This window comes from Dermacentor andersoni, chromosome 4, assembly GCF_023375885.2.
Source record: "Dermacentor andersoni chromosome 4, qqDerAnde1_hic_scaffold, whole genome shotgun sequence".
In the NCBI taxonomy this organism is placed as follows: domain Eukaryota; kingdom Metazoa; phylum Arthropoda; class Arachnida; order Ixodida; family Ixodidae; genus Dermacentor; species Dermacentor andersoni.
In genome coordinates, this window is record NC_092817.1 from 20,793,984 (window position 1) to 20,938,162 (window position 144,179).

The 144,179-nt window shown below is 46.9% G+C and overlaps 1 protein-coding gene and 1 pseudogene across 1 annotated transcript; both read right to left on the reverse strand.

The window, feature by feature from the left end:
* Positions 1 to 15,500: 15,500 nt before the first annotated feature.
* On the reverse strand, positions 15,501 to 103,204 carry LOC126536063 (nephrin-like). The gene is made up of 9 exons (XM_050182956.2): positions 103,151 to 103,204; positions 90,873 to 91,275; positions 51,212 to 51,322; positions 43,331 to 43,534; positions 38,646 to 38,942; positions 36,207 to 36,527; positions 33,480 to 33,788; positions 21,597 to 21,911; positions 15,501 to 20,256 (listed from the first exon to the last, which is right to left on the reverse strand). Exons 1-9 carry the CDS (start codon positions 103,202 to 103,204, stop codon positions 20,165 to 20,167), a joined length of 2,106 nt encoding a protein of 701 aa, XP_050038913.1. The 3' UTR covers positions 15,501 to 20,164.
* A 1,323-nt stretch (positions 103,205 to 104,527) lies between these two features.
* On the reverse strand, positions 104,528 to 107,709 carry LOC126536064 (uncharacterized; annotated as a pseudogene).
* Between the last annotated feature and the right edge of the window lie 36,470 nt (positions 107,710 to 144,179).

A 144,179-nucleotide genomic window follows, 5' to 3' on the forward strand; every position in this document is an offset into this window, starting at 1 on the left:
TAACCTTCCTTCCTGGGGATTTATCAACTCTGAGGCCGAAACTTCTACTGTAACTCATTTCACGAGTGAAATACCGCAGTGCCCCCTACGAAATTTGATCGATTTCATTTTCTCTGTGCGTCGGCAGTGTACCAATATAGGACACTTGGCGGCTATGAATTCTCTGAGCTAATGTGTAAACAATGTGGTGTTGTTGCTGCGTTGTCGCTGTTGGCATTAATGTTTGAGATGCTTTCGACACTTTTCTTCACCAATCAATTTATTCTCGGCGCATCCTCTATTGTGGGTTTGAGCTATGTTTGAGGATTATTATCATCATTGTCATGTATGCCTCCTCTGTGCCACTAGCGCTGTTTTTTACGAGCATGACAACAGAGAATTGCATGAAAACACACCGCTGTCATGTCAAGAACAATTTGTATGAGCGTAATCCCCTGAACGTAATCCCCTGAAATACATGCACAGTCACCCGTGCTCACAGAGTCTCTGTGAAGCGTAGTGCTTTGGACTAAACGAGGAGCACTGTTGCGCGGTAGCTGACTACGTATGAGCTACCGCGCAACAAATATCAACGTAGCGCGGTCTGTGCTAGAGTGTGTAGCAGAAAGTGCAGATCAGGTCGCAATAGTTCAGGTTGATTTGTCAAAAGCATTTGATCAAGTTAATCACTACTTCTTGTTTCGTGTGTTAGAGCACATAAACATTGGTTCTACCTTTTTTTAAAGGCATCGCCATCTGTTATGCCAATTTCACAACAATCTATCTCGAATCGATGCATCTGAATCTATCTACATGACGGCATCGGTAAGGCAAGGTTGTCCTTTATCTCCTCTATTATTCGCTTGGCACTTGGAACTGCTTTGCGCACTAATTCTGAAGGATCATACCTTTCACGGGTTCAAATTGTAATCCAATGAGGTCCGGGTGCTTGCCTATGCAGATGGCATAGCGTTCTGTGCTGACAAGAAAAGTGCCGAGACTGCCTTTGTCATAACGCAACAGTTTTGCACAGCCTCTGGTGCAGCAGTAAGCTTTGAGAAAGTTCAGGGTTTTGGCTCGGTCTATGGTGTACAATGCCAACCCACTTCACAGGTATCAGTGGAGGCAAGACTATGAGTACTTAGGTGCACCCCTCTCAATATCGCAATAGTAATCCACACTGGTCAGCGGAAGCTTCAGAAGTACAACGTAAGGTGAACAACTGGCAGGGGAGGCGGTGGTCCATATTTAGCTGAGCTGAAGCTTGCAATGTGTTCCTAGCAGCTCGACTTGTGCACGTCCTGCAGTGCTCGCGGCTTAGGTTGCAAGCTTTAAATCGTGTTTGCTACCTATGTATGGAGCTCACGTGTTGACGCCATGCAGCATGATAGTCTTTTTTTCCCTCTCGAGAGTGGGGGTCTTGCCCTAGTTCAACTTCTTTTAGGCAACTTGTCTCCCGATTATTCTTCTTTCGTGACGTAAACAGTCCATTTCTAAGAGAGATGTTACAAGTTCGATTAATCAATTACTTTCCAGAAATAGTTGCGTCGTCATCTGTCAGAGATGCCCCACTGGGTCCTTGGGGCTTCTTCAAAGAGTTTGTTGCAGGCTTTCACTTTCTTAAAGCTCGCTTTAGTATGGATCATATTTTGACTACCTCCCGCAAAGAAAGTTCGGCTGCACTCCTAGACATATTTTTTTACGTTTCCCATTACCGTGCGCCTTATTTGGAATGTTATTATTTACGTGTACATAAGCGTGTCAGTCGAATGAAGGCTCCTCCAGGGATCAAAGCATTTCTTTAAGTTACATTTGGCAACCCTTTCTGTCAAAACCTGGTCAGAAAAAATTGGTTTTTTTCGTGCCATAGTCCACAAGCTGCCGCTTGTGTGCACATGCTGAAACGATTGATCACTGTTTTGTAGATTGTAGGGATGCCGCGTTCCTCTGATACATTTTCCAAAGAACGCTTTAAACAGTTTTGGATATCACACCATACACAATTCGCTTACTACCTTTTAAAGATCCCTGTGACCCACCATCTGACATGTTCATGGTACTTGGCCTACAAAGCCCTTGGCGCAGTAAAATGTGCGACAGGCATGTTGAACCAACGCGAAGCACTCGCTCTTTTTTTTTTTTTTTGGTGGCGGTGGTGGGAGGGGGGGGAGGTGATTCTGCTGCCTACGTTTGTAGTGAGTACGCTGCACAAGGAACAGCGCCGGACTGGATGCCTTTATTGGACGTTTGCACGCGCTTGCCTGACTTATTAATGTGTTTTTAGTCCCATTAAATTTCCGTTGCGCTTTGTTTCTCTTATTTTGCTGAATTTTCTGCTCTCATGTAATAAATATAAAAAAAGAACAAAAAAGTTGCGCGGTCACTCAGTGGTTAGCGCGCTCGTCTCCCAAATGCACATGGGTTCAGGGGCATGGGGTCAAATCCCAGTGCAGGCGGTTATGGAGAATGATTTTTTCCCCTTCACGTTGTGGTAATGGGGATGCTGGGGTTGACGAATTGGCTTGGCGGTCCTCGTCAGCATACAGAAGGCAAACACAGTTGCGAGCGATTCACTGCTGTTGCGGTAAGAAAAGTAAAGCATTTCATTACGCATTCGATTGTGAGATAGAACCTCGGGAAGGCAACCCGATACTGTCACCAGCTAGACCACAATCGCACGCATACTTTTACAGTGCCAACGCCAACTAGCTCTTCGAGATCCCTTTGAAAATAAAATTTGGGTCTAGGTTGGAATTGAACCCGAGCCTCCAGGGGTGCGAGACTAGCATTCGAGATGATCCCCGCGTTGTGTCACTTTGCGTAACACGGGTGCGCGACTAAGATTTCATGCGCGCGTGCCCGTTTTCATTACGTCAAAGGCACAGTAATAAAATGGGCACATTTGTAGCATTTGACTTACCGCTTCGCGAAGGCTTCCCTTCAAACAGATTCCGAGATGTGCGCTGGATCTGCATAACTTTCACTTAAGCCGTCACGACCTTCACCATGCACACATCACTGTGCTTATCGCAGGAAAGCACAAGGCAACGCGCCTCGTTCGCCGCTGCTGTTCGAGTGAACAGGGATGTGGTGATGGCTTCCCATCACAAGCAACGATAGCTCCTGTCCTGCGATGCACCCTGTCGTTCGCTGCAAGTAACACAGCCATTTCTCACAGTAAATAACTGTTTACTGTGACTACTATTTACTAATAATACTACTGTTTACTATTATCTATACGTTTCCGGTCTTTGGGGCTTAAGCCCCAGTATTTGTGCACAATGTATTTGTGCACAAAGTATTTGTGCACAATGCACAAGATAGGCGCACAAGACGTGGTATTCTATATTCCGCCCACTACCAATGTACGTTTCCGCCTGTCTGAGAAAAAAACAAACAAATAGTACGAGATATTTCTAGCCTTAGATCCTCTTTGATAACAGCGCGAACGCGTGCGTCATGCACGGTGCCCGTTTGAGTTATGGAACAAAGAAAAAGACTTCTCAGTTTTATCCAGCGGAAAAAATTCAACCATCTGAATTTAAAGTCAGTGGCAACAGTTCTACATATGTCGGGTATGCACACTGAATGAGTCAGTATTGATATTTGCCCCACGTGGCGGCGGATGCGATATTTGAGATTTCCAAGAAGACGACCGCCGATGCGCGTCTCGAAACACGTGCCGAGTAAATATCCCGGCGGAAAAATAGATGGCTCCATCGCACTAGTCTCGTTCTCGTCTCGCATCCTACAGATCTCACGTGTCCAAAAACCTGATCAATATATCCATGCATATAATTCTGATTTGAAAAGAGATAATGGTAAATGGCGTGCCGACAAGTGCTGAATGCTCCGTTCTGTTCTGCTACACATGGGTTGCTGTGAATAAGTTGAGGTAAAGAGAAGCTACACTATACCATTTCTTTATATCACACAGCAAGAAATAAAGAAAGAGCTAACAAGAATTGAACGAGAAAGAAAAGGATGACAATAAGACTAATAAATATAACGCCGCTGCGGTAGTTCGCGTTACGTCTCCTTTCATGCCACTAACCCAATGATACGCACACTTTGTAGTCCTCCTCCACGCGCCGTGGTGACTTAGCGGCTTTGGCGCTGCGCTTCTAAGCTCGAGGTTGCGGGTTCGGTTCGCCACCACTGCGACCGCCGCGCGAAAGGCAAAAATGTTCGTGTACTACCGTACACTGGCTGTAAAAGTAATCCGGAGTCTCCCACTAAATATATACAATAAGGGAGCTGAAGGTCCGAGCACACAGCTCAGCTCAAGTTCCACATGTAGTACAGAGCAATAAAATGCATCACTCCACGCATAACTGTGCAGGACTACGTGTTACATTCACGCAATTCAGCACCTGTAGAGGTAAGTACGCCTGTTGCGCATTGAATGATTACCTCAAGAGGAAGAATGTCATGTACGCACGATGCAGGCGTGCATTATTTTAACTCTACGTAATTCCTCATCTGTTTATATGCTCATCGCAGTCTACATCACGGGCGTCTGTGTGTGTTTATGACTGTTTACAAACTCATTGTGGTGTAACTTGCATTTGACTTTCATATTATGTTCACGGGTGTATAGGACTGTGTACTTTGGTGTTCTGGGACCCTATGACGCGATTTCTTCTCATTTTCTTACCTATCTTTTTAAATTGTTGTTTCCGCTATGAGAAAAGAAGTAGCCGTCATCATTATAAGGTGACTACGTCTCTCTCTTTTATTTTCATTTCAGCAAAAAAGAAAGATTACCTCAATAACTTGAACCGAAACAGTGAATTTAGGTTGTTCTCTTGAAGGTCAACTACATTCAATGAAAAATATGCCAGATTTAGAGAAATTACTTTGTACTAAACTGAAATGAGTCCCTTACTTAGTTGTAATCTCGATGGTATGAAACGACTTCGCAGGCGTTTGATTCAGCAAGCGACACTGGAGACGATCTCTACATACATTTCTTTTGTTTTGTTCTTTGTTTTTAAGGCCATACATAATTTTTTTTTATGTCGCCTCTAGTAGATAGCGTAATTGTAGTCCTTGAGCTGCGGTACTCGTAATGGCGGACATTACCCGCAGGAAAACTCGAAATGCATCCTTGAATAATTAACAAAATTTCACGATTTGCCTTTCTAGTTATTTACTTTACGGCAAATATCGCAAATTAGGAAGTTAAGTCGGTGAGTTTGCAAGACATATCCATTTGGAACGACTTCTAAGGATCGCACTTGAAGCACAACGCTAACTGGAACACCCATGTATTTAGCCGCACGCTTTGCGAGCGAATATCTCAAAACTGGAGACGACGAAGTGGCTCTTGTGAGGAGCCCCTTATTCCGGAGTGAGGAGCAAGCAAACAAGCAAGCGTAGCACAGGGATCAGTTCTTACTCCACTTTTGTTTAATATTTTGTTATCTTCTGCACATCCCAGTTCAGCAGGATCTCTATGCTGATGGCACTGCATTTTTCTCCTAATCACGGGATATGAATAGGTTACACCTAATCTTGTTTGTCTGCACTCGAGTCCTAGCTGGAAGGACTTTTTTTTTCCTTAACGTCAACATATGCTCGTTATTTGTGTTTCTGTTGTCAAATCCCGTTTTCATTTCTCTTTATTATTGAAATGAGCCGATACCGCAAGTTGCAGCCTTGAGGTACTTAGGGATAACATATGATGGCACGCTGAACTGGCAGCCGCAAATCGAAACAAATAGTAGTTAAGGAGAACATTCAATGGGATTGTTGCGGCGCTTCAATAATAAAAAGACGGGTATGTTAGAGCTACGTTGCTGGTGATTTGTAAGCCTCATTCTCGAATCGGGCTGTGTTCTTTCTTCAGGGTGGGCAGCATACACACTAAGACCTTTAATATTGTTAGAAAGGCAAGCACTGCGTCTTTGTCTTGGGCTGCCACGTTTTGTGGCCGACGATGTGCTTTATCTGGAGGCTGGAATTCTTCCACTTGAATCCAGACTTAAGCAATTTACTGTCCTGACTTTTCTAATGCTTTACGACACACCCCTCTCCCGTTTGCAATCCGTTCTCATGAATTCTCCCGATTAATATTTCAGAACACGTTGGCGGCGTTACCGACAACCACAAGTCGTTTTTGTTCAGACGCTGTTATCAAAACTTGAAGTTCGACTACCGTGCCTGAATCATCCGAAAACTAATTCGTTAAAGGTTAAACTTTAATTTTTGACTATATTTATTGAAAACACGCAAAACTTCTTCCAGCGTGCATACTTGAAGGTCTCCTTCAAGATAATCTTAATCAGTTTTTGTCTCACTTGGCTATTTCTACGGATGCAGCACAAAATTTAGAGAAGGCCTGAGTTGGCATCTTTTCAAATCAGCCTAACTGGTCTTTTGCTCTCCCGTCTCGCTGATTATACCCCAGTATTTCTTACAGAATTTTTAGCAATTATTCTGGCCATCAGATAATTGGGTAATGATTGTTACCGATGCGCTTTTGGTTTGTAGACATTTAATTTCTAATAATCGGTCACGCCTTCTGATTATATTTTCAACTTTTGCCCCGGACAATTTGTCTAAAGTCTGCTTTGCCCGCGTCTCCGGTCATAGTGGAATCTTTTAAATGAATCAGCTGAGTTGCTCGCGTCGTCGTCACTAAATGGCCCAGTTTTAAATATTCTTCCTGATTTCGCTTGTATAAGAGGAGCTAGATTTAAACGCCTTTTATTTCTAGATTGCTATGAACCCTACTTTCCGCAGATGATTTTCGACATCTAAATTTCCGATGGAACACGAGCAAATGCCTTTCACGACAATGCGAGGTGACCTTATTAAGCTACCGTTGTAGGGCTGCCCACTTAAATTTTTACCTAAATAGGTATGGTTTATCCGTAACTAACCCCAGCTGCTTTTGCAATGAACCGGAAACTATACATGGATAAATTCTTTCATTTTTGCCGCCGCTTCTCCTGCCTCCGCAGGATGTTCCTCATATTTCGAACTAGTAAGCTGATATTAGCGCTTACTATAGCAAACATTTTGTCCTTTAGTGCCTGTCGACTAGGCATAAGTCATTTGACAATGATTACTCCTATACACAAGTTTACGGAAGTGTCAGTAAGATTTCGCTGCTAAGGTACCGATAGTGGAACACATTATTTTCATTTTATCCTAAATTTGCATATATACCGTCTAGAAATTTCCATTGGCATTTAGTTGCCTAATGGTTCGTTTTGAATGTTTGCCTTCACCCCTTTTGGCATTTTTGTTAGATGCTATTTTCAATCAACCTAGTGTGGCCAATACCCGCCGTGGCTACGACCCATGTTTTGAGGCAACAATAACAACTTCTCTCATTGTGCGAGTATTCTTGCGTATTTTCGGCAGGTGCTGCTCCCAAGACCTTCAGCGATGGAAACGGAGTGAGCTAGGCGTCTGGACGAGACAGACGTCACAGCGTCAAGCGCTCAGAGGAAGCGCAACCACCTCATGAGCGACACAGGCAGTGAGGACACCTTGCTGTGCTACTCTGCTTCAGAGGAAGATGTGTCGGGTGACGGTGACTACTTGACAATTTTCAGGCAAAAAATAATGAGAATCGTCACTGCTTCGTCGTCTTGGACAAGGACGACGGCGATGGCAAAGAACATTGACACGGCCCATACCAGCCTCTTCTTGGCCAAGGCGCCAACGGCCGACTTGAATCGGCTAAACAAGCAGTACATACCTGTCTCACTGGAGGCCTTTGTTCCGAGTGAAATTACGGATCTGAGAATTAGCACCCGTAAGAGTAATCTCGAAGTCGATGTCAAGAACAGGGCGACGCTGGATATCTTGAGCACAGTCAAAGTGCTGGGCATGATAAATGTCCGTAACATAATACTACAGGACAGCCATACTTCATCAGGTGTGATTTATGATGTGGATGACTAAAACCACGAAAATGACATGCCTATTTTGTGTAAACCTATCACAGCGGATGTAATTACTGTGCAAATCCGTCGCCTAGGATAATCACGTTGTGTGAAGGTAACCTTCAAGGGTGGAAGCTTCCCGTCACACGTGAAAGTCGGATTGTTTGTCATCCAGTGCGACCTTTGCTTCCTGGACCCCCTCATTGCCGCAATCGTGGGAACATCGGGCATGTAAGCGGTATATGCAAAAATTTGACAGTGTGCCCAAAATTTTGTGAGCAGCACAACGCTGATGTTTGCTGTGCTACTGACTTAAAGTGTGCCACTTGCTCCGGTCTCCTTGAAGCTTCGTCGAAAGACTGCCCTAGACACAAGACAGTGCTCAAAATCCTCAAACAAGTGGTGAGAGACAACTCAAAGCAAAAAAAAAGGCCTTCGCCAAAGTGCGATGGCGCCGTGGCCACCGCAGACGATCTTCGTCTGCTAAATCTACTGGTACCATCGTAAGAAAGACGCTGCTTCCTGCATCTGGTGCTCCCAAGGCGATCGACCGCACTAACACAGTGTCTGGTGACGCAGTGAATGCGTCTACTGCAAACTCCTGGCCTGCACTTCCGGCATTAAGTCCTTCAGCGAAACAAGGACCCCCGGTTGACTACCGACGCACCGATGATGGCGCAGATCGCGTGCAAGGTCAAGGAAAGCAAGCAATCGAAGTCATCAAGCCTCTAAAGAGTCATTCGCGTGTTGATAAATGACATGCAGACGTGATCAGCTCGGGGTGCACTACAAGTGCTGGAGGGTTTGGATCCCATTCTTGCGAGCCTCAAATAGTAGACGCAATGGCTCTACCACCTGAGCCATTCTTTATGCAAGTCAAGGAGAGAGAGAAAGAGAGGGATATAAGAAAGGCGGTAGTGTTAACCAGTCAAGAATCTGGTTGGCCACCGTACGATGGGGGAAGGGAGAAGAGGAAGAGAGTGAAGAGAGAGAGAGAGTATAGAGACGTGCACAGGCAGTCATTCAGTCGAAGCTGCTCGTGCAAACCAGACGTTCTCACAAAGCACAAAAGTGCCTTCACTGCCTTCTGAGCCGATGATCGGTGGGGACGGTGCTCTAATACTGTCTGTTGTTACGATCGGCCTGCATAGGTACTGACCTACAAAATTCTCCCAGCCCGCCCTAGCTGCGCGGGTGGCGAGCTAGAGGAGAAGCGACCTCCGAACTCTCCCAGTCTGCTGCGGCGACTCGCTTTGTAAGGACGACAATGCGCCGCGTCAACAGCCCGTCGGCGCCACTAGGTCTAGACGCGGTCGCCGGACCAAGTATTGTTAGTGGAGTCATCATCGCCTTCACGGTTTGATTGGAGCGGGAAAACTCCTGCAAGGAGATGTTTTGCGGTGCGGTCTCAGGGGCACCAGAAGAGGTCACAGTCAATGGATAGACGCTGCGGCCACTGACTGCAGGGTCAGCTCTGGAATCAAAGAGGTGCATGCTCGGGTGAAGACCTCTGTCTGCGAGAACCCTCTTACCTCGGTGTGTTGGGTGAAACCTGTGCGGAAGTGAGTAAGTAAACCCTCCCTCTCAAAGGCGGGTCGGCTACGATCACTTTGGACGCTCCCAGGTCGAAGGTTGAACCGCTGTTTTCCCTCACCTAGGGATCTAGGGAGGACAGAATGTTTATAAGCGGCTGTTGCGCGGCTGCTGAGTGCGCATTCTTTTTCAGTCATGCTAGACTGATGAACTGTAACGTTCTCATGTAGATACTGTAAATAAATTCCCATATTCCTCGTGCTCGATGATCCTTCCCTTCAACAACGTCCTCAGTGTGCATGAGTTGGACGACGGCATGGGCCAGCTACCATCTACGTATTTCATGCCCGACCCCAACCCTTACACTGTTCACTCAGAGGACGATCATACAGTTTCCTCAATGTGTTGGACAAAGATTGTCTTTGTGCTTTACAAGTCAAGGAAGCGGCGATTATGCAATGGAATGTCCGTGGACTGAAATCCCATGTTACTGGTTTTCGCCAATACGTTTTCACCAACCGATTCCCTGTGAACCGGACCTACAGAAAGCCGTGTGCCTCTCAGGCTATGAACCGCGACTCGTAATCGACTAGTGTTATCGACTTATAATGACATTAGCAAGCTTATCGTCTGCATACGTTGTGAACTGACTTACGTTGTTGATCCAGCGCGGCCTCATGACAGTATCAGTACGTCTGTTTGTTCATGAGAAAACAGAAAATTGCGTTTACTCTAGGGGATGCTTATACCCTTCTCCAGCAAGTCGTTTCGACAGACAGAAGCTGAGTGGCATTTTAGATACAACTCCTGGTCCATGGATTGCCGTTGGGGACACTTAACGGAGATTATTCACTTCGGGGAAGCATCTAAGTCAATTACAAAGGAAGAAACTTCGTTTCCTTTGCCTGTGACCATGAATCTTGCTGTTTGAACGATGGCAGTCTCACGTTTCTGCGCGGCCGGACGTACCAGTTGTTTAGATTTAGCTCCTGCCTCGCGATGCCTCACTCGCTGCTTCCATTGGTTCGTACATATATAAACTGACGGAAGTGACCACATTAGAAGATGACGGGCATAGCAAAATCGGTTTCATGAAATCTTCACCAAACTATAGATTGATCTGTGTTTAAATAACTCTTGGAGGAAGCATGCCACGAAGACTATTCGTCCACACTGGCAATTCAGATCGCCAAAGCCATGCAGGATGCTATGCGTTCATGTTGGCCATAGTAGAAATACACGGATTTTAAGGTGGAAATACAGTGCCTCCGTGCAATCCGCCGGCGAGCGGAGCGACGATACAGACGGAATAAATCAGTTTGCGACCTTAAATACATCAGACGCATTCAAAAGAAAATTCAGCATTGCATTGTTGTACTGCCAGATTAACGCTGGAAATCTTTTCTTTTTTTTTTTGTGAGTCTCTCGATCCGCGTAAACCTCCGCCGGTTGTCTGTAGAATAGTCCGGGGACTTAGAGCAGATCATCAACAACGCCGTCCATTTAAATCTCTAGCGCCTCCATTAAGGACGCCGAGTAGTCGACGTAGCAGAAGATTACACCGCAAGGATCATGTGCCCGACGTTCCGACCTCGCGTACCTATTTCGATTGTCACTCCTAACTTTGGAGATCCTCGTATGGACGCTACTTTCTCTATTGAAGAACTGGAGACCGCATTCGCTGGGTGCAGGCGTTTTTTGCCGCCAGGACCCGATTGTATTACATACTCTGCGCTTGCATCGTCTCTTCTGTGTCGGTTGTGGCTGGGAGTTGCCTTCACGAAAGCTTATTCAGCACTAATTAGAATGGCTGATAACCCTGCATGTGACGTTTGCGGATGCGAAGAGAACATTTACCACTTATTGTGCCACTGTCCTCGATTTCAAGCGCATTAAGGAAACTAGATGATCGTCCTCTGAGTGAACAGACAGTGCTAGTGTACCATCCCCACCGATCATCGGCCCAGAAGGCGCTGAAGATACTTTTGTTCTTTCTGAAAACGTCTGGTTTGCACAAGCGGCATTGACTCAATGACTGTGTGTGCACGTCTCTATACCCTCTCTCTCTATCTTCCTTCTCCCTCTTCCCCAGCGTCGGGTAGCCAATAGGACTTTTGACTGGTTAACATTCTTGCCTTCCTTCTATATATATATATATATATAAAGAGGCCAGCAATGCACTTCGTGACCTATACAACGCATCATGTCGTGACAGCTTGGTCCGTACCACGTAGAAATTCAGTCGCCTTGTACCTCTCCTGAAGTCTGGCAAATCTCTATTGGAATTTATTTATTTATTTATTTACAAATACTGCTGTCTCAGTTTCTGAGACATAGCAGGAATGAGTACAAAATAATAAAAAAATACAATTACAAATCCTTTCAACAAAATTCACCAGAATACAAGAAAACCTTAACAGAATACATAATTACGCAATTCTATTTCAAAATGCTCAGTACCGAGTCTGCGCAGAGACCCATCAAGTTTATTCCATAAGTCCACCGTCCACGGAAAGAAGGAAAACTTAAAAGAATCAACATTCGACCTGAAGGGCACAATGTTCAGGGGATCAGATCGTCGAGTAAAGCGTGCGGAAGCTGCAACAAAAGAAATGGGGGCCAGAACACTCAAGCCGGCGTGAACTGTCTTATGCAGAAGGATAACGCGATCACAAGTACGCCGATGTTCGAGAGATTGCAACGTTAAAACGTGCGCATGTGAAGTAGGCGAGAATTGCCGGTCATAGCGACGAAAAATGAACCCGATTGCATTTTTTTTTTGACAGATTCTAACATAGCTATGTCGTGCTTGAGGTGAGGTGACCAAACAACCGATACATATTCTAGTATGGGCCTGACTAAAGTTTTGTATGCGGTGAATTTGCATTCTCTTGTCGAGCTGCTTAACGTGCGTTGGAGATACCAAAGTTTTCGACGAGCCTTATTGCAGATTATTTCAACGTGCTTGCGCCATATTAAATTTGATGTTGAGTTACACCGAGGTACTTGAACTCGGTAACATGTATTAGACTGACCCCGTCAGTAGTATAAGTAAAAGAAAGGGGCTGTTTCTTGTTTGAAAAGGTCGTAGCTAGTCTTTTTTAAGTTAATAGACATTTGCCACGTTTCACTCCAGTTACAAAACAATGAAAAAACGTTTTTTAGCGCAACCTGATCATCAGCATCAGCGATGGTGTTGTAGATAACGCAGTCGCCTGCATACATATTAAGTTTAACTTGAGTATCCCGATGATTTGTGCTACGTCATTTATGAAAATAATGAACAAAAGCGGTCCCAGCACCAAGCCTTGAGGCACCCCAGATGTAATCTGTACCTCTGACGACTTCGCGTGGTTAAACGTAACAAATTGAGAGCGCGACATCATCTTACTATCTAATACACTGGCAAGCTGCGTCGACAAAGTAATGGAAAGAATGATCCTTACACGGTTAGAATAGTACTTGGAATTTTACGCCTGTTCAGAGGTAACGGTTGTTTTTCGACGTGGACGCTCGTCAGTAGATAGCGTTATTGACCTTGTAACGTATGTGCAGCACCAGAAACACCTGAAATGAATCACTTCGGCCTTATTCCTTGATGCTAAAGGTGCCTACGACAATGCAGCTCATCATGCAATTCTGTGCGCCTTAGAAACTGTAAGGATTGGTGGACATATCTTTCGCTGGATGCGCAGCTGTTTTAATGGAAGATCTTCCTTTATTTTGACCGAAGTCAGACCACCGCCGTCTAGCTATAGCAGTCGCGGTGTACCGCAAGGCAGAGTACTTAGCCATACTCAGTTCAACTTGGTGCTCGTTGGTCTCGCCGATTGGTTAGCGCAAACGGTACACCTCTCCGTATACGCGGACGCCATCTGCATGTGGGCTTCAGGAGTGACACGTGTACAAGTCCGCGCACGACTTCAGAAGGCTTCAACGGCAGCGTCAACATATCTATGAAGGCAAGGCCTGGAGCTTCCAGTTGAAACGTGTGCATTCGTTGCTTTTACTTGCAAAACGATCTACCCGTATGCTTCGCAGATTAATGGACCAAATGCACCAAACGAACAAACGCACCGGTTTCTTGGCGTCATAATTAATAGAGACTTGCCTTGGAGCCCTCATGTCTCGTATATGACAAAGCGTTTGGCTGCCATTATGGACCTTCTCGTGTTTCCCGGCGGGAAGTCCTGGAGCGCTAAAGTACGATCAATGTTGCAATTATAGTGTCCCAACTATCTTGAAGCACGATTTAAAATTCGCGAATGCCACGTAGCTGGACAGAACCAAAGTAATATTGTTTACCGTCGCTTGGGGATACTCAGATTACTTCTTGTATTCCACCTAATTACATAATTTGTCTTACTTAATCAAATCCTCAAATATTATAATTTGATGAAAAGTGTCAATCAGAAAATTGTAAAGTAAATGAAAAACTCTCGTTACAGATTTCTGTTACACAAAACGTGCTACATAAAAGTGTTTTTCCGAGAGTGAAAGAATCCCGCGAATACACGCAAAATAGCCGCGCGATTGGCCACTCGAGGCCCTTTGCGTGTATTCGCGGTCTTGAGATGAGAAAATGAGAACGAATGTTGTTTCGTCGGTCCACAACCGGTGCGGTCATATGAAAGTTTATTCAGTGTCGCTCGTTTAAACTCATCATTGCTTAATTCATTAAAATGTAAGTATATTAAGTAAACCATCATGAAGTAGATTAATTCAGCGAAATTAATTACACGTAGAACACAGAACAAAACGTCTTGTCCTGTGTTTTCTTCAACGCCTTGTGTTGGTGTTTTCTTCGGCCCCTTAGATGTCGTTTCGCAAGCACCAGTTCGCTCAAGAATAAGTCCTAAAAAAAGATTGGCTGCGATATATGTCTACCAATCAGTAGGGTAAGAGCCCTGACTGCGCAATAACATCTGCACTGTTTAACCGTCCCAAATAGGAAAAGACAATTCACCCTTCCAAGACTCATCTATACGATTCTTCTTTTTTGTTTGTTTTTTAGTATTTGCCTTGGGTCTACCCGGACATAAAAAAAATTATGCTTACAGAAAGTCAAACAAGATAGGGGGTCACAGGGAGACGTCGCTTTATCAGCAGTGGCTGAACATGGGAAGCCTGAAGGAAAGGTGCAAGTCACTGTCGACATGGTTACAGAATGGGGTGCTGCGCCAAACTACGAAGGCGATGACGTTGGCGATGCGTGGATGTCTGAAAGGCCAGTTTAAAGTTTTCCGGACACGACTGCTCCGCCGTGTTTTACCACGACCATTTCCTTTACGCATGTGTGCGTAGCCTGGCGCTGCCGGGCCCGGTACACCGAGGCGTGGTCCGTTTCGGAACACATTGATAAGGAATACCTAGGGGAAGGAAGTCAATTAAACACAAGCTTGCACGTGTACGAAGCAAAGCCCGCCGAATGTCGTAGCCATGCCCGCAAGTTAGAGTGACCTTGGAAAACTTGCTAGCGCCTTGACTGTCTTGCCCCACTCCACAATCGTCTGCTCAGTGTCAAAACGGGCTCGCTCCAAACCTAACATATAATCTAGAAATTTGTAGCACATCTTCGAAATAACATTTCGAGAATGTTACTGCAATGACGTGGCCCACGCATGTCGCACATGTCTTAGTGCATGTGCGCAGAGCAGGAGTTATTACACAACGCGCTGTGCAAGGTTTGGAACGCCTGCTGCTAATCATGCTAATGACGACGAAGGAAGCTAATTCCCTCTTGTCTTGCCGTTGTCTTTCTCATTTCAAGCACACAAAATTGTAGGCTACCTCTGTTTCCTCATTAGGTGGATCTCTATCGACCTTCAGGAATAACTATCCTTTTATGATTGCTCCATCAACACGAGCTTTAGCGAGCTTGTAGGAAAACAAGAAAGAAAAGTCCCGCCGAAGGAGGCGCTCTGCGACTAATTGCTTCCGGGTTGTTTCCTTGGGTGATTCCCTTGACAATGAAAACACGCAACAGCTAAGACGCCGCTCGCGTCTTCAACCTAATTACGTCAAAAAGTTTGGTTAGGCTAGATATTGAGAATGAAGGTAGTGTTGACACTTATCACAGGAGGGAAATATGGCGCAAGGTTCATTTTATTGATGCAACGGTCATATAAAAATAACACTGCACAACATTCCATGGAGACGTATTTGCAGAATAGGATGAAAAAATAAAGGAATGCAGAAATAATGTTTAGTACCGCAGTGCTTGATGTGCGGTTTGGACGAGCAATAAAAAATACGAATATGTCAGACAGAAAGCAAAGTGCCGGCGATATTCTGAGGTGAGCCTTTACTTGTGTGGCACACAATTTTCGGACAAATTTGGCGAAAATGGGTTTTCCTGGAAGCTATTTCTATGGAAAGCTTAACATCAGTAGTGGCGACGCACCATCAAGAATTGCTGTTTTCGTCGAGAGCACACCATCAGTCTATTACGTAATTCTGGGGACGCATTCCTCCATCGATCCCTTTCATGGGTATATCGTATTCATCACGCGCAGATTGCAGAAAGCAGCGTATATAGATGCCCCGAAACAAATGTCACACCTCGCATGAGAATTCTTCTGGTCTACATGCATACAATGCGCGTCGCTTAAGCGAGACATCCTGCAGGATGTTACGTCATGAACAAGTGAAAGTGTCCTTAAAAGCATCCTCTGTCTACAAGCTTTCGTAACCGCTTTCAAGGAATGTGCGTTTATAAGCATAACATATCGCAGCACACTACTGCGTTGCAGTACGCCTCTCATCTGTATGTGGCGCCTCTGCGCACAGCCTAGCAGTTGCAAGAATGTTTGGCAATCCCCCTTAATCTCTCTCTCTCTCTCTTTCTTTTTTCTTTTTTGTTTCACTGCACGCGTTTAACGCATATCAAAGAATGCTTCATCACTCATGCGGTCAGATTTAAATGGCTCTTCAGGTTCTACTAGAACTGATTCACGCTCAAATTGTGAAGAGGGGTAACATTAGATTAGGTGAAGGATCTTGTTCAATTACTTTTAAGTGCAGTATTTGCCCAGTTTACTACGAAACAATCCAAGTACATGTTGCCTACGGCGAATTCAGGACAAAAATGAAGCAGTAAATTCTATAGTCGGTGTAAGTAATGGCAACGCTGTCTGCCACTACAAGAGTGAAATCACTACATACCCGGTCGTTGGCTCTGCGGGTGCTTCGGCTTAGCCAGTCAGATTAGCCAGCACCATCTTTACTAAATGTTAAGTTTTCAGTTCGACAGCTCCACAAGCAGTAGAACTATTCATTCACCCAGAATAGAGAAGTAATTCTTGCAGGCTTGGTTATAAAGAGAACAAGCAAAACCTAACTGCCATATGTAAGCACACCAGCTTTACAACGCCTGTTCAACAACCTACTAACTGCTGGGCCAAACTTGAGCGTGCTCTACTCAACGGTTTAGACCCAAAGGTCTATCACGCATGACACAACTTTCGGCAAAAAAAAAAAAAAAAATGTGAGGCTGTTCATACACGCATTATACTTCGACGTTTTGCTTTCCATTATTAGCGACCAGGGAGCGTAACCTATCGAACTAATAGGTTAAGCTCCTTTCTGTGTACATTGCTAATCATCAACTGCGACAAATACGGATCCATGGTAGAATTCAAGGAAGGCACATTTCCACAAACATTAGAGTAACGAGTATCACACACGAGTATCACATTCAAGCGGTTTGCTCGTCATGTGTCCGAATATCGACATGAGTTATACGTGAGTGATCAGGAAAGTAACACTATCGACTGGCGCTGGCTTGCATGAGAGAGTGCGTCAGCATACAACTGAAACAAACCTGTAACGTGAAATTGCAGCCTTACTTTCAGTACATACAAGGGTGAAAGAACGGTTTCGTGACGTCGCTACACAACGAAGTTAACACAAGTAGTGAAAATTTATTAATCGTGAGAAAAATGACGTGGCCCGAATTGAATTATCATTTGGTAAATGAAAGCGTCGAGACACTAAATTAGCAAGGAAAGTGTAAAATACCACCATATTTCTCTAACTATAGGTTTTCGTTTCGTTTTCGTCGTTGTAGCTACTTCGGAGACTAAATACGCTCCCATATTCCTCATTCGTACTCATAGAAGAATTCCAACGATTTTCGCACGTCCGCAGACAATCCGTTGGTAGCAAACAAATGCGCAAGAACGCCACAGCCCTCTGTAGATGTTACAGATTGCATGAACAAGCACGCGCAAACAAAGCATTAGGTTTTTTTCAGCTTATTTCTTCTTTTTCTTTTTTTTTTCATATGTATTAAATCATATCGGAAGTCGCGAAAAAAGCAGCGTGACGAACTACAACGAAAGAACTATAGAAAGGACCGTGCAATCGTTGATTCGTATTTAAGAAGTGGCTGATCCTATTGTGCGCCCACTTTGTTTTAATGAGCTTATTGGTTGTGAATTTACATTTATATTTCTTTTTCTTGATTGGCTCTCTTCTTTCTTGTCTCGCGCAGCTTTTCTATAGCACTTTCTTCCCGCCTTCGTAAACTTTTACCTGTGAAACTGCGTTCTCAACAAATGCTACCGGAAACACTACGCCTTGCTCTAATAAGTAGCATTGCACACATTTGTTAGCAAAAATGCACGTCCACCAGTGCTCGAAGAAATGAAATTCTTATGCGCTGCTGCAGATGTACTAAGCCAGCAGGCGCAAAGCATACATTGAAGAATAAGGAAAACTCACGTGAACGAACACCCAAATTCAATAATGCCGAATTGAGGCATGTTTCTTCACTTGTCCATTGGCTTGAAACGCTGCAGCAGTATGTTGTCGCTCGAGCCTCCGAGACATTGTCTGTGCCTGCGTTACATCCTACTTGATTCAAATATTGGGAGCCTCGGCCTTCGCCACTATTCACTGACGCTAACGTTAGTTACCACTGCCTCATACGTAAGCGCGAATTCGCTTTAGCCTCACGTACGTCTCGCTTCCAGTCAACCCTATGGCCAGAGCACAACTCATAAGCTGTGTTTACGAAAGTCTGCCCCTTCTCGTTGGAATGACTGGCAATGCTGCGTTCACAATCTGCGGTTGCGTCGAGGCTATGCCAATCAGAAGCTCTGTGGCTGTTATCACTTTGATGAACAGAGACAACCAGTCTTTTACGTATTTGCCCACTTGGACGATCATTCTTTATGTAAAGACAAGATCCTAAAATATGTGGTGTTCAAATACACGGCCCAGCGATGATCGTCTCTTTAGTGTAACAGAAACAGATCTCGAAGGCTTTGCTTTTGTGGGCTGCATGCACCGAAAGTTACTGCGCAGCCGTAAACACGTCATGGCCGCCATGTTTTAGACACCACGTATAAGGCTCTCTTCGTTCAGCGCCACAAAAGGCTCATAAGGTCCTTTCACGCTGTCTATTATATATATATATATATATCATACGCCATTTGACCAAATGGTATATTCCTTGTGTGCGCGTGTGTTCTGGAAACCTTCTCTTTCTCTATATCTCTTATTTCTATTCCTTCCTCCCTTATCACTTGTGCAGGGTAACCAACCGGACGTTCTTCTGGTTAACTTCATTGCCTTCTACTCTCGGAATATCTCTCTAGGAGCTATGTTTACTTCAGTGGTACCTCATTCCATGGAATTTATGGTGCAGAAACGTCTACAATCAGAAATCTGGAGCACAAGGGCTTAAGATGTGCCTGACACAGTGTTTCGTGAATGTTCATCGGGGCGATGTCCCGTTCAACCAAGATTGGAAACCCCCTGAGAGCTCTAAAAACGTGACCTCGACTTCCGCCTTTCGCTCTAACTAGCGTTGTGGGCGCGTTTTACAGTAAACAATTTTATCGACGGCGTCAATGACAACAATGTGCTGCGGTACCGCGACATGAATATAAGTGAACTTGTGCTTCCTTTCACAACAAAGGCGAGAGGGTTACGGACGTTGCACTTTCGGAGGGTCCCGCTGTCCTTCAAAGTTTTACGCTGGGGAAACGGATCACGGACGCATTCCAGAATCTACAGAGTAGCACTCAAGAGGACTTCCGCCATCTATGTACACCATGAAAGAGGAGAGTTGGGGGAAAAGAATAACAGCAGATGAGGAGGAGAAAGAGGAGTCGCGCGCTTGCTCGGTGTTTTTCGGCATTCCCCGTACACGTGCGCTGTGCGATTCACACCGCACTGTCACTCACAGCAAACATCCGCGCAACAGACCGGACACCACCTGTCGGCGCAGTGTCGCCTAACTGGCGGTATACACGCGTGAAGTCACCGTTGGTTATAATCATATTGTGCAAATCACGTCACGTGAACAATAACATCAATAGTTCATAACCGAAACTGATGATTGCAGGCCACACGTGACGTCACAGGAAGTAACAACGCCTCAAAGAAGGACAAGCTAGACATGCAAGACACACGACTTCACATCCAGCGCCCACTGCGCGCCCACGGCAAGTCGCACCCCTGAAGAATGACGAGAAGGTCGGTGCAGATCGACAAGTTCCACGTGTCCGGACACGGCCGAGACATCGCAGGCTTGTCTCCGCGGGTCACCAGTCGCTGTGTCGTGCAGTGCTTGTATAGAGGGGACGTGCACGGCGCTGACGTTGCTCCTTTCTGTGACGGGTGGTGTCTCTTTCAGGCGCCGTGCTTTAGGGCAGCAGTGCGCGCTGAATGCTTCGGTACAGTTCCCCGCGCTGCCTTCATGCCTTAACTTCATGCCTCGTCTTCATGACTTAACGCCACCGTCACCGACCTGCCGCGAGCAGTAATGTAATGAGCGGCACAACCACTTGGACGAGTCCGACGCTATTTGATGCGACGCCACTCCGTTTCTTGTCTGGAAGATAAACAAAAATGCTATCTTCAGTTGAAAGTGTTCCTTGCAATATTATCGAATGCAGTAGAAACACGGCAAAAATATCTGGCATGGAATATCGATTGCAAACGTCAAATGTTTATTCGTAACTAAGCTAAGAAAATTATAAGAGAATGTCCGATGGAAGCAATATCGTTAATGAAGGAAAATGCTTCCGTATATGCATCGCTGTTATCAACTTGATTGCACAGCTTTACATAAGAAGAAAGACGATAACGTAAACAGAGAAGGCGGTGAGCTTTTGCGCGATTATACTCGTATGAGAATAACGTTAATGAAATAAACAAATATAGCAGACTAGATTCGCACATACAAGCGCTATATGCTATTGTAAAGCATAAAACCGTTGGAAACATTACTGATACAAGCGTAATACTAGAATAGCGTAGATCTCTTTATTGACACAATCATGGCAACATCCAGCAAACGGATTCTCCTGAGCAGTTCTGTGTTGTCTGCACTTGTTAGATTATCGTGCTGAGGAAACGAAAGGCCGTCGCTTCATAGATCGACAGCTACTAAAATACCCGTTGCGCCAGGAAACATAAAGGTATGCTCATAATTATGTTGCGCTGAGTTTTACAATGGCAAAAAATTAAAAAAAGGAAAGGGAGACAAGGACGCAGACATCTGCGTCCTTCTGTCTTTGTGTGCAATTTTTTTGCCAGTGTAAAACTCAGTGCAACGTAATCATGAACGTGCACTAACTAGTCCCTTTCATTGCTTTACTTGAAGACACGCTGCCACAGCGATTCGTGACTACCTAACAGACATTATGCAACCTTTTGCAATGACACTCGATCGTGAATTTACTCATAATTTCAACTCGTCCACACTCATGTGAATTTGCATCTTTTTTTTTTTTTTTTTTTTGCGGAATGTCTTAAATGCAGTATTTGAAGTGATATGCTTTATTCTTTGACGCGCGCAAATGTGCAAGAACTGTGTGCAAAAGTTGTCATGGTAACGCGCGCTGGGATTGTACGTTCGCATGTTGACGAGACACCATGCTCATGCCTACGTAACAGGCTATGTCTGAGTTAAGCCATGCTTTATTATTTCAATATTTTTCCTTTCTAGGCCCCCTTTTTTTTCAGTATTTCCTAGCTGCTGGGGTTTATTTTTGATGATTGGGATAGCCGTCCCTGTGGTGGTTTATTTTCCCAGAACCACATCACCTATTAAACACCAAAAATGAAATGCCTCCTGATTCTAACCGTCTTCGGGACAACGCAAAATGAACAACGGATCAAGCACCGCTAGATGTCGCCCTCAATGCGAACGTCTGCACGCACTCGCACCTGCGGCAGCCAGCGGCGCCGTGTACGGGTCCGCGTGAAGCGACAGCCGCACGGCGGGTCCCCGGGCGCCACTGGTGCCGACCGCGTACAGCACGAGTCGGCACGCGGCGCCGGGCTCCAGGCTCTGGATCCAGAAGACGGGCTGGTCGCTCGACAGGTTTGCCAGCGGCTGCTGCTGCTGCGCAGTCGCGGAACCGTGAACTTCGAGCACGAACCGCTGCCCCGGCCTGCGCTGTTCGGGTTGCCGACACGACACCAGCAGCCGCTCGTCCGACTGGTTGCTCACGCTGCAGTCTCGAAGCTGGCTGGGCTTCTCTGCACATCGAGAAAGAGAGAAGCGACGATGGCAAAGAGAGAGAGAAAGAAGAAAGGGGAGAGGAGAAATAGTGTTCATTGGGGGACGTGTTACAACGAGTAAATAACAGTGACCTAGCTAGCAATGTCGCTGGAGCCGCCAACATTTCGACGAGGGGACTTTTGTCTTCGTCAGGGCAGCAGCTGCTTTCCTTGGCAGCGTTTATGAACGCGTATAGATATCACTTCCGCCACCTTCAGTGGTTGAGAGGAGAATAAGTTGGAGCGCGGACCACTGTTATTCAATTCACGCAGCTGCCTGTCAATTTTTGCCTCGTTTGGAATGCTAGAGCAAGGGGTCGCGCGCCCGGTGACCAGCTTCTCGAATGTGCGCGCGCTCCACCGGAACCCAGTTCGCGTGCCCGTGGCGCATGCGCATCGCGCTATACTATACAAATGGTTAGGCACCCTGCTGTTGAGTTCCGAGCTATTACCTAGCTGTCACTTTACAGAATCAGAGACGGGCAAAAACCGCTGCTTTATACACGACACTGCTGTTGGACCGGGGCCGAGTTTTATGGAAAGCTTAAGCCTCGATATTCAATCTCGCTCTCCGTTCTTTTTTTTATCTTCCTTCCTTCTTTTTCTTTTCCTTTCCTTCTCTTCTTTTTTTTTTGAAATTGCGATAGCTGTATAAGCAAGATTTAGCAAGTTTCGCGACGATCTAATAGTAGGCGACCGCAATGCATATCGCAATATTGACATGTCATATTAAGCACACATGGCACGTCACAAGATACGAATAAACTAGTCGTGACTTTGCGCACCATCCGTTGTCGTCGTCTTTCCTCCCCTTCTCGTCATTAAGTACGCAGCCAAGAAGAAGCTATGCATATCACGAGCTGTGCTCGCATTTCAAAACGGTTCCGCTAGTTGCTCGTTTGAAGCGCCGCTAAGCTGAGTTTTCTTTGCAGATCGTGCGTCATATGTTACAATAAAAAGTGAGCATATGGCAGCTCGAGGGTCAGGACGTAAACCTGTACTAAAAATATTACGGCAGAACAAATCTCGCGATGACTGTCGATGGTAATGCGAGTAGCGTTCGAGCAATGTATAGTGACAGACCGTATCCTTGTATGCCAAAAACTTGGTAACTGAAGGATGCACAAACTATCTTCACAGTACGACATGTTGCCGCTCTACTTTTTAGAAGAAACCTACTTCACGTTCAACTTGTCGCATTGTTTGTTTTGCCAAATAAATTAAATTTCGGGATTTAATATCCCGATACTGCACAGTGAGTTATGAAGGACGCGCCGTAGAGGAGAGTTCCGGATTCATTTTCATTCTCTGCACGTGCACCCAATGCACGCCGTGCACGAGCATTTTGAATTCAGCCGCCATCGCAATGCGGCTGCAAAGCGAATCCGCGACCTCGCGCAACGACACAGCCACTGGGCGACCAGGATGGGTTTTGTTTGGTCAATGTATGTGCAGTTTGGCGGGGAAGCCTGCAGTGCATGTTCATCGTCGTAGCACGAGAATATATATATAGCGTCTTAGCGTCTTAGTCGACAGGACAGGCCGAATCCTACTGCGGTAAAAATGTATCGTGCATGCGTTGGTTCTATAGTAAAGCCTGAGACAGAAAAATTCACCGATGATAGTCTGTATATAATGGGAAATTCGAGCGAAGCTCTACACGTGTTTTCATTTCACGGTGTATTGGGTGGCGCGGACAATCTGTCTCGCGCGGCGCGTTGCAAACGGAGCGAAATTTGCAAAAGAGCGATCGCGGTAAGCTGCGCGCGGATGACGGGAGGGTGCGATTCACGGCCGGAGCCGCTAGCCGCCGCTAATAGACCTCCCAGACGATGCGCTAAAATCCCTCTATCTCCAAAGTAGCGCCAATAATTTCCCTCCTCCTGCGCTGCGCGGCCTCGACAGTGGCGCCGCCTATGCTGGCCCTGCCGTAGCAGCGACCGCTAACGCGCTACCGGAGGACATCCGCGGAGAAGGTCGTTCGAGCCCTGCGGAGCGGTTTTTGAGGCGAGGTTTTGCTTCGTCAGTCGGTAACTGGCGTTAATAATGTCGTGTTGGAACTGCGCAAGAAAATAAAGAAAATGACCATTATTTAAGGCGTGGAGCGACCGCGCGTTGAGAGTTCGTGTTGCTGAAACACGACGCATGCACACGGTGTGCTCAAGCACGCGCGCAATTACCTCAGTTCCAGGTTTTGACTGCTTGAAAGTATGTGTACGTCGTTTCGTAGGTTCATTTACGTACCTGCAGGATACTTTGTTCAGCCAGCGCGTGAGTGATTCCAACTGTCTGGGGCCAGCAATGCCTAGCAACAGGGCCACTTTTGCTCCGCACCTTTTACATATGTGTGTAGCTCACGCACAAGTTGTGGCGGCCATGATGAACGTTTTCACACGTAGACAGTATTGATTATTTGAATGACGTACAAGCACATGGAATCGTTTCTTTATTTATTTATTACAGTGCAAGTGGTTCGAATTTGATAGCAAGAACGAACTTGATATGCCAACTGAACAGAGGTTCCGAAAATAATTATCCCCGCCCCTCATTAACACCAGTAACACTTTTGTTGAACTGCTTATATTATATCTGCATAGTACATCCGTCTGCATTCTTTTGCGTTGTAAGTTTTCAAAGGGAAGCAGCGTTGCTTTAACTGGAACACTCAATGCGCACAAGAGAAAGAAAAAAATGATTCTTGGGTTTTACGTGCCAAAACCACGATATGATTGTAGGCACGCCGTAATGGGGCACTCCGAATTAATTCTGACCAGCTGGGGCTCTTTAAGGTGCCCCAAATGGACGGGACACGGGCGCCTTTGCATATCGCCTCCATCGAAATGAGGCCGCCGTGGCCACGAGCACATCATAATTGGATTTCTCCGCTCTTTCTGCGCATGCGCGAGGAGCAGTGGTCGCGAGAGAAAAATGTGGGCACTTTCGGTCCTTGAGATTTCTCTTGGCCCCTAGGTACTACGGAGAAGAAAGATGTTAGCTCCGTTCGTCCCTAGCCGAGCTGGCAATGCAATCGACAGAATGCGTGGCCGGCAAGGCGAATAAGCCGTGTCCAAAGTGAGTTTGTTGCTATTTTGCTGCGACGGTAGCATATTAAATTTTTATAGTCGCAGGGGGATACGTTTGGACGTGAGGCGTTTCCTCGGATGACTTTAATGGCAAAGGATTACGTCGCACCGATACATTGTTCATTAGTTTCGTTGAGCATACCACACACTTCAGGGGAATCGCGGGAACGGAAACAGTTCGTGAATTCAACTGTGGTGCCGATGAATTAGTTCTTAATGTAACTGAGCATACAACACACTTGGAGATTCGTGGGAATGGAACATTTTGTACTCTGTATGTCAAAGTACTAAAACTTGCGTTGCCATGCAATCTGAGCCGTAAATCGTTGTGAAAGCTGTACAGTCACACTGGCAAAACACTACGCCCTGCGGATGAATACGGAACAAATGTATGCTACAGAAAAGTGGTCGTCATGCAATTTCATAGCAGTAGACCCTTGGAACGCTGTATAAGGTAACACTGATATTGGCTACGTGGTGCAGATTTGTAGCGATTCTGAGCTGCTTGTGCGCAAGGATAATTAATGAAGGAGCGCGTATTACTAATCCCGGCTGTTACGATGGGGAGCTCGTATACGGGGAGCTCTATGTGGGCGAAACAAGGGCTCAGATCGCTACAACCGCATGCGAAATAGCTCTGAAGGCCTGCCAGTACACTTGTTCGGCGTCTACGTGCTTGTACTGCGGCAGGAGACGTGACGGCAGGTGCGCACACTATATCCTCTGACAGTGGCCGCTTTCCACTGTTGGTATACTTCTCCGCAATACAATCCGCATGCTTGATTGCGCGACATTAGTGCCTTACGGCGAAGCTGACTTTAGGCAAGCGGCATTGTGCAACGCTCGAGCCATCTTGTCCGTCACTGCGAATAGAAAACGCATACACGTTCAAGCTATTTGAGCTGCATCATTTTGTCGATGTTTACCCCTCTTTACTAAATGAAGAGGATAACGTACGCCTGCGTGGGTGATTTAAAAGATTGATAAAGAGCCTGGTAACCTATGTGCAGTCAATCAAAAAACACTATTTATGCAGGTGTCCACGCTCCTGTAAAAAAAAAAAAAATGCAATTCAGTGAAGACCCTCTGGAGGTGGATCCGCACATATGTAAGCATAGCCGGCTCATCAGTCGCAAAGTAGGAGCTGAAAAAGAACTTTTTAATGCTCATTATACGACATTGGTAGCGATTCATTTGTGGTCAGCCAGTGAGAAACGCATTGCACTAGACAGTGAAACTTCGCCTTAATCTGCAATGCTTATGTGGCGAACAGGAGAGCAAAAGGTGAAAACAATGTCTTCATTCAAGCCAAGTCATCCAGGTAGTGAAATTGCGTTTATCGTTGGTGTAATGTTGACGCATTTGCTTTCTGAAGTCCAACTTTTACTCCAACTTAGTTTCCATTGGTGCAGGTGCTTCTACTGGAAACATCTAAACTATGAGTTATCAAATCAGGTTGCCGTCTTGTAGTTTTAGAAGTTTTCCTCCGGTCTTATGTCTTTTCTGAATCTGGGAGAGCTGACTGATTGCACAAACCACGTAGCCAATATCAGTGTTACTGTACAGCTTTCACAAGGGTCTACTGCTACGAAATTTATTTTTATTTAGGATACATTTGTTCCGTATTCATCCGCAGGGCATAGTGTTTTGCCAGTGTGGCTGTACAGCTCTAACAACGATCTACGGCTCAGATTGCATGGCGACGCAAGTTTTAGTACTTTCACATACAGAGAACAATATGTTCCATTCCCACGAATCTCCAAGTGTGTTGTATGCTCAGTTACATTAAGAACTAATGCATCGGCACGGCAGTTGAATTCATAAACTGTTTCCGTTCCCGCGATTCCCCTGAGCTGTGTGGTATGCTCAACGAAACTAATGAACAATGTATCGGTGCGACGTAATCCTTTGCCATTAAAGCCATCCGAGGAAACGCCTCACGTCCAACCGTATCCCCCTGCGACTATCAGAATTTAATATGAAACCACCGCAAAAAAAAAAAAAAAGGAAAGCAACAAACTCGCATCGGCACGGCAGTAGAATTCATAAACTGTTTCCGTTCCCGCGAATCTCCTAAGTGTGCGGTATGCTGACCTTGCTCAACGACACTAATTAACAATGCATCGGCACGAAGTAATGCTTTGCCACTAAAGTCATCCGAAAAGACACCTCACTTCCAAACGTATCCCCCTGCGACTATAAAAAATTAATGTGCTACCGTCGCAACAAAATAGCAACAAACTCACTTTGGACACGGCTTCTTCCCCTTGTCGGCCACGGATTCTGTCGATTGCGTTGCCAGCTCGGCTAGGGACGAACGGAGCTGACAACTTTCTTCTCCGTAATACCTAGGCGAAGAGAAATCTCAAGGACCGAAAGTTCCCACATTTCTCTCTCGCGACCACTGCTCCTCGCGCATGCGCAGAAAGAACGGAGAAATCCAATTATGATGTGCTCCTGCCGAGGCCGCGATTTCCTCCCGCCAACTGCCGCGATCAATCCGCCTGCGCGTACTTTCGTCGCACTGGGCCAGCAATGGCGGTCGGAGCGCGCTGGAAAGAAAAAAAAAATACAAAAGCGCGACGCGCTGCCACGTGACACAGATTGGCCAATGGAGGAGCGGAGGAGCTAGGGCGACAGGAGGCGTGAAGGAGGTAACGCCGGGGAGAGCATGGTGGCGGAAAGATCTAAGAATGGCGCTACTTTTGGAAAATTGAGGGGCTTTACGATACGCGCTACTATGGCGCCATCTCGTAGCTATCATCGCCGCGCTACGCTTTTCTTCTCACGCTTTCGTCATACCCTCCTCCACTGCTTTTCTCCTCGCGTCTTACGCGCCGCGGTTGCTTAGTGGCTGTAGTGTTGGGCTACTAATCACGAGGTCGTGGGTCCCGGCCACGGCGGACGCATTTCGATGGGGGCGAAATGCGAAAGCACTCGTGTACTTAGATTTAGTAGCACGTTGAAGAACCCCAGGTGGTCAAAATTTCCGGAGTCCCCTATCTACGGCGTGCCTCGTAATCACGTACAACCCCATAATTTTTTTTTTATTTTCCTCTTCGCGTCTTACATTCCCCGCTGCGCTCCGCATCGGCTCTTTCATCCTTCACTGTGTTCGTTCACTCGGTTACGTCGACGCCGTTGCCGACGCTCACCGCAGGAATGGGAAGACGGCAGGCTAGCAACAGCGACCACAGTATGTACGGCAGCTATAGCGTCGACATACGTATCCTTAGAGCAACTCTTTACCGTGTCGCCTATAAACCAAACTCAAACTTTGTGTTATAACTCACTGAGCTTATAGCAACTCCTATCGTGCTGCATTTGAGCAAAGAGCGACTTCTCGTTCAAGCTCGCATGTTTAACACTGCATTAGCGCCCCGTATGACAACACTCTCGCTGTTTATGGCGCTGGTGCTACGGTATACTGTTGCCCCACTTACAACACAAACAAATCAAGAAAAACCGTTAAACAAAACAAAAATCCAATGGCAAACGCAAAAGCGGGCGAAATAAGTGGCGGGAGTGAAGGGGCTTCTGCGAAAATGCGTTGTATGTCATCGTTAAGCCATGAGTCGCTTGACGGATACTTCTATGTGAGGCCAGCACACGAAAAAATAAAATAAACCTTTTTCTGTGATTTAAACGCCTGTGATCGTATGCATTATGCTGTCGCTCCACCACTTACCGGCCTGCTTATAGAATGGAAAACAGCGCTCCCTCAGCATGAATCTTCATTCTGGTAGTCACAACGGAGTCATTCAATGTGAAAAAGTAAAAAATTTCAGCTTTAAATTCACCTCGAACAAAAAAAAACGCGTACGCCACAGAGCGAAGCAATGTGTTTCCCTCGATTGTGTGTACATGTGAAGTACCATTATAAATTAAATTAAATTATGGGCTTTACGTGCCAAAACCACTTTCTGATTATGAGGCACGCCGTAGTGGGGGACTCCGGAAATTTAGACCACCTGGGGTTCTTTAACGTGCACCTAAATCTAAGTACACGGGTGTTTTCGCATTTCGCCCCCATCGAAATGCGGCCGCCGTGGCCGGGATTCGATCCCGCGACCTCGGGCTCAGCAGCCCAACACCATAGCCACTGAGCAACCACGGCGGGTAAGTACCATTATAGTACACCCTAAGTGTAGTACGCGTGTCCTGCTAGTGCCATCCCGAAAATACGGACGATAACAAACGTTATTGCTATGACAACACCGCTTATTTTCTTTATCATGTGAAGGAGCTGTTTATTCCTATTTGATGTCTGCCACTCGCCCTGTTGTGGCAAGAGCAACGATTTATCGAGAAAGGTTAAAAACATGAATGACTGCACAGTCTCAAAACTGGACAAAATATAATCGGTGCAAAGATAGCGTCGATATTATGCACACGTTAACAATATTCTCACACGGAAATCAAGATGCACTGAAGAAACATTAGCCTGGAAAGATGAATGAGAATAACAGAACTGTTTACAAAGCAAATTTGCACCTCGAAAAGCAAGGAAACACGGGTGAAAAGTATAGCGGCGAGCACGGCTGGCGGTCGTCGAACGGAATCCCCCCTGCTCGAGTCTGTCCACTGTGTGTGCAGACGTCACCGTGCTACATTGTCACATCCACAACAAAATACTGGTGAGAGCAGTATCAGCGAGGAAACTGTCGAAAATGTTCTTTGCGGTTGTCCTAGCTATGCAGCGGACAGAGGCAGTGGCGAGCAACCGCGTTGGCCTGTCTCGAGGACCGGCCGCTTTCGGAGGTTACAATCCTGGAATACTGGCTTAAACGATCAGAAATCGGTCAAGGCGCTGCTATGGAAGTTTCCACGTTCGGGTATACTATTAGACAGACTTTGACCCCAACCTCTATAATTTCTTCTCGCACGTCTGCTTTCTCTTTTTGAGACGCTTTCCGTCTTTATTTCCCCCTTCCCCTTCCCCCAGTGTAGGTTATGAAACCAGAAGCTTCTTCCGTCTCCAGTTAACCTCCCTGCCTTTAATATAATATATATATATATATATACGGACGAACCTTATCAACCTTTCTAGCATACAACAACGAGATCTACAGTACCGGCAATGCATGCCTCTCAGGCGCTCGTAAATATCAGGTTTATCGGTCGCAGAATAAGCACGTAAAATTTCATTAGCTTTAGAATGTCAAACTGCCGTCGGTGGAGACGTCTGGCTAAAAAACATGGCACAAGCGCCGACATCCGGTGACGTTGAGCCTATAAGCGACTGAAGGACTGTTGACACAATGCAACACTATATAGTCTTTGCCCAAACCGCGTTCGAGAATGGCCAGCGGCCTTGAAAATTACCATAACAGCAATTACGCGGCGCCACAATACAGACAACCATCATCGATGTATGGATCTATAGGCCCGATCAATAATTATCATCCAGTTAACCTCCCTGCCTTCCTTTCACCATCCCGTTTATCTCTCTCACTCACTCTCTCTCTCTCTCTCTCTCTCTCTCTCTCTCAGAACTAGGCGCCAAGAAGTTGCACCAGCCCCGTTCCTAACTCATTTTCAGCACACTTTATTGCAACAGAAATTGTAGAGCTTTTGCACTTCCGTACTGGCGGAAATGCGATCCTGCAGACTTCACAAACACGGGGTATGCCTTGATAGAGATAATTCCGAGAATTGGGCTAGTAGAAATTTTCCTTATGTTCCCTTTTTGTTCTGGGATTTCGAGGTATTCTGCATAAAATCTCACTGCGAAAGTGACACCAAATAGGGAAGCTTTGATACCACAGTAGAAACAAGTTAGTCTGTCTCAGCTTTTACATTTATACATATATAAAAAGCTGCGACTATTGAGCCACTTGATAATTGTTGCGTGTCCCAGTTTGTCCTCTTTACTTCACACAGCAGAAGAAAAAATTTCCAGTCTGGTGCATATCTCTTGCCCGGAGCTGAATTACCAAAGACACGTATTTTATATTGTTTTATCTATGTATGCGTAAGCGTTTGTATTCAAGCTTGCGCGCACTTAGGAAATTTTCATTATTTTTAAAATCATGCCTCCAAATACGGAGACACTTTTCTTCCCTTCACATTATGCCACCTTAAAGTCCCTAAGAACACTCACAGTCCTTACGGCTTTCACTTGCATTGTACTCCAACAAAGCAACATTTTATAATTCGCGCTGCCTTGGCGACTGGAAGCTAAAAAAATTTTTCGTCGTATTCTTTTTAGGAGTGCACATTTAGAAGTGCAAGGCACAACCAAAAGTAGTCTCAATAAAAGCTACGGCGATTAATTTAGCCTCTTGAGAAAGCGCTCTATAATCCTCTTACCTCCCTCGGGGCTCGCTCGGAGAATGCGTTCCGAGAAAGCTTCCGCTCGACGTTGTCCAACTCTAGCGGCGAGCTGGCGAAACTCAATTTACGTTCCTGGAGACGGGCAGATTTCGTGGTGCAACTTATAGCGAACGAGCAAGTCATCGTTGCGGAGAGCTTAGGCTGAAGTATTGTGGTATCAAGCATTTAAGGTATAATTCTTCAAATAAGAACACAAAAGTGGCTTATTTATTGAATTATATTTTCACATTTTGTACAGTTGCCCAAAAAGCCACAAAAAGGGTAGAAAGCGGGAGTCTTGAATTGCGAAGTTTATTTTTTAGTCCTGCTCGCCGCTATTTAAAGAAAAAAGCTTAAAACGCGTTAACTAACTAAAACATGTGTCTGTTACTTCTTGTTGCGCAGAAGAATTTTTTCTTCAATTACACGGTACGCGTGAGCATTCGCAAGCTGACACCAGAAATAAAGAAAAAGAAAAAGAGAAACAGGCACCATTATTGACAATAACTGGTCTGTACGTGACATGTGATGAAAATGATGTGCATTCATTCAGAAACAGAAACTGCAGAATTATCGTTGAGGCACATGCGTGCGCTTGGTCACTAAGACTGGTAACTGAGGTCCCTCGTAGCGCAGTCATGTGACAGTAACGGCTGAGGGTACGCAATTAAGTCCTATTCTCCACATCAGGTTTTGTAGTCACAAGCGGTCCTGTTCTGTGCACCTGTTCCCTGCGCTCTTAGATTAACCATTACGTTGAGTAAGTAGTTCAATATAAAATAACCGACTGAACGCTGCAATAACAAAAATAATACAAAGAAAACGGCCTCGACACAGCTGTTGGAAAGTGCACTGAGCACATTAAGTCGTTACCGTTTTCTGGTTGATTGCTGGCGCTCTCAACGGCAGGGGCACTTGAGGATAGGCACATCACATCACTTCTACGTTGATATAAATAACGATGACAACAAATTTGTCATATCTATGCAAATTCTTAGCAGGCATTCTTCAATAACAGCAATTGCTAGCAGCGGACCCCAAAAATACCGCAAAGACATCCAAATTTAAATTTCAGATCGCGCAAATTTGTTAATAAATTATGGAATCTTGGCTTTAAACAGACCACCCTTCAGCGTCTCCGTAGTGGATCCAGCGTCTCTGTAGCGTCTCCGTGGATCTAGTTCCTTTCTGGAAAGTTCTGTTTCAATGCCTGCGTGTCCCTCCTGCTTGTGAGAACTCTTCGTAAACGCGCTGTTCATGCGGTCACACTTGGATTGAGATGCCTCTGAGCGTTACCTTCATCATACATTCGCCGCCTGGCCGCTTGGGATTTTTTTTTTTTTTTGCTATTTCATCTGTTTATTATGAGCTACATGTGTGTGTGTGTGTGTTTTTTTTTTTTACAAAACACATTGTAAATGACTTTTCTGACCACCGGCGAAAATTCAGCACCCTATTCGTCTGCTTATGCGGAATTTATTAAAATAGTCCCTGGCGCACCAAATACCTGAGGGACCCGATAAAACGTGAATAAGCTCTTGTGGGGGCACTAGAAAGGAACATTAAGTTTTGATGTACCGGTACATAACTTACGCTTCTTCAATACTGAGTTGAATGAACTGACTCTAATTGGAGTGAGATGAACTGAACCGACTAGACTATACTTACCCTGGCTGGACTGAACTGAAATGACTCTGATTGTATTGAACTGCTCTGGATTGAGCTGGCAGTGGACAGTACTGCACTGATTGACTGAACTTAACTGACTGACTGCACTGAACTGAACAGACTCTGACTAGACTGACTGATAGCAAAGCCGAGAGAGGAAGCTTAGCTAAGGCGGCCAGAAAAAACGCAACGACCAACATTTGAGCGGTGAAGCCACCTTGAAATTCTCGCACGAGCTCGCCATGACGTCACAGATTTTGATTGCGTCAGTTTAGTCGTCTGTCGATAAGGCGGGGCTACAATGTGTTATGAAGGAACCGAACGCTGAACCTCCGGGAAGTTTCGAGAATTCTTCTCGCTCTCGAAACGACGCAATTGCAAGAATATGCCTTGAAAGTAGTAAGGACGCAGTTCCAATTTTACTTCTAAGTGTCCAATACAGAGAAGACGCTTCGAAGTAGCGACGGCAGTGATCACTCACCCACCGTGTCGACCGCCAGGACACAGGGGCTGCTCTGCGGGCCGACTGCGTTGCGGGCCCGGCAGTAGAGCGTCACGGCCGCGCCGTCCGAGGCCAAGCTGCGGTGGTGGGGTATCCTGAGCACGCTCAGCGAGCCGTTTGCCGAGGCCAGGGCGCCGCGCTGCGCCACGGGCCGCTCGCCCGCAGCGTCGCGCACGCTCCACGTGAAGCTCAGCCGGTCGGCGGGCTGCGCACGGACCCGGCAGTGGACCAGCGTCTCGTTGCCGCCGTCCGGCGTCGAGGACCAGATGCGCTCGCACCGCGGCGAGTCTTGAACCACGAGGAATCAAGCACCGCGAGCGTTAAATGGCAGAAGTGGCCCAAGAGGTGCACGTGACTATAAAGATCTGAAGCCATATCAGTTCCGCGGAAGTTCGTGGGGTGGCGGAAGGTTCACGAAAGAAAACACTGCCATCCACCCAACTGTAGTACGAAGCTACACAGGAAACCCATACTAGTTTCTCAGGAGCTCTGAACCCGGGGCCAACTCCGTTGCGAGCCGGTCGCTCGACGATCTGAGCTGGAAGGCAAGCAGATCGCAGAGGGAGGCCAAATTTATTGAATCGATGCTTTGGCTGTCGATAATTGCGGCCGCTCTGTGCAATCTTCTAGCCTCCTGCATGGTCAGCTCAGATGGCAGAGCGACCATGCCGAAAAGGCGTTGGTTCTATGTTCGATACGGACCAGGAGGATTTTTTTTCGTTAACTTTGATGCTTTGTTTCTGAGAAACTCGTATGGTTTTCAGTTGCAGCTTAGCACTGCCCTCGGATGGATGCCCATCTTCACTTTCATGAGAAAATATAATGGTACACTCTGCTGCTGCCTACTGCGTTCCTACTCCGTTTGCAGTGATGAGAGACCCGCTCGAGATTAGTCAGAGAAAGCATGCGCGAGGTCAACGTTTATCTCGTCCTATAGCAATTAGCACAGCCACGTTACGAGAATTTTGTCGGGTTACGGTCACGTCTCGGTCAGAGTTCGCAACATGCCTCGCTCCGGCACGTTGCGAACGGAGCGAGGTGTGGCGCGACTGCCTCGCTAATCTGGAGATCGTGAGAGCCAGCACGTGGGTGATGCGTGGGCGCGATTCTCAGCAGCTGTCGCCGACAGACCTCCTAGATGACGCGTGCTACTCTGGCGCCATCTCGTAGCTATCGTCACCGCACTACGCTTTTCTTCCCACGCTTTCGCCATGCCCTCCTCCACTTTCCGCCTCGTGGTTACGCTGCACTCTCCTCTGCTCGTTCCTCCTCGCGTCTTTCATCCGTTCAGCGTTCAGCGTTCGCTTTCATCTTTCGCTGCTGTTTCGCTCGGTCGCCACAGGAACGGGAGCCTAATAGCTGCGCTCTAATATGTGCCTAGTGCTCTATTTTGAGCAAGAAACAAGGGAAGAGTGCGTCTATCAGGTTTTTCGAATTTTCAAGGGCTGGGCATATATATTTGTCGAAAGCGCTCCTTTTCATCCTTGGCGTGTCAGTTTTATGACTACGAGAGAACTTGGCAGCTGCGTGTAACGGCCGGACGTGATTGGCAAAACGAGCTCATACTAACCAGGGGCCTTTACTTGACAGGAGAACAATACCTATAAAAATAATTTGTTTTTCCTACCAGCTCCCCAGACAGAGAGAGAAGGCAAGATAAGAAAATTTAGGGATGTTAACCATACGGGCGTCTGGTTTGCTTCATTATGCAAGGTTATAAAGGAAAGGGGATGGGAAAATATAAGGATAAAGATAGTGACTACTGCGTAAGGGGATGAATCGCACAATTACAGACTGTCCCTCACGGAGGTGCACTTCAAAAACTGCAATACATTATATAGCAGGCCATTTGTTTTTTGCACCATCGTCGAATGTAGCCACCGTACAAGAATATTCTCCCCTGAAATTCCTTAGCAGTCCAAACAGTCTAGGGCGGTCTGAAGACAGAGGCATTAGATATATTCATCGATGACAGCTGTGCAGAAGGTGACCTATGTTCGCTTGGCATTCACAACCTATAGGTACCCACTTATAAAAGCGCATATCCGTACAATAATTCCGCCGCTTCATGTTCATGGTTGGTTGGGTCACACCACCACGCGCCATTAAATTATTTCGGAATTATTTGTTGTTTGGTGTTGCTCTTTTTAGGCTTTCGTCTGTGTTCACCACCCTCACCGAATTGGCTGATAGTGCGCGTGCGCTGCCATGCGGTTACATCCCGACCGTCAATGACAGGTTATGTGGCTGTTCTTAACTTTAGGCTCAAAAATAACCGCACCCTGCTATCATTTCTCGTGATTTTCTTCTGGAAGAGCTTGCATGCTAGACGTGCCGCCAATCAAACATCTTAAGTTTTTATTCTAGGCACTCGCTCTATCTTTTGGACACAAAGATAATTGCACCTCGTTATCATTTCTCATCGTTTATTCTGGACGAGCTTGCGTGCTAGACCTGCCGCCAATAAAACCTCTCAAGTTTTCATTAGAGATACTCTCTATTTAACATGATTGGCCTTTGTCATCACACAAGGTACTGAAAGACCGATCTCGCCGTTCATGGGCGCACAAGGTTCTGAAGCCGACATCACGTTTTCTTCGTTTCTATTCTTTTTTAACTGGCTCGTGTAATTGCCTCTGACCGCGCGACAGTCTTTTTCTTTTTTCTTGGCGCAATAAATGATCGCTAATCGTCACCATCACTCACAAAGAACGGTGAGCTGAACGGTGTTGCTACGCACGCTGGCCAGCGGGTTTGACGCCTCGCATGCGTAACTGCCTGCTTGAGAAGGTCGCACACGCCGCATGATGAGGTAGGGCCCGGTCACCAGGAGAGACGACTGCTGCCCAGCGGAGACCGCAGCGGTGGCGTTGCCTCCGGGCTCCAAAGGAACGCCGCGGTGGAACCATTGGAATACGTCCACGGCGGGGTTGGCCGACGTCGCGCACTCCAGGTACACGTCGCGCCCTTCCAGGATCATCGGCTCGGACAGACCACGGCCCAGTCGCAGCGTCACGTTGGGGGCGTCTGCGACGTGGAATGGTGCGCGCACGCTCACTGCGGCTGTCGACAGAGGCGACACAGAGGAATCGAATAGATACAGTTTTCCGTTCTATGACGGCTCTGAGTTCAATTGCAGCGTCTGATGAGTGCGAAGACAGGCGCCAGAGCCCGGCATAAACGTCCTCTGTGAAGAAAGTGCTTCAGTCCGGGTTATGCCTTAGCATATAGAGACTTAACTGTGAACGCTCTACCGAATTTTCTTCTGTGCACTTGTAAATATCTTAGTGCTGTTTTTAGAGCGGTGTAGCGCGCGCGTGCGTGCGTGCGTGCGTGCGTGCGTGCGTGCGTGCGTGCGTGCGTGCGTGTGTGTGTGTGTGTGTGTGTGTTTGTTTGTTTGTTTGTTTGTTTGCGTGTGTGTGTTTGTTTGTTTGTTTGTTTGTTTGTTTGTTTGTTTGCTTGCTTGCTTGCTTGCTTGCTTGCGTGTGTGTGTGTGTGTGTGTGCGTGCGCGTGCGCGTGCGTGCGTGCGTGCGTGCGTGCGTGTGTGTGTGTGTGTGCGTGTGCGTGTGCGCGCGCGTGTGTGTGTGTGTGTGTGTGTGTGTGTGTGTGTGTGTGTGTGTGTGTGTGTGTGTGTGTGTGTGTGTGTGTGTGTGTGTGTGTGTGTGTGTGTGTGTGTGTGTGTGTGTGTGTGTGTGTGTGTCAATAGATTTTGTCATTACCTAAGTGGCAGTTCCTGCAATTAAATGACTTCAATTCACACATGTGTTTCTGGTCTTCAGTGACTGTTGTATATTTTGTTAAGTAAAAAAAAACATGAGCAGGCTTATTACTGGCAAATGTCAACTTACATATTTTAATAATAACAGGCAACGTGTCAAAAATTCAGTTGGTAAACATAGGACTTTTCCGTCTTGCTGCGTGGAACTCGACATAGGCAACACTAATAAAAAAATTAGGGTAGCCTGATTTGATACGCTATTAGTCACTACCATCTGTTACCAGAACTGTATTATTTCGCAACCCAATAAAGATGATTTCGTTGCTTTATTGTGGCTATTGTATAATGCAGCTATGTAACTTCCTTTCAACTTCTCATGTAGCGAAAGTCGTGTAAAGAAGGGCACCGTCCTAGCATTCGAAGGCGACATCCACCTTCCTTCCGAAGAATTGAGGTGTATGGTTTTGAAGCAAACACAAAAGATCGGGATAGAGCAAGCCACAAAAAGGAAGTGTCTAACAAATGACGACAGAACTAAGCAGACAGCTTCCGCTTCAAGTACAAAAGCGGCGTCGAAACGGTACCCGACCTAGAACTTCAAAACACCAAGAGCACATCCTTAAGGCGCGTGTGAACCTTCCTTTAGGCACGTGCCGCTTTCTCTTTCTGTTCTTCGTTTACAACTTGGGTTTCTATTCTTGTTATCACAGTTTTTGTTACCGCGTCCCTTCTTATCGCCCACGCTTTCAGGGATCATATGAAGGATTCGAAGTTGTAAACTTTAGCTGAAACTTACAGAAGACGTTTCGTTCTTCGTTATTTTTGTTCTGACATTGCAGGAAAAGAACACAACGATAAAGTATAAAGACTTCAAAATGCTGAGCTCCTTGAGTTCTAGAAGAAAGAAAGAAAGATGGAAGGAAAGAACGACAGAAAAATAGAAGAAGGGAATAAAGTGGAGAAATAAAGAAAGCTTTATTAATAATAAAACAGGACCGGACAAGAAAGGAAAGGACAAGTCAGAACAGGATATAGTGAAAGGTTCGACAAAACGTTGTCTAGTCAGTAAGTTTACTAGAAAAAGAAGACATAAGCACAAATGCATCGGGTCATTGACTAAGTCAAAAGTTACTCCACGTTAATTAATGATTGTGAACGAGAAACCCGTGTGGGTTCCGAAAGGTCAATTAACTCTGGCTTATTCAGTGACCACAAACATCTATTTTTTTTCTCGGGACAGAATAGCATGGAACAAAACAACACTGAACCTGCAGCCGCCATGTTTGTACTTTCATACCTACGGAGAGGCCGTATAAGCCCTTCGAGCCAATCAGAACTGACAGGATGGCGAATTTGACAATACGGCGGAATTCTACAGATGGTGCGGAACAGCATTCCCCCGTTCGGCCAGGGCTCCGTTTCTCACATTGGACGTCGAGCGTCCAGGTGGCCTCGAGGGCGTCCTCCGGCCAGCGCGGATTGGCGGCCACGCAGCGCACGGTCCTTCCGTCGTCGCCGGCCGTGGGCGTGAGCAGCAGCACGCTGAAGCTGTCGTTGCCGCTGTCCGACTCCTCGTGGAAGAAGGGCTCGACGCGCACCTCGTCCAGCCACCAGCTCAGCTGTGCCGCCGGCCGGGAGCCCAGGGCGCGGCAGTGGAGCTCGGCCGGAAGCTCGGCTCGCGACGCGTTCTGCACGCTCCACAGACGCGCCGACAGCGGTCGCACTGCGGCCGCGTCGCGCAGAAAGTAAAGGTGCGCCGTTGGAGTTGAGATTTAATGCAGCCGCCGTGGTTGCTCAGTGGCTATGGTGTTGGGCTGCTGAGCACGAGGTCGCGGGATCGAATCCCGGCCACGGCGGCCGCATTTCGATGGGGCGAAATGCGGAAACACCCGTGTACTTAGATTTAGGCGCACGTGAAAGAAACCCAGGTGGTCAAAATTTCCGGAGTCCTCCACGGCGTGCCTCATAATCAGAAAGTGATTTTAGCACGTAAAACCCCATAATTTAGAGATTTAACACATGCAGTACATGAGAAAGCCCGCTTGTGATGGCACTGGAGTTTGAGGGAAACCTTTATTCCTAGTTTCGTTAGTGATTTACCCTTCTACAGTAAAAAAAAAGCCGCTCTTAGTTTGGGAGAAAGCTTGGTAAGCCGGAAAGGACGCAAAAACAAAACTCGTGCGACGACGCCGTCTAGAAGTTTCCGCACCACTCATATGTAACGTCATGGATTTGGACGGCGTCTGCTCGAACATATTCAAGCTTTTGTTGGTAAAGGTCGACCACATATTATTCTAAAGGAGCCATAGAATAAACATAACAAGTGTTGAAAGATTTTCCGCGCCACAATTGCCGAAATACAAAAAAACGTTACAGGGTCTCTTAACCCTTTCGGCCCTGGCGTCGTCAATTGATCCCACAAAGTAAAACGTGTTTCCCACGAGTAAAACCAAAACTGGAAACAATAATTTTTTTGTGGGGTGTTCCTCCGAGAGCCCTTTCGCCACTGCGATCAGCAGCGGAGCATTTTGTTGACGCTCACGTGATGACGACGACGAAGTGTTTGTTCGTACCATGGCTGAGCAGCCTTCGGCTAAGTATCGACTTTCACAATGTATAACTTTTGTAGTTTCGAGTATTTGTGGCTGATATTTTTTATATTTATTTCCTACTGTTAGCGTAGGCGGATTGCGAAATATTGTAGGCCTAACCTGCATACTTTTTCTGTTGTGGCCCTTTGATTACATGTCCACTTTTGACGACATCAGGGCTTAGTGGTTGTAAGTCGTGCGTTACTCACTTTAGCCGTTTTCTCTTTCATATATTTTTGGTGCATCGATACTGGCGGCCTTATTTTAGTCGTGCCATGTCTACGCTCACGACGCTTGCAAGAATGCACGGATAGTCTCTTTGAAGAACTGGACGACGGTAAATTATCAGATGTGGAAGGCGAGTGCGACGAGTCTGGCGGCAGCGGTGACGAGGGGGACGACGCGCTTGGAACCACGGCGGAGCGCGAGTGTGACAGTTGAGAAGCTGATTCGGAAGACGATAGCACACAACCAATGGCAAGCCGCTGGGCGAGAAAGCCTTTCAAGGTGCCAGAGACCATATTCAAAGGGGCCGCTCATGAAGACCTTCACATGGAAGATGACATATTCTCACGATTTGGTTATTTTAGCCGTTATGTCCCGAATAGCGTCTTTACTGAGCTTGCTGAGAAAACAAATCAGTATTCTGTTTTTCAGTTTGGCACGTGTGTAAGCACTGATGATGAAATCAGCCGACTGGTGGCTCTCCATCAGATAATGGGTGTCCTGAAATATCCAAGGTTCCGCCTATATTGAAATCCTGCAATGAAAATTGCTAACATTGCATCAAGCGAGATCTTGCGCAACCGCTTCGAGAAGCTGCGCAACATTCCTCACATTCTTGATGCGAACAAGCCGGACATCAATGAGAGACTCTGCGAGGTGAGACCTCTGCTCAAGAATTTGCAAGCAAGGTGCCATGATCTCGAGGTATAGGAGAATCTGTGCATTGATTAGCAGGTTGTCCCTTTCAAGGGCCCTTTGGACATAACGCAATATGTGAAGGGCAAGCCTCACCCTTGGGGTGTGTAGGCCAACTCACACCGACGCTAGGGCACAGCGGTGTAAAATGGACGGTTGCGCAGGGAAAGTTCGAATTTTTTGTGAAAAGTGCAAAGTGCACCTGTGCTTGAAGAAGTCCAGGAATTGCTTCAAGGACTTTCACATAATGAAATAATCAATTTTGTGCTTAGTTTTTGTTGTAATAGCCGCATAAAATAAAGAATTTTTTTTTTAATTCCTACACCCGCTGAGCCCTGATGTCCCTTTTTGAGGACATGAAGCCAAATCGGTAATTACTTCACGCACAAGGTTTATATTTTGTGAGCATGTCATTTGGACCTTCAAATTGAAGAAAATGCAAGGGGAAAAAATCTGCGGTAAAAATAAAAATTCCAGGGCTGAAAGGGTGAACGGCGATAGCCTACTCTTTCTCCCCTTATCATTCGCCCCCTTCTCTTTGCCTCTTCTCTTTCTCTCCTTTCTTTTAGTCGTTACTGCTCACTACTAAGCCTCTTTAGTCATTTGTAATCAATTGTGGTCATTACAAGCCGTCGTTAGACATGTTGGTCATATCCAAGTCATCAGTAGTCATTAAAAGTCATTTCAGTCATCTTTAGTCATTACTGGTCATTACTAAGCATCTTTAGTCATTTCTAATCAATTGTAGTCGTTACAGTTCGTTGTTAGACATATTGGTCATTTCATAGTCATTACTAGTCATTACAAGTCATTTCAGTCATTATTAGTCGTTACTGCTCACTACTAAGCAGTTTAGTCATTTGTAATCAATTGTGACCATTACAAGCCGTCGTTACACATGTTGCTCCTTTCGTAGTCATTACTAGCCATTACAAGTCATTTCAGTCATTATCAGTCATTCCTGGTCATTACTAAACATTTTTAGTCATTGCTAATCAATTGTAGTAGTTACAATTCACAATTTGTCGTTAGACATATTGGTCATTTTGCAGGTCATTACAACTCATTAGTAGTCATTACAAGTCATTACTGGTCATTACTAATCATTTTAGTCATTTCTAATCAATTGTAGTCGTTACATGTTGTCGTTAGACATATCGGCATTTCATAGTAATTAGTAGTCATTACAAGTCATTTCAGTCATTATTAGTCATTACTGCTCATTACTAAGCATTTTTAGTCATTTCTAATGAATTGTAGTCGTTACAAGTTGTTACACATATTGGTCATTTCGTAGTCATTGCAGGTCATTACAAGTCATTAGTAGTCATTACAAGTCATTACTAGTCATTATTAACCTCTATCAATCTCTATTATAACGTTATCATTCACTAACTCTCACTGTCGATCATTTTTCATTTTTGATCTGTCTTTAATCTGTCTTCATATGGCCTGATGACGCTTCGGCGGACACTCCGGCGGTCAGGTCTGCTGACACAAACTTCACCATGAGCCTAGAAAAGCTTTCACCTTAAAAAACATTTTGAATTCGTCGACGTCAATTGCCTTTCGAGGCAAAATTAAAAGGAAAATGACTTCGGCCCTTATTGCAACTACAAACGAGATCATACAAGAGTCCAACATCAATACATGCTATTTATCCAGAAATATACACAACACATAGGTGCAAAGTGTGTCGCACCAGAGCCACGCTAGAACACATGCTATGGGAATGCCAGGGGCTAATTAATACACAATAATGAGAGCGAGGCCTCCACCGACCGCCTCCGCGTGCGATGGCAGGCCGCGCTGCTCAGCTCGAACCTGGAAGACCAACTCTAGGCAGTCCGGCCGGTCAAGGAAGCCGCCGGAAGGCAAGAACTCTTGGCCGTAACCTCGGCGGGTGCCCCAGCCCACTACTAGCCGGACGCGAATCGTTCTTCTTCGAAGTAAAGTTTTCTCACTCACTCATTCTCCACTGGGCTGCAGCCAAACTAGTCGCGCTGCCTTAAGGCAGCTCTTTCCCCACCTCGGCCACCCCTCAACCTTGTGCAAATATTGTTTTTGTACACGCATCAATATAAATCATTCACTGTCGTGATTTTCACAGAAGCTGAACGTCAAACCGGGAGCGGAAGTTCCTTAATTATTGCTGTAAAACACTCGTGGTACCAGAGCGTATTTTATATGTATTACTTGTAATAATAGAAAGGGCACTCCTACTGGCGCAGTAACAAGTCGAATTCAATCTTCTTTAATGTTTCTGAAGCAATTTTCTGGCAATAAGCTTTCAGCTTCGTGCAAGCAGATGCCTCCAAGACGTCGCAACTACGGAATAAATCAGAACACAGATGGTACAATGCCGCGTGCAATCCAACATGACTAACAACCAAATCCAACTACTTTCCAACCGGTTTATTGAGCATTCAATAAATTCTAACACTCGAAACAGCCATCCTTCCGGGGCGCCTTGCATCGTATCGGACGCCACATCATAACATGCGTCTTCTGGTTGCGAAAGCAGTCTGTCATTTCGCGTTTACCCAAGGTAGGACGATCGAAGGCCCTGCAGTATATAGTATTGTAAAATAGAACTTACGATTCATGTCAACCGTGAAAGAGCTGTTCATAGCTTCTGGATTCTCTTGCACAGCGCAGACAAAGGTGTCGAGGAGGAACTCTCTTCCCAACGACTCAATACGAAGAGAGCTTCGCGTGACGTTTCCTTGGCGGATGTTTTGCTCTTTCGCCTGCAAGCGGTGATAGCCGCTCCCGGACCAAACAAGCTTCGGTGGCGGCTCTCCTGCACAGGAGATACATGAACGCTAGACACAAGAGTGGGCAGTCGAGCGGGCCCGAGAGGCGGTGACGAGGCAAGGCCTCGAAGTCCCCTCATGGGAGACCTGAGCCTGGATCGTTAAACTTTGCTGGATTTTCAATAAAGTTGTTTCCATCCATCCATAGAGTGAGAAAGAGAGAGAGACAGACAGACAGACAGACAGACAGACAGACAGACAGACAGACAGACAGACAGACAGACAGACAGACAGACAGACAGACAGACAGACAGACAGACAGACAGACAGACAGACAGACAGACAGACAGACAGACAGACAAAGAACTTTACTAATGGTCCTGAGGAACAGCGTTAGGGTACCTCCCTTTTCAGGGAGTCCCCGTAGCCGTCGCGGGCCGAAGCTACTGACACCTCTAAAGGCGCTGACCTCATATTGCCACGCTCAGTTTAGGACTACGCGACGTAGTTTGTAGTTTGTCACGAGAGGAAACTGCAATACAGTCAGCTCGGAACGAACTGCTATTTTCTATTCCACGATGGTTTCGCTTCGTTTGGTTTTCCTTTTATGATGACTCATACCAACTGCAGGGGATCGCACAAAATTTGGATGGTATTAAGAAATTCTAGTTACTACTAAAATTTTTAAAATTATCAGGAAGAAATGAATAAAAAATAACGTGTGAATAACTTAAGAAAATTCCCTTGAAACAACTATTAAATTCCTCCACAGCTAAGCAAACATCCCTGTGGATTCCTGTGGTAGTTTCCTAGAGAGGAGGCTCCTAAAGAAATAATATTCAGACTGGAAAATTTTAAACCAAGTTTCCTGAACCGTGATTCTAAAATGTTTTTCGTTAAGAAAAACGGCGGCAGAATAAGGAAAAAGACATATATAGTCTCATCTTCTCCGCAGATTGGGCACAGAGGGGAGGGCTCCAGACCAGCCCTGTGACGATAAAACCTTAAGACTGGTATTCGAGAACGTAATCGGGTAAATTTTAGTTTAGTTTTTCTCGTGTGAAAGGAATTTCGTGCCAAGGAAGTAGGAGGTGTCGGTTTTTATATCTTATAGCTTATAGCTGGTTACAAAAGGTTTCGAATAATTGCATTTCTCCTGGATCAAGAGGTAGTTAGGTTAGCTGATGTAGGAAATAGTGACAGCACAGGGCCATTGAAGGACTATCTCGAGAGACTGTCAGACATTTCGTTCAGGAATAATCCCTCATGTCTAGGCATCCCAAGCGATCTAATTGAATTTGTGTAGGCAGATACTAGAAAATGAAATGTATGTGAAAGGTTAGTTCCATTATTTGCTGTAAGCGAAGAACATAAAGATAAAGAATCCGTTATTATGACTACCGTCGATAGCGATGAATTTAGTTTGCATAAGGATATCATTACAGCTGGAATTTCAGCCAGAAATATGGATAAGAAGTCCCGAATTCTGATCAAGAATTACCAGTCTAGAGCAGGAGTGAAAATGCCAATTCCAGATTTTTCTTCACACTGTGAGGTTTTTATCGCGATTACCGTATTTATAGCTAAAATCAATAACTGATCTTGTAATAGTCCGTTTACTATATCATGAGAGAGACGTTTTGCGTTGTTTAGGTAGATCTCGTCACAGATGATTTGTACACTCTCTCGCACATCACAAATAGTTGGTACCTCCAAGAAGCGTACATTTAAGGGATTAATCAATGTTTCTACAAAGACCACCTGCGGTGTATAAAAGCGAGGCCAGTGTACTCCAAAGAATAATGCAAGCTGGGAAAGGAATGTGGTTTCCAAACTTCTAATAGGGTATACATACATACTCAATAATGTTTGTACCATCAACAAGTGAAATCTACAGAATATTGAGGGCAACCTGACTTCTTGATGTAGTACGTTATGGGTAACAACTTTCGATAGCAGCCACGAACCACTTCGTCGTCGTCGTCGTCGTCGTCGTCGCCTAGTCTTAAATTGATCGTGGCAGTACAATACCATTAACAATAATTAAATATCAATTTATCGTTAGAATATCATCAAAAAGTTTAACAATAACAGGAGAGATCGCAGTGGCAGGCTTCACATGCTACTCCAGTTACATACTATAGTTACGAGAAAGGAAATCGATCGATTGATTGATTGATTGATTGATTGATTGATTGATTGATTGATTGATTGATTGATTGATTGATTGATTGATTGATTGATTGATTGATTGATCGATTGATTGATTGAGAATGAGTGAGTGAGTGAGTGAGTGAGTGAGTGAGTGAGTGAGTGAGTGAGTGAGTGAGTGAGTGAGTGAGTGAGTGAGTGAGTGAGTGAGTGAGTGAGTGAGTGAGTGAGTGAGCGAGTGAACTTTTGAGGAGGCGTCGAGCGCAATGGAACCACCCTTAAGGCGCGTCCGCGCGTTGAGTGTGAGTGCAATTGCCACGAGTTTGACCACAAGCTTCTGTAGATGCTGCTTTTTAGAGCACCTTTTGTTTGTAATCCGCGGCTTTTCTTCGCAACTTTAGTTCAGCACGGCGACAGACTTAGAGGGGCTACTGAAGAACGGTGCAAACAATGTCTGTCGCACTCAATATATTGATGAAAAACGATCGAAAACGACGTTGAGCCTCGCGTTTTATAAGAGGCAATAACCCACGTTCTGGCTTTTCTTATAACTCAATGCCTGTTCGTCAGGATCAGAAACGGGGTTAGTCCGCACTACAAGACTTTTTGAACCGCTAAGTGCAGCACTAAACGACACATGAAAAAGGTCAATGTGCGCATACAAAAATGATGCGTGTGGCGCACCTGCACAGCGTCCATCAAAATAAAGCCGCTTACCATTTTTGCCTCATCCTCTGTATGCATTCTCCTTTGTTCGTGTGTTCTTCCGCATTGCTCTTAGCGCCTGGAGAGTATGCTTTAAATCCGAGACACAGCCACCTCAATAGCCTTAGTTCATAAATGCTACTTCAAAGCAGCAGTTCTTTAAGCCTGGAAATGCTTCCACCACACTGTTTACATGCACTCAACGACGCGGTAGAAAGCGTGCAAATAGTTCAACCGCTTCATAAAAAGGCTAAAAACTAAAGGCCTCAATACTAACCGCCGTGAATGGCACTGGAACATTACCTCAGGGCGCCTTAGGACGCGTTAAGTTACGAACATTCAATATTGTTGATGCTATTGCTCAGATATGGCCGAAATTCCCCGAATTCGGCCCGTAGTAATTACCTTCCTACAACTCCATGCAAAATTACGTTGAATCCATTTTCACCTTCCGCTCCGAACATGAAAACTCTACATCGAACAGACGCAACATTTGTCACAGTGCGGCGCTGTACCACCTAAGTGCATTGTCATGAAAGCACGTCGTGTTTAAATGCGCTGATCTAATCGATACGGGCAAAATGGGATCGGTCTTCGTTCACGGAAGCCCCGACTTGCGAAGAGAGCGTCTATAGCCTAGGCGCCGCTCGTGGCGCTCTGCTCGCCGATTATACGCCCGTTCGCCGGGCCTTGTGTCGGCTAAGAAATGCGAGCTGCTGCCACGGCTTCCAGCGAACGGCCCCGCAAGCCCATTTGTGAGCGCGCCCCCGGCGCTACCTTACACACCGACGAAGGTTTTCAAAGGAGACCTACGAAAGAGCATGTCGGCGTAAAACATATATTCGATCCAGTTATTTTGCTCTGCAATATTCAAAACAAATATTCACTCTATGACTGGTACCGAGCCGAGCGACCCGGAAAAGGCTTTGTGCGAGCAAGCGCACAAACGCGACGAGCATCTCGCTGCCACGTCCACGCCCCTACACGCCGCTGCACATACGCAACACAGAGCATCCAGATACGTTCGATTACTCGAGTCATTTTCCGTTGCTTCGGGTAGCCAGTCCATGCGCATATGAAGTTCAAATTGCGAAAAATTATAGAGCACTACTGTAAAAATGGCATCCAAAGTGAGCTAGATGACCGACATTTATTTTAAATTAGACAGCGCAGTGCGCCAGTTAAAAGCGTGGCAAGTCCGTAATGATCAGACTAATATCAGGGCAAAAAAAAAAAAAGAAACACGTCCAATATTTTAACAAATCTGAAGTGCTTTCTTTGCGTATACCAAATCGTTTATCGGCATCCCTGAACGCCCCTTTCCATTAGCGCTTCGCCGGCGAATATGCGATGGCGTGTCGAGCAACCCCTCGAGGCGGGACGGTTAATCCACGCGTCCCAGACGCGTGGAAAGCCCGGGTCTGCTATTTTGCTCGACCGGCACTGTGCCTTTCAGCGCTGCTGACGGTGGCCCAAGAAACACTCAAGACCTGGGACATCAGAAATACCCCACGTATAGGCAAGCTCAATCGTAGAACGCAGCGCCATTAGAGCAGAGGAAACCCTTTCATCGATTTGCCTCGGGCCACCTGACACCGAGCGGAGTGACACGCGATAAAGCACCGACTCAATCCACTGCCTTCGCACTCTCTCATGGCGTGAGCTGAGCTAGGGGAGAATGTAGATCTATATTTCCCTCAGGGAACCAAGGTTCGAAAGAACGTTTATTACGCAAGGGGTGGAGCGAAATCCAGACGAATATGTCGAGACGAAAAGCACACAAACGCCTAAATGGGTGCTCCACGTGTTTTCTCATCATGTCTGATCTTCTGAACAGTGTCAACAAGCCAGTTTATACGGAGATCGTTCTCTGTCACACGTTACGTAACGGCGCTGTGAAGTAATAGAGTTAGCGGGTCAGGATTTCTCGTCGCAACGAGGCCGCGGCCTTAGAGTGTTTGGCGTTAAATACAAGCGTGCACAAGTCGAAGACGGTCGTATGCGCATGCGCAGTCGAGCAGCACCCATACTTTGTACACCACAGGGACCGTATTTGGCGTCTGCCAAATTAAGAGTGCGTGAGTCTAGGCCAAATTAATAGTGCTCTGTTAAGTCTGGGCTAGGCGTATATACCCTCGCTCCCTCAAATGACACGCAGTGCGAGCCACGTGGATGTGGCAATGGCGTTGGCTTTGCGGGTCGTACACGTCGTCTCAGCAGTGTAATAAAGCGAAAGACAGGAACAGGGACGAAAGCAGCCGTCAGAGTTTTCTTGGGTTGAGCCCGCTGAGACAAAAAAAGAAAAAAAGAAAGGGAAAGGAAAGAAATGCGGTACAGATTGTGCAGCGTAGCTGCTTATCAGAGCCTCAGCGGATATACCGAGATAAATTGTATGTCGCAGCTAGTAATTATGCGAAGCATTTCTTGCTCCTTCGCATGGTTACTATGTATATATCGTTCCAGTTAGTGAAAATATAACGTCGTTTTATGCATTGAAGCACACAACTAACTGGAACGTCAATGCATTTCTCCGCAAAGTTTGGGAATTACTATCTAGAAACTAGTGTCGTCCTGAGAATTCGTTCCGAGTGGATCCGCCTTGTGAACTCCACGGCTACAATTTGTAAATTGCAATCTGGATCATACGGTAATTCGTTAAAACGGTAATTAGTGCACTTTTGTTAATTAGTCAATTTTGCACTTCCATTTTTTTTTTTTTTTTGCGAGTAGTGTCCGCCGCTTCGAGTAGCGCACCTCATGAGCTAGAATATTACAATGTGCTACAGGCAACTTTTAAAGAAACTTTGAAAATGTTCGCTGACACACCCTGTATATAGCCTACCATGCATACTCGAGCTGCTGGGTATATGTTCATGTTTGTGTTGCCGGCAGTCGCGGACTTGTTGTTATCCGAGCTCCGTCATCCAACTCTCGTCTCCGATTCTCGCGTGCTACGTGTACCGAGCCAGATGGGCAACGTAAAAAGGTCCGCGTATGTACGAACAGCGACCCAAAAGCAAGTTTCTCACCCCGTGCACGCCAACAATCTCCTGACGCTCACAAAGAAGCTCTCGGAACATTGCAGCTTCGAAGAGAAGTGCGTCAACTTGGACATGGTGTTCCTCAGATGTTTACATGAGCAGCTCGAGGATGGCGTGCTACTGGGGCGCTACTGGGCGCAAAGGAAAGGAGCGGCTAGGCAAGCCCACATTATTTCGGGCCCTCAGCATATCCGAGCTCCACAATGAGCTCGGATATGCTCGAAGTAATCGAGAGAGTCACAGATCCGGTTGAGGCGCGCCGCCGCAGGGTCCATGCCATAGCCGGCTACCTGCAAAGTGCTTCGCATAACTTCGATTCCCACAGCACGCGGAATCTGCATAATTTCTTGTCCGGTCATCAGCTGACACCGTCGCCATCTTCGATCACTAGCTAGTTCACTTATTAATGCGAAAGCATTAAATGGCTCATGAGGCGGAAAATCCAGCGTTGGCGGCGTGACCACACGATTGTACAAAAATCCTATGAACCCTCGACCATCGGTGGGAGTCGAGCCTGCGGCCTTCGGTGTTAAGACTCCGAACCCTCGACCTTTGGGATTAAGTCTAAGGCTAAGTTAATTAAGGCACCGTTAATTAGGGTATAGTTATTTAAGGATCTCGAGCTCACGACTTTTGGTCTTAAGGCGAATTTAATTGACACGTTTAATTAAGACATAATTAATCAAGATACTCGAGCCCACTATATTTGGTGGGAGTCGAAGCCTCGGCCATTGGTGTGAATTCAGGCGAAGTTAAAATCACAGTTAATTAAGATATAGTTAATTAAGGCGCTTGAAGCCACGACCTTTGGTGGGAGTCCAACCCACGACCTTTGGTGTTAATTAAGGTGAATTTAATTAAGGCACAGTGAATTGTGGTATAGTTAATTAAGGCACTCTAGACCACGACCTTTGTTGCGAGCCGCACCCTCGGCCTTTGGTGGGAGTCGAACCCACGACCTTTTGGTGTGGCATAATTTCTAAGCATTGTGCGGTGGTCGCAATATTTTTGCATTCATCTACGTAGGGATAACTAAGTGCCCCTTGAGCTTTTTGTCCATTACTGAAACTGTGTCACATTCGTATGTACGCAGTGTCGTTAGTACTTAATTTGCGGTGTCTACTTGGTATACACTGCAGACGTTTATAGCAGCCGTAGTAGTAATGGCTAACGCTGAAGGAATTGATACAAAACACAGGCAGCTAGGCAAAATAATCGCAACGCGAGCAACAAGTAGAACCACATGCACTGTATACCAGCTGTGGTAATTATAATACCTAAGGGGATGCTTTGTGACTGTGTCACAATTACAGAATGTAGGATACCAAGACAGGTGGGCACCCCCTCTCCCCCAAAGCTTAACTATAACCAACACGTCCCGCTTCGAACTCAACTACTCAGCAAGGCTGCCCTAGTTTGTAACGAGATGCTCATATTACTGCCGTAACTTACCAATAAGGCAATCATGTTGACGAGAGAATCAACTTTCCGCTGCTTTAGGCAAGAAGAAGAGGAGGAGGATGGGGTGTTGTTTTCTGTAGCCGAAGCTAGCCTTGCAAAGGTTGCCGGCAATTGCTCCACCTAGACGTCGCCTATCAAACGCGATTCGTACTGAAACCCTTTGCAGTACAGCTAACACCGGGTATCAAAATCATGGCTTGTGGATAACACGTTCTATAACCCACCGCTTCAATTCTTTTACATGAGGAGAGCATGCACGTTTTTCACGTAAATTATTCCATATATTGTGACGCAAGGATTCGAATGAAAATATAATACAGGAAAGTTGCGACGGCAATTAAGGATTAAAAAGCAAGAATGCCTCACCTCCGCGCACCTCGCAGACGATAGCCAAGCTGATGCCTTCATCATACGGCTTGGTGACACCGTGAAGTACAATGCCGCTCCCGTCTCGGATCACGGGGGCAGTCGGGGGCTCTGCAATGGGGAAGGAAATCAGAGAGGGAGATAAAGAGAGACAAAAAACAAAGAATGAGAGATACAGGAAATAAAGTAGAAAGGTAGGGAGGTTAGCCAGAACAAAGAGTAATATCTCGTTCGCTTCCCTGCACCAAAATAAGAACAAAGAAAAACAATTATGCGATTCCACCGGCGTATCCAAAGCCTACTCGACTACTCAAGCACCGTCCCTATCACTCATCGGTACACAAGGCACTTTTGTGTTTCTTGAGGACGACTGGCCTGTATGAACAGCTTGGACTGTGTGGCGCCGTCTGTGCGCGTGAGCGAATTCATCACCTTACTTCAATTCTTACTAATTGCAGTCATTGGAGTCTGGGTTTTCAATGCTTTAGCATTCCTAGGGTAGTTCACGCACTTTCTAAGGGCCGAATATATATCTGTGTGTCTTTATCTAACCGTTTTCCCGCCTACCTGGGTCACTGGATAGCACGTGGTTGAATGGGTAGCGTATCCTGCTGCTGTGCCGAAATATAACAGGGTTCGAAACCAACCATCGGACTAACTTGGGTCACTGAGTATCTGGGAATGTGGCAAATCCACACAGACAGTTGAATTTACGAGCACACAGCATAATATAAACGCAGAAGTAGCGAGAGACACCTCTTGCGTTACAGCTAAAATAATATAATAGTATTGAGATTGGTAATAGTACAATCGCAAAAGCGGTAACAGGGAAATGGTTTGAATAGAGGTTTCCTGTATAATTTATTTTTTTCTTAATTAAGCAGAAACAATGTTCGTTTTTGTGGAAAGAAATGAAAACTTCATAAGTCTTTTATTTCTCTATTTTCTTTGCTAAGGTATACTAAGAGCGAGCTCTTTGCACGCGTCACTTCGGCGTGGCACAGAATGCCGACTCGAAGGCCCTTTAATGAGCCGGCCCGAGTCTGGCCAGCGCCCGTGCCTTCAAGTCCGAGTACGGCCCGGGCCCAGCTCGGGCCCACCGAAAAACACTTCGGACGGTCCGACCCGCAAGTCGAGCTGGTCCCGGGCTTTTGAGTCGGCCCGGGCCCGTGCAGTGCTCAAGACACTAGAGGACGCCCGGCCAGACGGACCGGCGAAACGTACGCGTCGACGAGGTAGAGATGGGGCTGTCGATCTTTGTGACATGCGGATTTGTGGATACGCCGACGATATCTGCGGACAGTTCTGTGGAAGGTGTCTCGAGGTTCGAGCCCATGACCTCTGGATTAATTAAGTCTACGAACCCCCAACCTCTGGTGTTAGTCGAACCCACGACCTTTGGTGTTAATTAACGCGAAGTTAATTCAGGCACAGTTGATGAAGATAGAGTTAAGTAAGGCACTCGAACCCCCGACCGTTGGAGGTAATTAAAGCGTATGTAAGGAAGAAGAAGTGCGCCGTGCCGAGCTCCGCAGCCGGATCGCCAGCGCTACTGAAGTGGGGCTCGGGCTAGACGCTGTTCCTGGTGTGTGACTGGCTAAGCCTACGCTGCTGCGTCTTCTTGTCCGCGTCCTTCGTGTCGTCCACGGCCGTGTCGGACTTCTTTGTCATAATTGGTGGAGGTTTGCTGGGTCTCCTGCAATCCTGGAATTGCGCAGCCGGACTCTCCCTGCCATCATGACCACCGAAAGCGCCACGAGCTTACCACCACCTGCTCCCCAGTATACCGTATGCCCCGGCACGTTCCGCCAGCGGGACCCTCCTATCTTCAGCGGCACTGACGACCATGACGTTGATGACTGGCTCTCATCATACGAACGCGTCAGTCGGAACAACAAATGGGATGACATTACTAAATTGACCACCGTCCCTTTCTACCTCACCGGAATAGCCCACTTGTGGTTTCGGAACCACGAAAGTGAAGTCCCAAGCTGGGCGCTGTTTAAGACAAAGTTCAGCGAGGTCTTCGGCCGCCCTGCTGTTCAAAAGCTTCGTGCCGAACAGCGTCTGCAGTCGCGCTCTCAGCAGCCTGGTGAGAACTTTACCAGCTACATCGAAGATGTCATCGATCTCTGTAAACGCGTCGATGCATCCATGACTGAGTGCAATAAAATCAAGCATATTATGAAGGGTATCGACGAGGACGCGTTTCAGATGCTCATCTCAAAGAGCCCCTCTACTGTTGCCCAAGTTATTGAACTGTGCCAAAGCTATGACGAGCTCCGCCGTCAACGCCTCCTCACCCGCCGTCCTGTTCCCCATCAGGAATCGTTGTCCGGCTTGACCTCTCCTTTTCCTGATGCCACCCTCCTCTCGCAAATCAAGGCTTTCGTCCGGGAAGAAGTTGCTCGCCAGCTCTCCCTCATCTCCAATCCACCGGAGTCAAGTTCGTCCCTTAGTCCGACCCTACGACACGTTATAGAAGAACAAGTGTCCGAGGCCCTTCCCCAGGAACGGGCGCCTCAACTCACCGCCCCATTGACTTACGCCGACGCCGTCGCACGACCACGACCACCGACCTTCCGGGCTCCGCCTCCAATGCCTAGCCCTGTTTTTACCCCCACGCCGCCACGACCTCCAGTCCATCGAGTAATGAATCCCTGGCGTACAGCGGACAATCGGCCCATCTGCTATTCGTGCGGTATTCCCGGTCACGTTGCACGCCTGTGCCGCCGCCGTCCACTTCATCCACGTGACGACCCACGCACAGCCGCGTACGACCATCCGTTGCCTTACGCTCCTGACCGCGATTTACCCCTTCCCCGCCAAAGCCTTCGTCAAGTTTCTGACCGCCGTTCTCCTTCTCCTCGTCGTCGCTCGCCCTCCCCGATGCGTCGACGTCCCTCTCCTGCTGACACGGAAAACTAAGTGGCGCAGTTCCTGAGGCAAGAACTGCGTCATCGCCGCAACGCTTAAGCCCTCTTCTTTCGCCGCCTAACGTTATTGATGTCGCTGTTGAAGGTGTCTCTGTGCTTGCCCTCATTGACACAGGTGCCGCCATATCTGTAATTGCCGAAAAACTTTGCCGCTCAATACGAAAAGTCACGACGCCTTTCTTCGGTCCTTTACTCCGCACGGCCACAGCACAGCACGTCCAGCCGGTGGCTGCGTGTACCGCCAGACTTGAAATTCAAGGTGTGCTCTACACAGTCGAGTTCGTCGTTCTTCCCCACTGTTCCCACGATATTATTTTAGGTTGGGACTTTCTCTCCCGTCACCAAGCTGTTATTGATTGCTCCCGTGCAGAAGTCGCCTTCTCTTCGCTTGGCAATGCCATATTTGATGACGTTTCGCTTTCCTGCACCAAGTTGTCCCTCACTGACGACATCCTAATACCTCCACACGCATCCGTTCTGGCATCTGTATCCTGTTCCGTTGCCTCCGACGCCACCGTACTTCTTTGTCATACGTAGTTTATTAAGATAGAGTTCGTAGTTGAGGGTTCGTAGCCCTTTTTAGACCATCGTTTGGTCCCGCCGAGAACGCCGGATTTTCCGCTTCATTAGCCATTTATAGCTTTCGCATTAATAAACGACAGTGCTATAAAACATCCTTTGCAGGGAAATGTCATGGAGGAAGCAGGACCTTAGGATCCTCAAGTGATTCGTCAAGCTCGAGATCGGGAGCGAGAGCGCCGAGCCCGCGCCGATGCTAACGTGTTACACACTCGTGCTGTGAGTTTATTCTTTTCATTTTCTTTTCTTTTTCCGGCCAAAAATTGTGGCGCTGAATTCGGGCACACATGATGACTGATGGTAAATCGGGCCAACAAGAGCGCATCTTTTGTGTTATGATATTCCTTTCATGAGAGCTCACGTCGATTTCTATATTACCTGCGAGACTCGCCCGACCACACGTAAGCGCAGTTTTCGAACAGCCCTGATCAGGTGTTTCTATTCGTCCGAAAAATTTCATCATACGCGGTTGTTTTGCTGGAACTCGTCTATGTATACCCGAGGTGAACGTGGATCTAGCGCGTGCCAAACTTAGGCACGTGCGCGCCGTCATCAATCCCATATATATCGGATCCAAGGCTTTTACGACACCTTTAAACAACACGAATGAAGAAGAGACAGCGAATAATGCAAAAACCTACGCGCGGTTCCGCGAACCGGCTGGCGCTAACAACGGGAGTCCTCAAGAACAAAGTGTATCCATTCGGAACTTCACGCCTTAGCGCAGGTGAAGAAGAAAAAGAATCAAAGCCGAACAAAAGCCAGCACGCTTGGACACAATGACACGCGCACAAAGCAGTATGCACCCGGTTAGCTAGTTCCTAATGGAAAGTCGGTTCAAACGTCATTAATAACGAGGCAGCCAACCGAGGTCATGTCGAAGCTACTATAAAACAAAGGAAAGGTTGAATTTAAATTGGATTCTGTGTACCAAGCCGCTCCTTTGCACGAACCTAACTTCTTTTTTAAGGCTCTTCAAATGTGATTGTTCACTCTTTTACTGGTTCTTTCTATCAGTCTGTCTGCAAGTTGTATAGCTGAAGGTAAAGAGAATTAGTGCGGCGGAGCGCAAAGCGTGAGGGTGGTTTTTCATAAAACACTAAAGGATAACGACGAAACTCCACAAGTATTGTCGCCAAAGCACGTTACAAACTTTGATGCATTCTGAGGGCAGCACAGAAGAGCTCCTCGACGTTGTGGCTGCACAAACAAACATTCGCCAAAAGCTCTTCGAGCATCGCCAAGAGTACCGCTGCGAAACGCTGCGTCGTAGCGCAGCGCACACAGAGCATTAATCACAGCTGGGTACCACGCGCGCAGCGACAGCGCGAAAAGTCCGCCGATTTGAATAACGCCGCTCGGGTCGACCGACGCTCCGACGGACAGGCCTGGCTGGCACGTAGCCTGCTCAATATGCGCGGAAATGAGCGACCGTCGAAGCAGGGTAATGCTGGCTAAGGAGGTTAGGAGATCTCCGTTCACTACATGTTGGCCCACGCAACCACCTTGCACGAAAACATCGTTAATGTTTTATTTTTCTTGTATTCCTACGCATCCGTTTCTCGTTGCACTCACATAAGCAGGCAACGAAGCATGCACGCTAATCTTCTGTGGATATGCATTGGCCATACGTACAGGAACGCTGAGGCATCTTTGGCATTCTTAGCTTCTTTTGCCATGTACTCCAATCGCAACGCTACGCTTCTAACAGATCGCCAGATGCACACAGTCATCGTGTTTCCATTTGTAAACGTAACTGTTTCCTAAGTGGCCTTGCGTACAGTTTTCTTTGTTTCAGTTGCCATTATGAAAAAGGTTGCAGTGCGACGCTGCCATAGGAACTACGGAAAGAGTTGCTGGCTCTTCCGTAATTGAGAGTAGGTGTAAGCATGAAATGGCGACCGCCAAAGCAGATAGGTTGGAGATTATACTAGCCACAATCTTAAAATAGGTGTAGGTCATGTTCGCAATGGCACACCCCATCACACCACATCACACCACATCGCACCATGCTGTGCAATGGTCAATATAGACGCTGCCCAGCTGGAAGAAGAAAACCGGCTGAAGGCCGCACGACAGGCAGCGAAAGACGCCACAGAGACAGAGCGCACTGCCTAGCTAGACGAGGAATGAATTGGATTCTGGGGTTTTACGTGCCAAAACCGTGATTTGATTGAGAGACGCCGTAGTGGGGGACTCCGGATTAGTCTTGATCACCAGGCGATCTTTAACGTGCCCTCAAGCGCGGGAGACGGGCGTTTTTGCATTTCACCTCCATCGAAATGCGGCCGCTGCGGCCGGAATTTGAACCCACGACCTCGTGCTCAGCAGCGCAACACCATAGCCGTTAAGCCACCGCGGCGGGTAGAAACGCCTAAATGAGGCACCACGCAGCGTGGCGCCATCTCTCGAGGCGACGCAAAAACCCGCGCAGTGGAACTCACGGACCACTGGCGTTCAGCGCACAGCGCCAAAAGGTGACAATGAGGTGTATGGTGCCTTGTATCTGTCTTTTAAACAGCGCTATTGGAAATTACAAATAAAAGTTCATCGTACTAGAAGTTACAGCTGGAGTGATATTATGAACAAAGACTACAAAGAACTCGGAAGCAATATCTTTGGTAACTTGTTTCGGCAGCAACTAGCGTATGTAATGCGGTTGTATACAAATGGTTGGGGGCCACAGACCGCATTCTTGGAAGTTTAGACTGGTTGTGCGGATAATCTCGTGTTGTTCTCGTAACTTGCCCGGATGTTCTCATTTGAGTGCCTAGATAACGGCTCTGACTTCTGGCTCAAGGTCACTTGAAGGTCGTCGACAACGGGAGCTGAAAGCATTTCATGTTTAATACAACTGCGCTTAAGTCCAACAAAAATGGTGAGAAGGCGCGCAAAAATGGTGTTTTCAACTGTCATGATCGAGCGAGGCGGGAAAGAAAGCGTGCGTGTGCGTCCTCGGCCATTAACCCGTTGCCATAAACGAAACAAACGACAGGGATGAGCTTGCTCTTTTTATAGTTTTGTTGATAGAATTCCCCAAAAACGTGATTAGGCGCAGTTCCCTTTGTGTCGCTCAGGCAAGCGCACTCTTTGCGATCACACACGTGCCTATGCCCTTTTTTCTTTTTCTTTTCCTTTTGCGATAGAAGAGCTCACAACATGGCGACTAAAATTGCATTGAGAGCCCTTCAGACGAGAAGCGTGCTAATTAGCATGTTTGCATGTATCCCATGGCGCCCCTGGCGATGTCAAAGGTTCAGTGAAGGACTCGAGAAAACGAAAGAAGTGCTTTGTTAAACAGCAACCTGCACATATTATCTAACAGACCATGAACTTTAATAAGAAGCATGTACAGGTCACGATCAAGATGAGAACAAGGACTTATAGGAAAGCTCACTCAACGATGCTCTTAAATGTCACTTTAGCTTCGTCGAAATACAATTTATTAATTGTCTGGCTCGGACACGTTTTACTTTGGGGAGGTGAACATACATCGATGTTTCATGCTTGTTAGCGGCACTGGTAGTTTCTTCGTTCCTCTTTGCGGCCATGTTCAGTGTCAAGGAGTGAGTTGAGCGATAATTTCTGGTCTCCGCTTTGTTCATAACGCCATTTTCTGCTACCTAGCTGTTGACAAGCAATCTCAGTACCGTTGTTCGAAGCAGACATTCGGTATCACGCAGTGTGAATAAGCGGAAAGGAAGGACTCGCTACGTCGTCTGAGTCATACATATATAGAAACGAACCCTCTAATATTTCCCGGTCTGTGTCAGAAGCTGGATTCGACGGCTCAGCGCTTTCCCGCTCAGTTGTGCCGAATTGGGACGCGTCGTCTCGCCCATATCCACACCTACGCGTTCCTAAGCTTAGCGCGAGCTCACTCCCATGTGACGTTGCCGTGCTCAGCACAAAGGCTTCAAACGCAATGGTCGTTGCGCAGTAGAGTACAGGCTAGCCGTCTGACGTTCATCGGTGACCATATCGCTTCGTGAGCAGGAGGCGCTGTACGCCTCGCAACGGTGCAAAGCTACCGCATATTACGCCAGCCCCGTGCTAAGTGCTTCGAAGTGGCATATCATGATTGGTGTTGTTTGTCAAGGAAAGGAAAGTCGACCTCTTTTGCAATGTCCGCGCTTGTTTTGTCGGACTTGTCGACGCCTACTGGTTCGTCCCCCTTGCCACGAGGCTTAAGGGCTTACGGCGATTCGGCCTGCGCGGGAATATAAGCACGAAAGTGATGTCCCCTCGGTGTGGATAGGCTTCTTTCTCTTGTTTGCGTTCTCACAGAACCCATCAAGTAGTCAAACTACGTCCCCCACACGCCCTGCCGCGTTGAAAAAAGCTAGCACGTGTAGTGAGCTGGTTATTTATGCGCAACTTGACGTAGCATACAACCGAAAGTTCGCAGGCCCCGCACAATGAATTGATATTCTCGACAGTCACTAAGCGTCCTAAAGCTCATCGAAACATTCAAATATAGGTCGCAACTGACCAAAACTTGGGCCCACGCATGCTACAGGCAGGGCTAAAAGTTTACGGGACCTGGGTTCCACGATAACGTCGAATGTCAGCCCAGTTTTAGCTTACAGCCATTGAACGTCACAATACAATGCTGGTCTCGTACACTACAGTACACCTACCACACATTTGAAATCCAGGCTGCGCGCCCAGGCTGATGAAGGCTTCTGCTTTTAATTCGTTAGCATTAGGATTGTCAAAGTGGAAAATAGTGTATGTGTGTGTGGAAGTGAATAACACTTTGCAATGTAGTGAACGGGGTTTCAGTTATGGATACGGGGCCTCATATAGGTGCAACGTCAGCATAAATGACGTCGCACATCGCACCCCTATATCGCCACTGGATTTTGTTGTTGTTGTTGTTGTTGTTGTTGTTGTTGTTGTTGTTGTTGTTGTTGTTGTTGTTGTTGTTGTTGTTGTTGTTGTTGTTGTTGTTGTTGTTGTTGTTCGCACGTACCTCAAACCATGAACTTTTACCCCTGCCTGTACACATTGCACCAACGAGTTGCCGCTATGCACACAGCTCAATCCGACTTGCCAACGTTGGATCCACACCTTGCCTTAACGACTTGCCAGCTCCTTGCCTTCCATGTGCTGCAGCGCTGTTATGTCGTGTTTTCCAGCTCGTTGGGCTTGTCGTTTCCTTTAAAAGTTAGCGTACGACACGGGCAGTTGTCGGCTCATTTATCCTAACCGCGCTTCATCCGACTGCTTAACAAAAAACCGTATCTTCTATCTAGTTCACGGTCATTCTGCATCTTATAAAGATATTATAGTATTATAGAAAGTTGCTTTTACCTAATTCTTTTTTTTTTACTCACCACACGGCATTCTCAACGAGAACGTGGTGAAATTTTCTGTGAGAGTTCTCCAATAACTATAAGATTTCCTTCTTCTCTAAATTGCCTAATAGAGCATCCTAGCTTTTGTAACGTTATAACCTGCTCAAATGTCGTCCTTTTCGCAAAATTAGAGCGATCAAGTAGACGTCAATAGCATTTCTTGCAGCCGTTAATACTGACTCATTTCTTGCTGTTCCTCACGCGTTGCGCGTAATGCCGTGAGGTTTATAGCTTCTCGAAAAAGCGAAGGATAGGTCGGGGCGTGTTATCTTCTTTGGTACAGAAACTCTCAACAGAACTTCAGTGATAGCTTGCAGAACGCTGTATTTTTTCCCTTTCTATCCTTCCTTTTTCTTTCTTATATGATCACCTGTGTGTGGTTGAATTCTCCGCGAGCGTGGGCACTTTCGCAACTATCAAAGAACGTAAAATCTGGCTTACCCATAATGCGTCTTTATGGGAAGAAGCACGCCATAGGGTTATACCTTTGTTGCTTTGCATATTGCACCATACATCATAAGTACGCTTATTTCAGCGTGCGTGCGTGCGTGCGTATGTGTGTGTGAGAGTGAGTGAGTGAGTGAGTGAGTGAGTGAGTGAGTGAGTGAGTGAGTGAGTGAGTGAGTGAGTGAGTGAGTGAGTGAGTGAGTGAGTGAGTGAGTGAGTGAGTGAGTGAGTGACAGCATTACGACGCTACCCGTCAGTGCATTCGTACAAGAAGGCGTTTGCCTCTCCCATTTTAGCGGGAGCATGCTTCTTGAAACGTTCAGTGCCTTCCTATTTATGTTTGTGCGCTCCTTGAAATACGGAAAGGCGTCTCGTCGTCCCAGTGCTCTACACTCCGAGAATTCTGTGCATACTTTGGGGCTTATCTTGTCCCTAACCAACAATCATAATCTATCTTGCGTGCCCGTCCTTTCTCTAACGCTGCGCGCACGGTACTTCCAGGACACAAACGGCATGCGCGTTATCAGTGTGACACAGTATTCTTGACAGGAAAGTAGCAAGCGCAGAGTTTTCATGAAAGGAAACGCAAGCAAGACAGCTGATGGTTATTGTTTGGGGAGAAGATACGCCTGCAAGAGCATAGACGTTTATTAGAGTCCAATTTCCCAGTGATGAAATGCAAACGAGCCCGACTATGCATTATATTATAGTGAAGAAAACATGGCTGTGTTTAGCGTTCTTGTCGCTTTTCTTTTTTCGAAGGAGCTTTTTGCGTTGGAGCGACCGGCTCTCCTTGCGTCCATTCATTGTTCTTCTCCTTGATTCTCACTAGTTATAACAAAAATTTCATTTTCCCTCGTTCATCTATCGTTTGGAGATCCTGACCTAATCGCCTTGCTAAGCGTAATCGCATTGCCAAAGGCGCGACGATGCCCAGGGCTATTCTGCCGTAGAAAATTACCGCTTCTGGCAGATTGGGCCTATGGTAAAACAGAAAACCGTATTGCATAAGGTGTCAGTGGATTCCAGGACACTGTGGCCTACATGGAAATGAGCTCGCCTACGCAGAGGCAAAGATGGCCCACATTAATGCCACGCCAGTGTCCATCCCATTTTCACGACCAGACACTAATGCCCTGGTGTACAGACTTCTGCGCGATAATACGGCAATGTATTGGGCCTCGCCAAATCATCGTCGTCACCGCCTTCACGAACTCGATCCAGCGATGAAAATACGGATACAACATGAAAAGGTGTAATGTGAGCCTGCTGCACAGATTACGACTACGTATGGCCTTCACCCCGCGCTACCTACATCTCATCGGCCGGGCGGACAGTCCGAATTGTGAGGAACGCGGTATTTCTCAGACGACAGAACACCTGTTGTGCATCTGCCCGCAATTTGATGTACAGCGAAAATCGCTGACAGACATCTTGGCTAAATTTGTGGTTGGACCATTAACTGAAAAGATTCTATTAGAACCTTTGCCTGATACTCGTCACCAGCCTGATAGTCTCTCAAAAATGTTTTTTGTATGAGAGCGGATTGGACAAGAGACTTTGAAGAGTCTTGGAGCGTGCAAGATTTTCCCCACAATCTTCATGCTCATAATCCACGTATTCTCTATCTTTTTCTGTCTACACCCCAACGCCGAGTAGCAGGTCAGAACGTTGATTCAGGCCGACCCCTCAGCTTTTCTATCATAATAAATACCTCTCTCTCTCTCTTCTGAATGGTTCCACTACGCTTCCTATAGGGTGATTGCTGTATCAGAAAGACTGCACTGACGCGTAAAGTTTGTTTCGAGGAAAATATATGTCACAAAATTTATTTCCACTCCATCCAACCGCTTTCTGCTGATGGCTACGATGGTGCGAAGGAAGCTGGCCGACAACAGAGAGCTCTTACAAATGAAGTGTTTTGGCAATTCAGGCCCTGTCTTTTTCGAGAAGTTGCATTAAGAACTTCAGTTGCCTGTAATTAGCCTGCACACTTTAAATCGGTGCCCACAATAAGCTTTCAAGCACTTGTCTAGATTTCTTTAGCAAAGCCCTTGCTTCACCTATGCTATCTTAACTTCACAAGTGCATCAAAAATAATGCCCCCTCCCCCATCTTCTTCTCTTTAACGCAATAGTGTCACGTGGTAGTGACGTTAAAGAACACAGTAGCAATACTCTTAAAGACAAAACTAGCTTTTATTGGGCGAACCTGTGCCCACAAAGACAGGCTACACTTAAAGCACAACGGTAGCGGCGAACACAGTCGGCGATCGTCGAAAATCTGATCAGCGGGTCAAGCGCGTCGGCTTTTATAGATCAGTCATCGAATGTTCCAGAGTGACCGCTGGGACCCGCGTGTCTTCCACAAAGTTCTCCACTATTCGCATCGCGCATACGTGCAATCAGATTACACAAGTTGCGGGGAAAGACAGCGGATGGAACCATCGATAACATTCCAGAAACTTCTTTTACATGCAGGCGCGTCTTGCGCTGTGCGATAACATTTGTTAGGTGGTGAGAAGTGGTCGCCCGATAAAGATAAAGAAGTACGCGTGTCAATAGCTTAAAGGGTCCTGTGTCACAGAAACTCTGGTGACGGCGTCGGCGTCGTTGTCCTCAGAAAAAATCATCCCGAACCACAGTCACGGAGGCCTTCCACATGGCACAGAGGCGTTAATGAACTAATTTAACTTCTTAAAGTAAAATGCGTCAGAAAATTCATAAAGTCCGATTTACATGCAATCTATATATATATATATATATATAGATATATATATATATGATAGCGTCGGATTGCAATTTGAATACATGAAACATGAAAAAATAATTCGAACATACAAGAACAAATAATTCTATTACACAGAAACTCAAATACAAACACCTTTTTCCGTGCTTACTAAGAGCCATTGACTGGTCGCTGGTTGTAGCCTCTGCTTTAGGGGAGTATGAGTCATTGCTACGCCCTGCACTGCCGCCCGGGATTGGTACATGATAGTTTTCTAGCGGGCCCCGTGTCGCAGAATATCCGGTGTCGGTGTCGGCGTCAGCGTGGCCCGATAACGCTATCGCGTTCCACTCTTAAAGGCGAAGCTTAATTGCGTCCTCCAAGTTTTTTAAAAATCAAATTTGATTTCGGTGGCTGTCATAATTGATGCAGTACAACTAGGTGAATTCTACGCCATCCTTAAAACACACTTATAACACTCTGGATCACTTGCATAAATAATTTACTGAAAGAATTGTAATCATTTAACTCACGTGAATTCCAAGTAAACTTATGAAATATGTCATTGATTCTCACCTTGCATCATTCTTGCACTCGAACGTCTTTTTTACAGTTCATCAGCATGGAAAGTCATTTTCCTGTGAAACTCAACTTATATCGTTTACACATGATTTAAATTCCATACTTTACAGGGGTTACATTATCGACTGTACATTCCTAAATTTTTCAAAAGCGTTTGAGAAGGTTTCTCGACTGTTTCTTTTTTTAAAATTAGGTAAACTGAACCTTGATCCTAAAGTTCTACAATGGCTCTTTTCTGAGCGATCGTTAACTACTTCTCAAAGCTTATAACACTTCATCCTTCACTTCTGCAGTTGGATCAGGCGTGTCACAAGGCTCTGTGCTGGGACCTTTGCTTTTTCTCATTTATATCAATGACTTACCTGATAGGGTGTGCTCATCAACTTACCTTTTTTGCAGACAGATATATGTCATATGACGCGAAATTAACTGTTACTCTGACATGTGTGTTCTTCAGCCTGATATCAACCATGCTCTTGACTGGGCTAACACGTGGAACATGGAACTAAACATTAACAAATACAAGTACGTGCCTGTTTCTCGTCGTAATACTACACTGCCCTCATATCATGTTAATACTAGTAACCTTGAATCTGTGTCCTGTTACAAATACCTAGGCATATTTATTTCTTCTAATTTTTTCTTGAATTATGCATGTAGACCATATAACCAACAACGTTCATCACATGCTGTACTACGTGCGCTACAATTTTGATCTTTCTTCTAGTTCTGTGGGACTGTGGAACCGCAAAGGCGCCAACCGAGCGGACTTGCTCTACGTGTGCTCCAGTTACAACATGAAATTCTGGCACATTGCCACCTTGAAACACCAGAACGTTTGCATCAATCAGCGCATCTCGAGAAGCTGCATCCAGAGAGACCAGCAGCAACTCCGCGTGTTAATTTCTGACGAATTTGCCTTTCCTGAAAGTATCAAAGCGGTGCCGCCGAGCTAGGCCTACTGACGTTGACAAAGCTTCGTATACCGAGGCCACGCGCCTCATGCCTGTTCCCGGTCTCCGGGACGAAGCTTCGTATCTCGTTACCCACGTGCCCGTTCTAGCCATCCTAGAATGGCATCTTTAACTCAAGTGCTGTCCGTACACGTATCTACACCTTCTCTCTCCATTCTCTCGCTTCCCCTTCTCCCTTCCCCCAGCGTAGGGTAGCCAACCAGACTATTGACTGGTTACCATCCCTGTCTTCCTATATTAATCTCTCTCTCTGTCTCTCTCTAGGATGGCTGAGCAAACGCATGCAACAACCGAAGCAACTGCACATGTAGGAATCGAGAGGGATGAAATTTATGTGGAAACAGCCTTCGATGCAAACAGTGGACGAACGATCGGGACACAGAACATCTGTCAGCAAGTAAGGAGGAGGAAAAAAACCGGCGAAGGAGAAAGACACTGGAGCGCGCCCAAGCCAGACATGCAATGAACAACCTGGAAGCCAAGCAGAAAAGAGCAACGCGAAGGACTTAAGGAAACACGCTACTGACGCAGTCAACAAGAAAAAGTACAGGCCACCACCACTGGCGGAAAAAGACAGAAAAGTTATTTATCGACCACAACCTGGATTGCAACATTAAATGTGGTCAACAGTAGCAATCACCTATGCTTTAGCCAGCACAAGCTAGATGAACGCCGAAGCATTCCGTACAAAAGTTACAACACAAGTGCAATGAAGCCAAAATGTCGTCACAGCGAACACTCCGGACTATGACGTCGCTTTCGAAGTCCTACCAAACATCAAAACCACCCAGTTGGACGGAACCAACTACAGCCTGACCTCATACTTCAAAACCCCGGCAGAAGCATTAATGGGAGTCATACGCGGCCTAATACCCGGAATGAGAGCGGAACGACTACTGGAAATGTTGCAAGCAGACGGATACGAAATCCTCAGAGCCAGAATGCTGAGAAGATCGACATCAGCGATCATTTTCTTTCACGGCCCACATGTCCCATTCTACGTGAAACTAGAGGGAGCCTAAATCAGATGCCTACCATACCGGAAGACAGTACAGTACTACCAAGCCTGCAGAAACCTGGGACACAGACAGGACGTGTGCCCGCAACCAAAACCTAATTCTGTTACAGCTGCTGTCGATCCAACCAGCCAGCTAAACATCAACGCAACCCCTTGTGCAAGATCATGCGGCTCAGGGGACTATCACCTGTAGCAGTCTACTTTGACGACATTCTCGTCACCGGTGCGAACGATGCTGAGCACCTTCGCAACCTCCATTCTGTGCATGGCAAACATCAAGAATCTGGCCTAAAGCTGAAACTCGAACAGTGCCACTTCTTCGTGCCACAAGTTGAATATCTTGGGCACATCATCAGCAAGAAGGGCCTTTCCCTGAACGTAGACAAGATGGCAGCCATTCTGCATGCGCCTGAGCCACAAAATGTCAAGAAACTTCAAAGATTCTTGGGACTTGTCAATTCCTATCGGTGTTTTTTGCCCAATCTTTCTGCACTCCTCCACCCGTAGCACTTGCTCTTTTGTGGTAGAAAGAAATGTGAGTGGGGACAGGAACCTCAAGATGTGTCCACTGCCTGCAAGCGCCTCATGACTTCAGCTCAAGTTCTCGTGCATCTACAACCTGACAGGCGTGTGTGTGTGTGTGTGTTTCTTCTTTGTCCTCCGCCGTTTTAGCGCCTTCGCTTCAGATCACTCTTAGTAGACTGCTGCGGCCCAGCGACAGCACCACATTGCCTCGGCCTGCTGAAATATTCATGCTGGAGGAGGCATATCCGCAACTCCCGTCACCTGCTGTGTTGCACGAGCCACAAGGAACGCTTCAGTTCTGGCTCATGTGCTTTCAGAATCAGAATCAGAACTTATTGTTAGAAATTGGGTCAGATTACAAGTATTCAGTAAACAGAGGGAGGTCCCATAGTCAAAGACTGTATCGGGACCTCCTGTACAAGAACAGCTATGATATCTAACATCTCAAAGCAACAGTAGCAAATAATAAGGTAGTACAGAAGCAACAAGAAAAGAATGGTCACCAGAACCAAAATACAGAATTCATTACAAATAATAACAAGGGTTAGCATATGTCACGGTAGCAGGAAAAATTGTGTATGGAAGATAATACCAGAAGTTTATTTAGAACAACAAAAGAAAAAAAGAAACAAAAAAGCGAACAAGAACCGAATACAGTAAACGTTCTCGTTAATCTATCAATAATAAATTCATTTTTATTCTCTTTTAAACTGTGATAAAGATCTTGCGTTTTTCGATATGAAAGGAAGAGTGTTTCATATTGATATGGAAGTGAATTCTACGGTCTGTTTACCATGGTTAGTGCGGATTCTTGGTAAAAGAAAATTATTATTCAGCGCAAATCTGGTCGTACTATGAATCATCAGGTTAGATGGTGAAAATGTGATTGATGGTAGCTCATTACTCACAAATCAGCAGAAAAATATACCTAGGTTGTATTTAGTGAGTCCAGAAATGCTAAGGATGTTATTCTCATGTAGTAGGGAATTGTGATTAGAAAAGCGTGGACTGCAAGTAATTATTTTTATAGCTCGGTTCTGAACTGTATGGAAAGACGAAATATGAGTATTATAGGTGTTTCCCCAACATATTATGTCATAAGTAATGTGAGAGTAGACAAAAGAGTGGTAAAGTGAGAGTAATTTGGTACGTGTGAAGTAAGGGCGTGTTTTAATTCAGATGCACATACCGTAAGCTATTTTCTTTTTCATGTGAGCAATATGGTTGGGATATTTCAAATTACAATCAAGTAGAATACCAAGGAAATATTAACATGAACTTGGAGGAAGGTGGTGTGGAGCAGAAGTGATGGGTGGAATGGATGGTATGTTTCGCTGATGCAAAGAGAATACAACAAATTCAGTCTTAGTTGTATTAATAGATAAAATTTTTTTAGAATGAAAGCGGGAACAGCGCAACACAGGACGAGCGAGTAAAGAGCATAGGACAGCGCTCTGTCCTGTGTTCTTTACTCGCTCGTCCTGGGTTGCGCTGTTCCTGTTTTTATTCTAAAGATGAATCAACCAGCCCCATTGAACACACTGCTAATAGATAATATGTTAACATCACACCACCTTAGCATATCTTCTAAGTCAGCATTTAACGTATTAACGAGAGATGAGATATCTTTATCAAAGGTGAATACAGTAGTGTCATCTGCGTACAGAATGCACATTGTGGAAGAAAGACAATTAGGTTATTTATTAATATAAACCAAAAACAGAAGCGGCCCCAGGATAGAGCCCTGGGGCACACTAATTCGCAGTAATTCACGCAGTAAGCCCAGTAATTCGCTGTCGGGAATAAGCATTGAAAATAGAAAGCTGTCGGCCGAATTATGTTCAAGCTGTAGCAATCTATGCTTCTTGGCCCTCCCGCCATGACAAATGCGGCAGAAACAAATACCGGTCTTTTCTGTCTATGCAAGAAGCAAAGACAACTGCATGCTCCCCTTTTCCAGCGTACTCTCTTAAGTATCTTTCCACCGAAGAAAAAGTCGACGTTCAATGACATTCGGTTCCCATAGGTTCTACTAGCTTAGTGGAACATGGAACTACATTAAGAATGTATTACAAGACGCTAGTGTGTTTAATTTGTTTATTATAGGTTCAACGCCCCAAAGCAACAACTGAATTATCAGAAACGCGGTATCGTGGAGGACTCTGTAATAATTTTGAGTACTTCAGATTTTTTAACGAGCACTCCAAGCCTGGTGTGTAAGCCTGATGTGCAAGGTTCATGGGGAAATGCAGCCGCTCAGTTTGGAGTCGAATCGACAACGAACACGTTATAAGTAGCAGAACGCCGTGGTCCAACGTGTGCCCACGCCGCTTACGAGTCGAGAAAACCTAACGGACAGCATTCGCTTGACCACGCATGAAATGTCCCTGCATCACAGGTGAGCATTGCCCGAAATATATCGTACACGCACAGCTAGCACCCGCAATAACATCATCTTCGCACACGTGAGGGAAACACACATGTCATGAAAAATCAAATTAATTCGAGCAAAACTCAAATGCAAGCAAATACATGCTCCTATTAGGTGAGGAAACACGCAAGGTTTCACACGAACGATGAGAAAAGCCAGAAGAACGCCGACAATTGTCGATAAAACTTAGGCAGTTTAACCCTGCAACTCGTAAGCAAACTATTTCTTTATATCTCTTAGTTCGCACAACGATGAGGTAAGACCCATGTGATGTCATTTCATTTCGTCAGGTGACACTAAGCCGGAAGAAAACGCGCGCGAGCTTGCCAGCTTCCGCTGCGCTCGCCAGATCGATGTGAACAGGAGAATCCTTGATGTACGGCTCCTATTATTCCCGGTAGTCGGCTTATCTCACCTCTCCGTTCTTTTTCATTAGGAGGTAACACAAGGCGCCTGGAAACAAAGAACTTTTCGAAACTTTTCGCCAAGATAACAGCGCATGCTAACAGTAGACTGGAATACGCTGGCACATGTAGTGTTTAACTTTCTACTATGGCTGCCGGGTTTCTGCCCCTTCCACACGCTTCGCTTTATTTACCGGCAATATGTCAATGATGATGATGATGATGGTGGTGGTGGTGGTGGTGGTGGTGGTGGTGGTGATGATGATGATGATGATGACGATGACGACGACGACGACGACGACGACGACGACGGTGGTGCTGGTGTTGGTGGTGCTGGTGGCGGTGATTTATTGGCATCCCTTTCGGAACGAGGCGGTCACGAACAGTGCCCTAGCCTGCTAAGGCTAATCAGGTAAATTATGCATGTTTATCAGTACATTTTGTCTACATATACGTAAGCTTTTCTCTCTTCCCAAATTCAAGGTAATCTATAGCTACATCAGGGGACCACTCGCTGAGCAGTTAATAGAGTTTGTACAGGCCAAAAGAGCTGTTAACGTTGGGTGCTTCACGTTTGCAAAAGAGATAAAGGCACACCAGAAAGATTCTGGAATCATGTATAAGCAGTAAATGCACTGATGGAAAATTCGCAAGCGTTTATTTAGGATGGAAAGGGGTGCATATTTGAAGGAGGCGACGCGCTACGGCACATGAGTGGCGTTATTAGTGTTAACTTCGGCAAGAAAGAAGGCGTAGTCCTAACTCAATCCAATCCAGCATATAAGAAGACTGAGAGCTCAAAATATAATGCAGAAAGCTGTTGTTGGGAAAGAAACAGAAGAAAATGTCCCTAATTATACGGCAGCAGGACCAGATGAAATCCCAATACAGCCAATCAAACAGCTAGGTCAAAAGAGCAAGGCACAGCTGACGGGTGGTGTTGGTGCAAGTCACTAAGACTAAGAAAATTCTGACTGGGTGGCATGAAAGCAGCATGAAGCGTATCTAGAAAGCCCATAGTGATAAAGGTAAGACGAGCTCGTACAGGCCAGTTACAGCAACAATGGTGTTATATACAGGGTGACCATTTTTAAGTTTTATAAAATATTGAAAACCACCTGTTGCAGATAGCATAATTATTATCCTTTGGCTGGATTGTTCGAATAGCCGAACTTTACTAGCACGAGAAATCGAGAGATAGAGAGATAATTTAATTGAAAGAAGGCAGAGAGGTTGGCCTGAGCTAAGGCGCTCTAGCCTGCTACTCTGCACGGGGGGAGGGGGAACAGGGACATAAAGGTGTGATGAGAGATGACGATGACACAGCAAGAGGGATGCGCAAAGGTGAAAGCAAGTTCAACACTCTGATGATAAACATTCACAAATGTCATCCATGAAGCCACTATCAGGTTTCGTATCAAGTCTGTAGTCACCAATTCAAGTGAACATAAAAATAGAGGCGCTAGGACGAAGCTGGTGTGTGGGCCTCCTCTGCGTGAACAGCACAAGCGCCAAACAAAATCTGTATAGCATATAAAGAGCTGCGATAAGCGGCTCTAGCACGGCGAGAACTTGCAGGGCACTTTTAGCGGCCGGAGTCTCGAGACCACCGAGAATCACTCGCGTTGACTCTACTAGGTGCTTCAGTATTTTTTGCACACTCTCCTTCTCATTGTGTTCATCTCCTTGCTTGCCCGTAGTGTCACCGGTTTCATTGGCCCTATAATTCTTGGCTTCATGGCGCAGAGAACCACTAGTGCCCGCTGGCATGGCCGTGGGCCTAGAGGGCAGCAAAGGCCATTGCGTGTCTGTATCAGCCGGTGGAGGTGAATGTATGCCGCGTGCTCTCTTCGACCTTGAATTATCAGTAGACGCCGTTACCGTCCTCGATGCACGCACAGGCAGAGGTGGTCGTGGTACCTGTGCCACGCTAGGTAGTTCTGAAATGGTTTTGTGGTGCTTCTTTCGCAAGCGTTGGTAACCTTGGCGGACAGATTGAGCGGCCTCTTTACGTGAAGATTGGTCCCTTGCCATTTTTCGAAGAATAAGAACCTCTTGTTTCATATTCGGGCATTCCTTCGAAGTCGCTTCGTGAGAGCCAGTGCAGTTGGGACATTTAAATGAGGACGCCTCACAGTCGGTGGTATCATGCTCTCCGGCGCAGCGCGAGCAGGTGGCTTTGCTTCTGCAAACAGCGCTCACGTGTCCTATCTTGTGACATTTCCGGCACTGAATAGGCCTCGGAACGAATGGTCGTACTCGGTGTATAACGTAGCCCACTTTGACAGACGCTGGTAATGTCGAAGAAGCAAATATTAACTTGATACATCGGGAGTGGCCCAAGCGGTGAATCTCAAGAATGTGCACCGATAACCTCAAAAGACTCTTGAGGTCCGCATGCTTGATTTCAAGCTCCACGTCGGAAATCACTCCAGTTGTTGTCTCCTTCCCGTAAGTAATAAAGGAGCGGACGGGGATTGCGCTTAACTGAGGAATAGTCTTTAAGTTCTCAAGTATTGCGGAATCTGTCGCACCTATTGTCAGGATGTTCTTGCGAGCGTTGATCCTGATCTCGTTAATTTGTCCCAGGTGCCACACTTTCAAAGTATTCGCTTAGAAACTGCCTGCTGAGGGAGTTCATGCTGTGTGATGTCGAGAGCGGCACGTAAGAAACCATGAAGGATTCTTGCTCACTCTGATGCGATGAAGTCGCCTCAGTCGACATACGGCGCATCTTCTTCATACGGCGGCCGATGACTGCGGTGTACTCGCTGTCAGAGTCCATGGCTTCTGGCGTTGAGCTCTCCCAGGAATCGAGCTGGTCTGAGCTTCCAAAGGCACGTCATCCAAAAATTAGCGATGAAGTAGACGACTGACCTTGTTCAGGTGGTCGTGGTAACATCTTGCTCATACTTGATGAAATGACTCTCACGAAAATGGCAAGAATGTAAAATATGCATAACAGCGAGAGGCCCAGAGCACCAGTGAGCTCTGGGCACTTCTTTCTCTTCCACCCTCACGATAAGTCGAAACACATATTAAACTAAGTAACAAAAATTCACTAATTAACATCCGAATTAATTACTTTAGCGCCCATGCTAGAATTTACTAATTGCAGCAGGTGAGTTTGCAAGGCGTGTCTACTTGGAATAAATTTCCAAGATGGCGCCAGTTTGGAGATATCAAACTCACTGTAAAAATGCACTGCTGTTCCACTTATTTGTTTAACAAAACGCTCCTTTATGCATTGAAGCACGAAAGTAACTGGAACACCCATGTATTTCGTCCCACACTTTGGGAAGTAATATCTCGAAAGCAGTGTCAGCTTGGAAACATTCCCATTCATTTTAAACGGTTACGTCTTGCAAACAGACCAGCTACAATTAACGAAGAAATTAATTAGCAATTTTTTCTAATTAGTTGAATAAGTTTTTCAATTTCTCGTGCTAGTACTGTCCGCCTCTTCGAATAATCCAGGTAAAGAACAAGGATTACGCTATCTGCCACAGGCAATGATTATATATTCCATAAAACCTAAAAATTATCATCCCGTAGAATGACAATTCAATCCATAAAATGAGGGCTGTCGAAGTTGGCGGGAAGCAATTGTATATTGGGGAACTACACAATGGGTTAAGACGAGGCAGACGTTAAGATGATAATATATTTCTAGGAACTCAGTACACATAGATTTCAATAGCTCGAACTAGATCTCATGGATAGTATTTTTAGGTTAAGGGAGCTTATGACAACGTATACAGGGAATTGGTATGATATATTATCAAGCAAAAGGGTATAGAGCTCTGACAATTTCGTGGATACGCTGAGGGAGGTGGATAGGGACAAGCGAGAACAATTTGAATGGGAAGGCCGCAAAAGCAAAGAACTTGTGGAAATTCCCCGAGAACTGAAGGAAGGATCCCTCTGACTCGACTGTTCGTGATTTATGTTAAAGGGACACTAAAGGTTAATATTAAGTCAACGTGCACTGTTGAAATACCATCCCAGAAACCTCTAAACGCTTGTTTCGTGCGAAGAGACTTATTTTAAGAGAAAATGCGTTCTGAAGCGTCCGCGTAGCTCTAGCGCAGTTCAAATCACCCGCCCCCCGATCGAGGAATATTGACGTCATGGTCTCATAGTGACGTTGCGCCGTCGGTGAGTAAAACGGCTCCCGCAGACGGCGCTACCACTTTTCTGCGCAAAACGAAAACGCGCGGCCAGAAACAGAGCCAAGACAGAGCCGACAGCAGCGCGAAAGCGGAACTATGGTGGCTAGCGGAAGGGAAAGCGCGCGACGATAAGCTTGTTCTTTATTTTATGACGCCAACTTCGACGCTCGTTGCAATGGACGACCCTGACAACGACACATTGGCTCGCGATGCTGGGGTCGTTGGCTCGCGATTGAAGACTGATGAACGTGACCTGCTGCTGAGGGCTCGCGCTGCCGGCGTCGTTGCGTACTACTACGCCGGCGGCCTGCTTAGAAAGGTACTCCACGCGACTTCACTAAGTCGACGTTGAACTCATAATCCTCTGGACGAAAGTGCAGCGAGCACACTATGTGATTTTTCGGCTCTTTGCCAGCGCGCTGTGGCAGAGGTACGGCACTTAACCATTTCGAACGGAGAGGTTCACTCGTTGGCACACAGTGATAAGTAACGTTGGATTCGCCGCTGCAACTGCCCTTGGCCAAGTTCCGCGGACCGTTCGCGCACCCCACGACATCACATGGACGTGGCATTCTCGCTGCTTGTTCCAAGTGCAAGTTTCGCGAGCCAGCAGGACCACCGCAGCACGACGCGATAAAGAAACAACTGAAACTCCAAAGCGCGCGCAGAGTCGAGCGAAAACGAAACCTTTCGATCACCCGTACTACTCAAGGGTAACGTGAAAATGTTATTTTTCCTTAGAATCGTATAGAAGTAGGCAAGTAGCATTTTCTTCCGTCTTATAATCTAATGGAATGATCTTTTTAATACGAGTTCTTGAGTACTAGCGACATAAATTATGAGGAGTGCTTTCGTCATCAGGCTAGTAACGGAATGTCGCTGGGGGGTCTCAAATCGTGTCATGCATTTACCTCAATTTCTCGGTTACTAAAGCTCTGTTCGCAATAATATTGACGCCTTAGACGTTCTAGAGCATTGCTTTATCACTTTATCTTGACTTTCTGGTAACCTTTAGTGTCCCTTTAAGGGGAATAGCACGACGACTAGGAAACACTAAATTAGGTTTTCATTTATTTTACATTCGTAATGGGCAAAGGATGCAACAGAAAGTTCCTGGGATGATGTATGTGGACAACATAGCGCTACTAGCGGTCAATGCAAGCGATAAACAGAGACCTGCGAATACGTACGGCAATAAAGCGACATATGTAGGCCTGAATTATAGCTCAGAGAAATCGGTAATTATGAACCTTGGTAAAGGGATAAGCAATGACGTGGTACCAATTCAACATCGAGCTATACCCATAGTGAAGCAATATAAATACCTCGGCGTACACGTAAAGGAAGGAAAGCCGTACTCAAACACAACCTGACGACGAAGGGGAAGCTCAGTGCTACAATAATGAAATGTAGATCCCTTTGGGCTACAATAATGATGAGGTGGTGCGAGGAATCTTGAAACTATAGTAATAGGGCCAGCGCTAACGTTCAGAAATGCAATTCTGTGCTTGAAATTTGAGATCTTGTCGGGGTTGGAAGGTAACCGAAGATCGGTGGGCCAGTTCACTTTGGGGCCGCGCGGTAACATCACAAATGAGGCAGCGCAGAGTAACACGGCTTGAGCCTCATTTGAAGTCCGAGAAGCGCAGAGCTAAATTAGTTTCGAAGGAAGACTGGGCGACTAATGAAAAACGTGGGCGACTAATGTGCACAAATATCTGTACCTCAAAACCGTCGGCGTAAATATAGGAATAAGTCAAGAAAGCTGCCAGCCAAGTACAGGGTAATTGAAAGTTTAAATGACAACCCGGAGTCATGAAAAAAAGAAAAAGCCAGAGAAAAGGAACTCAGTCTGATGTAAAGGATGGAAACAAAAAACATCATAGAGATTTACAAAATCATAGCAGAGCAAATATTCGCAGTAGGATGAGGCATGTGTCTGCGGCAGAAAAGGCCTGGAAACTACTGAGTATTCGTAGAAAAGAGACAGGACAGAGATTGACAAAACCGGTGTCGTTATTGGTCTAAGTTACTGTAAAACACAATGATAGAGGTTGTAATGAAGAAAGAAAAGATGAAGGAGAAGTAGGCAAAACGCCAGACTGTGCAGCAGCAGCAGCAGCAGCATACGGTGTATTGACACCAGCCACTTGAACTTCGAAGAAGACCCTATTGTGATCGACAAAGATCCTGTACTTGCTTTATCACTCGTACGAACATGATGCACCATACGTTACCTAGTGCATCACACGCAGTGGTGGAACAAGGGAATGTTTGCGCTTCCGCGTTCCCTCGCGCCAACACTGAATCGTGAAGCATAGAGCTTGATCGATAAATCATGGCTTGCAATGAATGGTGCGCCTGGGTTCAAACCTGCATTTTCCGTTAGTCTTTGTATGCGTTCTGATTGGCTCTGGGCTCTAACATCAACTGATAAGTGAAGCTCGGGCAGAGAAATTTCCGCCAGCAGCTGCAAAGCTAGGTCCACCTCATGCTCGTAGCACTTCTCCTCCTCTTACAATCGTATTAAAGTCTGCTATGGAGGGCGTGCGTAGTCGTATAAGTGAAGACAAAAGTAATCGTAAACTGTAACCGTGGTCGAAATGCAACACCATGTCGTCTAGCCGCCTAGGATAGAAGCAAGAAATTGGTTCATGCATGCGTGTATTGGCCGGCGCTAATAGCCAGTTCATACTTGTCGATGTGTTTCTTTATGCGTGGATCGGAGCATCGTCGTTCGTATAAGTTCTGTGACTGAGGACTGGCTACCAGCGTCACGCTGGTAGCATAGCTTCACTCGATTATGTCCGAAGCGAGAGAGAGAGAAGAGAAAGCAGGGACAGGAAAGGGTAGGGAGGTCAACCAGAAGAGCATCCAGTTGGCTACCCTACACTGGGGGTGGGGGAAAGGGGAATAGAAAGAGGAAGAAATGGAGAGAGTAAGCACTGAGTGCGTGTGGGAGGGACACTATACAAAGGGACACTATAAACAGTCTCTTAAGCCGGTGCACTTCAAGTATTGCACTAGTGCACGAATCGCTTTTCGTGCCAGTGACGGGTGTGGCCGTGGTCCGAGTATCTTTGACTCGGTGAACGGTCTCGAGTCCAGTCGGTGTAAAGTTGCCCGCAGAGAGAGGCGTTGGACATCATAGCGAGGGCAGGTACACAATAGGTGCTCGATGGTTTCCTCGCACCCACAGGAGTCGTACGTCGTGCTCTCAGCCATTCCCAAACGATAGGAGTATGCGTTCGTGAACGCCACTCCCAGCCACAATCGGCACAGCAAGGTCGGTTCGCCGCGGGAAAGGCTACATGGCAGTTGTAGCCATAGCCTGGGGTCCAGTTTATGTAATCCGCAATTGAAGGCAGTTGAACTCCAGAGATCTTGTGACGTTTTGTGTGCAAGTAGGCGAAGTCCCCTGGCAGCGTGCGACCTCGCCAAAGGTGTTGGACGCGTCTGGGTATCTTCGTAGGCAGACCGGGCAGCCTTGTCAGCTAGGTTGTTGCCGACGATGCCACAGTGAGCAGGAATCCATTGTAATATAATGTGGTGCCCTCTTTCCAGAGCATGGTGGTGCACTTCCCCGATGTCAGGTATCACCTGCTCGTAAGTTCTGTGCTGTAATGCAGACTTGATACTGTGAAGAGCTGCCTTAGAATCACAAAATGCGGCCCACTTCTCTGTAGGCTCTTCAGTGATGTACGTCATAGCGGCATGGAGAGCTGCAAGTTCTGCCGACGTAGATGTAGTTATGTGTGACAATTTGAATCTAACTGTAACCTGCCTAGCTGGAACGACGAATGCGGCAGTTGAGCTGGTAGGTGAGGTCGAACCATCGGTATATATATGTATGTGGTCATGATACGTCTGGTGCAGTAATATGAGCGTAAGTTGCTTCAGAGCCGGCGATAGATGATTGGACTTGCTTTGTAATTCCAGGAATAGCAACATTCACTTGAGGCTGTCGCGGGTACCACAGGGGCGATGACGGCTGCGCCGCCGGTGTAAAAGATGGCGGTATGCTCTCTTGATGAGCGCTAATCACTCGTGAAAAGGTCGCTTGAGGTCTCTCGGCTGGTAGGGAGGCCAAATGATGGTCGGGGATCCTTGACAGATGGCGAATTTGCGCTCTAAGAGAGTCGACAGCTACATGAGTCTAGATTACATGGTCTCCCGCGATGGCAGTTCTTGCTGCTGTTGAGGTGCGCCGAGGCAGCCCTAAACACGTGCGTAGGGCTTGACCTTGTATGCTCTCCAAAGCGCGAAAGTTCGTCTTGCATGCATTTGACAACACTGGTAGACTATAACGTAGGACGCCGAGAAACAGTACCCTGTACAGCTGCACCATAGAATGAACTGGTGTACCCCAGTTTTTCCCGCAGAGAAATTTGAAGACCTGAGCAATGGCAACTAACTTCTTCAGATAGACTTCAGATAGGCTGCACTAGAGGTTGCGGTCAATGATGACGCCCAGAAAGCGATGCGTCTTAACATAGGATACAGCTTGACCGTTGATTGAAACAGGATACAATGACAATTGTTTGCGTGTAAAACCAATCAATGCGCACTTTTCAGTAGACACACTGAGGCCTTGCTGTCTGAGATAAGACGCCCTCTTGGTTGCCGCCCGCTAAAGCCTGGCTCGTACCTGAGGGCGAGTCACCGCAGAGGCCCAGATGCAAATGTCGTCGGCGTATATTGAGACATGAACTGTCTGCGGTAGGTACTCCGCTTGTCCCACCAGGACGCGGTTGAACAAAATAGGGCTCAACACTCCACCCTGCGGCACACCACGGCAGATGTAATGTTCTGAAGTTGGGCCGTCTCCGGTCTGTAAGAAAAATCACCTCTCAGTCAAATAGTCCCGAATCCATTGATACATCCGGCCAACAACTCCAACAACCTCAAGTGAATTCAGTATGGCCTCACGGGCGATGTTGTTGTATGCTCCTTTTATATCTAGAAAAAGTGCCACTGATAGGCGCTTGAGGCTTTTTTGATTTTGGAACCAGGTTACGATGTCAATGACGTTGTCGATAGACGAGCGAGCTCGACGAAAGCCCGTCATGGCATCCGCATAGATGTTGAATCGTTCTAGGTACCATTCCAAGCGACCAAGAATCATTCTTTCCATCACTTTACCGACGCAGCTCGAAAGCGCAATCGGACGGTATGATGAGAGCTCAAGCGGAGACTTTCCAGGTTTCATAATGAGGATCAAGCGGTTCGATTTCCATTGTTTAGGAACGGCGCCGTTCTGCCAAGACTCATTGTAGTAGTTGAGCAGCTCATCACGTGTGTCATGTCCAAGGTGGCATAGGGCAGCATACGTGATGCCATCAGGTCCTGGTGACGAAGAACGCCTGCAGGTCGCCAACGCAGCATCGAGCTCTTCGAGTGAAAATAGCACGTTCATTTCTGGTACACGTGCCTCAGGGATGTCATTCAGTGCTGCGTCAGTAATGATGGCCACGGACCCCGCAACCCGTGCACAGAACTCTTCAGCCACTTGAAGTTCCGAGCGGAGTTGGTAGAGGGCCAGAGCAGCAAAGGGCTACCTTTGATGCGGAGGTGAGCGAAGACCCCTAACCGTTCTCCATATGTGCGGGAGCGATTTTCGGGGATTACATCCGAAGGTGTCTGTTGCGCATGCGATCTGGCAGAAACAGCTAGGCTGTCAACTCAATCACCCTAGCGAGTGAGTGTTCAGCCCCAGAAGTTATGAACGATGCTGCATTCGGCGGTTAAAAAAGAACAGAAAAAATTAAGCGGTACCTCTCTGGACTGGAAGTGTTCAAGATATGCATAGCATTATACGGTGGCCAGAGTGGTGTGGAATGTGTTATGTGTGGTAATGATGTGTATGGGAGTTATGCTGATGTACGAGGGCGAATCACAAAGTCCTTGTCCCAATTTTTTGTTAGCCAAAATAAGCTACATACAAACAATTACAAACAAACCTAATATTCTACGTACTTTACACTATTTTTCCACATAGTGCCCACACCGGTTCAGACATTTGTCCCATCGCAGCACTAGATTTGTCCCATCGCAGTCGTCAGTGAGCGACGCAAGCGGCCTCCCCGCATGCTCATTGTCTTCGCGACATTTTGCAACTCACGCCAACACCACATCACACTTCTCAAAGCGAGACACTTTTCCCCATACGTGTGCTGCATTTTCCTGTGGATTTTGATGGGTGTCCGTCCCTTTCCCCATAGAAAACGAATCACACTTCGTTTCTCGTTCGCCGTGGACGTGTGAAGCACAGCCGCCATCTTCAACAACTGACAGCAGCGCCGTGCCGCGGAGCTACCGGCAGATAAGGCCGGGCCGGTCCAAGAAAGGTCCACCGCTGGGAATGGATCTGTTGACTTCGAAATTACAGCCGTAATATGCTTAAAAAATAACGGCAAAGACTTTCTGATTCGCCCTCGTATTATGCGTTATTTCTATTTATGCGTGAGGAGTACAAGCAGACAGATGCACATGTTTACATTGCCAAACGTATACGTGCCGCACCACGCCGACCGCCATACAACGTTACGCACATCTCCGAAAGTTCCCGTTCAATGAACTTCCGCTTAATTTGTTTGCACAATGCCCGGCGCGGCATCACCAACGCGCTAATGCCGTCGTATGCAGTGGAGCGTGGACGGCTGCGCGTGCATCCGCAATTATTACGCGAATGGCGAATGGCCCATCCTCTCGTTTTGGATCCTCCTTAGGCACCTTCCATCCTCACTGGTCGGGTGTTTACCAGGGGGTCTCATACTGGCCAATTAGTATAGGCGTAGACATTTCTGGCCTATAGGTTTAACGCCTCCCTTTTACGCATGGCGTATGTGAAACGACGAAAGCGGACGGGCTCGTAAAATGTTTTGCGCCGGAGCACCTATTGTTAACGCGGACAATCGATGTTTTTTACTGTACTCGGGATGACAGCTATCAACCACGCACACAATAGGCGTAAGCTGCGCATTCTCGCCTCGTATGAGGCAAATGGTTTTCTGGCTTCACATCAACCATTTCTACTGACCCACCGTATAATGCTACGCAATAAAACAAAGACAAGAGGAAGAAAGATTGAGAAAAAAAGATTGAGAGTTGTAAACTGGATATTAGTGCTGGCTGCGCTGTGCGTGACATCTTCCTGAGGGTGCTTCAAGGCACTGAGTTACAGTTTGACAATGGCTCCCACGTTCCAGTTACTTTTGTCTGCACTTGTTCTGCCTCGTAATTCTGCCTCGCAATAAGGTGGTGGCAGGTGGCGCCGCGGACGCGTGACCCACTGCCCCTACAATTTCACATCATTCGCAGCCCCGAAAGCTGCGTGCAATAAATTCAATGCGAGCATTATTTATTTAGTAACTGCTCGCAGAGTCGATAGGTCAACGAACTCGGTCTGACTTACTCAAACTCGGGGTAAACCGTCAATGTGAGTCTCAATGAGTCCTAAGGGTACTCAGTCTAACTCCAAGTGAGTCCAAATGAGCCCGTGTAGAACTGAGTCTGAGTGATTCAACGTGAGTCGTCGAGGGCGACAGTCTGAGTACGAGTGAGTCCCAGTGTTTCAAAGCTTGTGTGAACCTGAGTAAGTTCGAGTAAATCTGAGTAACATGTGATTCCAATTGTTCTTGAGTCCTCAAACTGCACGCGAATCTGAACAACTTCCCAGCTTGCGGAAAATTAGTTTTTCGAAAGTTCACATTTTCAAGCGCTCGCAGTCCCGTCAATCTCAGTAGAATTCGATACGGAACTGTCACAGGAAGTGATCCTGATAGAATTCGGTGGCCCTCTCTCTTTCTCTCACGCACACACACACCCACAAGCACACACATCCACGCACACACACAAAGTGTAAACATTATAGGCATAATTTCCTCACTTTCAGCCAGTGCGACGGTAAGCACGGTAGAATTAGACAGAATCGTAGCCACTCTAATGAAACGTTCCGTAAGCGTTCGCCTTCCCATATATGCTACCGTATCATTTGTGCTGAGTTGTGGAATTTGTGTGGAATACGCATTAACTCTGTAAAAGAAAAGAGCATCGGGCTAACGTTTTGGCTTACTTCAAGTAAACTCACTCTTTTATAAACCCACAAGTAAAGCACGATAAATTGTGTAACTTTATGACGAAAATAACGATTGGGTTGTTTCCCCCTTTTTCTTCTTTTTGTTGACTGCCAGATAATCGACAATGTTTCCCAATTTGTGGAACATAAGCTCTTCTAAAAGAGGTTGTACTTGAAAGACAAGTGTAGCGACCTCAATCTCAGTAGAATTTATTATCAGTCTGCAATGGCAAGCGCGCCCAATGAAGTGTGACGTGTCGAACCCTATTTCGAGTTGCACCGGGGAGCAACTTAGTTTCTTTTCTGGGCCGCCTCACGTGATCGGTTTCGTTTTGATGGAAACCTACATCGTCAAAGCGTAACTTGTTTGCTCCACGTCTGCGAGCCGGCGCCTTTGGGAAAAAAGAAGCAAGACAGGCGTGACTGCCCGCAATGCACGACACAAAAATAAGGGGAAGGCGTCCGAGTCATACGACATTTCACTGTTTGCTTGCTTCAGTGTCTCCTGGGCACATCATTAAACTTCGAAGACGGTCTACGACTATCGGCTAGAGAATCTTAAACGCACTCAACGCGCTTACACGGCTAGTTTTGTGTGCTTAATAATATATATATATGGCCTATCATTTATGCCTGCTTCAAGTGCTGCAGTGTGCGCGGTTCGCTTACTTTGCAGAGAGATGAACACATTCTAGTGCAATCTCGAAAGTAGTGATGAAAGCTAAAGCATACGGTTTAGCGGAAAGCATAAAAATACACAACACCCGGTTTGCGAAGGTGCGCAGGCACATAAGAGGACATACTCGCTGTCCTGACGCATCTTAGCGTATTACACTACGCTGTAAAAAGATATAGCCCTGCCGAGTGACGATTACCTCGTGGCCATTAGCCGCAAGCATAATATACGAATGGTACTTGAATTTATGCTGCGACGAATAAGTTGAATTTGCGTTCCGAGGATAATGCCGCAATACCAACAAAGTAGGCTTCACCGCCTAGCATCGCCCAAAGCCAAATTGAACAAGATGATAGCGGAAAAACACCGAGGCAGACGAGAGCATAAGTTTGATGGTTCAAACATGTCATGAAGCATGGGTCTCACGTCTGCTTAAACCAGTCTTTATATAGTCCCCTTATTATCAAATTTATCTGTTTTTGAGAGGCCGAAGTGTTGCGCTCCTCATTTATACGACGCCTAGGGCGTATGGGCGAGGGGATTGGGTGATGTTGAACATTTGGACATGGAAATAAGGGTGCGGCTTCACAGCCTACGAAGCAGGGGTCAACCTGACTCGAGCTTCCAAGCCGTAGTATCTTCTAAAGGGCCTGGAATGATGAAGTAAAAGTCTTGCTTGGGCTAGTTGGTTCATGCTTGAAGTAGTAAAGGCAAGGCGCAGAAGACCAGGAGCCTGGTCTTCTGCGCCTTGCCTTTACTACTTCAGGAGTGATGAAGAAGGGAGTTCTACGCATGTCTGTCGCCTTCCTTCGAGACATTGAGTTGATCAACGTTTGGGGAAACCCCCATTTAAAGAGAAGCTCAGAAAGAACTGCTGCCGGTCGGGCACGCCAGACGAACCCTTAATGTTGAAACAGCAAAGAAATAGAAAATAAACGCGCTGCAACAAGACATCAAGGCACAGTAACAGTCCACTTTTCATAGTAATGACATGGGCTATCAATGAAGTATACGCAAGTCGTTTTTCTTTTCTTCTTCTTTTTTCGCAAGAAGTGAGTGTTCTTTATTAGATCCCTGGGATCTGACCTAGGTGGTCTACAACCGTCTTTAACCAAGTTGCAATATGCCATACTGATGAACTGACATCGCTTCAGAAATTTCCCGCCTGAAGAATACTTCAAAGGCACTTTGTATCGGTGGTTGTGAGCAGAGCAAAAACTTACCCTCGAAGACCCCTAACCCTCTGTCCTTTCTTTCAACTTTTTATTATAGTGGAAGCCTGCTATCTTACACCACGAAAGGCAGTGCTTCACCCACTGTCACTTTGATTATGCTGAGCTTTTGGTTGTTGTTTTTTGCTGTTGTTTAAAGTTCTCAAAAGGCACTGGTCCCGACTGCGTCTCAATAAACATCGTTGAATTGAAGAAAGTGGAGCTCGTAAGTGTTGCCATATTTTCTTGTTGTTACGTGTCACTAAACCGAAGCATAAAAGTCGCTAGATGTCCAATAAGTTCTGTCTCAAAGTCTCTAAAATTGTTACTAGAACTGTAGAGTGAATTTTAAGTTACCTAGGCGTTTTTAAACACTATATATAACATAAGCTAAGGTGGCTTAAATCGCCTACCGAAGCGTTTCATGTTTGTCTAGTATCCGTGCAGGCGAAAAATAAAGATGAAATATCGGCAGCATGCATAGGGCTTTCTTACTGATATATCTACATAACAACGGATGAGGCAAGCTGAAATATTGCGTTTACGTTCGGATAGTGAGATTAGCCTAGTACTATTACAAAAAGAAAAAAAAAAGACGGGTGACGTGATATTTTAGCGCGAAAATCCATGCACTTGAGCCGCATTATCCCTGAAACTTTTGTAGTTCTCGGCGCTCGTGAAAGGAGGTCGATATTCTTCGACATGCGCTCGGTCGTATGTTAAAACGGCGATGACAATCACGTGGTCTTTATGCAGGTCGATGGCCGGTCTGGAGCGGACGTCTTGTATACCAGACGGCCGACACGCGCTTAAAGCCGGCCATAGCAGGTCAAACAATGCACTTCTGCCATTTGATCGACCTCAAAGCTTTGTGCAGTATTGACCTGAAAAGTGTAAAACTGAAAGGCGTGCATTCATATTGCCACGTCGACGGCAAAGAACAACAGCGGCACAAGGGCGAGCAAAAACGACTAACTCTTTGTTGGGTGAAATTGTGCCTAGCAAAGATTAGATTGTGTGGTTTTACCTGACAAAGCCACTATCTGAATATGAGGCACGCCGAACTGGGGGACTCCGGATTAATTTTGAGCACCTGGGGATCTTGAACGTGCACCCAATGCACGGTACCCCCACGAACGTTATTTAATTTTGCCCCCATCGAAATGCGGCCGCCATGGCCGGGACTTGATGCCGCGGCCTTCTGCTTAGCAGCAGAACGTCCTAGCGACTAAGCAACCACGGCGGTTATGCCCAGCAAAAAAAGTAACACAACCAGGCGAGCACAGGCGGCGATCGTCGAAATCTCATCTCGGCGCCCAACGCGTTGGCTCTTGTAAAAGACAGGCAACAGGTGTTCGGAACGTGGCGCTAACTACACTTTTCAGCGGCTCACGAGTCCCGAGGGGCACAGGCGGAGGACACGGCGGCGACCTAACGATGAACAAACGAACGTTAATTACATCGTTACGGAGCGGTCAGCTCTACAAGCTTCCTCACCAAAAGCGACGCACACTTTTGTTTGTGCTCAAGGATGCTGAAGGCTGAAGCATAGAATAAAGAACCAGCGGAAGTCAGTTGTAGGGGGCTTCCTCTATTCACCCTTTTCACGGCGATCCCGTGGGCGCTGCCATGTTTAATTCGCTGTCGGTTCGCTGTCGGTGTAGTCGCCGTCACCCATGCTTCGGCGCATTGATTCAAGTATGCGCCCGTTGACTTATTCTTGATACGTCAGCGATACAGTGGGCCGACTCGCCGTGGTTGCGCAGTGGCTATGGGGTTGAGCCGCTAAGCTAGAGGTCACGGGGTCGAATCTTGGCCACGGCGGCGGCATTTCGATGGGGGCAAAATGCGAAAACACCCGTGTACTTAGATTTAAGTGCACGTTGAAGAACCCCAGGCGGTCGAAATGCCGGAGTCCTCCACTATGGCGTGCCTCATAATCAGAAAGTGGTTTTGGCACGTAAAACGCCATAATTTAATTTAGTACAGTGGGCCTAGATTGGAGTGTGAGTTGGAGTGGATGTGCGTGATATAGTGCGAAAAACTTACTATATGCCAAGAAGCGGGGCTACTCCCTTTGTCACCGTATAAGGAGCGGTACTCACTCGTGCAGACTTTCCGAGATGGAAGTAATTTCCTTGAAGGTTAGCGCTACTACGATGGCAGATGAGTGAATTATTTTTTATCCTCGAGGGAAGCCGTGCGTCGCGAAGTACCGGCAAAACGAGCAGTCCTTATATAGCAGCGGTCCGTGAACTTGGACACACAAGATTCATTCCATTTCTTAATGTGCCAGTCACAATTTTTGCAGCCAACTACGGCACACGTCTTCACTCCACTGCTCCACATTTTGCAGCATGAATGGAGCGCAGTGCGTTAGCGAAAACCCAGTTGCATTTCCGACAGCTGATCGCACAGAAGCACTGCAGAAGGGGTCATGGTTTTGTATCCGTGCGCTTTCGCTGAGGCAACGTGCGGCACGGCGCCGAAAACGCCATCTCGTTTCTCTAGAGCTAGCTGCTTCGCGAAAAGGGCCAATAGAGTGTGGAACGCCCTCGCTCGGGATAAGGAGAGAGTGAACGCTCTCTGTGCTGGCGGCCCTCGCTAGGTACATGGAAACCAGCTCAACGAATTCTATAACCGCCATTGGCCCAGCAGGCGAAAAGGCACTGACGCCCACACACGCACACACAGACACTGCTGGCGTCACCTTCGCCGTGGACAAGTGGGAATGCACACACAAAGCTTAGCCGTCCCGCTAGCTGAAGGAAGACAGTACTGGCGAATCTAAGCAGACATCACGGTGTAGCGCGCCGTGGATGGAGAACGAGGCCAGAATGCGCGCACAAAGGCTAACGTATTTTCCCCGTCGCGGCCTCCTAGGCGTTTTTCAAGAGTTGCGGGCGGATCAGCGTATTTAAAACGTCCGGGTTTTCGCCGTGGCTTCGGCGGTGTGACACAAATTGTTCACCACAGAGGCCAGTCGTAACACTCGTCACGGAGAGTCCCACGCATGACTCGTCATAGATTCCAGCCTAAGTGCGGGTACTCGCGTGCCTTCTAGAATGTACACCACTCTTCGCGTTGCGCATGCAATCTGAATACACAAGGTTCAGCGATAACATAGACAACACAGAGAATCGGCGACAACAATCGAAAATGTTCTCATACATGCAAGTGCGTTTTGCACTGAGCGATAACATTTACCATTTGTGAACCGCTGAAACGCGGTCACCGGAAAAGAAGTCGCAGTTTTGACCGAAAAGCGAAGCACCGATTGCGATAGCAAATTAGTAGATAGCTATACGAAGTAAGGATGGTAGTTTTATCGGCCGTATAAATTTGTAAACGTTCGCTTACTAACTAAATTAACAAGGATATAATGTTTATGAGCGACTGAACGAGGACGTAGAAGGAAACAGACACACAGAGAACGTGCTGTCTCTCTGTGTGTTTCTCTCTACATCCTCGTTCAGTCGCGTTTACACATTCTATCATGGATTCAAACAGCCCGCTAACGTGTTTTAACTAAATTAACAAGCACGGTGTGACGAGCGCACAGGTAAACATGAACAACTCTCGCTCGATGAGCGCGGAAACTCGCTGTCAAAATGCTGGAGTGAGGAATGGCGGCAGCAGCAACGATCGAATTGGACTTCATGCATCTCTCGCTTCAGCGCGAACGAAACGCCGAAAGCACAGCGCATACGAAGCTAACGGCACTTCGCGCACTTTGCTAACAACGCAGATCGTTTTGAAGTTGAGGTCCGCGCGGGCGCGCACTTTGGCCACGTCGCAAATCGCTTTCAAGATAGCCGTAAGCAACCACCGCGGGAGAAGAACGCTCCCCTCCCTCGCCTCATCCCCGTGCCTCGCACGCGACAGGAAAGGGCGCGCTTCCAGCCCGCCTTCGTCGCTCGCACGCGCGAGATTGAGCCGCGTTCGCCAGCTCACCCTCACAAGCTTTCACTCGCACATAGAGCATACGGCGCGCGGCGACCATGTTATCGCTCTTGGGCCTTATACGGAACCTCACGGCGACGACGACGGCAGAAATGAGCCTGGAGTGACCATATAAGTGCTATCGCAATAAAGATAGAAGCAAGTACGTATGTACTGGTACGTGTGTACGTGTGTATACGTACGTGTGTACGTGTGTATACGTACGTGTGTACGTCAACGAGCTCCTCCGATATGTACACTTTTCTACAGTTGATTTGTCTGATTATGCATCTGCTGTGTTTTAAATCTCGGAATACAATTTATTGCATTTAGACTTTGTCAATTCATTTACTGCCACGGCTGCAAATGTTGACCTATCAAACATTTTTTTAGGAAAACTGCAGAACCTTCATGCAGCTTTCGGACCCGTCCAAATCAATTTTGTAAAAAAAAAGATAAAGATAAAACGCGCATTTTGTAAGTACCTTGTGAAACCTGTTAAGAGCAACGTGCTGTGCATCACAAGCATGATGTGAAAGCCACCGATGTGACAAGAACCGTTCCGTCATCATGGTCCCACAGTCGATGCGCCATGCAGGTAATTTGGGCCGCCTGAAGCAGCTTGTAGTTTCCTTAATAATAACGTGCGGCCTAGAAAGCCATATTCAAGTAACTTTCCTAACTTCAAAGTCGCTGAAATGTCCCTGATTGTTCTGCCATTTTGCTATCAAATGTATCCGGTCATAAAATAGAAGAATTTGTCACTACACAGACAAGAAAGTCACTAAATTTACCGACAATATTGCTAAAATGGCAACATTGCTCATTTGAACGAAACACCAGAAAGGTCCTTCTAAAGAACCGCAGCATATGCGCTGTAGCTTTCGCAGGTGTCGAGGCCTCGGAGTCTGGAGACACACTGATGGTCGCACTCTAGCCTACGCTGGCGGTGCGTCTCGAAGCGGGTAGCTGGCCTACGTTACCGGAGCGTCACGCACAGGCTTAGCGGGCCCACGCCGTCGTCCGTGCCTTCTCGACGGCGGTTGCTTCTTTCTGATGAGTGACTGTAGGCCGAGAGTATGGAGGAACGGAACAGGAGGTTTATTTACATAAGGGAGGCAAACTTATTTACAATGAAAGGACATACTCGTACTGGCAGGAGCATACTACATCGTAGCACGCAGAAGCTACACGTCAGAGCTACTACACCGTTCTCGGGACACTCAGGATGTCTCTTAAATGCACTCCATCTTCCCTAGACCACTCGCTAGGGAAGCGGGTAATGTCCCAATCAACCAGTCCGGCGGTTCGTATCGGCTCAGCACACCGCCTCCGAGGAGGAGAATGATGACACAAGGCCAACGCGCCGCCCCCAAGCTGATCCTGTAAGGCATGCCAGACCCAGTGTTCCATTTACGACCGGGGAGAGGTCAATAGCCCAAGCTTGCCAGAAGGTAAAGCCACTCCAGATCCTGGCGTGTCTCGCTGAAGTTCAGGAAAACCTTGCACCGTCTCGTTCCCACGCCGAAGTCTACTAATTTGTCGTCACTGAAAGACGCACCTTCTGGTAGGAATGCCGAATCTTTCACCATTTCAATGTCCATGGTGACTCGATGGAATGCTGTTTGACGTCGGTACCACAATGGCCCCGGCCTCCACTCTTCGGCGAATACGCCAAACCTAACAGCACGCATTTGTTACTGTATCTGCCATCTAGTGGAGTAAATTCACTGTTAATAGGTGCTTGAAAAAGCTTTTCGATTTTCACGATACCTCACAATGATTGTCAAGTTTTATTTTAATTTTTAAATATTTACGACAAAGCGTCATTGACCATTGTCAACATTCGCCGATTGTTCTCGCACATCACCGTTGAACGTTTTGCAATGCATTGCAGCCTCTCACAATACTGCTCAGTATTCATTAGAACACAGCCCCATTCGAATACAGGAAGTCGGGCTACCATTCACGTTAGACACTGGTTGTGACTACAGATGGTATGACTAGCCTCAGCCCTCTTTCCCGCCCCCTATTCTTTCTTTAGCGTTCACTTTTGTCGCCGCTTTGATAATTGTGCCTGGATCCTGTCATTTGGGCGCTGGCACCGATTATTTGTGGCCACGGAATAAATCCGGCAAAGGAAAAAAAGTCGCAGTTTAGCCTGAAAAGCGAAGCATTGATTGGTTGATTGGGATAGGAAATTAGTATACAGCTATACGAAGTCGGTACAGTAGCTTTATCGGCCGGAAAAACTCGTAAACGTTCGCTTACTAACTAAATTAACAAGCATGGTGTTACGCGCGCACAGGCAAACATAAACACATCTCACTCGATGAGACCGGATACTCGCTGTCAAAACGCTGGCGCTAGAAAGAGCCGCAGCAGCAGCGAGCGAATTGACCTTCGTGCTGCCTCTCGCTTCAACGCAAACTGAGCGCCGAGAACATAGCACACACGAAATTATGAGCATCCAGCGAACCTACTGTACTCATCGCTCATCGCTTCCAAGATAGGGCCCTCGCCGCCGCGCCACACACAGCAACCGCCGGAGTATAACGCATCCCCTTCTCTCCTTCTCACTCCCCTACTCCCGGTGCCTTATGCGCGACGGAAGACGGCGCGCTCCCTCCCCGCTTTCCTCCCTTACGCGCGAGATTGAGCCGTCATCGTCGCTTCACCTTTGCATGGTTGCACTTGCACATACGGCATACGGCGCGCGGCGACGATTTTATCACCCTTCAACTTTATAGGGAACGTCATGGCGACGGCGACGCCGATGGCAGAAATACGCCTGGAGTGCCCATATAATTGCTATCGCAATCTGAAAATATCGGCCAATAGCCGTTGTTCGATTCCTCATTACCATGGTGATAACCTAAGGATGATGAGGATTGAACATAGACAAAGAAAAGGAGAAGTGAATATTACAGCGAAGCTGAACGCTCCACGCTGCATTTGGCGCCGGAGAGGATTAGTCAGCCATCATGGTTTATTTACCGAAATCAACGTGTGTTGTACGACGCTTTTAACCACGGAAATACGGAAGGTTAGTAAAGCACAATATAGTACTCAATGCAGCCGCTCGTCAGGACTTCCGAAATCAGTCACTGCTCGCCCCCCCCCCCCTTCTCCAATCGATGCCTTCGGAGGATAAGTTAAAATTTTTGATAACTGAATCGAAGGAAAAAATACGGTGTGTTAGGTTCGTTCTGTCTTTGTAACGATAGTGACAGAAAAGCACGTAAAATGAGTTTTTTTGCGATGAAGAGGTTGGTCGTTTCAAAGCGTCGAAGTTTTTCAGTTTCAAAGCTTCAGTCAGATGTGGTAGAAGTAATGCATTACTTACTAGTGTGTCGTAGGGCGGGGAAAAAAGCACGGTAACTGCACCCGGGGATAATTGACGCCACGGTACATCACTGAAGAAGAGAACGGCGCTACATTGAAATGTACGGTTACATTATTTACGGAAATTTATGTTCTTCAAAGTTCGCGATACCTTTTTTTTAACCCTTGCAACACCCGATTCATGGCAGATCTCCCAAAGTGGGTCGTGCCAGTTCAGTGAGGAACCTACTGGAAGATTAAAGCGAATGGACTCACCGATTACCCTCAGGTGAACAGTGTGGTTGACCCGGCGGCCGTTGGCAAACGTGACGCTGCAGACGAAGGTGCCGCTGTCGGCGAGCGCCACGCGGCCGATCTTGAGCAGCGCCGGGTCGCTGTGGACGGAGAAGTAGGAGCGGCTCTGCCAGTCGGGGCGCACCACGTGCTCGCCCTGCCAGACGCCGCCCTCGGCGCCGTCCACCACGTACACGGTTCGCCGGGCGGCCGCGTCCTCGAGCCGCGTCCACCGCAGTTCAGACACCGCGGGCGGAACGTCCAGGCTGGCCGGCTTGGACGCGCCAGCCGCTGTCTCCAGAGGGCATGGCAGCGTGGTCTGGCCGCCGTTTCGCGCCCGCACGGTTAGTTCTGCCGACGATGCAGATCCTGCGTTTGCAGGAGGCTAATGTTAGGTACGACCATACAACTGCTTATTTATTTATTTATTTATTTATTTATTTATTTATTTATTTATTTATTGCCATCCCAAGACAAAGCTGAGACTATAAAAATACGTCTTAATGGAAAGGTCCGGAATAATTTTCACTAAGTGCACTAATTACCTTAATTAATTCAACTAAGTGCAACAGCACAGTACTTGAAGTGCACCGGTTTGAGAGACCGCTTATAGTGTCCCTGTAGATCCTCCTACGTACATGCACTCAGTGCTCACTCTCTTACTCTTTTCCTCTTTCTATTCCTTCTTTCGCTTACCCCCAGTGTAGGGTAGCAAACCAGACGCTCGTCTGGTTGTCCTCCCTGCCTTTCCTCTCCTTGCTTTGTCTCTCTGTTGTCATGCCATCATTGAAAGTCAGCAACGACAAAAAACTTACAAAGATGTAGGCACGGTAAACACAACCTTCGAATATGAACTCATGCTTTAATTACATAAGACAGAATATATAGTAACCACAATATCACATGAAGTGAAGTTATCAATTAAATAACAAAAATATGTTTTATGCAATACATATGGATGGATGACAGGTGCAGTTCTCTCTCTCTCTCTCTCTTTCTTTTCGTTTGTGTGAATGTGCCTGGTTAAAACGTGAGTCATTGTGATAAAGTAACATTGAAACATACTAATTTTAAAAGATGCTGCTATTAGTGAGAAAGACATATATGTGATTTACACATCCTCCTGCACAAGAGCTTCTGCTTCACGTTGCATGCCGATATTCCCAACCTTGCGCGAAGGGTGGCAAAACCGATTACTTTCCAAGTTAAATTTCTAGCATTCATTTTGTTATATTCCTATATTTTCCTCTGAAATTAATTTTTGTGCATCAAGGGCGGTGTCGACGTAATTAACTGCCCGCTTATTTAACCGTAGTCTAAGGACCATAGGTGGCACCTGTGACGTGGGTTACGTGAGCCCACGTGGCCGGCCAGTGGGCCGCAGGTGCGCTGCACGAAATTGATACGCAAAAGGCAGCTATATGCACGGACAATGCATTAACAACCATTTGATGTACTTGCACAAATAAAGGACGTTTGAGAAACAATTTATCTTGTTCTCTTTCTATGTCTCAGACATCCAACCTTTGAAATATGTGAAAGCAAAGAACAATACAGAAAGTCTAAAATTAAGCTTAGTCACCAGTTCTTCGGGGAGAAAGAAGTTTAAAAAATCGGTGTTCTACATGTCAAGTAACGAGCGAACAGATACGTGTTAGAGAGCATGGTTCTGTGTATTAGATATTGTTACGCGAACGAAGTATTAAGAACTGGAGACTATTTATAAAGTATATTTACAAAGGATAACTGCAGCGCTGGCCAGTTCAGACGACAGCTAGAGAGCCAGAGAGCGTTCGTCGTCCTCGTCGGGGCGCCCGCGTGCATCGTCCACAAGAAACACGCAATATGCATGTATCAATATTATTGTGTTAGGCACGAAAATAGAGAACACGGTTTAAAGACTACAGGATTCACAGTAGACACGAGCCGGGTGATGGCAGAAGACATCGTTGTCCTGGTTAGCCAGGCTTCAGGTTTGTTAAGGACAATATGCAGCAACAGAGCTCAGAGTAGTGCGTCTCCCAGCGCTATAGGCGCAAGAAAGCCAACTGTGTCCTCGTTCATACTTCACAAGGTATGCGAGGTGCTTGAGGACACGGCTTCCAATCGCTATAGACATCAACATTCCCAACACCTTGTTCAGTGCGCTAGGTGCTTGGCTTCGTCTACGCCAACCCCCATGTTACCTATCTAGTGGATTTATTCCGTGGTAGCAGCTTCCAGTCTGAAGCAGGAGATGAACCCGCACCAGTGATAGTCACCTAACACGCTGACCACAATGACTCGGAGATCGCCATTTCTTGAATGTCAAGAAATCCTGTGTTTTTCGAGGTGAAGCAAGAGTTTATGACGAATCGCCACTTGTGACAAAGAGAAATAAGCGCTGACTGAGGTCATCCGCCACTGAAGCGGCTGAGTGTCTCAAGTAGGAGGCGGCCATCATGAGTGAAAGCCCTAGAACGCCAATGAGGCCATTGCCGAGCATCTCCAGGTGTTATAGTCAACAGTCAGGGTTTCTGTGCATGAATTCGGGACGCCATTATTAGGTAATCGATTTTGTTGGTTCCACGTGACCTGAGCGACCCAAGAGTTGCTAGATCGCGCACTTCTAAACCTATTCAGCCACATTACTCTCAATGAGGCGTCCTAGTCCCCTATATATACACCTGCTATACTGTTATGTATGGGGCCGACACCCACGAGGATAAAAACAAATAACCACTCAAAACTAAAAGAAGGACTGGATAAAGCCTGCTATTGCGCAAGCACTTGCCTACATTCACACACACTATCCCATTCGAGCATGCAGCTATTATCGAAGCCTAACTCAACCCATAATTCAAGATGAAGGCGATCTTATATAGCAGTCTTAGAAAACAGAGGTAAACGAAAGAAATAAATTTTCGGATCGAATATATTCAATCGTGCCTGAAAAATCGTCGCTATTCCTGAAGTTGTCATTATGTCGTCAGAAGCCTCGCACATCAGGCGCTCGATGACGTGGGCGGCATCGTGCTTGACGGCATTGCGCGGGCATGAGCCAACGAAGTAGCTCATGCGGCAATACGTAGCGTGCGACAATACGAAAGCAACTTAACAACGCGCAATGGTGGGTGTGTTTCGTCGCAGAGCAGATGGCAGATTAGTATTTGGGGCATAATCGGACACTAGTGTGATTTTTTTAGCCTTCAACCGTGTGTTTCGACGCTATCCATTTGTGTACGTATCAAGTAACCCATGTTTAAGCTGGCTACTGCAACAATACGCCTCATTCCAACGCGAAGTAGTTGAATGAGCTTGAAGAACGCGCGTATTATTGCTCAATTTCTATTTCTAGTGATGCAGAGATGTTAGTTTATTTCTTGAATTGTTAGAGTGCCTCATGAAAATAACACGAGAACTAACTACGTGTCTCTTCAGACACCCTGGTGCTTGGAAGGAAGCAAAATACAAAATCAAGCACCAGCAAAAATTAACGAAACAAATATAAAAAACATCGTGGTTCCCTAATCTTGTCGGACAATGAGATGCATACATGCACATAGGTTTATTACAAGGGGACCCACAGGTCACTGCGATTCGTGTTAGAAAGTTTATCAGTTGACCTACGACCTATAAATTCAACAGCCGAAAGGTTTCCACGGCGTTCTCTCCCCCCGTTACTATATCATCACATTTATTCAGCTCATTTGCCGTGTAGGCTAAACCCACTGGTCAAAGAACAGGGAAACTCCAAGAGAAAAACCTGTATAAAGTCGGAGTGTCTGAGACAAAGCTTTTTCAACGTTTTTAGCTCCAATTTCTTCCTGTGTTTAGCTATGAGTTTGGTATATCGGGCTATTTGGTAACCTGACTTCCCAATTTGTAGCTGTTATTAAACAACAGCAGTAACGACGACGACGACGACGACGACGACGACGAAAGCAAAGTGATCACCTGAAGCAACAACAACAACACACAATGGGATCCAGGCTTTGCGCACGCCACACCACAGCCATCCGCCTCTTTCCACACACCAGCTCTACCCAAATAAAGTAAAACAAGGATCTATAAAGAAAAAGCAGTACGCCCACACCTGCCGTGAGCAAGCAAGCATAGGAAGGCAAGCCACGCGTGTATACGACAACGCCTGCCACGCAGCGCCTGTATGTTAGCCTTCACCACACAACGACCAAGTCTTAAGGAAATGCTATTCGCAATAAACTGCGAGCCCGCTCATTCCGTATGCAGCATGGTTCGCGTAGCTTGAGTCCCGGATAGCCGTCACGCTGTACATAGCAAGCCTTTGTCGGCGAGCTGAAAGGCACACGCTAGCAACTATCGCGAGGCCGACAGACAAGTGGTTCTTCCGCGACCAAACTTTCATGCGGGCTTTTTAATACGTTGTTTCTTGGTTCTGCAAGACGCACGTGCTTCCTTGTGCAGTCAGCACGGTACGTTGTATCCCGGGCCGCTTGCGTGGCTGTTAATGCCACATAGAAATCGAAATGGTAAGTACACTAACGCGGCGGGATCTTTGATGATTGAATTCGCCTATCGAAGTATTGCGATAAGAACGGGAGGAAGGAGAGCAACGATGGATGATGAGTCATTGCCACTGAGAATAGTTATGTTGCTGTGCTCTATACTGTTGCGGCGTCTCTGTGTTCCAAAGTCAAGGAGAACGAGGTACTGGTTGTCGCCTCCGCGTCCTTGTATTCAAGGCTCGTCTTGTCACACACAGAATCGGAGACGGCGCACTGTCTCCAAAAACCTTTCCATCAGGACGTCTCGGTTTAGACTCATCACTGTGAAAGACAATCTCAAACCATGACAATCGAAATAAGCGTGAACGAGACCAAACCAAGCAAATTAAACAAGCGCGAGCGAGAGCTAACGCGAGCAGACGGAAGTGCGAAACGAGCGACCCTCGCCAGAGGAGCCATTTCAGCGAGGGTCGAAAGGTCAGTATACATGGTGATCATATTTAGGTTTTGTGGAGTTTTTAAAGGTAGCCTGTTGCGGATAACATAATTCTAGCTCTTGAGCTGGATTATTCATGGAGGTGTACATTACTTGTACGAGAAATTAAAACACATGTCCAACTAATTTTAATAAATCCACTAATTCTCTTTTGAATTAAATACTTTACGGCACATATTGCAATTTAAGAATTGCAGCCAGTGAGCTTGCAAGGCATATCCACTTGGCAGGGATCCTTAGAATGACGTCAGATTGAAGCTTTGCACCACGAACTTGCCCTAAAATTGCACTGCTGTTCCACTTAACTTTTTAACAAAACGCTTTTTTATGCATTTAAGTACAAAAGTTACTGGAGCGGTCATGCATTTCGTCCGCACTTTGGCAAATAAAAATTTGGAGAACGCTTAAGCTTCGCCTTTCAGAGTGTAATGCGATAGCATTCAAAGATCCCTGACTGCTTCTCGCGCTTCCCGGCAACTGCAGCTTATGTAACTGTAATGTTTACCGGGAAACGCTGGCGGCGAACGCTATGCACGAACGCGAGCTTTCTGGTAGAAACTCAGCCTCTTGAGTGGGCCGTGATGTGGCGGAGGTGAGTGCCATCTGCAAGTGTTGCGAGGAACCGGGCGCATAGCACCATGGCCTATCTATGAATGGTAGAAACACTGGAAAAGGGGTTTGTGCTCGAGTTTCCGCGTAATAGAATTGTGTCTTCTCGTATATTCAATTTACAGTCCAACGCTATCATGCCTGTAGGTTGTGTGTAAGTCGTACTTCAAGATTTTTATGACATATTTTACTTTGAGAAATTGAATTAGTTCAGGTATTTCATCGTGCTACACGGAGGGCCTGTATGTTTGGGCATGCGTGGCTGGGAATGATGTTTGGTGAAACGATGGTCGACGCTGGACGCGGGACACCGACGCCGCGCTTTCTGCGACACGGGGGGCCCTTAACGCTTTCGCGTTAATATCTCTAAACTGGTGTCATCCGGGAAGTACATTTTAAGTGGATACGTCTTGCAAGCTCATCGGCTAAAATCCTTAAATTTCAATCGGTGCCGTGAAGTAATTAATTAAGAAGTTAATTAGTGAACTTTGTTTAATTCGTTGAATGTATGTTTCGATTTCTCAGGCTAGCAATGACTGCCTCTTCGAATAATCCAGCTCAAGGACAAGAATTATGCTATCTGCTACAGGCGACTTAAAAATTCCATAAAATTTAAATAAAACCCTGTAGAAACAAAAGCGGGGACAGAAAACCATTAGATTGAGCCCTAAGCAACAAATTGCTTTGATCTGAGCAACGACTTTGTTCCTAGGCTCGATAAGGAACAAAGCCGACGTGATATAGAAGAGGTTGGAGATAATAGGGAGCTACCGTCTTCCTTCATATGCTCGTGTACTTATATTTAGGCGCACTTTAAAGAACCCCAGGTGGTCAAAATTAATCCGAAGTTCCCCCCTACGGCGCGCCTCATAATGAGATCATGATTTTGGCACATAGGACCTCACAATTTGATGAATAAATGTTCCTTCGTGAGTAGTACTCCCTACCAAGATTACCACGTGAAGTACAGCGCAAGTGTCTTGAGAAGATGGCAGTGTGGCCGTTTCCAGCAGGTTGACAGTGACTGCAGTGTACGCGCCTCTTCGTATAGCGTTCAATTCTTCCCACTGGCATTACCGATTCCTATACTAACAGCAGTATAGCTATTTTGTCCAAGGAAATTATTAATGGGGGCGATGATCAATTAAACGTCTGAGTGCTGGTGATGAGCTATTTGTAAAGCAATGTACGGAATTGTACACTTACTCGCGGTGCTGTTTACTGAAAAATTATGCGGATTTCACGAAACGCGTACACTATACAAACGCGTAACGTACTTCCTATGGTTAAAATTATGTTATAGTAAGCTAAACTATATGTAACGCGTAGGGAAGGTAAGCAGTGGACCATTAGAGTTACAGAATGGGTTCCAAGGAAAGGGAAGCGCGGTCAAGCACGACAGAAAATTAGGTGGGGTGATGAAATTAGGAAATTTGCAGACCCAAGTTTGAATCAGTTAGCGCAAGACAGGGGTAATTGTAGATCGCAGGGAGAGGCCTTCGTCCTGCAGTACCCATAAATATAGGTTGATGATCATGATGAAGCTATGTGATTTTTTTATTACCATAAAAATAAAAGAAAACAGGTGCAGTGTCCTATAATGCTAACAGCTAATCGTTTTCGCGTAGTAATAATACGAAGAAAAATGTAAGATAAGAGGAAAACATCACAGGTTCGGAAAATCCAGAGCAGAGCTAGACAAGAGAGTAAATGAAGTACGCACACAGGTCCTCGGAACACTGGAACACAAAGATTGAAAAGAACAGTACATGTACACCGCTGTACTCAGTGCCGACATATACGCATATGCAGACTTCCGAACACGAACACGAGGCGGCAGTGCAATCTAACTAATGAACAGGGGACCGGATGAAGAGAATAGGTGACGTAATACATGCACGTATATGTGCAATGTTCAGAAGCGGGCTTCATCCCACAAAGTGCACAAAAATGAGAAAGGCAAATATATTAGAAAACAAGCGCACATAAATACAAATGCTGAAAGTGGGCTGTCCTTACATAATTCTAGCCATTGTGGCACCTAGTGCAAATTTAATATTTGAATGTTAATGTCGAATGTCGCTCAAACAGGAGTGGGCTTGAAAGATGTTTAAAGAATATAAAACTACGTCCTAGCGTAAAATTTTTAGCCATGTCCTGTGTTTATTTCCAATATCCCCGCCACGGCGGCCGCATTTAGAAGGGGGCGAAATGCGAAAACACCTCTGTACTTAGATTTAGGTGCACGTTAAAGAACCCCAGGTGGTTAAATTTCCGCAGTCCTCCACTACGATGTGCCTCAGAATCAGAAAGTGGTTTTGGTACGCGAAACCCCATAAAAAAATTCCCGCTATAATAGCGGCTGGACGACTGAAAATACGATAATTATGGGAGTTTAGCTGCCCCCTATTCAGTTCCGCAGCCTTACTTTGCCTTCCTCTTACTGGTCCCAGTGACCACAGGGATGACGTAATATATGACCTGTCTGAGGGTGATCGAAGAGCACTCGTGAAGTATTACCGACCATTAGTAAGATTATTGCAGCAACTCATATTCACAATATCATGCTGCCGGCTCTACATTAAAAAAATGTTTTGTCATCATGAATGTTATTTTCCGGCCGACATTCACAATTACAAACAACAATTATGTTGAATATTGCGCTGTCAAAGGCATACAGCTCTTTCACACACAAAGAAACAACTAAGCAACTAATATTTTCGTTAACAGCGAATGTTTAAGTTATGGATCAGCTTAGAACAGTATGATACAGGAAGTAACGCACATCAACAGCACTGATGGAGAGTGAGACGTCAAACTACTAGTCTGACGTGGCAGCGCTTTCTTAAAACAGATATATTCGTTGTTAATCTGGCGCATTAACGTGACACATGGCACTGGTTTTCGTGAGCCAGGGCTCCATTTGCATTCCGCTTTATGTCCGCAGTCCTGTTTTTCTTCGCCACCACTGCTCGGTGAAAAGATAAGAATGAATCGGCACGTCAACATTCAACACCACGACTAAAAAGGCTATTTGTAGAACACTTTCCAAGCCTTTAAATAGACCCCTTTTTTAATTGCACAGCTACATTCTTCCAGTCAGTCAGCTTTCATAGCTAATGATGGTGTAGTCAGTTTTGAAGTCAACATGCACGAGCATAGTTCTTATGACATGGAAAATGTAAACGCGGCTATCGTGAAGAAACCATGTGCCAAGAGACACTCCTCAGCATTTCATCTTCCTTTGAAAAATGATTGATAGCAGAGAAGCGCACTTCTAAACAACAAAAAAGGGTCCAGTGAATAGTTGTGAAAGAGTGCAGAGCTAGGACAAGCACCTTTGCCCGTGCTTAGAGCCATGAAGCCAGTGTACGTGCTATTTGGACTGTTCTGAACAGGCGCAGAAAGCACGTGCTGCCACTCTTCAAGCACGTGCTCAAGGTCGCTCGCCATACCAGAGCAGACTACGTCGGCGCCAACGAGGTGCTCTCGATGAAAAGGTGTAAAGCGTGCAAAAAATAAAACCCGGTAGAACAAGGCAAGATGAAGCCCACGCAGCCCCCGTCGCAGTTTTTCTTGAAAACACGGTAACCTGCTCTCCTGCCTCCGTTTCGCCCTCTCTGCCACCTCTCAGCAAAAGTGCTCGTTTTTCATAGTCACGCGCGCGCCCCGGTACTTCCGCGTGCGGGCGACAGCGTCGATTACAGCCAATGGCTTCGCTTCCGTGCAGCACGTTATTTTCTTTGGAGCTGCCGCATGGAAACGAAACTCTTGCACAGCACCTAATGAACTCGCGCCGAGATGGTTGCTAATATAGAGAGAATATAAACTCTCTCTGGTCCGGAAATGGGAGCTTCTATACCCGATGTATCTTAAGAACATGAAATCGGAAGAAAATTGTTTTGCGCAGAATACTCGACGCACGTGTCATCAACTTTTTGCAAAAGTTATTACGTAACGTAGCAGGCAAGCTCCTGACGAGAAGAGAAGCAAAAATATATAGTATCCGTGAGTGTCACATCTGATTTAGTGAACAATCTATAGATGTAGTCGTAAATCTGAGACAAGGAAGTTCCGAAAGTCATTTGTCATTGCTTGCAGGCTCGCTCGAGCAGTTGTAACAGCTTATAATGTGTTTCTTCCTATTTCCAAATACTTTTTTGTCACTTATCTCTAGGTGTGGTTCTTTGAAAAGGCGAATTAGTTTCGGCCACTGTGTTTTATGAAGATACACTAAAATGCCAGAATACGAAGGCTTTTTTTACACCGTTTAAAGACTGACAACTCGTTGCACTGAGACTAAAAGAAAAGACGCTTTCTTTTCAATTTTGACTTACAACCATGCGTGCCGCCAGTCATATGTCGGCAAAATAAACAGAACTCAGACTCACTCCCAAAATACGTATTCACTCGGACTGAGGCTCACCGAAATTGGACTCAACTGGTTTCACTCGGACCCAAACTCCGTCGTGTCAGGATCACTCCGACTCATCGAAATTAGGCTCAACTGGGTTCCCTGAGACTCACACTCACCAAACTGAGACGTAGCCAGGCTCATTCGGACTCAAGCTCACCAAAGGTTAGACCTAGTCGGTCTCACTGAGACCCAGATTCAGCGGTCGGTGTGAGTCTTAATGGGTCAACTCATTCTGCATGAGTCAGGTCGCCGGCATATGACTGACAGTCATTCATGTCTGTACTCACGTCTCCTCACTCACGGGCGCTCACCCCCGTTTCTCCTCAAGCCCACTCCTACCTTTCTTCGCTAACACTCATACTCACATCTGCTAAGGTGCGGGTACGACTGAGTGTACTCTTGAGTGAGCATGTCAAGCTATAAATCCTAGCCACAGAAGAACTGGGACGCAAGTGTAAAGAGCTCACTCGACATCAACCAGATCAGAAGATGCAGACACTTAACGCTCATATTTTACAAGGATAGGCTTACACAACCTATGGTATGTCCTGGCATCTTACATTTGTGAATTTAATATTTAGAGGCGCGAGTCCACTGTTCGCATGTACTCATTCAGGATCATTGTTTCTAACGGGCACCACTCGTGGATACACTGTTAGATTCACTGGAAATCATGCGACGCTATCCTGGCATGTAGTTCCGTAGTCACATGTGACTAACGTCTACTTGAGATGAAGTTTTAGCTCGGGTCGAACTCTGATTTTGCTATTCAAATACATGTAAAACGCAGAAATACTTTCAGGAGACAACCGTTGGACCGATTGAATTAAGGTTGTTGCATTTGAGAGAGAAAGTTATGATATAATGTCTTTGTTAAGGAAATTTGTAATTTAGTGCCTGTCAGTTTTTACAGCGAAGATGTACATGGCTAGGGCTCCATGCATTTTTGTTCTCCGTGAACAAATACTATTCATCATCAATTGCTCATAGCCCCGTACTCCCGTAAGCAAGCAAAATATGCAATGGCTCATAACCCCGTAAGGCAGAGGCTACAAGCCCTCAGCAAAGTGAAGCGAACAGTGCTTAAATTCTTTCCAATCCCGCATACAACATACAGAACAGCATGTCGAAAGCTGTTATTACCAAGGGCTCATACCCCTGTGAGCATGCAATGGCTCATAGCCCCGCAAGTAAGCAAAAAATGCAATACTCATAGTCCCGTAAGGTTCATGGCAACTCACTTTGCGTGAATTAGCTGCGATGACATTATACCTGTTGTCGTTGTCGGTAATTTCAATGTGGATGTGTCGGTAGCGAAAAGGGAGCGCTTTACGCGTTCCGTGTTGCAGACATATTCCCTTGCGATGCCACACCGACTCGGCCCAACCGAGCAGCTAGCGGCGTACGTGCATCGATTTCACATTATTAAAGAATGTGATTGGAGTTGCGAGTGAAATAATGACCACCAATCAAGACAAATGAGTGTGCGCACCTTTCGTCACGATGACCGCCTATCAAGACAATAAACGAGTTCGTACCTTTGTTCAAAATTATGTGTCACATCCATGTCGTGTGCTAAACAGCTTCGCTGGTCGACCGCCTTCACAGAGTGGAATGGCTCACGATTTCTTTTTTACAAAATTGTAGAGCATCCAAAGCGGACAAATTTGAAGTACAGTCATACAGCTTACATGATATTATTACAATGCTTGCAAAGATTTTACCTTGTCCTACTCACAAATTTGTGGTATATTCCAGGGCGCTGTATAATACATCATTTTTGTCCACGTTAGATGTATTATTATTGCAGTACAGAGAATTGCGGTATCGTTTTTATTGCTGACTTAAAGAGTTCTAAACTTGAAACTTCGTTGGTTTTGTTTCTTGTTTCTTTTTTAGATGCTGCAAATTTCAAGAATTTGTTAAAGAAATTGGTATCCTAAATAAAAATTCACTTACTATAGCCCCTAGATTTTGACATATTATTTTAATTAAAGCTAACCTCACAAAAATCGGTGCAGTGGTTGCCGAGCAAACCGATTTCTCCGTTCCCGTGTAGGAGCTAAAGCTTCCTCTTAAATTCCCATTCAGGCAAAATCTGGGATTATCTCAACCCAAACGAACACCCAGTCGGACTTACCTCAACTCACTCAGACCCACATTCCTACGACTCACCTCAATTCAATCAAACTCAAACCCCTAAAGCTCATTCCAGCTCACTCAGACTCACAGGTCGGTTTTAGCCTGAATGAGTCGGAGTGCGTCGACTCACGAGTGAGTTTGCCGACACATGGCCACAACCCTGCTCCTTCTCAGGCGTTACCATTCTATGTCTGGTGGCGTTCTTCGAGCAAAGCGATTTTGCTAAGGATGCTGGAGTTACACACGCTTCAGTTTTAAGGGCTTCCGTGAAAGCATGCGAGAAATGAAAGCATAGATCCGTCGCAGGAGCAAGACTTTATAGCACCGGATTTTGCGTCTGGTACCATAATACGATGTTTTAACGATATCCCCGTCCAGGTAAAGGTTAGTGTTATAAGCAAGGATCGTAGCCCCCCATGCCAAGAAAAAGCTTACGCAGAAACTTCACGGGAGTATGCGAAAGCATTGTGCCACCTGCTCATCTCCACGCAGCATTGTGTCATTATTAATCTTATCAAACTTGATCCGACCAGTATAAACACTTATCAACATTTACTAGTCGTTATCAACCTTATCGGACATGATCCGATCCTTATAAACTATTGTCGGTTCTTATCAACCTTATCGGACTCTATCCGACCCTTATCAACGCTTATAGGTCCTTATCAACCTTATCAGAATGGCTCCGATCATCGTCAGCCCTCATCGCTCTTTAGCACTTTATTCATTCGCGTCGAACCATTATCAACCGTGATGAGACCCATATAACTGCTCATCCCTGCTTATCCTTATCAACTCATTCACTGCGTATCTGTTAGTGCTGCACGAAGCGAAGCGCATGGGCCCTCAGAGATCGGCGGCATTTCGGTCGATGAAGGAACGCCCCGATGGAAGGCGCATACCCAGACTAGTGTTCCTGTATATGCTCCCCCTGCGGGAGCATATACAGGAACACTAACTAGACTACCGAAACACATCGGGGATGTGGGGCGTTTGGCGTTAAATTTTCGGAAATCCGGAATTTTCCTGATGCTTATAATGCTACAAGTCAGCTCTGCATGTGGTCCTTGAGATGGCTTTCATTCCACCATCACCAAATCTTTCAACAAAGCCTTCATAAAAGCTGTTCTCCTTTGACATTTAGTTTGTACAGCCGGTACAACAAATTCATATGGTTCAGATATATTCACCTTCCGCAAGCATGGGTCCTTTCATAACTTCCTCTCCCGTTGTACAGTATTCGATTCCTTCCTTTCAAAAAGGCGATGTATTACTGTACACCATACACTTTATTTATGTTATTAGGACTTATTATGAATTAGGAATTTATTATGTTATTTATTCATTATGGAGAAGCCGCATGATGGACAGGCATGCCGAGCTACCTCGCTCGACAAGGTCTGTCTTTCTAGAAGAGGCTGTTCAAGTGCGTAGTGTATAGTTGGAACCTCTGATCCCATTCATGATTGCATTTCATATCTGGACAATTGTGTTTGTTTGCCCGACTTTAAACCAAAGCTTTCTTCGCCTCTTCTCCCGACTTTCCGGGCCCTGCTGCGGCTGTGATGGTCTTGCCGCGCGTGCCGCCGGGTTTCTTGAACGCCCAATAGATGGCGCTCGCCTCCTCATCTGGCTCAGTAAAGGGGAAGAGAAATGCAGCTATAATGAAGCCCAGAGCGCCCATGCGGATATAATAGGTGCGAGGTGCTACGGGGTATGTGGAAACGTGTAATGGTTCCAGGACTTACTTTTAGAAATGCGGTTGTTTGCTTGAAATCGGGGTACAATCAGGACTCGATGGGAACCAAAGGTCAGTGGGACGCCTCGCATTGGGCACTCACAGGAAGACTACAAATGAAGCTGTGCAGGGTGATGTGGGCTGGACTAGTTTTGAAGTGAGGGAAGCTCACAGTAAAATTAATTATGAAGAACGACTGAGGAATATGGAAGAGTGTAAATTGGCTGGGAGAGTGTTGAGGTATCTGTACAGGAAAAACATTGATTCACAGTGGAGGAAAAGAACTAGGAAGCTTACCGGCAAGTATGCCGCCTGTAGTGTGGGCAACACAGCAGCAAAGAACGTCAAGCGGAAAGTCAGAGAGGCTGAAATAATCTCATGGGTGGCGGCAATGGAAAAGAAACCTGCCATGAGTAGCTACTTAAGAGGAAAAAACAAAATCAGGAAAGAAAACAATTTATGATAACTCAAAGGGAAGCTCATTACTTTTCGAAGCGAGATCAGGATGCCTTAGAACACGCAACTATAAAGCAAGATATAAGAAGGAAGAAGAAACATGTGCTTGCTGCGGTAAAGCTAGGGAAACGATGTAGCATGTTTTATTATAATGTGAAGACATCTGCCCAGCGGTCGATTTAGGCACCACTGGCCTCCTTGAAGCCCTTGGGTTCAGCGAGAGCAGGGGAAAAGTAAACATGTCTGCAATAGAGATTAGTAAGAGGAGATTGGAAGATTGGTGGAAGAAAAGTAGGGAAACGACAAAAAATGGAGACGTACAAAAGCAATGTTCGCAATAGGGGGTCAGAAAATTTGGTTGTGGGAGTTCATAGTTGTTGTTTTTTTTTTTCTTTTTAACCTAGGTAGGACATGAGGCACTATAATAACAAGAGCTTGGTGGCGCAATCCACCGTCCCGTTCCAGAGGGGACGCTCATAACATCCATCCATTCATGCTCGCGAACGCTGCTTGGTTTCTTGCAACACCCCCAGATGGCACTCACCTCCGCGCGTCCCAGCCGGCGCCGCTGCGGCAGCGTTTCGTAGTTTAAATCCGATCAAGGCGGGCATAGGAATTACCTTGAATTCTTGTATAAGAGCGTGCTCCCTGTCCCGACACTCCTATATCAACGAGCCCTGCATTTTCTATTATGTTAGACAAAACTTCACCACTCCTATCCCGCTGAGTGTTAATGCCGCTTCGATCGTTCGGATCACATACACAATGGAAATCTCCCGTTAAAACAATGCAGCGATCACCGTCCGATAGACTAGACACAGTATCAAATAAAAGAGTTCGTTTTGCAGCGTCATTAAATGCATAGACGTTGACTATGCGCCATGGCACACCCTGCAACACAATATCACAACATATATATCGACCTTCAGTGTCGACATGGTAACTAAATGCTGAATAAAGTAGGCTCTTTTTCAGAAACAGGAAACAGCCCGCGGATAAACCAAGAGCGTGTGAAACGCAAACAGAAAAGGTCGCAAAGCCCTTTCTGTCTCGTCATCACTCTCAATCTTCGTCTCCTGCACGGCGACGAAGTCGAGGCGCTTCCTAGACAAAAGCCGGCGAAGCTGCGCCTGTTTCTGCAAAGACCTAAGGCCTCGCACGTTCAAGGTTGCGAATAGAAGTTGCTGGGACAGGGCCATGGTGACTACCAACTATTTGGACATAATGATCTATGTGATCGGTCCTAGAGGGCAACGGTGAGGCTCCCTCCGAAACCCCACCTGGCCTTCTGGACCGTGATCGTCGACACTTTCCCGAGTGTTTCGATGTTTTGCGGCGACGTGCTTTTCTTGTGGTACTGGTCGTCTCGCTGTCTGTGCTTGATTCCGATCTGTTAGTCGCATGGTGCTTCGGAACTGAAGTATCCACGTTACTTCGTCTGTCCTCTGCCGGCTCAGCGCACGTGTCGAGATGTTTGGGTGCATCAGATGAGTCTTCTCCGGCTCCCTCATTCGCTTGCTGGGCAGCAGCTGGCTCCGTGGTAGCGGGTGCTCCTTTGGTTTGTTGCTTCGGTTGGTCATCTTTCTCTTCGCTACTTTCTTTTTTCACGGGCAGTTCTGTGATGTCATTGTCTTCAACAGGTAAAGGGGCCTTACTGGCACAGCTGGTCTCCGCGGAAGAGGGAACATCTCCCGTCGCGTCAAGAACCTCCGTAATATCCATTATGTGTTCTTGCAAGCTTTCATCCGGAGGCTTTGTTCTGTGTCGTAACTTATCGGCGTATGTTACGACACATTCTTCAGCTGTGTGGCCAAAGCGCCGGCAGGTTTCACAACTTGGGGTTCTGCAGTTTCGACGAATGTGCCCCATCTTGTTACAGCGTAGACAAAGTGGGGGCCGGCCTCGAATTAATACGAGACTCTGCACTCCACAAACAGGTAGTAGATGTGGAACATCTCCCACGCTGACTCCATCGGCAAGAGTCAACACCACGTCCCGATTTAGCGTGTACGCATTTGTTCCATCTCCGATTCTCTCCAGCTTTCTGCTGATATAGACTTGACTTTCCCGTAAGCCTGGAGCGCATCTCGAATGTAGTCATCTTCCAAACGCTCAGGAAGCCACAAAAGCTTCATTTTAACTTCCGTAGGCTCAGGATCAATAACGACGCAGCGTCTACCTTTTACGGATAATTCCCCGCGTGCCACTAGCTTTGATTTTGTCATCCCTGATTTGCACGTCACCATCCACACGTGCGACATCTGAAATTGTCCGATGGAACTTATTTCCTTCAGGTCAATAACGTTCCGAAGGGCGTCTCTGAAGTCTTGGGCTCTGTACGGTCGACCACTTAAGTCAGCATGCAGGAAAACGGAGTCCACAACCAGCTTACCGGTAGGAAGACGGGGTAACACAACACGGTAGTCATTGCTGCTGGATGGAGCCTGAGCAGCACCTCGGCCAGGGGCCGATAAAACCTTTGAAGCGGAGAACATGAGAAAAGCGACCGTTCGGAACATAAAACGTCTTTATGAAATTATCGCGTGCAAGCAGGTGCCTTGAGACGCTTGGCGCGTTTCAGTGTGGCCACCTCGACAAGCTCAACCGTTGCAATTAGAAGCGATTGTGCGGGTTCCGCAGCGTCTTCTGCACGTCCAAAAGTATAGATTGCTCTGAAATTTCGGACAGTAAACGAACATAAAGCTTAATAAACAAAGCCACAAGAACGTCTAAATCCGCAAGCACGAAGGTCAGACAAATCCATTTACTTCCCATCATTGCCATGCTGGCTGAACGATTGCAGCGCCAAAGTTCCCTCCAGTAATTATTGTAGGAAACTCTATGCCTGCGATGTCGTACCGAAAAAAGAAATAAAGAAACGTAATCTGCAGTAGCGCACTTCGGTGGCACGCCACAGAGCTAGGATGGAATTTTGAGGCGGGACGGTATTTTTTCTTTCCTTGCAGCCTCCTGCTGATATCGGTTACGTTCAAAGCCGTACGTCAATTTCCGACAGGCAGCAACCCACAACAGCTACTGCTTCAAAAGGATCAAGCAGGTAATACACATTCAGGGCTGATGGGTACTCAAGTACAAATACAACTTTTTTCCTGGCGCTTTCTCTGTAAAAGGAGTTCTAACTCCGACAGATGGATAAAAAAGTAAAGCAAGGAAAGGACACTTAGTGGGCATAAAAGTTCTTTTAGTAAAGTGGTTTGAACCGCTGGACTGAAAGCTCATTTGAGAAAGTCCACGCGGCGGCATTACTTTGAGTGTCGGAGCTCAAAGCCAGGAGGAGCAGACACTATTTCATCTATAAGACCTTGCAGCAAGAAAACCCATTATTGAAGGGGGCAAGAAGGTAAAGAAATCCTGGCAGAAGAGAAACCGAAGGGGCAACTTGAATCACGCGCTTGACAGTTCGTTGCGAAAGTAAGCAAGCAAAGGGGGAAAAGAAAGCGAGCGACACGCTCTCGCGTCTCACGAAGAATAAACCAGCGCTTATACTGGACGAGGCGACGTGCAAGAAAAGGAATTCAGGGTCTAAATGAGTATATTTTCACTTTGTAAACCGCCTAGAACGCCTTCATCTCGCCGCTAAGTCAACAGCACCTAATAGAGGAAAAACAAATTAACGTACATAAAAGAGTCTAGCTGGCAACTCAAAGAATCTTTAGAAAAGAAACAATAAATATGCGAATGACGCTCCATTTCGAAAGGAGATGTCCGACGCGGAACAAAACAATTTCTACTGTTTGAGTTTCGCTCAACTTCGCGTGAGGTTCAATTCACTAGAAAGTTTTACATCTTGCCGACAGCTCGAACGCTTGTATGGACGTCAGTAATCTCCATACTAAGGTAAGGGTAATTGGCGTAGGCTTTCGACAGAATTTCACCATGCGATATGATATTCAACGCCATACGTCTGGCAGATAAATATACGTTCGTCGCTTTTTTAAATGCTGCACGCATGTTGTGTCTCAAATTTCCCTCACGTGCAATCACAGTTTTATCGGGAAAACTTGGAGATGAATCAATAGGCTACCGCCTACGCGAACATGCTGATTTACTAAGAGGATGCGTATACATTCATATAGCCGCCCAGAGGAGCGGCTGCGTTCTTATTTTTGAAAACTCTAAAATAATAAGAAAGTATAAAGAGAACAGCCACCCAAGAAATATTCAACGCTTGCAATATCATGACAGGTGGAGGTGCAAACATCAGGTTCCCATCGCTGTCATTATTCACACAATAAATAGATTAAAAAGGAAAAATGATCTTTCTTTCTCCTTTCTTTCCATTTAATCTTTTTGCAAAATTTTCACATGCCTTCACACACCCCTTCATAAAAAAAGATCACTTCTTAGTATAGTATATGTGCTGCAATGGGGGTGTTCACCTAGCAGAAGGGTAACTAGATATAGGCTGTAGCGCTAGGCGTAAACAGGTCGGCGCTATATCGTAACGGGGAAGCAAGCACTTCTCGTCGTCTTCCCTTGCACCAGCACACCAGCACCATGCCCACTGCCCAGTACCTTCAGTACAATCACTCCCCACCGAAAGAGTAGCCATCCTGGCGACTTAAGGACAGGAGAACACAGGGGGGTCATGGCACTGCTTGAGCCGGGAGACGTGGACAATTTCCTGGCCCCGACGACGCTGGTCGGAAGGCGTTTCGAGTGGCTCGATGAGGTAGTTGACCGCGGATGTTTGTTTCAGTACCCGATAAGGACCGTGGTACTTGGAGAGCAGCTTGGAGGAAAGGCCTGGAGGAGTAGAGGGCACCCACAACCAGACCAGCGAGCCAGGCGCAAAGCACGGAGCCGTAGTGGATGAATCGTGGCGAAGCTTTTGGCGCCACTGGTCCTGGGATGTGAACGAACGAGCGAGCTGGCGACATTCTTCGGCGTAAGCAGCCGCTCTAGAAACAGTCGTACACTCCGAAGCATCTGGCCGGTAAGGTAGAATCGTGTCCATAGTGCATGAAGGTTCGTGTCCGTAAAGGAGAAAGAAAGGGGAGAACCCAGTGGTGCTTTGCGTGGCGGTATTGTAAGCGTAGGTGACGAAAGGTAGAATGCGATCCCAATTCGAGTGGTCAGATGAAGCATACATGGCCATCATGTCACCAAGGGTGCGGTTGAAACGTTCGGTCATCCCATTAGTTTGAGGATGATATGCCGTGGTAGTGCGGTGAATGATGCGACACTCCTTTAGCAATGCTGAAAGGACGTCAGAGAGGAAAACGCGACCGCGGTCGCTCAGTAATTCTCGAGGTGCTCCATGGCGTAAAATCAGATTTTGAAGGATAAAACTGGCGACGTCTTTTGCTGTGGCAGATGCTAGGGCTGAAGTTTCAGCGTACCGCGTGAGGTGGTCGATAGCAACAATAACCCAGCGGTTGCCGCTTGGAGTGTTGGGAAGCGGACCGTATAGGTCAATGCCGACGCGGTCGAATGCGCGCGCGGGGCATGGTAAAGGTTGCAAGGGGCCGGTGGCATGTTGAGGTGGCGTCTTGCGTCGTTGGCATATGTGGCATGACCGGACATACTGGCGAACGAAACGGTACATACCACGCCAGTAGTACCGAAGCTGCAGGCGAGAGTATGTCTTTAATACACCAGCGTGGCCGCATTGTGGGTCGTCGTGGAACGTGGCGCAGATGTCGGAGCGGAGGTGTCGGGGTATAACAAGCAACCACTTACGGCCGCTGGAATTGTAGTTGCGGCGGTACAGCAGGTTATCCCGAATGATGAAGTGCGTGGCTTGGCGACGAAGCGTCCGAGAGATCGGTGCTGGCGACTGGCTGGACAGGAAGTCAATAAGCGAAGAGATCCATGGGTCTTTGCGCTGCTCTGATGGCATGTCGGAAATGTTTAGGGCGAAGGCACCGCAGGTAGAAATAGACGAGCGGACAGGGCCAGAGGGCAGGGGTGACCGGGATAGAGCGTCTGCGTCTGAATGCTTTCGGCCTGAGCGATAAACAACGCGGATGTCGTACTCTTGTAGGCGCAATGCCCAACGGGCAAGCCGACCAGTTGGATCTTTTAGTGAAGATAACCAGCATAGGGCATGATGGTCGGTCACGATGTCAAATGGACGCCCGTACACATAAGGACGAAATTTGCCGATAGCCCAAATGATGGCCAGACATTCCTTCTCAGTAACTGAGTAGTTCGCCTCGGCTTTGGTAAGGGTGCGGCTGGCATACGCGACGACGTACTCTTCGAAGCCATCCTTGCGTTGTGCAAGAACAGCGCCGAGCCCGACACCACTAGCGTCCGTATGGATCTCAGTTGGAGCAGAGGGATCGAAGTGTCGCAGTACTGGAGGCGAGGTGAGAACGCGTCGTAGTTCTTGGAATGCGTCGTCGCACGCCGAGGACCAGGCTGATAGGTCAGAACGGCCGGTGAGAAGCTGCGTCAAGGGGGCAATGACAGAGGCAAAGTTACGGACAAAGCGTCTGAAATAAGAGCACAGGCCGATGAAGCTGCGAAGCTCTTTCATGGTGGTTGGTTTAGGGAACTCGGATACGGCGCTAAGTTTTGTGGGGTCCGGAAGGATACCGTCTTTTGAAACTACATGGCCGAGAATAGTAAGTGTACGAGCGCCGAAGTGGCATTTCTTCAAATTCAGTTGCAGTCCTGCAGTGGAGAGGCACGCAAGTACCTGCTCGAGGCGGTTGAGGTGCGACGCAAAGTCGGTGGAAAAAACCACAATATCATCTAAATAACAGAGGCACGTTTTCCACTTCAGCCCTCGAAGAATGGTGTCCATCATTCGCTCGAAAGTGGCAGGCGCGTTGCAGAGGCCGAATGGCATGACAGTGAATTCATATAGCCCATCAGGCGTTACGAAGGCTGTCTTTTGACGATCGGCCTCTGCCATTGGCACTTGCCAGTACCCGGAGCGCAAATCGAGCGACGAAAAGAATTCCGCTCCCTGCAGACAGTCCAAGGCATCGTCGATGCGCGGCAGAGGATAGACATCTTTGCGCGTTATTCGGTTAAGGCGGCGATAGTCGACGCAGAACCGAATGGAGCCATCTTTTTTTTTAACGAGGACAACCGGAGATGCCCAGGGACTGTTAGAGGGCTGGATGATGCCACGCTCCAGCATGTCGTCAACGTGCTGGTCGATGATACGGCGTTCAGCAGCCGACACACGATAGGGACGCTGGCGCAATGGTGTTTGCTGACCGGTGTCGATACGGTGAACGACTGCGGACGCTCGACCCAAGGATGGTTGGTCAATGTCAAATGAGGAACGAAAACGTTGGAGGAGTTTGATGGTTTCTGTTTGCTGCGCAGGTGTGAGTTCTGCGTCGACGGCGCGAGCGAAGACGTCTACAGGGACATCAGTCGCGGCAGGATTAGTGACGGAACAAATCGGAAGTGATGCCGTGTCGCCAAACATGGTGGCCGGGAGAACGCTATCGAAAGCTTCAGCGGTACCCAGGCACTCGCCGCGAAGTAGGGATGATGGGCAGGCGGACGGATTGCACACGTAAAGGGCAGCAGAACCGTCGCAAAAAGTGACGACAGCAAACGGAAGTAGAAAGTTCCGGCGGCGCGCACAAGTGGCCGACGGTGTAAACAGAACAGATGAGTTCGCAGCAGAGTTACATGACACAGGAACCAGAGCGGCGGAGAAAGGTGCGATATCGATGTCAGAGGCGGCAACAACTTTAGGAGAATGGTCGTCATGGTCGCAGCACGGCACGGATAACGTAAGTTCGGCACGAGCGCAGTCGATAAGAGCTTGATTGACAGATAAGAAATTCCATCCAAGAATAACGTCGTGTGAGGAACGAGGTAGGACGACAAATTCTATAACATACATAACGCTTTGAATGACAACCCGGGCTGTGCACGACGCTGAAGGCTGAATGCGATGCGAGGTTGCCGTACGCAGAGAAAGAGAGGTAAGGGGAATGGTCACTTTGTTCAAATTGCGGCAAAGCTTCTCACTAATAATAGAAACGGCGGCTCCGGTGTCGATAAGTGCGTGTACGGTGACGCCATCTACGGACAGTTCAATTTCGTTCACCGGGTTAGAATGAGGCCTTGAAATGTTCGACGTAAACGCAGTTCTTGCCTCTGGAACTGCGACTGTTAGTTTTCCTCACGGGCTGGGCTGGGTCGGCGAACCATCGGGGAAATGGATCGGCGACGTGGGGAAGGTGACCGGCGTGCATCGAAAGGGAGGCGACTGTAAGAGGAGTCCGGAGGAAGGCTAGATGGGTCCTGACGCGGAAGTCGAGCAGGCCTGTAGCTTGAGGCGCCCCCACTGGCAGGTAAACGGGGGCTGCGACGGCGGCAGAATCGTGCTACGTGGCCCGGAAAATGGCAGAAATAGCATATTGGCCGGTTGTCAGATGTACGCCACGGGTTGACGACAGGGGCTCCAGCGCCCGAGTAAGGGACGACCATCGGGCGTGAAGGTGGCGGCGGCACATGGAAGGTGCCAGTGGCCCGGTAGGCATCAGGAGCCGGAGGAGCGTAAGGCCGGGCAACAACGTCAGCGTAAGTGAGCGGTCCAGCTGCAGGCTGCGGAGGAGGGGCAGATGGCAGCGCCGCGGCAACTTGGGTCTGAATGACGTGGCGAAGCGAGGGAGCCAAGGTTGTCGACGGCTCGGGTGTGCTGTTCGCCAGAGAGAGTTGGCGTGCCACTTCCTGACGGATGAACTGCTTTATTTCCGGCATTAAGGTAGAGATATCGGCAGCGTCGCGGCCGAAATCCAACGGAGATAGATCCGTGGTGTCCTGCTGAGCAGCGCGCGTTGATGCACGCTGCTTGCGCAGCTCGTCGTAGTGCTGACAGAGCTGTACGACCTCGGCAATCGTCCGCGGACTCTTCGCGACGAGCATCTGGAAGGCTTGGTCATCGATGCCTTTCATGACGTGCTTAATCTTGTCAGCTTCGTCCATAGATGAATTGACGCGCTTGCATAGCGAGAGCACGTCTTCAATATAACTAGTGAAGGTCTCCTCCTGGCGTTGAACTCGACCACGCAAGCGCTGCTCAGCGCGAAGCCGGCGAACGGCGGGACGGCCGAAGACCTCTGCCAAAGTTGCCGTGAAAGCCGACCAGGTGGTAAAATCGGCTTCATGATTGCGGAACCATAGGTTTGCCACGTCAGTCAAGTAAAAGATGACATTTGTGAGCTTGGCGCGGTCGTCCCACTTATTATAGGCGCTTACACGGTCATATTCGGCGAGCCAGTCTTCCACGTCGTGGTCGTCTGTGCCGCTAAATATAGCCGGATCGCGCTGCCGGATGACGCCAGAACAGACGATGGCGGGGGGCACGGGAGCAGCAGCCTGGGACGGTCCCGGTTCATCCATTGCAACAGCTGGTGGTAGCGTTCGGCTGCGGAGTTCCAGGATGTCGAAGAGAAACCCAGCACCTCCACCAAATGCAATGGGGGTGTTCACCTAGCAGAAGGGTAACTAGATATAGGCTGTAGCGCTAGGCGTAAACAGGTCGGCGCTATATCGTAACGGGGAAGCAAGCACTTCTCGTCGTCTTCCCTTGCACCAGCACACCAGCACCATGCCCACTGCCCAGTACCTTCAGTACAATCGTGCTTTGTCTTTGCGATTCCTTCTGTGTACTGTGTCACGCTGTTAATTTTCTCTTTACTAAGCTGTATCAAACATCGCAACTGAGCGCACTCTTAATAAGGAGCTCTGAATAGATGCTTGGCACTGCTATGCCTATAGGTTTTATTAACGCCGCACTCTTCCTGCCTCTGCTCCGTGTGTCTGAACCTCCACCATCGTTGAAAAATGGTCCGCTTTCCTGACGATGATAGCACCTACCTATACAATCAAGTGCGCACCAAAAGTCTTGCTCTTAACCTTATCGCCAGTTGTGTCCACTTGCAGTCTGATCGTGCGCAATATGGGCGAAGCGTAGGGTGTCTCGAGCGCAGCGTTCAGGGACAAGCTTTCAGGCTAAACGTGTTCGTCGTCCACCCTGCTGTCCAGCGGAAAGCGTGCAACGTGTGAGAAGAGCTAAGGTCTATAACAAGCGTGGTACGATGCCCGAAATCCGAGCAGAGGGCGCGCAGAAGAAATATCAATGCATACATTTTGAATCGCTACCACGCGCAAGATAGCTCGCTCGGTGGTCTTTGGGCGAGGGATTATCTTTGCGGCGGAGCCTCGGCCTAGCCTATTTACTCAATCCAGTGGCTCTCTGTCCGGCCTTGCTCTTTGTGAAAGTTGCAGCTGCGCTCCAGAGTTCCAGCTTATCTTGGATCTTGAGGTAAACCCATACCGCGTAGGCATCCTACCTGCTGTCCGTCCCACCTGCTGTCCCACCGTGCTTGAAGTGCGGAAGGCTAATGCCACTCCGATTCTTTTTTTCGTTTTCCTTTGTTTGTTTCTTTCTTTCTTTCTTTTCGTTTTTAGAGTTGTCAGGCACAAAAAACCTCAGTCAAACGAGAAGGGATCGATATAGGGAATGCGAATTAAGAAAAAGATAAGTGGTTGGTCTTGAGGAAAGTTTGAACAATACGTCAGGAGGAAAGACGAAAATAAATAATGATCCTAGGACACCTAAACATTTATGAGTTGTGAAGGCGAAAGCATTAATGTCCAATTGAACGCCGCTGGACGGTCCTTCGAGTTATGAACTCCTCGTGGGCAAGCGAGCACGTTGCGACGCTCGGCCAACGCCTCCTAGATAGCACAAGGCCGGCGCAGTTCGATCCGTGACGTCATGCTACCTTGTCCGACTGCCAGAGAATCTAACGGGGACGCTCCCTAGTAAGCCGCGGTGCTTTTGACGTCCCTGCTTTCGTCACGCCGAGCTTGACAATGGAAATTCGGTCCAAGTAACCTGATGTCATAAAGCATAGTGCACAGCGTGGGGTCTTAGGTTCGAAACTCACTGCCGCCAGCATTTTTTCTTACGAATTTATTCTGTTTTTATACAATTATTTCTTCATAAGGAATACTAAGGCGCAGTTAGAAAGCAGGCGAGAGATTGCGCGGACAAGGAACACTCAGATAACACAGGCTTCCGAGAGCGAGGGTGACGTGGCGTCGTGGCGACGCCCTCACACAACAGCTGGCGCGGCAGCGAGGCATCAGGTGTTCCTTTACGCCCGCTCTGCGGCTCTCTTCCGCCAAGGCGCACAAGTGACGCGGCGTCGCCGACAATGGAAATTTAGGTGTAGTTTTGCTGCTACAGACGTCATATTTTTCGCTCAATAATACACTTGATACTTTCGCATCATAAAAATAGAAAGCATGCACGCGAGAGCTGCGCAGGAAGTCGAGCTTGGTATCCGAAGAAGGCATGCATTGAAAAAGAAAGTGCAAATATACACCGCTATAGATATGGCGCAGAGCCGGAACCCAAAGTCACCCTGTTGCGCAATCTTTCGCAGCGACGTTGTTCTAGTAGCCCAAGCCATCAGTCAACGTTATTATAGCAATGTAGACACCTGCAACTTCCACACTTCCTTGTCATCTCTTCGCCAACCACCGTGGTGGCGTAGAGGCATTGTAATTGCGCGTTGAACCCCCGAGGGCATGGGATCAAATCCCATCCGCGGCGACCGCGTTTCGATGGGGGTTGAAATACAATAATTCCCGTCTATCGTACATATGGTACACGTTAAGGAACCCCAGGTGGTCAATATTAATCCGAAATATTTCAGTACGCCATGCCTCATAACCATTTACGGTTTTGGCACCCCACACTTCTTTTCCGTCATTTTTTTTCTTTCTTGTGTTGTATCTGTAGTTCACAACTTTCGGTATTGACCAATGAAAGATGCGAAAAGCCAAGCAGTAAATGCCGAAGATTACAAATTTGCAAATTCGGATTGCACTGGTAAGTGCCCAATTGAAAATATTTATTTCCGCTCAACACGGTACAACGCCAGGATGTCTGCCCAAGACCATTGCCAGCCTTCTGCTCTAAATGTAGCAAAACCAATCAACTACCCGAACACGAGTGCAAACCCGCATGTAAGTTATGCGGAGAAGGGCATGAAACCGCAAGCAATTATTGCAAGAAAAGACTGAAACCGAGCCCGCCGCCATTAAATATACTACAGCAACGCATGGACAGGCTCAAAGTGAGAGACAGTCGCTGGAGCTCGGGCGGTGAAGAATTCCCGGAATTAGGACGCTCAACCACCCGTTTCAACTGCAGTGCTGGCAGCACCACCAAACGAACTATATCTTGATCTATACTCCAATCGCCCTCCCGATCACGCTCACGGTCACATTCGCCCAAACACGTGAGCTGCTCGGACGTGGTAAGCGGATCGAGTGAATCGAGAACCACGAGCAGCTCCAAATTCTTGTCGGCCGAAACTGCGGCCCTTCAGACTCAAAAAATAGGCTGCAAATTCAACAAAACACGTTGCATAATCAAAACAGTCAACTACAATGTCAACAGGCTGATGCAATACCGACAGAAACAGCGACACCATAAACAGGCTTCTACAGAAGCGCGAGGAGCAAACGGATCTCATTGACAAGCTGCAACTGAGATGTATGAGAGCCCAAGAGAAGATTTTACAGCCGCGACTCTCCCTTCGCAACACAGATGTGGAATCCGTAGTTGACACAAGATTCCAAATCCTCCAAGAAACTCTCATGCAAAGCACCCACGCCACATTTGAGAAAATCGTCCAGGTAGCAATAGAAAATTTTGCCGCAAGTATAGCCAATAAGATTACCACGATAGATTCCAAGGTCGGTGGACTTGTAGCGCAGCAAAACAATTTCATATCTCGCGTGAAGAAGACCTACGTCACAAAACATCGCCACAACACCTCACTAAACGACATTCAGCCCGACAGAAAACGGGCACACGCAAACTGCCAAAGTACCTTTCGTTCAGTTTCACCTACCCGCGAGCGCCGGCAGGGAATACAACCAACCGAAGATGGCGGTCCCTAATCATAGAACTACAAATGCGCCCTCGACTCTCCACATATGGTAGTGGAAGTGTCGTTCCTATCGACCACGACATGCTACCTTACAAATTTTCAAACAAGACCCACCGGACCTCATAGCGCTGCAAGAAACAAATAGACAAAACGTCCGGCTACAAGGGTACAACGCCCAGGCACAAACAAAACGTACGGCTATTCTCACCAAGAAGAATCTCACTGTGCAGGAATTGGAACCAGTCCACACACCAATCGAACTCGCCTTAATAGAAATCATACTGGAGAGTAAATCGCACAAGAGCCTCTTCACAGTGAGTGTGTACAGCCGTCCCTGAGACCACCTTTCAGATGTCGACTACCTTTTCCGAGAAATTATGAAACGCACCGATGGTCATTAAGTATTTATAGTAGCGGACTTCAACGCCTCACACAGGGCCTGGGGATACCAGAGCATCACGATGAAAGGAGCCCGAGTACACGACACTGCACAACAGCACAAACTCACCATATGGAGAGACCCGCTCCAAACCACAAGAATAGGAAAGTGTATCCAGAGACACAAACCCGGAACTCACCTTCACGCTAAACGTGCCCTCGGCAGAATGGAACCGACTGCCAGAAACACTGGACAGCGATCACCACATCATCCAACTAACCGTGGCTCACACTCGCAAGCCCGCTAAGGTTGGAACAGCCCGGATAACAGAGTGGAAGTCATTCAGAGGCGTGCTAAATGTCGAGACCACCATTGAGAACATAGATTACTGGTTCAAGAAAGTCCTCGACACGGCGGAACTCCACACCAAAAGAATACAGCTGAATGAAGCAGCGCCGGCCGTCGACACGCACCTCCTCCACACCTGGGAAGCCAGAAGAGCTCTTCTCAAGAGATGGAAGAGACAGAAGCTAAACAAGAAATTAAAGAAGTGAATCACCCTCCTCAGCGAGCAAGGACAGGCACACGCCGAGACATTAGGAAGACAGAACTAGAACGCATTTTGCGACAAACTACAGGGAACCCTGAGCACAAAGACGACGTGGCATCTCATGCGCGCCCTTCTCGACAACGGCCCTACGAAGACGCAGCAGCGACAGCACTTCTGTAGGCTCGTGCACGACCCCGCCGGGTCGGAAGAAAACCTCCTCCGAGAAATGCAGAAGAAGTTGTGGTGCGACCCACCCGTTAATACGACGGCGCACGACAAAGTCTACGGCGGGAAACCGAACCCCGAACTCGACCAACCCTCTAGACATGCTGAACTTTCTGCAGAACTATCGACGCTCACCAGGAACACCAGCCCGGGCAAGGATCGGATCATCAACAAGCATCTCCGAAAGCTACCGCCGCCCTACTGAAGTACTTCAAAGATTGCTGGGAGAAAGGAGAGCTACCGGCTGCCTGGAAGTAGTCGATCAACGCACCTGTCAACGCAAGATGTATTCCTTCTACTCTATGAAGATCTCATCAACCACCTGAGTACCAGAAGCAAATCATCAACCTCAGCCGTCGACATAAAGGGAGCTTTTGACAACAACAGTCACGAAGCTATCCTCTGCAACCTCGAAGACCTAGGTTGCGGGTCTAAGACGTACGACTATGTCAGGAATTTCCTCACAGACCGCACGGCCACAGTTGGATATACAATGTTCGCAGTGACAGCTTCCGACTATCGAACAAAGGCACCCCGCAAGGTTCGGTTGCTCTTGAACGCCACCATGATCAAACTACCCAGCCTCCTCAACGCCATACCAGACCTACGACACGCTTTTTATGCAGATTATATCACGTTATAGACACGGGCGCCAAACACCGGAAAGCAAGAAATACGTCTACAGGAAGCAGTACATACCATCGAGAGCTACTTGCACAAATGCGGCCTCCGCTGTGCTCCCGACAAGACGAAACACCTCATCCTCAAGTTAAGAACGAGAGGCAGACCACCCGGCTACGATGAATCCGATCCAAACGTCACCCTCAATGGAACGCCCATCCCAACAGTGGAAACACTACGAGTTCGAGCTCCACACACTACAGCGAACGCTATCACATGTCACGTATCTCCTCAGGAGAGTTGCAAGCCATAGAAGGGAACCATAGAAGGGTAGAAGAAGAAGAAAAAGTCTATCTGTTCGGTCGCTTTTTTTGTGTGGTACTCTGAGTTTCCTAGCTTTTTTTTTTTACATTTACGGTTACCATTGACGACGATTGATTAACAAGACGTCGGGCGAAGATTCAACGAGCCAGGCGCCTTACAGGTACGACATTTCTTTTTTGAGGACCTGGCTATTACCCTGCCGCTACGGTGGTCGGAAGCCGAGAACATCGTCACGAGCCTTATGCTCGTCCAAACGTAACAAGCCATGTGAATGATGCTACGGGCCGTAATGAAAAGCCTGAGGTCTTGTAAGCATCACAAAGCTTCATAAAGCCGGCACGTTTGGTTCTCCACAACTCGGAATCAACTTCAGCGAATTCAGGAATAATGGCTGACGGTGAAGCCGAGAGCAAGAAACCTCGCCTAGAAGACAGCAAGTACGATGATACAACATCGAATTATGAGCTAAGTGATGAAGAAGAGATGGGTGAAGATGCACCATTTACTTTGGTCACGTACAATAAAAAGCGAGCCGAAGGCATTCCGGTTGTCTTTCGCCCAACAAGTGAAGGTACTACGTTTTGGCAAGTAAATCCAAACCGAGTGTCTGCCGAAATAGTTTCCACTGCCAAAGAAAAAGTACAGTCCTTCAGGACGAACAGAGATGGAAGTTTCAGTGTCAGCGTTGCTTCCTTAGCGTCGGCGAAACGCCTTTTGATGCTCTCAAGTGTAGGCGGCCTGGAAGTCAAGCCCTTCAACCCCGAGTCATACACGCGAAACGTTTGGAAAGTAAAGCATGTGCCTCTGCAGTATACAGACGAACAACTCCTAGACTTCATGAAAGACGCAGGAGTTATATCGGCACGCAGACAGATAAGGTATTCCCGCCAAGAAGATGCAGCAGTAAAGTCACATCCACTTCACACGGTAATTCTGACTTTCAGAGACGATAGCCCTATTCCAGGAAGAATTTACTTGGGTTTCACCAGTCACCCTGTCGAGGAATACCTAGGACCAGCACTTCGCTGCTATAATTGCCAGAGATTTGGGCACATGGCGAAAACCTGCCGCAGCGCACGTCGATGCAAAATCTGCTCAGGAGATCATGACCACAAGGAGTGCAAGTCACTTCTTCAACCTAAATGTGCAAACTGTGCGGGGAACCATGCCGCCTCCTTCTCAGGCTGCCCTCAGAAAAAAGCAGCGGCACAAATGCGTCGACATGAGCTAATCCATGGAAGACAACCGCGACGCAATGAACCCGCCCCAAACCTTGAGATTGTTCATCCAGTGCCAGATCACCCACCTCAGCGCGCCCCGGAACCACCACAGCCAAGAGCACCAACAACCTATTCCTCCTCTAGAGAACAACCAACAATGCAATCAAGAGACCAATCAAGAGGATCACAGTCAAGTACCCAGTCTTATGCATCAGTGCTACGGAAACCCAGACGACAACAGGCAGAAAGTAATACACAAGAAAGCTCCAGTGCTCGCACACATTTCTCTCAGCGACCTTACTCATCTACTGCAGAAGTAACGCCAGCTAATAGCGAACATACCACACCATCGGTGACACAACTGATTTTGCCAATGCTTTTCGCAGCTCTTAAGGCAATCCTATCTACTCTGCCGGAAGCAAACAACCTACCAGAAGTGAAAGCCTTGTTGCCTCTAGAAGCACTATTGTGTCAACAATCCGGGCCGAAACTGCGGCAGGGAGTACATGAATAACCGCTACAAAAATGTCTCCATATTTCAGTGAAATGCCAACAGTCTTCGAAGGAAGTGGGCTGACTTTCGTAAACTGCTTGTGCAATACAACTTCCCAATACTTTGCATTCAAGAGGCGGGAATCAATGACGACTTTCGCCTCTCGAATTATGTGATATACAAGACTTCTCGTCAAGGTGCTGTTAGCAGAGTGCTCCTGTGCGTCAGAAAGGACCTACCATCTTATCAAATTCAGTCCAGTGATTCAGACTTCCCGGAATTCATCGCATGTAAAGTATCCTTTGGCAAGCTCTGCATAACAGTGATTAATCTATATCTACAACCTTCAAACCAGATTTCAGTAGAAGCGCTAGTAGATATCTTCAAAATAGCTCATTCTAATGTATTTATATGTGGCGACTTCAATGCACACAACATCATCTGGGGCAGTGATCATTGTGATGCGCGGGGTAACGCTATTGAGTGCGCCGTAGATAAATGCAACCTGACTGTTTTAAACGATGGGTCGCCAACATTCCTTCGTGGATATAATTACTCAAGCTGCATAGATGTTACCCTGTGTTCACACGATCTAGTGAATGGTGTGGGATGGACAACAGATATGGAAACGCGCGGAAGTGATCATTTTCCCATCCTTGTTAACCACCCTAACATGCACTGTGATATCAGGCGTTACAGCAGACTAACCAACTGGCAAGCTTTTCGGTACCGCCTAACGGATCAAATTAATCAACATGCAACAGTAGAAAAATTTACAGAATTTTTGCAGGATAATATGAACATATGCACAAAGAAGGTCCCAATTCCAAAAGATTATGCTGCAGTTGACAGAGAATATGAACACCTAAGAGCCATCCGACGCCGATCCGAAAGAGCTTACCGACAGAGCGGAAGTTTAGAAGCATACAGAAACGCTCAGAAAATACACAATGTAATGCGCAGACGAATGGAAAATTTAGGCAAACGACGCTGGCACGATTTCTGCGGCACGCTGTCTCCTCACACGGCTGTCCCACGAATTTTTCTGGTAATTCGTTCTTTAAGCGGACCTGTAACACAGAGCTTCCCATTTCGTGCTCTCGCTGTAGCTCGGGACAAGTGTGAAAGAATAGTTGCAGATGGAGTTTGTGAGCTTATTTCCAGACCTGCTTTTTCATCGCGATATGCAGAATTTGATATTTCAGTAGTGTTGGCTAAGCGTAAAATTACTGCTTGCTACTGGGCCCAACATCCTCAATTAGATCATACTTTCACATTAAGCGAGCTTTAATGTGTAATTGCATCATGTCGCCAAAAGTCCGCTGCTGGGCCGGACGGCATTACGTACAATATGCTAAGAAACCTCGGACCGACAGGTACAAATGCTCTCATAGACATCTATAATAACTTATGGATAGAGGAAACTGTACCTGACTCTTGGAAAGTCGCACGAATCATACCAATTTTAAAACCTGGTAAGACGCCCTTGTGTCTTGAATCCTTCTTCCCTGTTAGTTTGACAAGTTGTTTATGCAAAGTAATCGAGAAAATGATTGACGCGCGCCTTGACGGTGGTGTAATGAAACGAATGTGTTGTCCAACTACTTAGTAGGTTTTAGAAAACATAGATGCCCAATGGATGCAATATTAGATATAGTAACCTGCGTGGAGCACGAGCGTGCACGCGAAAACATGACTATAGCAGTATTCCTAGACATCAAGAGGGCATTTGACATTGTTAGTCACGTTCATGTTCTGCTAAGCATGTTGGAACTTGGTCTGTCTGGCAGGTCCTTGTGATGGATTTCTGAATTTCTATTAGGTCGCAAAATATTTGTTCAGACGGGTGAAGGAAAGAGTGCTGAACATGTTGTCAAACAGGGAGTACCACAGCGAAGCGTACTCAGCCGCTTCCTTTTTAACTGCGTCATTGCTGATTTAACAAGAAGGCTGCCATTACAGTTAAAGTTTTCACTGTATGCAGATGATGTGTCTATTTGCACATCTGGGTCTAATGCTCAACTACTTCAAATGGCATTGCAAGGCGGCATAAATATAATCAACAAATTTTTGAGAGAGAGAGGAATGGTACTATCACACGCAAAGACAGCTGTATTGCCCTTCACTCGGAGGCAGTTAAAAAACTTCACTCTTAATCTGAAAGGACACCCTCTAATGATTGTCACACAGCATCGATTTCTTGGCATAATACTTGATAGGCAGCTATCCTGGGCACCCCACATAAAAAAACTCGAAAACGAGGTCAATGCCATAGTAACCGTACTTCGCAGACTTGCTGGCACATCATGGGGCGGATCAGTATCGTCCATGCTGACTGTTTACAATGCATTAATGACAAAAAATTGCGTATTCCGCGCCCATCTTACACGGACTTTCCCACACGTCAGAAGAGCGACTTAAAAGACTTTTAGCTAGAGGACTACGCCTATGTCTAGGAGTTCCACGAGCGACTTCTAGTTCTCTTGTAATAGCTGAGGCTCGCCAATCACCAGTTCCAGTTATGCAAACTACAGAAACATGCCGACATTATTTCCGTCTTCAAACCCAGCATAAAAACCACCCATTGGCTCTAGACATAATGAAACGAAATAGAAGTTATGTTCATATAGAAATTCAAGAAAATCTTCACATATTGCCAAGAAATGAATTTTGGAACTCAGACATCGAATATCCTCCATGGCTGCTTACAGTTCCAAACATCGAATTGTCAGTAGATGGGATATTCAGGAAAAGAGATGTTTATTCGAGCTGCTCAACAACTAGCACTATACCAGATATATATGCGGTATTCAGGATACACACACGTCTATACAGAAGGCTCCAGTACAGCAACCTCTTCAACTTCATCATTCTTTATACGGCACCTCAACAAACAAGAATCATTTAAGTTATCTCGTGCGACTTCGTCCACAACGGCTGAACTGTTCGCAATCCTATGTGCGATAAAATTTATATTGTCAGTAAGAGATGCGCAAGAATGGGTAATTTTCAGCGATTCACAGGCGGCTCTAACATCACTCTGCAACACAAAGGGGAAAACATTCAGTGACAGTATAATATATGAAACACTTAAAAACCTCACAAAGGCGAGCGAAGCGAAAGATGCAATAACATTCCAGTGGATACCAGGGCATTGCGACATTCCTGGCAACACAGCAGCCGATGAAGCAGCACGACAAGCGCATCTCAAAGATGATACGGCTCCGCTCCCAATATCAAAGAATGAATTACGCTGCATTATAAGGGCAACGTCTCTCAAAATGTATAGAAACACTTGGTTTGACCAGAATTCTAAGAGCTCGGACTTATACCATATGGATCCACTTATTGAATTCAAATTTTCATCGTCATTAGATAGAACTATGGAAACCCTTATTCATCGATTAAGGCTAGACACTGCCTACACAAAGCATTTCTTACACAGAATTGGCCGTGCGGAAACCCCCGAATGTGATTGTGGATTTGTAGACGAAGATATATATCACCTCCTTCTAGCTTGCCCACATCACGACACACCAAGATGCCGACTTAAATCAGCGCTAATTAAATTGGACCGCCGACCTTTCAGTTTAAGGAAACTTTTGGGTCCTTGGCCAACAACGGCCTTGCAGAAGAGTGCTTTAAAAGCACTAAAGACTTTTCTTGAAGACAGCGGCACTGTCGGACATTATTAGCGCTTTCATTGTTCCCTTCAGTTCAATGTCACTGTATACATGCATCTGTTTGTGAATTATGTTATGTTGACTGTTCTGTTGTGACTGTTTGTGATAATGCATTTACACGATGTATGTACCACCCGCTGACTAGACAATGTGTTAATAGGCGACAGTATCGTTTGTACTTTTGAGACTTTCATCTACATAAGTGTGGAGACATTTACCTTATATATTGTATGTACTATGTGTTCCTTACGTCATAGTCTTCCTGTGGAAACGTTGCGTGATAAGTCGTGGTGCTTGTGTGAAAAGACTATTTGATCTGTAATCTTGAACCCTGTACGATGTATGACGGAACCACTCAAGAGATGAGGAGTAGCCGGTGCCTTAAATTGTGCGCCAACATCTCCTTATATCATATCAATAAAAAAAAACCCTGAGCACGATGAACGCATGAACGCATGATGCAAGCACTCCTCACCAGTCTAATAACATACGGCGCGCCTTACCTCGCGCTGAAGAATTCAGAGGTAGAAATACTTAACATTCAAATGCGCAAGACCATCAGTATTGCTCTGGGGCTACCATCCACGACTTCGACAACGAGACTTCTCAAGATAGGCGTACACAACACCTGGCAAGAACTAGGTGAAGCTCATAAAGCCAGTCAATTAGAACGACTGAAGCTCACGCCCACCTGAAGACCAGTTCTACAACGGCTGAGCTACTGTGAAACCTATAGCCACCACGGCCCGAAACAAAGAATTCCTCCAAACACCCTCGAATCTCTGTGCATAGCACCGATGCCACGTAACAGGCACCTCACGTACCACAAGGAAAGAAGACAAGCCCGAGTGGATGCCCTACGGCGAAGACACAGACAAGGTCCGGACGCCAGATACACCGATGCAGCCAAATACCCGCAAAGAAACGCTTACGCTCTGAGCGTCGTAGATTCTCAGGGTAGAGAACTATCGTCTGCCACAGTCCGCGCACAAAACCCTCAGACTGCAGAAGAGACGGCGATGGCCCTAGCAACTACCACGTGCGTGGACGCTGCTGTCGTCTTTTCTGATTCATAATCAGCTGTCAGGAACTACGCTAAGGGTCGCGTGTCGACAGAAGCACTAAAGATATCGAAGCGCCGCAGCACTTCGATTCCCTACACCTGAGTGACATGGGTTCGTGGGCAGGAGGGGCTGGAGGGGAACGAAGCGGCACACGCCGCGGCCTGAAGTTACACCTGCCGGGAAAACCCTTCCTATTCGCGAGGTGCCCGTTCTGCGTCAGCAGGGGCAGAGACCGTACCCATCACCTACTCAGCGATCCTTCAACATCACAGGCTGGAACGCAGGGTGTACCCACCACCCCACCCAAAGCTCAACAAAGAAGAAAGTAACACACCCAGAAAACTACAGAGTAACACTTACACCAACGGAATACTCATGCACAGACTCTACCCAGCGCTACAAGGATGCCACTCTCAATGTGCGGCGTACCGGACACCTTGGCGCACCTGATCCTCGAATGTCTATGGCATCTAGACACAGACGCATCGCCTTCAACGAAACACTGTAACGCCAGACAAGAAAGCAAAGATCTCCTCGAAACGTGACAGGCCAAGCTCGTCTCCGAGGACCTGGAACAACAACGACGCCTCGTCGCCAGAGCCAAGGAGGCAGTGAAGGCCACAGGGTTCCTGGAATGAGGAGACCTCCCACCTAGCGTAGAACCGAAGCTTACCCCGGGTACTGTTCCGAAAATAAACGTTTATTCTTCCTTCTCCTCCGCTCAACAGCTGTGGAAGAGACAGGTGCACCTGCTAGAGCCGCGGGCAATGGACTCGCGACCACAAGCGAATGAAAAAGATACGAAAAATAATAAAAATGTGAGATATGCGCTTCACCGAAGGTAAACACTCTCTTTTGGCTTGTGACTCGCTTTGTGAACTGGAATCCTTATACCTGCGGTGTCTTGCGACTTGAGTGTTTACTGCGTGTTCAGAAAAAAACAAGAAATAGATGACGGAGACTCTAAAGAAGCAATATGGCAGAGTACATGTTCATGTACTGCGAGGTAAAGTTGATCTCAATTCTTTCTAGAATATTAACTGTGGTGAACCATTCGTGTTCGTAGCATACAACTGCAGAGCCTGTAACAGGATGTCGATCCTGTTGTTGTCGAGGAATAAACCGAATGACTACGTTAACTTCGTCATTTTCAAAAGTAGCATTGCGAGATGGAGAACGTAAACGACGAACTTAATCGAGGTTAACGCTTACATCTCCTCGCTTGACGCTACCTAGTCTAATTAGAGGCGGACGTTGACATTGAACTGATCGCTTAGGGAGACGACATTGCGGGGTGCGGAAAGCAAGGGACAAAGTAATCTGGTAAATGTTTTGCTGAGTTAGCTTAGGCATAGGCTAGTTTAGTTGTTCAGGTTCTCTGCTGAAACATCTTGACAGACGCGTATGCGTGCGGAGACGACGCAAGTGCTGATTGCCGGCTGAAGGTTCCTTTGTACACTTGACAAAATACAGACAGGAGTCCGAGGCAATGTGCACAAGAAAAAAGCAACAATCATAGTTCTGCAGGCTCGAAGCCTGTACTACAACAGGAAAGCTGAAGATGAGCTCATATCAGATTGTAATATGGGCAGTGTGTTTTCGAAGTTGTGTGCGTGCAAGACCCAGAAAGCCTAAATCGACTTTTGTGTCCTGCAGTGAAACGCATTCTTGAGGAAACACCGTTGCAACGAGTTCGGAGGTCGCAGTTTCCCCTGAACTTCAAAGAGGCTGGAATGTACGGAAATAACTTGCCGCCAGTGCAGCGAGCATCCAAGAGTCAGTAAGAGAAGAAAGGGCCCATAGCACCGTTTCTTCGCGCTTTTCATTGCAGCTTTGCGCCTGAAACGGTTTTAATACGAAGCTCCTGTGTTCGTGACACAGGTATGGGCGTTTTCGGAACGGACATATTTCACGGCCCGGGGACATTCATGCTTGACATCAAGCTACAAGGTTTTAAAGCCAAGCTTTCTGCGCCTCTTCCTTGGGCTTTCCCACTGCTGCTGTTGTAGGCTGCTGCTGTCGCACACACCACGTTGGAGGTTGAGTCAGAGGCGCGAGTAAGAGAAATAGCGACGTGAGAAACTCGTTTTCACCCCACTGCGTCGAATGTGCGCAATACCCTCTGAAGCTCCCTGGCCGTGCGCCTCATTAGCCGCTTGACAGCTGAAATTATCCGTGACTCCCCTAAGAAGCATTGCAGAAACTGCATCGCTTCCCTTTCTACTAACATGGGAGGCCAGAGGGGACGCAGATAGAACTGTAGAGAGGAGAAGAAGGAGAGGGAGGAGAAGAGGGCAGTTCCCATACAAGAGAGGTGACGTGAGAAGGCAAGGAAACTCCACTATTATACGACAGCGGTTGCGGGGACACTAAGTTCAAGGTACGGTACAGTATGTTGATGCTATTTCTGAAAAATAAACGCCATGCAAATATGTCAGGCGGGCAACTTATGGAGTGCGCCCAGAAGCAGAGCCGCATTAATTAAAGCGCACCGCAAGGTTCAGGCGACACTACAGAAGCGGTCGACCGTCATATCAACACTTCTGTGCCCGCCCCGTCAGCCTCCCGGGTATGGCATTGCTAGAGGTCGTGGATCTGATCCCAATCGCGGCAGCAGTATGTCGACAGGGGCGAAATAGAAAATGCACATGCACTTAGATTTTGGTAGATGTTAAAGGACATCACGGTGTCAAAATTAATCCAGAGTCCGCCATTATGGCATGCCTCATAATCCGAGTGTAATTTTGGCACGTACGGCCCTGTAATACAATTCAAGTTTAATATTTCTGTCATAATGTGATGTGCCATGTGAGGCAATGACAACGCTCAACCCTCTCAGAGGTTATAAAATATGGCACACAACAACGTCTCAAGCAAACACATCTCCCTGTGTGTTCTGTGTACTACGCATACAAACAGCAGTGGTGCACGTAAGGTAACGTGTAACATCAACTCACCACTCTCGTTTTCGTCTAAACGTTCAAGAAATTAAGCTTTAGCCGTCAACATCAACGCTAATTACCGTCAATCAAAGCATCCAACACGGAAAGCTTCGCTTACATCGATTCCCACAGGGCGTGGGATCCGCATCATTTTGAAACTATGGTTCATGTGTTGTTGCTAAAATAGTGTCAGTGTCAGTGTCAGTTAAAAAGCGCTAACCTGCACTAGTACCTCGATGCTCTAGGCCAGTATCCTCGAGTATGAGATAAATCCTCATGACAAAGCATAGCACGTGGGGATCCCTTCTGACCCACTTCTCCGGTTCACGTGCGACTTGAGCCATTCGCCCGCGCGATCGCTGGGGACACGTAGCTCCAGCCGTTTTTTGGATAGCGTATGTTCCCCGCGGCCGCTGGCGCGACGCGGAGCCTGCTGCTTGCGCGCGCGGCTTACGTCACGCCGTGCGCCGCGCAGTAGGAACAGTGCCTGAGGAGCGGCCCCTCTCGCCCTCCCTTCGAGTTTTCTCTCCTTCAGCATCGGAGGTACGCGGGGAGGCCTTCGCCCGACAGATGGACTTTCGGTGCTCTTGGCTGTCGGACGTCTGGACCCACCTGGTTCCGCGCCCTCTGAGCAAGGTGTGTGTGGCGAACCTGCTCGAAAGAGCTGGTGTGGCGGAGCAGACTTCCCGGGAGCTTTCATCAGTAGTCTGCGACTGCCACCCTAGTGCCGTACTCCTGTATTGTACGCGCATTTTGTACATAACAGGGAACAAACCCCCATTCGTTGGTACCATGGTGGGAGTCGTCTCTACGTCTTGCCGGTGAGTCAGCGAACCCGCCGCGGCGCCCCTTTGCGTGCGCTGCGGAGTGGGAATGAGCTACGTGCCTCCTTAGACCTTAGCTAGCCGGGTCCGGGCGCGTTAGCCTGAACCCCCACAAGGAACATGCCATAACATATAAAGATATTTAGCGTCATGATGTACATACGATAGAATGGAGGTAGAAGAATCAGCAAAGTAGCAATTGTTAAAACATTCTCTCAGAATGAGGTTTTTTATTACGACAGTAAATATATGAACACTCTAGGCGATGCGCCGTCAATGCGCTGACGTCAATGCGCTGACCACGCGTCACCGGTCGTGCATAGGTTTAACCTTTGGCAAGAACGTGTCTAGCATAGCAGTACAACCGATTGCGGTGTACGACAGCGACCACAAAGCTATGGTCATTACGGAATGAAATGAGACAAAATAAACACGATAACAACCCTGAAGTTACGTGTATGTGTCTTTGTTCAGTCAATATAGCCATAAGCATATAAATTAATATAGTTGTAAATATAACACAATTTCGCTGGTTATCCTTCTTCACAGAGTGGAAGGGCACTAATTTTTTTCTTCCTAGCGTAACTTCCAGCGCGTTAGCGGAGACGGAAAGAGAGAGAAAGCTAAGTATTGGTGCGATAACTTCACTTATAGTTGAAGTATTCCAAAATCTTTTGTGGTATGAGATCCGCGAGACGACGTTCTTAATAGTGAGGCCATTCTAACTAGTTAGAAAAGTGTTTCAGGGCCTCTTTAAATTATGGCTTATAATTGCGCATTCTTTTTCGACTATTCATTTTGTTTTGCTTTAACTGATAGTCATACACGTTTAAATTCTGAAAAAGAAAATCGTGATAAGCCTCAGAGTGCCGTAATTAGAAAGCTTTAGTACTGCGCCATGACGATACGTACGCAGCACGCAACCACTTTGCGGAACGTAGGAGCGCGTGTCACGTTACGTACGTAAGCGGGCGACGGGCGCGTCGGAGCGCTTTGGCCGCGTCCGCCAGTACGTCGAACCGTCGGTCGGGCTATAGGCGCTGTTGATGTCGCCAACGTTATGTAACGTGTGGGCGCGTTCACGCAACGTCGAACTATATTTAGGCCTTTAAGAATCTCTACTTTCAATGCGGATGCGATACACGAATCATATCGAGAAAAATAAAAACCGAGTACTCGCTATATGGGGCTGGCACGGTCATTTTCGACGAACTGCGCACTGTCTCAAGATTACAGGTTCTCTTAAGATCTCTTTTAAGAGGTGAACGGTGAAAGCCTACTCCTCCTCCTCTTATCATTCGCGTCTTTCTCTTTGCCTCTTCTCTCTCTCTTCTTTCTTTTAGTCATTACCGCTCACTACTAAGCATTTTTGTCATTTGTAATCAATTGTGGTCATTACAAGCCGTCATTAGACATGTTGTCATATAATAGTCATCAGTAGACATTACTAGTCATTACTAAGCATTTTAGTCATTTCTAATCAATTGTAGTCGTTACAAGTTGTCGTCAGACATATTGGTCATGTCGTAGTGATTAGTAGTCATTACAAGTCATTAGTAGTCGTTTAAGTCATTACTACTGATTACTTGACATTTCTAGTCATTTCTAATCCATTTTGTGCATTACAAGCCGTCGTTAGACATATTGGTCATTTCGGATTCATTAGTAGTCATTACAAGTCATTAGTAGTTATTGTCAGTCACTACTACTCATTACTTGACATTTCTAGTCATTTCTAATCAATGTTGATCATTACAAGCCGTCGTTAGACATACTGGTCATTTGTGAGTCATTAGAAGTCATTACAAGTTATTAGTAGTCATTATTAGTCATTACTAGTCATTAACCTCTACGAATCTCTATTATAACGTTATCATCTCCTTCCGTTTCTCTACCGCGGGTGCACCTTAAAACCATGGCGCTGCAATTATGCTCCAGAAATTTTCCTTTCCTTTTTTTTTTCTTCTCCTCCCTCAAACTCGTTCTCTTAAAAGGAAGCTGAAACGTTTTTCAAATTCCATGAATTGCTGGGGTTGGAAAGAACAGACCTGTTAATTTACGGTTCTGAACTTTTTTTCTTCGTTTTGTTAATATAAGGGGCAGAAATTCCTTTCTAAATTCCCTCCGCGGACACGCCCCCGTCGCTTCCCGGAGTGCCGGGTGAGGAGGAAGCCGGAGGAGAGAACCGGCGAGAGTGACATCATTCCCGGGGTGCGTGCCGGCCATGGTGCCGACGGACCGGCGTGCTGACATGTGCTGGCGTGTTTCTTTCCGTCCTGCGCTTTACTAAACGACATTACTAGAGATCTGCCGCCGCTCACGTTTGCTCTCTTTTGCGATTTTCGTGCACTGTGCTTCCTTTCTGTGCTGCGTGAGTGCCTACAGCCAAGGGCGCCCAACATGCCCTCGTTCTGTGCAGCATTCCGCTGTGCGAACACAGGCGGCCGAGACGATGTGGTGTTTCACATGTTCCCGAAGGACAAGAAGCTAGCAGTGCAGTGGGTCCGTGCGGTGAGGAGAGAGAATTTAGTGCCGACGAAATCAACTGTGCCGTGCTCGGACCATTTTCGCGACAGTGGTTATCATTGGAGCTTGACAACGATGCGGGCAATCGGTATTCCAATTCCGGTGTTCCGGTGCCCACATTGATGCACTCGAGGAATGCGAACATTTGCAGCCATGAACGTCTGGTAACACAGGTTTAGCGTAGGCGGATTGCCTTACGACCAATGCGGAAACACGTTGTTGCTAGCGTTGCTAGGCTTGCCTAGCGACATTCGACGTACGGTTGCAGTTACCGTAATGTTACCGTGTTTACCACACGGGGATGCTAAAACTGTCTAATATCTGTATGTCAACACTAGCATGCAGCACGCATACCGATACTTGATCGAGCCACAATCTCAAAGTCGTCGAACCATAGTCTGAATATTGCACATATAATCGCCCTGCAGGGCCATCTCGATCTGGATGTGTATGATAAGCAACTTCCATGACTGTACCTCGCAGCACTGTATGTGCGCGCTTTGAAACGCGGTACTTAGGTTCGCGATCGTGTATCAACACGCAAAAAAAAAAACGAACTTTAGACAAGCAGCGGCAAGGTGCTTGACATCGCGGAATTGCACCGGTGTTTACAATCTAATGAGAAGATAGTGCTTCGGCATTCTTCCAGCAGCAAGTTCCCAGTGACACTTTAGCGCGTTTTTTCTCCTGTCATTGCAACGTGCAGCTACATGAAAAAAAAATACGTACCAGCTAATATTTCCAATGCGCGAGAAGGTGCACACATCGTTTTCGCTGTTGGCACACTCAACATCGTCGTTGCCGCCATCGTTTTCTGTGTCGACTGTCGGTTCGAACATCTAAGGCGAAAATACAAGCTAGCTGTCCGAGACAGCGAGAGCGTTCCGTAATGCTTACAACTCATCTGTGACGCCAGACCAGAACAGCGTGCTACGCTCTGAAACGGCCGCACCGACCGGTGATCCCCGTGAATAACGTCACAGTGGTCCCGACCAATCACGGGCAACAGCGGCGTTCGCGCGATGCCCTGAGGCGCTGGTGCGCGTTTTCTTGCAAAAAAGAGCCGCTTGCATTTATTTCCGCCCTTCTTAAACTAGATATTCGTGTTCAATGGACTAAAAACAGTAGAATGCCGCAGAGAACCCATTTTTTTCACAAAGTGTTTCAGCTTCCCTTTAACTACTACACGCAGAAACATAGCAACAAGCGCTCGCATTCCATCCCATAGATGAGCTGAAAAATATATATATATATATATAAAGAGAGAGAGAAAATTACCAGTCATAGCACTCGTAGTACATCCCTCTAGGCCGTTTTCTTTTCGAAAGTAGTTGAGTTGAGTTGAGTTGAGTTGTTGTAGGCTACTGGTGGGATTAGCCTTGCAGTTGCTGCCGGCAATTGCTCCACCGTAGCGACACTTAAAATAAGTAAATCACATAATCAGACACAGACCTCACAAAATACAAATGGTCACTCCTCAGTTCACCATGTGGAGGCCAAATCTGTGTCCTGTAGGTAATTTAAAAGAAGGCGAGAGACCTCCTTCCTACACAACCGGTTCCCGCGCGGGAAAACAATGTCTTGAAAAGAGCTGTTAGGCACTCCTGTCTTCTTGAGGGACCCGAATAACACCCTCCTTTCCGCGTTATACACAGTACAGCACATTAGGTAATGTTCTATGTCACCGCACACACCACACGTTGAACATAATGGTGATAACGCCAGGCCAGTCTTATACATCCACGCAGGGGTTCGAGCAGAGCCCGTGCGAATGCGGAGCAGTAAGGTGGCTTGGTTTCTTTTGAGGCCCTTGATCACACATGGCTTGTGAGGTGAGCTCCACAAAGAACTGAGGTGGCACAACACTGCTTCTCTGAAGAGTCTGTTGTCGTCTTGAGGTACTCTTCTCAATGGATTCCCAGACAGCGCTCTATGGGCGAGGCTGTCCGCCATCTCGTTGCCTATGATACCTGTGTGCGAGGGCACCCATTGGAAACGTATGGAGAAGCCTTTGATATGGAGATTGTGCACCGAGCGTAGGGAGCTAAGACATAAGGCATCAGTAGGGAACCCGTGCTCTAACCTTTGAAGGGCAGATTTTGAATCTGTAAAAATAACAACAGGTTGAGGCGTACAAAACCGTAGTTCTTTTAGAGCTGCCTCAATGGCAACGCTTTCGGCCGTTGTGGAGGACACGACTGCAGTGAAGCGAACAGACCAATCATACTTCAAAGAGGGAATGTGAAAAGCAGCTGCACTAGATCCTTTGACCTTGTCCACAGAGCCATCAGTAAAGATTTGAAGATGACGTGCATATTCAGACTCAAGATGTTCCAGTACCAGCGAACGCGTTGCCGCCAGAGGAGAATTCCGCTTAGCGCGTACGTGAGGAATTGTCAACGAACAATCGAGGCTCGCGAATGACCAAGGTGGTTTCAACCTCTTAGTTCGACCTCTAGCGTCAAGACCCAGGTAAACGCTCGGGACTCAGATCTCTTTCGAAGGCGCTGTAGAAGGGCTCGGCCGGCTGCCGTCTGTTTGAGGCGGCCAATTTGCATCAATAACCTTTGTGAAGCGACTAGGCTAAGAGGTCTCGATAGAGATTCACAAAGTACTGCTTTGTTAGGAGCAGTCTGCGGAACGCCAAGAGCCCTTCTCAGGCCCTTTCTGTGCAGAACCTCAAGTCGTTCCAGCTGTGATATCGAGGGGGAAATTAAAGGGAGCTGATACATTATCCGACTCGTCACTAGTGCATCGTGCAACCTGATCATTGAGGAAGGGTGATTTCCCCATTGCTCACTTGCAACTCTACGGATCACATTGAGACGCGAAGATATCGATGTCACAACCGAGTCCACAGCTCGTCGCCACTGTAGACGGTAGTCAATAATGACACCCAAAAAGCGCTTGTGTTTCAATTGTCGAAGGCAAGATTGATCAAGGTCTATCTTCAGCCGCGCATACCTTCTTCCTCTACCTGGAAACATGATGAAGCCAGATTTTTCCACCGAGAGAGTCAACCCAACACCTTGAAGGTAATTTTGAACTAAAAGTAATGCCTGTCGAGCTATCAGAGCTAAACGCTTGTGTTGATATCCGGTTAACCAAAGACATATGGACATGCCTGCAATGTTTTTGCACTTCAGCGGGAAGACCAGCCATTACAACGTTAAAGAGCGTTGGAGAAAGAACACTTCCCTGAGGTACACCTCGTGATACCGCCCTTTCGGTGCTTGTGGTACTTCCTAACCGCACTTGAATTTTACGATCACTGATAAATGAGTGAATGAATCGCAGAAGATAGCCCTGTACGCCCATGGCCTGCAAACTATTTAGTATTGAGCTCTGAAGGACGCTATCATAAGCCTTTGATACGTCTAGGAAAATAACTAGTGTTCCTCCTTCATGGAAGGTGGCTTGTGTTGTCCCAGTGCTGAAGCCCGGCAAAGAAATGACAGACTTGGCCTCGTATCGTCCTGTATCACTGACGTCGTGCGTGGCTAAGCTCATGGAGAAGCTGGCAAGTAAGCGTTTATCTTGGTGGCTCGAAGATAGAAGGGCTCTACCAACATGCATGACTGGATTCCGAACAGGTTTAAGCGCGCAAGATAGCGTCTTGGACTTGATAAGCCATATTGAACATCATAGAGCTATCGGTCTTTTCGAAAGTAGTCTTTATTAGGGTTATTATATTTACACAAAGGTATTTCGCTCTCGTAAACAGCAGTCCTTGAGAGAGTTACTCGGGCTAGCTTCCCACGCTAAGCGTGCCGCGCTCGCACCTGTTTAAGCTTTTCCTAGACACTAGAGCCTCTCGAGTTCGCTCCCATTGACGGGCGTCCATTTTTCCCAAGAAATTATGCCTTCCAACCACTCTAACAAAAAGTGACCATCGCGGAAAACACCAGTCGCTTTCCACGTAAGTATGAGGCTCTGGACAGGAGCTATGGCGCTTCAATGTAACCTGGGGCCGGACGGACCAAGCGACTGAACTATCTCTCCGGACAACATCCAAAGGTCAAGAGTCCAAATACCCTGTTTTCTTCCTTTTTTTTCCCTTATTTTCCCCCCCCTTTTAATATGTATATTATTTTAGTTTATCACTGTACGGGGACCCTCTCCTCTATTACGTATGGCCACACAGGTGCAGGTCATAAATACCAGGTTTCTCTAGTTGAGTGCCATCTGTGCGGTTTAACCGAGCTCAGATTGGTCCACCTTGACTGATCAAAGAAGGCACCACTGTAGGTTAAATGAGGCGTACAACTCCTGCGGTGGCGGTAGAGTATCCGCCTCGCGTGCAAGAGGACCGTGGTTTGAATCACGGTGCGGCGCAATTTTAAACCGGAAAAAAAAACCGTGTGTTGAGAAAATTGCACAAACAGGCCTGGAGTGCGGCCTGATCCCGGTGACCAGAACCGGTAACGCACTCTCTCACCAGAGCAGGATTGGCCACCCTGGTGCAGTACTCGGTCATAACCTCCTATATGAATACAACAATCGAACCCCAGCCCTCAGTCCCCAGCAGCAGCGAAGCAACTGACCACGGCGGCGGTCAGATCTGTGACGCAGCAGAGTGTGCTAAGAATCCCTGGCTCCGGACAGGCCACCATTGGAATCTGAACCTGGCAACGTTTAACGTCAGAACGTTATCTAGTGAGGCGAGTCTAGCAGTGTTATTGGAGGAATTAGAGGGTAGTAAATGGGATACAATAGGGCTCAGTGAGGTTAGGAGGACAAAAGAAGCATATACAGTGCTAAAAAGCGGGCACGTACTGTGCTACCGGGGCTTAGCGGAGAGACGAGAACTAGGAGTCGGATTCCTGATTAATAAGGATATAGCTGGTAACATACAGGAATTCTATAGCATAAACGAGATGGTGGCAGGTCTTGTGGTGAAACTTAATAAGAGGTACAAATTGAAGGTAGTACAGGTCTACGCCACTACATCCAGTCATGATGACCAGGAAGTCGAAAGCTTCTATGAGGACGTGGAATCGGCGATGGGTAAAGTCAAAACAAAATACACTATACTGATGGGCGACTTCAATGCCAAGGTAGGCAAGAAGCAGGCTGGAGACAAGTCAGTGGGCGAATATGGCATAGGCTCTAGGAATAGCAGGGGAGAGTTATTAGTAGAATTTGCAGAACAGAATAATATGCGGATAATGAATACCTTCTTCCGCAAGCGGGTTAGACGAAAGTGGACGTGGAGGAGCCCAAATGGCGAGACTAGAAATGAAATAGACTTCATACTCTGCGCTAACCCTGGCATCATACAAGATGTGGACGTGTACGGCAAGGTGCGCTGCAGTGACCATAGGATGGTAAGAACTCGAATTAGCCTAGACTTGAGGAGGGAACGGAAGAAAGTGGTACATAAGAAGCCAATCAATGAGTTAGCGGTAAGAGGGAAACTAGAGGAATTCCGGATCAAGCTACAGAACAGGTATTCGGCTTTAACTCAGGAAGAGGACCTTAGTGTTGAAGCAATGAACGATAATCTTGTGGGCACCATTAAGGAATGTGCAATAGAAGTCGGCGGTAACTCCGTTAGACAGGATACCAGTAAGCTATCGCAGGAGACGAAAGATCTGATCAAGAAACACCAATGTATGAAAGCCTCTAACCCTACAGCTAGAATAGAACTGGCGGAACTTTCCAAGTTAATCAACAAGCGTAAGACAGCTGACATAAGGAACTATAGTATGGATAGAATTGAACAGGCTCTCAGGAACGGAGGAAGCCTAAAAGCAGTGAAGAAGAAACTAGGAATAGGCAAGAATCAGATGTATGCGTTAAGAGACAAAGCCGGCAATATGGTTACTAATATGGATGAGATAGTTCAAGTGGCTGAGGAGTTCTATAGAGATTTATACAGTACCAGTAGCTCCCACAACGATAATGTGAGAGAGAATGGTCTAGAGGAACTTGAAATCCCACAAGTAACGCCGGAAGAAGTAAAGAACGCCTTGGGAGCTATGCAAAGGGGGAAGGCAGCTGGGGAGGATCAGGTAACAGCAGATTTGTTGAACGATGGTGGGAACATTGTTCTAGAAAGACTGGCCACCCTATAAACACAATGCCTCATGACCTCGAGCGTACCGGAATCTTGGAAGAATGCTAACATAATCCTAATCCATAAGAAAGGGGACGCCAAAGACTTGAAAAATTATAGACCAATCAGCTTACTGTCCGTTGCCTACAAAGTATTTACTAAGGTAATCGCAAATAGAATCAGGAACACCTTAGACTTCAGCCAACCAAACGACCAGGCAGGATTCCGTAAAGGCTACTCAACAATAGACCATATTCACACTATCAATCAGGTGATAGAGAAATGTGCGGAATATAACCAACCCTTATATATAGCTTTCATTGATTACGAAAAAGCGTTTGATTCAGTCGAAACGGCAGCAGTCAAGGAGGCATTACGAAATCAGGGTGTAGATGAGCCATATGCAAAAATACTGAAAGACATCTATAGCGGCTCCACAGCCACCGTAGTCCTCCATAAAGAAAGCAACAAAATCCCAAGAAAGAAAGGCGTCAGATACGATCTCGCCAATACTATTCACAGCGTGTTTACAGGAGGTATTCAGAAACCTGGAGTGGAAAGAATTGGGGATAAAAGTTGATGGAGAATACCTTAGCAACTTGCGTTTCGCAGATGAAATTGCCTTGCTTAGTAACTCAGGAGACAAATTGCAATTCATGCTCACTGACCTGGAGAGGCAAAGCAAAAGGGTGGGTCTGAAAATTAATCTGCAGAAAACTAAAGTTATGTTTAACAGTCTCGGAAGAGAACAGCAGTTTACGATAAGTAGTGAGGCACTGGAAGGGGTAAGGGAATACATCTACTTAGGGCAGGTAGTGACCACGGATCCGGATCATGAGACTGAAATAACCAGAAGAATAAGAATGTGCTGGGGTGCGTTTGGCAGGCATTCTCAAACCATGAACAGCAGGTTGCCACTATCCCTCAAGTGAAAAGTGTATAACAGCTGTGTCTTACCAGTACTCACGTATGGGGCAGAAACCTGGAGGCTTACGAAAAGGGTTTTGCTTAAATTGAGGACGACGCAACGAGCTATGGAAAGAAGAATGATGAGTGTAACGTTAAGGGATAAGAAAAGAGCAGATTGGGTGAGGGAACGAACCCGGATAAATGACATCTTAGTTGAAATCAAGAAAAATAAATGGGCATGGGCAGGACATGTAATGAGGAGGGAAGATAACCGATGGTCATTAAGGGTTACGGAATGGATTCCAAGGGAAGGGAAGCGTAGCAGGGGGTGGCAGAAAATTAGGTGGGCGGATGAGATTAAGAAGTTTGCAGGGACAACATGGCCACAATTAGTACATGAGCGGGGTAGTTGGAGAAGTATGGGAGAGGCCTTTGCCCTGCAGTGGGCGTAACCAGGCTGATGATGACTATCAATCATTTTTCATTCCTTAATCTGTTTTTAATCTGTCTTCATATTGCGCGATGACGCTTCGCCGGACATTCCGGCGGTCAGGTCTGCCGACACAAACTTCACGATGAGCCTAGAAAGCTTTTCGCCTTAAGAGGAAGCTTTAGCTCGGATGCTCCTATCTAAATACATGTAGAAGGAGAATTCGTTTTTCTCGGCAACCACTGCACCAAAATTGACGGGGTTTGTTGCATTTAAAAGAAAAATTTTAAATCTAGTACTTCTGGTTTCGAATTTTCGATTTAGGTTGTCAATTTTTATTAAAGGTTGGCAAAAATCGCAAATTTTTAGAAAACAAAACTATCAAGTTTACAACTCCCTAACTCAGCAAAAAAAAATTATATCGCAATTCTGTGAATTGTATCAGATAGCACATCTAAAGGGGACAAATTTTAGATCTTCCACATGGATCTCAAAAATATATTAACATGTAATTACAACTTTTGCAGAACTCTCGTAAACAACCTAACAAATTCACGTAATATGCAAAATACCATATCAAATTTGTCCGCTTTGAATGATATAATGAATGCCATTTACAGAACCGCGATATCTGTTCTTGATGCAGAGCTATTAGTTTGTAAACTCCGTGCTACTATATTTTTTTCAAACATCTGAATTTCGAAAATCGTTTTAACAAATTTCAAGCCTAAATCAAAATACCGCTTCCAACAGTCACTAGAATTTAACTTTCTCTCTCAAATGCAACAAATTTCATTAAAATCGGTGCAGGAGTTATCTCAGAAAAACGTTTTTGCGTTTTTACGTGTATTTGAATAGGCCGCGTCGGAGTTGGGCCCGAGCTAAAGCTTCCTCTTAAATATAAACTCCCTATTTTTGCTATGCGTTCCCACCGTGCAGGATCCGGGAATGACTTCTGCGCGTTCACGCAGCAAAGCCAAATCATAGGCCATTAATAAGTACAGCCTTCCGCTGGTCGCCCTTGACGCTGCCCTTTTGCGAAACTCTTTTGTCTCGCGCTCTCCCGAACAAACGAGAACCACGAGAGCAGCACGCAAGGCTCCCTACGTACGCACGCAAAAATAGGATGCGTGCGTACGCATCACGTACCGTTCGCGTTGCGTCCTGCACATGCGCACTTTGCCGAACGTAGTGATCATACGTATGCAACGCCCTTGCGTACGCAATGTACGCAATACTAAAACTGTCTAATAATTTGATACAATACCTTTTCTACGGACAGTTTCGGATTTGTTACTAGTGTCTTGTGACGTCATGACGCAGTATGTGGTCACGTGGGAGCAAGATATTGCGACCTTTCGACACTGTCTTTGTCTCGCCCGGTCGCCTAATATGCTGAAACTCGTTGCGAGGGCCCACGAAGCAGCATAAACGGGCGACTGAGCTAGCCGGAGCAAGTGTGAAAACGTCGCGCTGTCCTGCTCCCACGTGAACGCATACTGCGTCATCACTGAAACTGGCTGTAGAAAAGCTGCTGCATTATTTAGGGCGTTATGAGTATTTTATATGACTTTTTCTGGTGCTTTGAGACACCGGACCTTCATTTAAAGCAAGAGAAAAGGCCCGAAAAGCGTCGCCTCAGTACCACACCAAAGGGAAACTAAAGGCTAACATTAAATCAGTTTAATATTCTTTTAAGACTTTATCTTCGCTAGATTCAAGGTAATAGGTTGTTCATTATAGTAGAAAGCCACGGTTCAAGTTTCTTTTGTTCTTTCCCCGCCGAAAGCCCAGCGCCAGTACGTCAGTGTGATGTCACATCACACTGACGTACTGGCGCTGGGATTTCGGCGGGGAAAGCGAAGTGTGGCGCAACTGCCTCGCTAATCTGGAGATCGCGAGAGGCAGCGCGTGGGTGACGCGTGGGCGCGATTCACAGCATCCGCTGCAGACAGACGCTGATGCAGCGCTTTGTTTTCATTTATGGTATCGGTGGCGTCGTCAGTGAACAGACAATGTGCGCAACTCTGGCGCTATCTCGTATCCACCGTCGCCACAAAGCCTGTCTTGCGTGGCAGTAAGCTTTTCTCTTACGCTTTCGACATACTCTCCTTCTCCGCTTTTCTCCTCGCGCTCTCTTCGTTATCACCGTCTTTAATCCCCACTTCCCTCTGCGTTCGCTCTTTGATCCTTCGCTATGCTCGTTCGCTCGGTTACGAGGACGCTGAGGGGCGACGCAGACGCTCGTCGCAGGGACGGGCGCCTAATGCGCTCTAAAAAGAAGCGGAAGGCACACCACAACACATCGCACAGTCACGCACAAAGCACGAGCATTACACACGAGTCCAGCCCCGTGGTTGATGAGAGCCTCGTACCGAGTTGAAGCACGGCCTTTCGGAAACAAGATACCATTAAGCGCTGTCTATATAAGAAAATCGTCAGAGTGCGAGCCAGTGTTCTCATGTAATGATGTAAATCATGCTCGTACGCTTCTGCAAATGTCTGTTATACCAGTATCACACAGGCACTTATGAACGCGATCGATGCCAATCATGGTCGGACGGACGGACGGACGGACGGACGGACGGACGGACGGACGGACGGACGGATGGACGGATGGATGGATGGATGGATGGATGGATGGATGGATGGATGGATGGATGGATGGATGGATGGATGGATGGGTACCATTGAAGTCCCCTTTGAAACGATGAGGATTGCTCCACCAAGCTATTTTTCTTATTTTGTCTCACGTGTTCTTTCTTTTTATTGCTATCGAAAGTGCCCTGTCTGGCTGAAATATTAGTTTGTGCTAGTTCTCTTATTTTTTCCCCAAGTTAACTAAATTTAATATAGAATGTTCCCACATAAGTGATCCCAGCTGTTGGGCGTTCTCGCCTGCTCTACATGCTTAAAAACAGGTGATCCCTGTTATGCCTTAATTTTTGGTTATTCTGCGCTGCCCAAGGCGCAGAATGTTTATGCCCTATGCATGTACAGTTACAGTTTCTTCCAAGGCAAATTTTGCAGCCATGAATTAACCTTAATGGCTTTTAAATAAAACCGGCAGTAGCTCTATAAATGAGAAAGTGTCAAAAAAGAAAGCATTCACAGAACGCGTCAACATTTGAAACTATAGCCGAATCCTAAGCGCTGTCAACTAATAACAACTCTGCACTCGGTCCACGGACACCACATGCATTATATCGCGTGGATAACACCCTTTCAGGTGACAATTCTCCTATGCCATAAACGAAGACAGGCACTGTTACACGGCTAGGGCCTTACGTTCTGCCCCCGTCCTCGTACCTAGTCCAGAAACCATCACTGTGAGCGCGTACTGTCACGGCTGCTGACAGCACAGACGTCGAAAGCCGTCCCGTCGCTGTTACGAGAAATGTGATCCTGACGCCTATTTGTTCGTACCGAAAGAAACGCAGGCCGGCTGCTCGGTCTCTGGGTGATGGGAAAACAACGGCAGCGAAGGAGCAGGCCAGGTGAGTTGTCCCCGCCAGATGAAAGAGGCGGACATTCTATCGATCGACGCGTACTCGCCGAGACGGCAATCGGCTCCCGACCGGATAGGTAACGGTGCTTGGCTATACGATAGCTGTACTTCGTCACGCTCCAGTTCCGTGCATCACAAGCGAGGCTGACAATGCATGACACAATGGTGCTTGTGTCGTTGTGTCATGAAAGTCATAAACATTAGTACTTAAGAAGAAAAACGTAATAAATGAGATGTTCCCACAAGAAACTCTAGTGGAATTTCGGCCTGAGTTACCTGAGTCATATATTTC

Bases quoted from the DNA above. Each gene is read 5' to 3' on its own strand.
- LOC126536063 (XM_050182956.2), bottom strand. From the start codon at position 103,204: ATGGTAACGCCTGAGAAGGAGCAGGGTTGTGGCCATGTGTCGGCAAAC. The intron at 51,323-90,872 runs GTGAGTCCATTC...TCCCCATTGCAG, and splicing joins TGTTCACCTGAGGGTAATCG to AGCCCCCGACTGCCCCCGTG. The intron at 21,912-33,479 runs GTGAGTGATCAC...CTCGATGTGCAG, and splicing joins CCTGGCGGTCGACACGGTGG to AGAAGCCCAGCCAGCTTCGA.